This window comes from Chrysemys picta, chromosome 25 (genome assembly GCF_011386835.1).
Source record: "Chrysemys picta bellii isolate R12L10 chromosome 25, ASM1138683v2, whole genome shotgun sequence".
Lineage (NCBI taxonomy): Eukaryota > Metazoa > Chordata > Testudines > Emydidae > Chrysemys > Chrysemys picta.
Genome location: NC_088815.1, coordinates 7,922,494 through 8,065,607, shown reverse-complemented (window position 1 = coordinate 8,065,607; position 143,114 = coordinate 7,922,494). Strand labels below are relative to the sequence as shown.

General features: G+C 51.1%; 2 protein-coding genes across 4 annotated transcripts; one reads left to right on the top strand and one right to left on the bottom strand.

The window, feature by feature from the left end:
- The first annotated feature begins 20,295 nt into the window (after nucleotides 1–20,295).
- On the top strand, nucleotides 20,296–21,916 carry LOC101941134 (3-galactosyl-N-acetylglucosaminide 4-alpha-L-fucosyltransferase FUT3). Its single transcript, XM_005281215.4, has one exon. It carries the CDS (start codon nucleotides 20,456–20,458, stop codon nucleotides 21,542–21,544), a length of 1,089 nt encoding a protein of 362 aa, XP_005281272.2. The 5' UTR covers nucleotides 20,296–20,455; the 3' UTR covers nucleotides 21,545–21,916.
- A 26,546-nt stretch (nucleotides 21,917–48,462) lies between these two features.
- On the bottom strand, nucleotides 48,463–139,915 carry NRTN (neurturin). Of its 3 annotated transcripts, none has more exons than XM_065578247.1 (3): nucleotides 138,758–139,915; nucleotides 68,863–69,006; nucleotides 48,463–59,097 (listed from the first exon to the last, which is right to left on the bottom strand). In XM_065578247.1, the coding sequence occupies exons 2-3, from the start codon at nucleotides 68,993–68,995 to the stop codon at nucleotides 58,649–58,651; spliced, it is 582 nt and encodes a 193-aa protein (XP_065434319.1). In that variant the 5' UTR covers nucleotides 68,996–69,006; nucleotides 138,758–139,915; the 3' UTR covers nucleotides 48,463–58,648. The 3 variants fall into 3 exon arrangements, with proteins under 3 accessions (XP_065434319.1, XP_065434317.1, XP_065434318.1); XM_065578245.1 differs by having other exon boundaries at nucleotides 68,863–69,097; nucleotides 138,758–139,914; XM_065578246.1 differs by lacking the exon at nucleotides 138,758–139,915 and adding an exon at nucleotides 86,615–88,740 and having other exon boundaries at nucleotides 68,863–69,097.
- Nucleotides 139,916–143,114: the final 3,199 nt, after the last annotated feature.

The following is a 143,114-nucleotide window of genomic DNA, read 5'->3' as shown; positions in this document are numbered from 1 at the left end:
AATCCAACAGGATATTAACGTTCATCAGATCAAGACTTTAAAAATGATATTTCACAAAGCATCCTTTGTACAAAACATATAATTACAGGACAGTGGTGAATACTGGGGTGCTGCTTTGAGGTACAGCTTGCCACACCCACATCTTGTGGTTGAGCTAGAGCGCCTCTTGGACATCAAATCCTGATTTAATGACTCCACATGATGGAGAATCTGCCTCATTCCTGGAGGAGCTGTTCCAACGGCTTACTCTCCCCACTTCATCCCTGGAGCTGAACTCACTGCTCTCCCAACACTGCCAGTGGAAGGAGAGCCAGGACTGGGAGTCAGATAGCAAGGAATGGAGAGCACTCCGTGTTCATTTAAAGGCTGGTAGCTTTATTCTCAGGGCGTGATTGTGCTAGGAAACCAGTGAGTATGGGGAGAGCCGCAAAAATCTGCGTATTTACGAGGTGTCGGTTGCTAAGGCTCTGTATCTGCTGTGCACGGCTCAGCAGCTGGAGAACAGGCTTTAACGTGCAAACACGCACCATTAGATGAAAAACACCATATAAAACCGCCCGCATTGCAGCGACTTCCAGCAATTCACACACCCCTTGGCAAACAGCAGTGGGGCCCGTCAGCCAGTAACGACTCGGGTAGACGCAAGAGTTCAGAAATTCTAATCAGCAGCAGGGTGGAGGCAGGCCTGGGGCTCAGAGAAGCAATGGGCTGGGCCCCCAGAGGGGGCCTCCAAATCGTGAGTCCTAGATTTGATCCCGACGCTCGGCCTTTCTAATGACCAAGCAAGCGAGATCCCCTTTGAACTTGGCAACGTGCCACTCGGTGATTGGAGCGGCCATGGCCAGTTGCCACCTGCTGAGAATAGTCCTCTTATCACTGGGTGCGGCTGCTGTTAACTAGGGAAGGGGTCTACTAGAAGAATGTATTAGAGGCTGGAACATACACCAGCCAACCATAGACACTAGATGGCTCGGAAGATGAGGCTGGATAGCTTCAGGGCCTTTCACTCTAGGTCATTGGTTTAACTGCCCACCAACTCAGTGACCCTCTATGTGAGGAGAGATTGCTGGAGCAGTCTCAGGCCAGCTGAGTACGGTAATGGCACCCACCGTGGACGTATGCATGCTCTCCGTGGTGTGTACTACTGGCCCCATGGCCATCTGTCCTGATGGTGCAGGGGCTGCAGGGCCAAACCCGAGTAGTGCTTTGACCCTCATGCACCAGGTCACAGTGCCACTCACTCATTTCTAACCCATCATGACAGAAGGAAGTGGGGCCAAACCTCAGTGGGCAGTGGGGTGGCCGGAACTGCTCTTCCTTGCCACTGCCGTGGGGCCAGCTCCCCCCAGCGGCCTGTTCTGCCTCACCCCGCTTCCAGCAGCCCGCATCCCTCTGCTCTGCCTGCAGGACTTGCTCAGTGGCAGCCTCAAGACCTGCTACAAGCCCGGGGAGCTGCGTCGAGGGCCCAGATGGGCGAGCCATCCAGGGGAGGAGTGGTGGGGAGACCTGGGGCATGATATGGGGGTGACCCTGAGCCACACTGGAATTCTTGAATCCTGATTTGTCTGCTTACCTCTTCGCTATGATTTAGCCAAGCTAATGCTGTGGTTCACAATGTGTAGAAAATCCAGCTGGCCCGCAAGGGACTTAACGCAGAACCTCTGACTCATCGCACCAGGCCCCGTCGCTGGAAACTGTTCACCAGGGTTGTGGAAAACAACAGCTGTTTGTTCACATGGTGTCCTTTTAGCCACCACAAAACTGCCTTTGGCCTCCAACAGTATGTCTCTGCTGCAATCGGGAGGCGCGATTGTGGCGTGTGTAGACACGTCTGGGCTAGCTAGGTCCAAGCTGCAGCAGCTGTTGGACTAGCCGCGCCCACTTGATCAAAGCTAGCTGGGGTATGTCTACAATCATGTAGACATACCCCAAGATGCAGGAGACCTGGCTTCTATTCACAGCTCTTCCACTGATCTGCTGGGTGACTGCGGGCAAGTCACTTACCCTCTCTGTGCCTCAGTTTCCCCTCCCACCTTTTGCCTATTGTCATGTATTTAGATCAGGGGTAGGCAACCTATGGCACGCGTGCCGAAGGCGGCACGCGAGCTGATTTTCCGTGGCACTCACACTGCCCAGGTCCTGGCCACCGGTCCGGGGGGGCTCTGCATTTTAATTTAATTTTAAATTAAACTTCTTAAACATTTTAAAAACCTTATTTACCTTACAGACAACAATAGTTTAGTTATATATTATAGACTTATAGAAAGAGACCTTCTAAAAGCGTTAAAATGTATGACTGGCACGTGAAACCTTAAATTAGAGTGAATAAATGAAGACTGGGCACATCACTTCTGAAAGATTGCCGACCCCTGATTTAGATTGTAAGTTCTTTGGGGGCAGGGACTGTCTGTCACGGTGTATGTATATAGCACCTAGCCCAATTAATGATCGGGATGATGGGATTAATTGCACCTTCAGCAAGTTTGCAGATGACTACGCTGGGGGGAGAGGTAGATACGCTGGAGGGTAGAGATAGGGTCAGAGTGACCTAGACAAATTGGAGGATTGGGCCAAAAGAAAATTGATGAGGTTCAACAAGGACAAGTGCAGAGTCCTGTACTTAGGAAGGAAGAATCCCATGCACTGCTACAGGCTGGGGACCAATTGGCTAAGCAAAAGTTCTGCAGGAAAGGACCTGGGGATTACACTGGATTAGAAGCCGGATATGAGTCAGCAATGTGCCCTTGTTGCCAAGAAGGCTAACGGCATATTGCGCTGTATGAATAGGAGCATTGCCAGCAAATCGAGGGAAGTGATTATTCCCCTCTATTCGGCACTGGTGAGGCCACATCTAGAGTATTGCGTCCAGTTTTGGGCCCCCGACTACAAGAAGGATGTGGACAAATTGGAGAGAGTCCAGCGGAGGGCAACGAAAATGATTAGGGGGCTGGAGCACATGACTTATGAGGAGAGGCTGAGGGAACTGGGGTTATTTAGTCTGCAGAAGAGAAGAGTGAGGGGGGATTTGATAGCTGCTTTCAACTACCTGAAAGGGGGTTCCAAAGAGGATGGAGCTCGGCTGTTCTCAGTAGTGGCAGATGACAGAACAAGGAGCAATGGTCTCAAGTTGCAGTGGGGGAGGTCTAGGTTGGATATTAGGAAACACTATTTCACTAGGCGGGTGGTGAAGCATTGAAATGGGTTCCCTAGGGACGTGGTGGAATCTCCATCTTTAGAGGTTTTTAAGGTTGACAAAGCCCTGGCTGGGATGATTTAGTTGGTGTTGGTCAGGGCCAGCTCTAGGCACCAGCAAATCAAGCACGTGCTTGGGGCGGCACAATTTCAGGGGCGGCATTCCGGCCACCTCTTTTTTTTTTTGCTTCGGCAGTTGCGCTCCTGGAGGTTTTTTTTTTTTAAGCTTGGGGCGGCAAAAAAACGAGAGCCGGCCCTGGTGTTGGTCCTGCTTTGAGCAGGGGGTTGGACTAGATGACCTCTTGAGGTCCCTTCCAACCCTGAGATTCTATAAATAGGGCCCCAATCTCAGCCTCTAGGTACTACTTTCCTACAAATAATAACAGAGTCACAGAGAAGAGGGAAGCCCAAGAAAATCCATGCAAAATGGCTGGCTGGGTTGCCATGGAAGGGGTTGTTAGTTAATTACTGACTATCTTGCTGGAGACAGCCCAGCTCTTGAACACTTCTCGGACTAATGAGCCGTTTAAATGTCAGCCTGAATTAGGTCACTGAATGTGCACTCACCTGGACCGGACCTTTGCATTTAAAATAGTAACGGCCAAGAAGGACAATTGCAATTTTTCTCCTCTCACACATTAAATGACTTCTAGCTTTTGGTCTTTTTCTGGAGACCTATGGCAGCCCAATGAAAAATAACCCTTAATCCGCCTGAGCTGCTAAATCTCTCAGTAATCCCTCCCCTCAAAACACACTCTACCCTCCTGCACTGTTCAGCTGAAACGACTCCTCTTGGTGCCATTAATCAACAGCTTTGGTTCCTGGATGCCTCATAGTCCGTGTATACTTGGGGAAACCCCGTCATTTATAAAACACCAGGACCTCACACAGTCTCCCATTCCCCGTGACCCCAGAGCGGGGGTTAATATACATTCTAAGCCGGCTGAGTGAGAAGGTTTGAATATTTATATGGCAGGCCATTAGCAGCCATGTTTTAGCTCCCTTCTGTTGGAATGGATGGCGGGCCCTATGGCTGTCGGTCCTATGTATACGCCTATGAATAGGTTGTTACCTCAGAAACAGAATGAGTTAGTCCTTTTTTTCTGGCCATCCCAGCCTGTGACTTGATTCCAGTGCATAAATAGGCTTGGCAGAATTCGATTGAAAAAATATGCGATGGATAATGTTGCTGTTTATTTTTAAGATTTTCTTCCTTCTAATTTTTATTTATTTCAATGTTTACAGTTGCCGGAAATTATGGAGGGGGGCATCAGATTACAAGGGGGGGGGGCAGACAATAATTATTTAATGACAGTAGATGTAGAGATTCAAAAAGTTAAAGCTTCATAACCATTAAAACACAAATTGTCAACATCCCATGCAAAATATACAAAGGAAATGTCCTTAAATCAAAGTCTTCTGAGCTTTCAAGCAGTGTTTTTCTTACTTTGCCTAGCTGTCACTTTCATTGATGGAAATTTTTTTGTCGGCTTGTGTGAGTGTCAACAGTGAAGTTGACATTTACTGACATTTACCAATAATTGTCTAATCCTTTTAAACCTGTACGTAAGTGCCTTCATGGGGAGAAAATGCCGGGCATTAAAAGGCTCTTTAATGTAGCATAGAAAGTTATAACAAGAACCAATGGCTGGAATTTAAATTCAGATTAGACATAAGGCAAAACATTTTAACATTGATGTTGATTAACCATTGGAACAAACTGAAAAGAGATGTGGTAGATTCTCGAGCTCCTGAAATCTTCAAATCGAGACTGGATGTCTTTCTGGAAGATGAGGTTTAGCCATGGCCAAGTTTTTGGGCTCAAAGCAGAATTAATGGAAGAAATGCTCTGGCCTGTGTTATACAGGTCAGACTACATGATTTCGTGGTTCCTTTTGGCCTTAAAAATCTGTAAAACTATTACATTTTGTTGGAGTTTAAACCTGATGTTGTCACATCCTTCCTGATATTACCTCACTTAGGGCTTGTCTACACTACCTGCCGGATCGGCAGGCAACGATCGATCCTGCGGGGGTTGATTTTTTGCGTTTAGTATAGACGCGATAAATCAACCACTGAGCACTCTCCCGTCGACTCCGGTACTCCACCAGAATGAGGAGCGCAAGCAGAGTTGACAGGAGAGCATCAGCTGTCGACTTACCGCAGTGAAGACAAGTAGATCTAAGTACGTCGACTTCAGCTACGCTATTCACGTAGCTGACGTTGAGTATCTTAGATCGACCCCGCGTGGTAGTGTAGACAAGCCCTAGTCTTTGAGTACAGAATGCAGCTGGTTGCAATGTTTTAATCAAAACAGGCTTCTCTGCCAAAATTTTGTGAACATTTTTCAGTCTGGTGGCAATTTGCCAGTTTCAGTGTGGTTGCCGTTTTAATCCCCGCTTTAAGTGCAAAACACAACTCAGCTGAACTGTGCCTTGGGAGAGGCACTTCCATAGTAGAGATGGCACAGGGCTCTGACTGTGAATGAGAATCTGGCCCTATTTCTTTCTTTTACAAGAAAAGAACATTTGATAGAGTGAACTGAGGGTACCTCCGAGCAGAGACACGATTCAGTTTTGGTACAAGTTTTCTTAAACTCCTGGGATGACAAAAAATGGGATCTGGAGAAAAGTGTTCAAGAGTCAGGCAGGACAAGGAAAAACAAATGATGAAAGAGATGAGGAGGAGGGCAAGGGTATGGGGAGTGGATTGCATGCATCTACTGGATTTCACCCAGCAATAGATGTCATCTACCCACACCAAGCCCCTTGTAATAATTGTGCCCAGGACTGATTTGGTTGAAGATAACTGAGAGGCAACACCCATGAAGAAGGAAGCAATTGGCTTGGCAACGACACCCAATGGGGAACAATACATGATTGAAATGTACGGAGCTGCCTTCCTGGTGGCATGTGACGTAGCATCTCTTTGTTTGAATGGGAAGGGTAGAGCAGTGTATGGGTGTAGGGATTCAGAAGGCACGTTCCAGATTTTCTTTAGCTCTTTACAGAGCAAGGAAGCAGGGGATGGATGGAACAGCACTCAGATGTCTGCCTTGTCATCTCCAGTGTTGGCCCACATGCCCCGCAGAACACAGGAGCCCGTGAAAAGCTGCCCCTCTCCACCTTCCTCTTTCCACCACCCTGCTTCTCTGCAGGACCCCTTTGTCACGGAGGAGTTGCCAAGGCTGATCGGCAACAGAGACTAGGGACACGCAGAACCTGGTGTTGGATCACTGCCCACGCTGGCTAATAGCCATTGATGGACCTATCCTCCATGAACTTGTCTAGTTCTTATTGGAGCCCTATTACAGTTCCGCAGGTTGACTGTGAAGAAATACTTTTGTTTGTTTTAAATCTACTGCCTATTAATTTCACTGGGTGGCAACCAAGTTCTTGTGTTTTGGGAAGGAGGAAATAACATTTCCTTATTTGAGTTTTCCACACCATTCATGATTTTATGGATCTTTATCATATCTTCCCTGAGTCATCTCTTTTCCAAGCTGAAAAGTCCCAGTCTTTTTAATCTCTCCTCATACGGAAGCCGTTCCATACCCCTAACGATTTCTGTTGCCCTTCTCTGTAGCTTTTCCAAATCCAATATATCTTTTTTGAGATACGGTGACCAAATCTGCACACAGTATTCAATGTATGGGTGTACCACGGATTTATATAGAAGCAAAATTATATTTTCTGTCTTATTATCTATCCCTTTCTTAATGATTCCCAATATTCTGTTATCTTTTTTGATTGCCACTGCACATTGAGCAAATGTTTTCAGAGAACTGTACACAATAACTCCAAGATCTCTTTAGGTAACAACTAATTTAGACCCAATCATTTTATATGTATAGTTGGGATGACGTTTGCCAAAGTGCATTACTTTGCATTTATCACCATTGCATTTCATCTGCCATTGTGTTGCCCAGTCACCCAGTTTTGTGAGATCCCTTTGTAGCTCTTCGCAGTCTGCTTTGGCCTTAACTACCTTGAGTAATTTTGTATCATCTGCAAATTTTGCCACCTCACTGTTTACCCCTTTTAAAAGATCATTTCTGAATATGTTGAACAGCACTGGTTCCAGGACCGACCCCTGGGGGACACCACTATTTACCTCTCTCCATTCTGAAAAGTGACTGTTTATTCCCACGCTTTGTTTCCTATCCTTTACCTGGAATGCCTGGCAATGCTTTCAGGATCATGTAAGGATCTTTAATTTAATTTAATGACAAGTCTTTTGTTATCTTAATTACCCTGCCTCTGTTTATAAAGTATCAGGGTGTAGGCGTGTTAGCTTGTATCCACAAAAACAACAAGGAGTCCAGTGGCACCTTCAAGACTAACGGATTTATTTGGGCATAAGCTTTCGTGGGTAAAACCCCCACTTCTTCAGATGCCTGGAGTGAAAATTACAGATGCAGGCATTATATATTGAGACATGAAGAGACGGGAGTTACCTCACAAGTACTGAGCACCTTGAATGGAGCCTTCAGACTGGGCTTCCCAACTGCAGGGGCCATCACAGAGCAGAATTTCAGAACTTTTCTTTTAAAAATCTACCTGGTTGAACTTGTATGTTGTGGGGAGAAATTACTCTGACTCACCCTGCTCCTGTGTAGCTCCATTGAGTCACCTCATGGCTCAGGGTGCTACTTGTCAAGGGCCCCTTTGTTTTCTGGGTCTGACACCTTTAAATGGCTAAGGAGCACACCTGGCTGCCATTTTGTCAGACAGAGCAGACGCAGACTATGCTAGAGGAGATACACACTCTGCTCTCCTAGGAGAACTTTACTTTTGTTCTTTGTTGCTCCCTTTAGCCCATAGTGGAAGTTATCACACACAGAAGGCCTGGTTCTCTGTTGTGACACAGTTCCTTTGCACTGCTCCACTGGCACAAAGAGACCATAAGGGGGTAACCGTCTAGTTGGGAATTTCTTTGGCATGGGGGAATCCTGGGGGCAGAGCCGGGGACTGGAGGGGGATTGAAGGGGGACATTTGCCCTCTCAAACAATCTTCAAGGGGCCCCAAATGAGAATGAGGCTCAAGGTGCAGGCAAGAGAGATTCAGACCCAAAGCTTTACAAAAGTGAAACATACTGTTCACTTTGTAGCCTAGGAAAATGAGAACCCGGCTACACAGACTCAAAGGCAGAGTTAGAAACCAAGAGAAGGCTTATGTTAGAGCTGGTTGGAAATTTGGATGAAAAATGCCATTTTCGGGTCAAAGTATCAAACTGTTTCTCTTCATGTATCTAAAGGCAGCAGTTTGATACTGCTGTGACAGTGTACCCCATAAGGCTTTATGGGGGGGTGCTTATAAATGTATGTATGATATAACTGGAATAGGGTTTTGCTACATATGCCATGTAACATATCTATGTAAAGGTTATGATCTACTGGTTATGTTCATCCTAGTTGTATGCAGGCACCATTTGTGTGTTCAAAGTTATGAACACTGGCTGTATAATTGCTTGATTTCTAAGTAGCCTTAGTTAGAACATTTGGTCACTTCTTGGGAAAGGAATGTGCAAATTAGGTGCTCACTCAGGAAGCACTTAACAGATAAAAGAGCTTGGAAGACTCCAATCCACATAAGAAGTCTACCTGAGGACCTTCAAGGTAGCATGTGTGTAATGGCTACTACCTGCAAGTCTTGAGTCATGCATGGGCATGTGACTTGCCCATGTGATTCCAAATCTCCATTTTGTGACTGGATTCTGCACAGGGTGAGGAGGGGGTCTCCACCCACAAGAGAGAGTCTATTTAAACCCCTGGGAGACCCCTCCATTTTGTGTTCAGCTGGCTAAAGAAGGAGCCTCTCCACCCCCCCCCCCACAGGATACTTGAAGGAAACTGGGACAAAGGACAGTAACTACAGGGGGTGTGAGTGATTGTTGGACCCAGGCTAACAGGAGATTAGTCTGTAAAAGGGAGCATTCTGGAACTGGTGAGGATCTTATCTGTATTTAGTTTGATTAGACATAGATTTGCGCATTTTACTTTATTTTGCTTGGTGACTTACTTTGTTCTGTCTGTTACTACTTGGAACCACTTAAATCCTACTTTCTGTATTTAATAAAATCACTTTTTACTTATTAATTAACTCAGAGTATGTGTTAATACTTGGGGGAGCAAACAACCGTGCATCTCTCTCTATCAGTGTTATAGGGGGCGAACAATTTATGAGTTTACCCTGTATAAGCTTAATACAGGGTAAAACGGATTTATCTGGGTTTAGACCCCATTGGGAGTTGGGCATCTGAGTGCTAAAGACAAGCACACTTCTGTGAGCTGTTTTCAGGTAAATCTGCAACTTTGGGGCAAGTAATTCAGACCCTGGGTCTGTGTTGGAGCAGACGGGAGTGTCTGGCTCAGCAAGACAGGTGCTGGAGTCCTGAGCTGGCAGGAAAAACAGGAGCGGAGGTAGTCTTGGTACATTAGGTGGCAGCTCCCAAGGCGGTTTCTGTGATTCCACCCGTCACAACTGCCCTTAATGATTTTTAACTATTATGTCATATTATGGCACGGCCTAGCAGTCATGAATCTTATGCATGACTATTGCGGACATGAAATAATGTAAAAATAATGAAAATATTTAAAATGGAAAAACAAATAGAATTTGAAACCAAAATGTCAGAATTTCAAAATGAAAGCCTTCCAAAACTGAAATTTTTCAGATGTTCTGAAATTTCAAAAATCTTTGTTTTCGTTGCAATTTGGACTAAAACCAAATTTTAAAATATCAAAATTTCCCCATCCGCTGGAAATGTCAAGTTTCAACCGCTCTTGTTTAAAATGGGGTAACATCATTTTGGCAAATGCCATAAAGAGCAGAGAAAACACAAGTGTTTATTACCTGGCTCCAGTATTCAGGGTCAAGAAGACGTACGTAGAAGCCTATATGTGACGACAAACGTCTGACACACACAGCAATGAGGAAATCAAAGAACGGACTCAGGAACATAAAATATACATTGCATTTCAATCTTGCCAAAGCTACCAGCTGTCATGGGCAGGGCGCGGGTGCTCCGGCTTAGTGGGTGGAGCAGGAATAGGGGGCCTGGGACCAGAGCTAAGGGGCAGAGCTGGAGTCAGAGATCAGGAGCCAACTTGATCTGGATCAATCAGGGAACTAGGAAGCACTGCCAATCAGACCCTTTGCGGGCGGCACATCTCTGCTTCCTCAGAGCTATTGGGTGGTGATGTGGATGTGGCAGATACCCAGGGACCAGAAGACACAACTTCTGGTTCCATGGATGCTCACACCAGTACTGTTAAGAGCTCTTTCGAGGGACCGCTCTGGCTAGCCCTCCATGCTTCCCTTCAGCAGGGAGTCTGCGTGCAAAGGGGTGGTTAGAGGATCAGGCTCCATCATGGCTTCCAAAACCAAGGACAGCAGCCCTGAAAGAAGTGGGGAGCCAGTGAAGTCTGAGGATGGAGAGAGGCAATGTAGCGGGGGAGGTTTCTCAGCATGGTGGGAAGTAGCATTCTGCAGATGCTGGTGCCTGGAGAGCTGAGATTTGAGAAGGCCAGCTGGAAAGTAGGTGCAACTAATCCAGGGGAGAGAGTTTCAGCAGAGGAAGAGTGGAGGTGGAGTGGGTTACACAAGATCTGGAGGTGGATTATGGGGAGATTATTTTTATAGGCACAAAGAGCAGCTAGGCACCCACTGAAAGGTCACCTATCGGGGATTTGAGACACGAGAGAGTGGTCAGGATCAGGGATGATCCCAAGATCAAAGGCATATTTTAGGCCTGATAAGAAGCCTTTTTAAGGGTCTGGTTTGGTAATGTTTAACTTTTAGTTAGAACTCTGCAGGTGTAATTGCAGAGTGATCACGTTTATAGGAAAAACAAAAGATAAAGTAGCCATGAAACTGGAAGAAACTTGTTCGAGCTAACCCAGACCTGTACTGACAGGGCAGGGGACTTCACAGGGTACTGTAATAAGAAACTAAGGCATATGTATGAATAACGTCAACAAAAGTTAAAAATAGTCAACCAAAGGCAAACAGAAGCTGGATTGTCCAGTGCGGGAAGCAATTGTGCGGAGATCACCTGGAGCTTCCCACTTGTGAGTGCGCTGATTATTATTTGTTAGTGGTTTGCCTTAATAAAGAGTGGTTGGAACCACTGCTGAGTAGTGAATCTCTGACCAACAATGACTTGCTGTGGAAACCAAAGGAAGGTCTCTGTAGAAGACGGAGGTGGCATCCAGCTCGAGGAGGCTGATCCTGACCAGCAGAAGGACTTTTGCCTTTGAGACATTTACCAGGCGAGAACTGAGATAATGTTTCAAGTTGACTTGGCCCGATCTGGCACAGAAGTGGATAGTTCTCTGAAGACGTCCACGCAGTGTGCAGAGGCAGTCAAAAAAGCAAACAGGATGTTAGGAATTATTAAAAAGGGGATAGAGAATAAGACAGAGAATATATTATTGCCCTTATATAAATCAATGGTACGCCCACATCTTGAATACTGCGTACAGATGTGGTCTCCTCATCTCAAAAAAGATATACTGGCACTAGAAAAGGTTCAGAGAAGGGCAACTAAAATGATTAGGGGTTTGGAATGGGTCCCATATGAGGAGAGATTAAAGAGGCTAGGACTTTTCAGCTTGGAAAAGAGGAGACTAAGGGGGGATATGATAGAGCGGTATATAAAATCATGAGTGATGTGGAGAAAGTAGATAAGGAAAAGTTATTTACTTATTCCTATAATACAAGAACTAGGGGCCACCAAATGAAATTAATGGGCAGCACGTTTAAAACAAATAAAAGGAAGTAGTTCTTCACACAGCGCACGGTCAACTTGTGGAACTCCTTGCCTGAGGAGGTTGTGAAGGCTAGGACTATAACAGGGTTTAAAAAAGAACTGGATAAATTCATGGAGGTTAAGTCCATTAATGGCTATTAGCCAGGATGGGTAAGGAATGGTGTCCCTAGCCTCTGTTTGTCAGAGGGTGGAGATGGATGGCAGGAGAGAGATCACTTGATCATTACCTGTTAGGTTCACTCCCTCTGGGGCACCTGGCATTGGCCACTGTTGGATGACAGCACACTGGGCTAGATGGACCTTTGGTCTGACCCAGTACGGCCGTTCTTATGTTAAGTGGAGAGAGGAGTGCTGCTATGGGGATGGGCCAGGGGGAATGAAAGTCCCGGGTGGGGTGGGGAAGTGATTTTCCATCTCTTTGCACTTCATGCAGCCATTTACACCAGAGCACAGCTGGCGTGAAACGTGACCAGCTCAGAGCAGCGGCTGGATATCATCAGCTCATTCCACTCCTCGCTGTCGCTAAGCCCCAGAACACACCTGGAGATTGCAAGGAGTGGGCAGAGACAGCAGTAGGGGTGAAATTGTGATGTGTTATGGTGAAATTAAAGCCAGTGGGAGTCAGACTGGGTACAAAGTCAGGGAAATGGATAGATCTTGCAAGATGCCTAATTTCCAAGAATTACCCAGCTTTATACGGCCAGAACCCCAGTGGGTATAAATTGGCATGGCTCTATATAACTCAGTGAAGTCATGTAGGTTTACAGCAGCAGAAGATCTCGCTTGTAGCCAACTAGAAGCAGGAGCGGACATCTGCCTGGGTCTGATTCTCATTTCATTGGCTGGGGTTTCACACTGAAGTCACTCCACCAGCTGACCTGCTCTTGATTTATTCCACTGTAAGTGAAGCGAGAAGCAGAAACGAGCTCCCTGGGGTTCTCCATCAAACACCTCCTTCCTCTCTTCCCTTTGAGATATGAAGTCCACCCCCTTGAGATGTGTGTCCTGCACCTGTGGACATCCACACTGCAGCTAGAGGTGTAATTCCCAGCTCGGGGGGACATACTCACGCTAGCTTTGGTTGACCAGCAGCGTATGGGCCAGCCACCCAAGTACGTGTTGATGGTCTCGAATGGGATTGTAGTCAGGTGGCTGGCCTGCGCCCCAACCTCCATACTATGGCCACACTGCTATTTTTAACACACTGGCTAGTGCACAGCTGTGTACCCGAGCTGGAAATGACACCTCCAGCTCCAGTGCAGATGTAGTCTGACACACACAGCATCAACATCAGAGGTGCGTAACATGAAAAAAAGATGGCTTGTTGGTCTAGGAGTATGATTCTTGCTTTGGGTGTGAGGGGTCCTGGGTTCAAATCCCAGACAAGCCTGCCCTGCGGGTGTGTTTCCTGCCCTACCTTCACGTTTCCAGGATTTTTCTTGGGGGGTGAGGGATAGCTCAGTGGTTTGAGCACTGGCCTGCTAAACGCAGGGTTATGAGTTCAATCCTTCAGGGGGCCATTTAGGGAACTGGGGTAAAAATCTGTCTGGGGATTGGTCCTGCTTTGAGTAGGGGGTTGGACTAGATGACCTCCTGAGGTCCCTTCCAACCCTGAGATTCTATGAAGGGTCCAATAAGTGAAGACCCAAGATACCTGGAATAGAAGCAAAGGCCTGTTTCTTCGCTGGCCTAACTCCACCCCATAACCCACATATGAATTTGGCCCAGGGAATCCGCTTTACTAAGATTCTTTATGCAAATCAAGCAGTGGCATGTTTCGACTCCCCAGCAACAACATGGACATTTGTTTCTCTTTCCAGCGTGAAATCACAGAATCAACATATTCCCGTCACAATAAACATTTCACACTCTCCAGTCACTGCTCCCCGGCTCCCTGGAAGTATGTCTGAGCCTGCGGGCGCTCGTGCCAGGCTCCCCTTCTGTTACCAATATCCTGAACTGGCAACCGATTAAAAGGCTGTGTTTGATCTCGACGAGGAGTCTCTTTCTGGGAAGGCCCATGGCACCAATGCTGACAAGGATGGCAGGACAATACAGGAGCATGCAAAGGGAACGTACCGAAAAGGGGCCTTGATTTTACTCACCGCAGGCAGGTGGACGAGATGGGATATGGAGGCTCTTCCGATGGGTCACTGGTATTAAGGGCTGAAGTTTTAACCACTTGTGTCATCTGTCCATTACGAGCCAGACCCAAAGGTCATTGACGGGCAACTGTCCAGTGAGATCAAAGGATCAGGCCCTGTGTACATTTTCAATCTCTGAGGACCAGTCTACATTACAAAATGGTTGTAGCCCAAGCTGCCTGTGTGGACAGAACCACCCCACCCCTCCCATCTCTACCCCCATTTCACAAAACTTTTTATAAGGCTGAGGTGAAATCTTGACCCCAGGCAAAATGTTTCTTGACTTCAGTGGGGCCTGAATTTCACCTAGGGATTTGCCTGGGTGCATGGGGGAGGGGTAGAGCCCAGTTTGACAGCCTGCAGCTTCTTCCCTCAAATCCCCTCAGCAAATTCCAGCCTAGAGACATCTTACTTTGGCTGCCAGGGAGAGACGTCATCATCTTCCTTGGCCTGGGGACACTCAAAGCCGTGCAGGATTGGGCCCATGCAAGTCCCACTGGGGGCTATTGAGGTTCATTGCCTCACAGAGTCTGGCCCAAGGGGCGCTACGGATGCTCAGTACCTTGTGAACAACCCTAGGAAAAGTCAACTCCACTGAAACCCGCTCCATCAGTCAACGGCCCGGCAACCAAGTGTTGAGATGGACTCATGACACTGCGGCTCACCAGTCTGCCCAGAGCCCCTTGTCTCTCTTCTTCACGCCCAACTCTTAAATCCAGGGAATAGCCCAGCCCAGGGGTCGGCAACCTTTCAGAAGTGGTGTGCCGAGTCTTCATTTATTCACCCTAATGTAAGGTTTCGCATGCCAGTCATACATTTTAACGTTTTTAGAAGGTCTCTTTCTATAAGTCTATACTAGAAAACTAAACTATTCTTGTATGTGAAGTAAATAAGGTTTTAAAAATGTTTAAGAAGCTTCCTTTAAAATTAAATTCAAATGCAGAGCCCCCCGACCGGTGGCCAGGACCCGGGCAGTGTGAGTGCCACTGAAAATTAGCTCGCATGCCATAGGTTGCCTACCCCTGGCCCAGCCCTTCACTTTTGAATTCTATCCCTTTTCCAAAGAACACCTCGTTCTCGGTGCATTTTGTCTCCACAGAAGCCGAATTGTTGACTTAAGGATGCAGATCTTGGAGGCATCAACCGCCACTCGGAGCGTTAAACCCGAGCTCTGCCCTTCCCGTTCAGAGAGAAAGGTGCCGCATCACCTCCAGCCAGGAAGGCCATACAAAGGGCAGAAACAGAAACATGAGCTGTAAAGGGCTCGTAATCTGCTACTGTCTACAAACCAAATACGCCACGGGGCAGGCCTGAAGAGGTAGGGCAAAGCTGTTAAATTACATGTGATTCCCTACTTCATTTCCAGCGTCTTCTTTGTTCCCCCCTTCTCACTCCTCTGTTTGCAGCCATTTGGGGTGGAAGCTGTCCTCAGCTGTCACAGTTCTGAAAGAGACAAGGTGGGTGAGGGAAGATCTTTTATTGACCCACCGTGTCTCTCCAATATCCTGGGACTGACACGGCTACAACTACCCGGCCTATGCTTCTGAAAGTCTGTGGAGGCTGTGTCATAGGGCGCACCACTCGCCGCTGGACTAGCGCCTCCTTCTGGTACCCTGGGGATTAGCTCGAGCCCAACGCCCCCACCCCAGCCGCGGTTTTCACACTGTCACTTTTCACTGCAGTTCCTCTCACAGCCTCAGTAGTCCTAGGCAGTCTAACCGCTCACGGTCTCTGTGCCACATGCCCCATGGCTGGTAGATGAACCTGGGCCCATCCTCTTCTCCGGGTTCCAGCCCATGGATAGAGCAGTAAGGCCTAGACTGCTAAGCTGAGGGTCTAGGCCTTACTACTCTATCCCTGGGCTGCTTCCTACTACTGGGTCCCCTTTTTTTCCTAGGCCTACCAGTTCCCAAAGCCTCCTTCCTCTTCCCAGGGAGTAACTGCCATCTGCAGTCTGCAATCTCCACTCCCACTCTCCTGGGAGTGTCTGCCTCAGGGCCGTCTTTAGGCCGATTCCCCCGAATCTGGCCCTGTGCCTAAGAGGGCCTTAAGCGCCTTTTTAATTTTTTTTACTCACCCAGCAGCGGTCCAGGTCTTCGGCGGCACTTCGGCGGCGGGGTGGTCCTTCAGTGCCGCGGAAGACCCGGAGCAAGGGAAGGACCCCCCGCCACTGAAGTGCCGCCGAAGACCCGGATCGCCGCCGGGTATTCGAGTCGGGCCCCGCAGTTCCTAAAGCCGGCCCTGGTCTGCCTTTTCCCAGTCGCCTCTTCTCCTTTCAGCTCCTGGGCTTTATGGGGCCTGCCTATTTCTGCCCAGCTGAGTCTCCTTAATCAACTGCCTCGTGGGTTAATTGGCCCAACTGGCCTGGGTTAAAACATGCAGGGTGAGTGTGGGGTAGTCACCCCATCACCAGCTGCCATTAAATATATGACTTTCATGGTGTTCACAGTTACTGCTACGGCTTTGAGGTTCAAATCCCATTTGCACAGAAGGCATGGGCGGGGGTTATCGAAGGCCAGAGGAGGCTAAGGCGCCCCCTAACCCAGGCCATGGCCCGGCCCACGCTCTGCCCTAAGGCCCCGCCCTTGCTCTCCCTCGAAGCTGGCGGAGACTCAGCTCTAGCCGGCGGCCAGGGGCCAGGAAGCCATGGGGTGGCTCAGGCTGATGCTGGCTGAGTTGGCGTGGCAGAGGGGTGGGGTAGTAGACTTGGGACTCTGGCAGGAGGATGGGCGAGGCCTTAGCCAAAGGGGGTGGGGTCGTGGGACTAGCCTCCCCAAAGGGGTGGTTCACTTGCCACCCATGACGGAAGGAATTCTTACATTTTGCAATCCCCAAAGAGGCTTTGGGGCAAGAGGAGAGGAAGGTGAGGGAGAAGGTGGTTTTTGTCCCACATTTAGGCGTCCTGTATTCTGGGGCCGGTGCAAGTTTAGAGCAGTCTGAAGGCCTCTATAGTTTGCACCCAACTGCCTATGAAATCAAGGGGTTGTTCCAGCAACCAGGAATAGGCAAAGCACAGCAGAGTTATGGGGATGCCCCCTTTTTCCTTAGCCACGCCCCCTATGCACCCCCCCTAAACTGAGGGCTGCTGGAGGAGGTGGAATTCTGCCGAGCTGCTACACCAGTTCTACGCCCCCCCGGAGAGTCGCCCAACACTAGGGAAATTCCCAAGCAGCCAGATCCACTTACTTCATGACTCTTTGGCACCAGCAACATATATTATACATGAATGGGCACAAGCAAACAAGAAAAAGGAAAAGTGAAGTCTGCAGGAGAGAGCAGAGTGCGTCTGTCCTCTGTCCTATGGCTCTGTCTCGTTCCTTACCCATTTAAAGGTGCAGTACCCAGAACACAACATTATGACACTCACCCAGTATGTGCACCCCACATGAGCCGGGATTTTCAGAACCTGAGGGGTAGTCAATAGGCAGACCACAGGCCAAATCCGGACCGCCGGACACTTTTGAATGGACCCCAACATTTTTTATTTACTTATTGTTATTTTTTACAATTCTTTTCTCTGGAATCTGGACCCTGACTATACTTTGACCAAGAAATTTGGACCTTGACAAAAAATAATTGATTACCCCTGGACTTCTGCATCCAACTCCTAGTGACGGACTCCCAGAAAGTGCAGTGGTTTCAGTCCCATAAACACTTTGGAAAACCCCAGTCATGATGGTTTTAATGAAAGGCTCCTTCTGCCCTGTGATCTTGCACCAGCCCAAGGGCTGAACGTCAGAAAACATAGCCAGGGCCTGTGCTTCATTTCACTGGGGGAGAGACAGAGAACCCACTGCCTTTTCTGGAACGCAGGGTGGATTATCAGCCCCAGGTCTGACACAACTTTTCCAGTCACGAAAGGGAGTCTGTGACCTCAGGGGCTCTGGGAAACCAAACCCAAGTATATCACTCTCCTTCGCTCGATGATATTTTTCACACTCCTCCATGTTAGACTCCTACCCTTAAAAGCTGCTCCAGTCTGCAGGATTGGCCTGGGGGCAAGCCTAGGGGATAAAAGGCACCTCTAGACCTGACCCTTGTGCCTGGCACATAGGGATTCAAAGAATTTAAAAGCTCTTCGCAGCAAATTCCTGAACATCCCAGGCCTGATTCCTGCCCCCACCCCCTTCCAGGTGCAGCCTCCATCCAGAAACTGTAATTCAAGTCAAACAGCCCGCACTTCCATTTAAATACATTTCATCCTGATTTAATGCATGAACGGCCTTTTCATGCCAGCCCCTTGCAGCCAGGCAGGTGCACAAAGAAACAATTCACCCCAATCACAGCAACTGAAAAGCATGGCTCACCCCAGTGACTAAGATACACGAGACAAACTCACCTGGGCTGGGGGAGGGCGAGCTTTGTAGCAGGACAGGGCCCATAGCTGGTCTTCCCCAAGCAGAGCCGGTATCACTCCGTGTTCCTGCCCAGCTCACCTCTCGAGTGCTGGGAGTCACGAGGGGGTGAAGGAGTCAGAAGGCAAAAGCTTGAAGGCCTTGGTGACACATCCAGGCCTGAAACCCCGGTTGAGGTTTTTCAAAGGGGGTTTGGCAGCACATTGGAATCAATGGGAGCAGTGCGGCTAAATCTGCTCTTTAGCTTTGAAACGCGTGGTGATTAATAATCTCCTTATCAGCCTAGGCAACCCCTCCATGGCAAAGGAGAAATGGAAGGTGTAGAATGGTGGCTCTGCCGTGCTCTGCAGGGCATATGGGCCGACTATGGAGCTGATGGCCATACCGGGCAGAGCTCTGAGGATTGTTCCATCCATCCCCTGCTCGCTTGCTCTGCAAAGTGACCTCAGGAGCTCAAGAAGACCTGGAATTGCTCTGCCCGTCCCATTCACAGGGAAAGGTGCAGCGTCACATCAACCAGGAAGGCAGATCTGGTAGGTTTCAATCTTATATTGTCCCTCTTTGGATGCTGTTTCCAGTGCAATTGCTTCCCTCTTCTTTGCTGTCACAGCTCAGTTATCTTCAAACAAATCAGTCTTGGGAACAACTGTTGCAAAGGGATGGGCTGGGGATGTTCAAAGAGGGAGGGACTTTTATTTCTTGGGGACCTTGTTCCGGCTGCAGCTCATCGGCATATAGTAAACAATTGGCCAGGAGATACATGAAATCCACTCCCTGTAACTTTGCCCTCATTATGTTTTGCGTCACTTGCGTTCTCTTATTCTACCTGCCACTTCAACTCATCTCACCAGAACACTTGTCGTCATCTCAGGAATTTGTCGGGACAGAAGCCAGAGGTGAGTTGCTTTCTTCACTGCTGTCTGGACTGCGGTTTGGGTGGCAAATTCTCTAATCATAGGCAGCCTGGTCCACGGGCTAGGGGCACTGGCCGAGGCGGCAGGATCCCCGGGTTCTATTCCCACTTCTGCCAGCCGTCTGGTCTATGACCTTGGACAAGCCGTTTCCCGTTCCCTGCTGCGTCTGTCTTGGCGTGAGCTCTTCAGGGACGCGACTATGGCAGTGCCAAGTAGGTAGTACCAGGAATCCTGGACTCGTTGCTGCTGTATTGTTATGCAAATAAATTTCCAAAAAGGGATGGGTGAAAAGTGGAGTAAAAGGCTGAGGAAGAAACGGAGGTGGGCAGTGGTGAAGGAAACCCTGAGGCCTTTGGAGGAGCCTGTGTAGCCCACCGGCGAGTGTGTGTTATAGCAGACAGCTACGGAGCTTGGGCTCTCAGCTCTGGGATTCCTGGTGTATCAGCCAAAGGGGTGGTAGTCACATCCAAATTGGTGGGTGTTCCCACCGTATTTTGAACCAGGGGCCTGGTGAAACTGCAACCTGGAATTATTTGATGCCTCCCTAAATCCCTTCTGCCAGCTGGAGATGGTTATCTCCATTTTCCCGAGGCTCCGGCTCCATTTACACAACTGTAGCACTTGTGAGGGCGACACCCTCAGCTGACGGGAGAAAGCTTAATAACGCCACCTCCACGAAAGGCAAAAGCTATGTCTAAGTTCTGAGAGATGCAAGTTCTACCGAAGTAACCTGTAGTGTAGATAAGGTCTAAATGGTTGGAAAGGACTAGCAACCCAGTTTGCTCTGGGTAATTCCTAGCCACAAGTGCAGCATCATACCTAATGAGGTTATTTCAGCAGGGGCAGGTTTAAGGGGGCGGGGGGTGGGCCCACCAAAGAACGTGTCTGCCCTTGGGTGTGAGTCTGCAAGTGATTCTGCTTCATGTTGCCTCATTGGGGGCTTCAGATCTGTGAGCACTTTCTAACAAGCTGTGCCAGTTCGTGGCATTGTTCCGTTCCGCTCGTCCCCGCCATGTTTAGTTATCGTTAATCACTAATCCCTCCGTCATTGGTGTCTCCTGCATTCCCAGGCCAGCAATGCCGCTCAGCGAGCAGACGAAAAGCCCAGCCTGCAGGCACCTCCTCCTCTTTATTCTCTCCCAATTCATACTCGCCCTCTGTTTGTTTGCTTACCTCCGGCCCTCCAGGGACCGAGGCCCAGAGCCCCGGGCTGGCAATCCCTCAGCACTCACAGCCCAGCCTGGAAACAACCCCACAGCTCCACAGGCTGGTTCGGAGCTGACCATCCTGCTGTGGACCTGGCCCTTTGGGCACCCTGTTGCTCTGCAAAAATGCTCCGAGCTCTTCGGCATCCGGGACTGTCACATCACGGCCAACCGGAGCTGGTACCACCATGCCAATGCTGTGATTGTGCATCACAGGGATGTGTGCTCCAGCCCAGAGAAACTGCCCCAAGGCCCACGGCCCCCTTCCCAGCGCTGGATCTGGTTCAACCTGGAGTCCCCCAGCCACAGCCCTAACCTGGGCTTTATGGATAACCTCTTCAACCTGACCATGTCATACCGGAGGGACTCTGATATCTTCACCCCCTACGGGTGGCTGGAGGTCCTCAGCCAGCCCCAGAACTTCAGCATCCCAGCCAAGTCCAAGCTGGTGGCCTGGGCGGTGAGTAACTGGAACCCAGCCTCCCGCCGGGTGCAGTATTATGAGGAGCTGAAGAAATACCTCCACGTGGATATATACGGCAGCCATCACATGCCTCTGCCCCGGGACAACCACTTCTCCACCCTGTCCCAGTACAAGTTCTACCTGGCCTTTGAGAACTCGCTTCATGAGGACTACATCACCGAGAAACTCTGGAGCAACGCCCTGGGCTCAGGGGCCGTGCCCGTTGTCTGCGGCCCCTCCCGAGAAAACTATGAGCCCTTTCTGCCGCCCGATGCCTTTATTCACATCAATGACTTTCCCAATGCTCAAGACCTGGCCCAGTACCTCCAGGAGCTGGACAAGGACCCAGCGCGCTACCAGCGCTACTTCCAGTGGCGAACATGGCTAAAACCGTCCGAGCGAAGTTCCTGGACCATCCACTTCTGCAAAGCCTGCCGGGCCTTGCAAATGACAGAGACCTACCAGACCAGGACCGGTTTGGCCAAGTGGTTCCGCTAGGAGTTACACACTCAGCTTGCTGGGTTTAGTACAGATCGTTTCCGGCTGGTTCGGTTGCAATGAGCCAGGATTGCTACTTTGCTTTGTACGGAGATATGCCTGCATTTGTTACAAGCTGGGGAGACTTTGCACCAGGAACTGGCTGTTCCGCGCACCCCCAGCCCTCTGCCCGTCCTCGGCTGACTAGCTTCCGAAATCTGAAATTGTGAAATGCAGAATAAGCCAGAGACGACAGAACAAAAAGCAGCTTCTGGGAGGGAGGGGAGGGCACCAGTTTGGGGGAGCTCTGATTATGGCCAGTCTAGGACAGGGGGTTTCAAACTTTTTTTTCTGGCGACCCAGTTGAAGAAAATTGCTGATGCCCACGACCCAACGGAGCAGGGGATGAGGGGTTTGGGGTGTGGGAGGGGGCTCTGGACTGGGGCAGAGAGTTGGAGTGCGGGGGTGAGGGCTATGGGGTGGGGCTGGGGATGAGGGGTTTGGGGTGTGGGAGGGGCTCAGGGCTGGGGCAGAGGGTTGGAGTGCGGGGGTGAGGGCTATGGGGTGGGGCTGGGAATGAGGGTTCAGAGTGTGGGAGGGGGCTCTGGACTGGGGCAGGGGTTTGAGGTGCGGGGGTGAGGGCTATGGGGTGGGGCTGGGAATGAGGGTTCAGGGTGTGGGAGGGGGCTCTGGGCTGGGATGAGGGGTTTAGGGTGCAGGAGGGGGTCAGGGCTCTGGGCTGGGGGTGCAGGCTCTGGGGTGGGGCTGGGGATGAGGGGTTTGGGGTGTGGGAGGGGCTCAGGGCTGGGGCAGGGGTTTGGGGTGTGGGGGTGAGGGCTATGGGGTGGGGCTGGGAATGAGGGTTCAGGGTGTGGGAGGGGGCTCTGGGCTCGGATGAGGGGTTTAGGGTGCAGGAGGGGGTCAGGGCTCTGGGCTGGGGGTGCAGGCTCTGGGGTGGGGCTGGGGATGAGGGGTTTGGGGTGTGGGAGGGGCTCAGGGCTGGGGCAGGGGTTTGGGGTGCAGGGTTGAGGGCTATGGGGTGGGGCTGGGAATGAGGGTTCAGGGTGTGGGAGGGGGCTCTGGGCTGGGATGAGGGGTTTAGGGTGCAGGAGGGGGTCAGGGCTCTGGGCTGGGGGTGCAGGCTCTGGGGTGGGGCTGGGGATGAGGGGTTTGGGGTGTGGGAGGGGCTCAGGGCTGGGGCAGAGGGTTGGAGTGCGGGGGTGAGGACTATGGGGTGGGGCTGGGAATGAGGGTTCAGGGTGTGGGAGGGGGCTCTGGGCTGGGATGAGGGGTTTAGGGTGCAGGAAGGGGTCAGGGCTCTGGGCTGGGGGTGCAGGCTCTGGGGTGGGGCTGGGGATGAGGGGTTTGGGGTGTGGGAGGGGGCTCTGGACTGGGGCAGGGGTTTGGGGTGCGGGGGTGAGGGCTATGGGGTGGGGCTGGGAATGAGGGTTCAGGGGGTGGGAGGGGGCTCTGGGCTGGGATGAGAGGTTTGGGGTGCAGGAAGGGGCTCTGGGTTTGGGAGGGCTCAGGGCTGGGGCAGGGGATTGGGGTGTGGGGTTACCTCAGGCGGCTCCCAGTCCGCGGCTCAGCGGGGGTGCAGAGGCAGGCTTGAAGCAGCAGGTCCGGCTCCTAGACTCTCGCCCACAGGCACCGCCCTCCCCAGCTCCCGTTGGCCGGTTCTCCTGGATGGGGAGATAATGGGGGAGTGACTAGAAGGATGAGGGGCACATGGGGCATTGTGGCTTCCACATGCCAAGCTGAGCAATTTTTAGGTCTGGTTGAACTATTAAGGGGCAGGTGGATGATAGGTAGATACATAGATCAAGGCCAGTTCTGGGGTCCCGTTATGGTGGGGCATGGGATAAGTGGGGATGTTGGGTCCCCTGGATATTGCAATTAAAAAAAAAACCAATCAGAAGTCCAGAGGCTAGTTAGATTCTTGGGAACGCTTGGATTTTAACAGTTTAATAAAGAAAAGATCAGGCAAATGTATCAATATTTTGTGTGATCTGTAATTTAACTAAGGAACGAAGACTCTCTAATCTGTGGCTGTTCCACTGCCTAACACTGGGTAACTTTACAGGTTTTGGCCTCCTGACAATCATTTGGGCCCCCTTGAAGTTCGTTGGGTGGTGGTGGTGGTGGGGAAGTCCTCTTTGCCCACCTGGTTGGGCAGAGCCTGGGATGATTAGCTTGATAGCTTGGTAGAGCGATAGAGATAGATTGATAATTTTGGCTCATCTACGACCTCACTTGGCATTCATCTTTTGCAGCAGGTGACCCTAAGGTTAGGGGATGGGAGCCCAGATGGGACATAACAGCCTCCAGAGCCATGCAGGGGTAACGTCCAAATTACCCAAAGCCCCTTTCATGCCAAAGTTTGCAACTCGAACACCAACACACATTATTAAGTGATGACAAGCTGCATTCAGCACAGAGGGAGCACCTCGCCCGGCCGTAAAATGCAGCCACCTCTAGGGTATAAATTGCCAGCGTTTGAACTATACAGAGCAGAGTTTTTAAAAGGTTCAGGCCAGAATGCATCTCATTGCTGTGCTAGTGGATTTCAGGCTGGCTGAATGTAACACACCAATCGGAAGGTGTCCAGCCTGCAAGCACCCTGCCGGGGGTTGGACCTTTGCCCTATTGAATCAAGTTCAAAGTCACAGTCCTGCTCTTCAAAGCACCCCATGGGCTGGTATGCACATGCACCTGTTGTTCTGTGTTTAGAGCTCAGAAGCAAGGTCAAAAAATGAGCTTTGTGCGTGGACTGGAAAGTGGGGAGGGTTGTGATGGTCCCTTGTTCCCAGGGAAGTTCATTCCACAGGCTCAGGGCGGGTCTACGTTAGATCACCCCAGCGACATCGCTCAGGGCTGTGAACAATCCCCACCCCTGAGCAATGTCGTTAAACCGCCCCTAAGACCCTGTGTAGATGGCACTAGGTGGTAGCTGAATTCTTCTGTTGGCCTAGCTGCTGTCTCTCGGGGAGGTGGGTTAACGACAGCCATGGGCAAACCCCCTCCCGTCGCTGCAGTAAGTAAGTGCTGCTGTAGCGGTTTCAGTGTAGACGTAGCCTCGGCCCACCCGACACACACACGATCAAACCAAGCCACTCCAATGCTTCTCCTAGCGAGCGGAGGAGAGAGAACACACACAGGGCGGGTGTGTGGTCACATGGCTTAACACCGTGGTTCTCAACCAGGGGTCTGAGGGCCGTGAGCACGTTTCGGGGGGGCCGCCAAACAGGACCAGCGTTAGACGCGCAGTGGCCCAGGGTAGAAAGCTGAAGTCCCACTGCATGGAGCTGAAGCCATAGGTGCCGACTCTGTGGGTGCTCCGGGCCTGGAGCACCCACGGGGAAAAATTGGTGGGTGTTCAGCACCCACCGGCAGCTCCCCGCCCCCCGGCCCAGCTCACCTCCGCCTCCTCCTCTGAGCTCGCCGCATGCCCACTTTCCCCCCCAGCTCCCAGTGCTTGTGCAGCAAAATAGCTGTTTCCTGTGGCTGGGAGGGAGAAGAGAGAAGGGGGAACAAGGTGCGCTCGGGGAAGAGGCGGGGCCGGGGCGGGGATTTGAGGAAGGGGTCCAATAGGGGCAGGGAGGGGGCGGACTTGGGGCGGGGACTTTGGGGAAGGGGTTGGAATGGGGGCGGGGGTGGGGGGCGCCGGGGAAAGTTGGCGCTTATGGCTGAAGCCCCACCACCCGAGCTGAAGCCAAAGTCTGAGCAACTTAGCTTCCCGGAAGCCCCTGTGGCGTGGGCAACTGCCCTGCCCCTAACGCCGGCCCTGGCTTTTATATGCAGAAAACCAGCTGTTGTGGCACAGGTGTGCCGTAGAGTTGGGGGGAGGCTGGGGGGGCTCAGATAGAAAAACATTGAGCACCCCTGACTTAATGCAGGACTGGAAGGAGCTCAGATACTATATAGGATACAATAGGAGCAAATTGCACCTGCAGAAACGCAGCAACTTTGAAAACATCTGACTCGACCTTTGCTAAGCACTGGCGCTCCCGGGAAATTCCTGCCAGCCACATGGAGGCTTTGGAGACCGCAGGAGTTTAAACGGTGGCTGAGTTGAAAAGTGTTTAAAACCTTCCAGTCAGGAGCGTCTGAGCACCTCCCAACTGGGCTGTCCCCGCTTCCTCTCTCCAGCAGGCAGCTAGCTGATGAGAAGCCCCAGGAGAGAGAGAAAGGGGAGTTTTGAGACGCACGCACGCCGCAGCTTGGCCGGGGAAGCCTGAGCAGAGGGAAAGGAATGCCGAGATGTGAAGCGGCTTTGTGATTTGCTCAGGCTGCGGGAGCCAGAGGAGGAAATGCGAAAATCGGGATTGATGCCCCTTTCTGCGCGGCCCCTGCCAATGACCGCTAAAGAGACGCTCGCTGTCTCTGGTGTTCTCCTCATGGGACTTCGCAGGGGAGGGAGTTTCAAACCCTGCGCGCGGTAGATCCTGTAACCTCCCTCCCACCCCCAGGGACATGTGGGCTGTATTTTCACAAACAGCGTCTCAAGCCAGCTCCTGCAGTTCCCCCACCTCCAACTCTTGGCGCCAGCAAAAGGCCTCTGGGTGTGTAAATCGGTGTCTCGGAAGTCTCCCTTTGCACACATGCACACACGCACTCTGGCAAACTTGGGGACCTGGCTGGACAGTGCAGTTTGCTGTGAAGTGTGTGGTGTGGCACTCTCCAGCCCACGGAGGGGGTAAAGGCAGACTACTGCTGCCAGGGGATGGAGTTACTCTGTCGGTGTGGGTGGCAGAGACGAGTGCTGTGGAGGAGTAGGGCCTGGAGTCCAGCCCTTTGGTGGGGGTTGTCATGGGAGCATATTGGCCATAAACGAAGGTTTAAATGCAGCAATTCAGACAACAGACACTCCACACATGTCATACTTTCCCAGCAAGAATCCTGGGATTCTGTCTCTGCGGGATCCTCCATTCCCCAAACCCTCTAGCTGGGCTCGAGAAAGCCAGACCGGATGTTGGAAGTTTGCTCAGTTTAATCCCATGGGCTGTTGGATGTAGAGTCTCTGAGAATCCATCCTGCCCCCGTGTGGGTTACATTGGACCCGTCTCTGATGGGATTCTCAATCTCACAGCCTAGGCTGGGCTCTGGTGACAGGGGGAGGCAAAGCTGGGGCTACAGCAGAGTGGTACAAAGGCAACCGTTTCTGCAGGAGGTCGGCGCACAGGGACTGCTCTGCAAAACCAGAGCAGCACAAACCACCTCTACTCCCAGAGACCGGCTCGCTGGTCTCCTCACGGCCACCTTCTTGGGTGTTCCCTACACCTCGTCCCCTCGTAGCTGCCACCAAGGAGCTCCACCGGTATTTGTATTCCAGTAGGACCTGGAGGGGCAGATCAAGATCAGAGGAGCTGCTTCCTAAACACATAGCAACAAACAGCCCCTGCCTCGAAAGGTTGGCAGTCTAAGTAGACTATGGGAAGGAGGAGGAGACGCCCGCTACTAACAGGTGGCTCTTGTCACAAATGCAGCTTCTCCAAGGAGGGGAGACTCATTATCGGGAAACTGAGGCACGGAGAAGGGAAGCAGCAGGTGGGGGGAAGAGCCAGGAAAGGAACCTTTGTTTCATAGAGTCACAGCAATGTAGGGCAGGAAGGGACCTGAGGGGTCACGCAGTCCATTTTCCCCACTGCTGCGCTGCGGCAGCGGTAAGAATACCTAGGCCTGAGTTCTGCTCCCGGCCTCTGTCCTCTGGACAGTTCCTAGCAGAGCGGCTGCAATCCCACTTAGGACCTGAGGCCTCACTTTCAGTGGCAGTTCTCTGGCTCACCGGCAGTGCCTCGTCTAGTGTCATAACCCCACTGCAGATTTCACATCCAAGGCAGGACACGGGCATAAAGTTAAATACATGCAAGAGACCTGCGATGCCATCAGTCTCGCGGGGCTGTTTAGATTCCCAGACAGCTGGATAGAAATGGTGAGTGTCCCCTGTGCAAGGTCAATCTGTAACAAAACCTCAGGCTTCCTGAACAAATCCGTTACTATTGAAAACGACTGTTTACGGCCAGCTGTAGGTGCTAGCTAGGAAGACCCCACTCACCGCTGAGCTTCATGGTCGATTTTGGAGTGGAACGTATAAAGCTACAGCCTGGGGTCTCCTCTCGACTGACGCGATGGGAACAGCCAGCCCAGCGGAGCCCTGGGGGCTGGACAGGAGCCCACAACATGCTGTGACTGGGGATGTCTACACTGCATTGTAAACCTGGGGCGGGGGGACCCAGGCTCCTGGACTTGGTGTTCCCAAGCCCGCGCCTGAGCCTCCGCACTGCATTTTAAACCCAGGCTTACAATTGCTGGACCTTTGTCTCACAGACTTGCCAATGAGGCCATAGAATCTCAGGGTTGGAAGAGACCTCAGGAGGTCATCTAGTCCAACCCCCTGCTCAAAGCAGGACCAACACCAACTAAATCATCCCAGCCAGGGCTTTGTCAAGCCGGGTCTTAAAAACCTCTAAGGAAAGAGATTCCACCACCTCCCCTGGGAACCCATTCCAGTGCTTCCCCACCCTCCTAGCAAAATAGTGTTTCCTAATATCCAACCTAGACCTCCCCCACTGCAACTTGAGACCATTGCTCCTTGTTCTGTCATCTGCTACCACTGAGAACAGTCTAGATCCAACCTCTTTGGAACCCCCCTTCAGGTAGTTGAAGGCTGCCATCAAATCCCCCCTCACTCTTCTCTTCTGCAAACTAAATAACCACAGTTCCCTCAGCCTCTCCTCGTAAGTCATGTGCTCCAACCCCCTGATCATTTTCGTTGCCCTCCACTGGACTCTCTCCAATTTGTCCACATCCTTTCTGTAGTGGGGAGCCCAAAACTGGACACAATACTCCAGATGTGGCCTCACCAGTGCCGGATAGAGGGGAATAATCACTTCCCTCTATCTGCTGGCAATGCTCCTACTAATGCAGCCCAATATGCCGTTAGCCTTCTTGGCAACAAGGGCACATTGCTGACTAATATCCGGCTTCTCGTCCACTGTAATCTCCAGGTCCTTTTCTGCAGAACTGCCGCTTAGCCAGTCGGTTCCCCGCCATACGGCACTACACTGACTGTCTGACTCAGGTCTGGGCCTTGAGCTGTGTCCACACTGCAAAATGACAGGGCTGGGACTCAAGTTACAGCGGGACTCGGGCTCTGACCCCTCAACCCCCCAGCAGGATCCTACGACCTGAGCCCTGTGTGCTTGCTGACCTGAGTCAGACTGATTTGTGTGTGGACGGAAGATGGGCTTGGGCTCAAACATGAGACAGAGCCCGGGTTTAGTGGGCAGTGGAGATATACCCTTGGCTTAGGGCATGTCTAGACAGCAAAAAAACCCTGCGTGGCAACAATTTCTACAGAGTTGGGCTCGCGCTACGGCCCAAAAAATAGCCAGGAAGACGCTCCAGCTTGGACTGGCGCTCAGGGTCTAATGCCCAGTGAAGGGGGTAGGTTGCAGAGCCCGAGCTCCAGCCCGAGCCGGAACGTCTACACAGGTGGGTCTAATGCCATAGCGCAAGCCCGAGTCTGGAGACCCGGGTTCTGCGATTCGCTGCCATGGTGGGTTTTTTCCCCCGCAGTGTTTTTCCCTGACATGTTTCACCTGTGACACTTAGAAGGGAGCTCCCCAAAAGGCGTGTGAAGCCACCTGCTAGAAGGTGATGCCTTCAGCTAAGCAAGAAAACATCCAAGTGAATGGGGCATCCGTTGCTAGGGCTTGGCCAGATCCTCAGGGACTTGATTTCATTGGCACTACACCAGCTGATCCAGCCCACTGAGTTATTTACACCGTCGGTGAGTGTTACAGGAGCTGTCTAGTCTGCAAAATGGTGCTGACGTGAGAAAAAAAACTTGACCTCATTCCCCGTGTCGAGTCCTGCTGCAAACACCATGGCCCGATTCCCTGTTGCCTGCAGCTCATGGAGTCATTTAACACCTCTGCAAAGTGAGTGTGCGATGTTGCCATTCTGGTCTGGTGGCATTTCACACCCACTTGGGTCCAATGTAAACTGTGGCCCAAGGTGCAGAGCGATGGAGAATCCGGCCAATGATGGCTCATTTCGCTCTTGGACTCGGGTTATTTTTAAATGGTGAGACAGGCTCTATATGCAGAAGTGGAGCTGTGATTCTCCTGGCTGTAAACTCCAGCGCTGCTTCTGCGTAGGCACCAGCCAGCAGGTTTTTAACAGCTTCACTTACATCCAGTCAATTCAGACACTGATACACTGAGCCGAGATGCAGTCAGCAAGCCATTCCAGTGGGTATGTGGCCAAGAGTCTAGGGTGTATCTGACCATGGAGTCTGAAGCAGCCAGACCAGACACAAAGCCAAACCCCCATGTCAATCAACAGCAAAATGTAGATGCAGAAGACAATCTATTTTCCCAAGTGAAATTCACTTTGTTCTCTCATAAATCCAGCACTGTGCTATGATCATTTCAACAGCGACTGGATAAATAGGCTTGGCAGAATTCGATTGTCATTTTTTAGAATTTCAACGGATAACATCAACGTTTATTTTTAAGCCTTTTAAAAACACTTTTTATCTAGTTAAATGTTCACACTTGTGCAGAACCATGGGGCGTTGTCAGCATTTTTCAAACTTTTTATCAAGTTACATTTTCACAGGAAAAATGAAAGCTTTATAACTGTTTAAAAACAGTCAACCTCATTTATCAAAATTTTAGTCATAAATCAAACGCGAATCAATTCTCAAGCATCATTTTTCTTACTTTGCCTAGCTGTACATTGCTATTATTATCGATGGAAATATTTTTTGCCCTCGGTTTGTGTGTGTACAGGGAAATCAATGTGTATTGACATTTACCGGTAAAAATCTAATCCTTCCAAGCCTACATATAAAAAAAACAAAAAACCCCTGAAACAATAAAAAAAAAATTGCCAAGGAATTAATGGTATAACTCAAAACTGCCTGTAAGTGTTTGCTTTCAACACTTTCAGCGCACAACTGGCCTCTCCAAATTCATTCTCGAAAGCAGTCCTAGTTCCAAGGCACTTACAATTTGCACGGTGCATTAAGCTAGGGTTACCATACGTCCGGATTTTCCCGGACATGTCCAGCTTTTTGGGACTCAAATCCCCGTCCGGGGGGAAATCCCAAAAAGCCGAACATGTCCGGGAAAATCCGGCGCCGCTGGGCCGGGGGCTGGCCCGGGGCCGGCGGTGCCGGGCCGCCGGGGGGTGCGCCGGGCCGCCGGGGGACCGGCAGTGCCGGGTGGTGCGCCGGGCCGCCGGGGACCGGCAGTGCCGGGCGGTGCGCCGGGCCGCTGGGGGCCGGCGGTGCTGGGCCGCCGGGGTGTGCGCCGGGCCGCCGGGGGCTGGCGGTGCTGGGCTGCTGGGGGGGGTGCGCCGGGCCGTCGGGGGCCGGCGGTGCTGGGTGGGCCGGGGGTGCTCGGCTGGGGGCCCGGGGGGCCGGCAGTGCTGGGCGGGCCGGGGGTGCTTGGGCCCAGGGCTGGCACCCCAGGGCCCGAGCTGACCCAGGCTGGAGCCGCCGGGGGGGCCAGCCTGGGCCGCACCTCCTCCCCCCACACCCTCCTTACCTGCTTCAGGCTTCCCGCGAATCAAATGTTCGCGGGAAGCAGGGGAGGGGGCGGAGACTTTGGGGAAGGGGCGGAGTTGGGGCGGGGGCGGGGCCCCGTGGAGTGTCCTCCATTTGGAGGCACAAAATATGGTAACCCTAGCATTAAGCTGATCTGGTAACAATATTATTGATACTGGAGTAGTGGCTGGTAGGCAGTGTGGAGGACACAGTGCAAAAGACAAGTGCTTGAGAATAGGGACCATGTGTTTGTCCATGTTTGTACAGCACCGAGCACTGCATAGCACCAATTAGGGTGTCTGAATGCACCGTGCGGCCCTGGCCTCTAAAATATTCAGGCCCCAAAGACTTGCTTAACAGAAGTTAATGGTCCAATTGGACTACCTCCAGGAGGCAAGTTCAGCTCTATTTTCCCATAGGAATGGGACCCTCATCTGGGTTGGGGCCTCTGGATGCTACTGCAATATAAATGATCATGATTATTATTGTATTACTAATGCAAGAGACTGGAGCTGACAGGCAGGGGAGGGAGCACGGTTAACAGTGAGCAGCGTGATAAGCAGCATAGAATGGGATTGGAAGGGACCTCAGGAGGTCATCTAGTCCAACCCCCTGCTCAAAGCAGGACCAACCCCAACTAAATCATCCCAGCCAGGGCTTTGTCAAGCCAGGTCTTAAAAACCTCTAAGGAAGGAGATTCCACCACCTCCCTAGGTAACCCATTCCAGGGCTTCACCACCCTCCTAGTGAAATAGTGTTTCCTAATATCCAACCTAGACCTCCCCCACGGCAACTTGAGACCATTGCTCCTTGTTCTGTCATCTGCCACCACTGAGAACAGCCGAGCTCCACAGTCAGAGGGCGTCAGCTGCTTAGCCACGGTCGAGTTTTATGGAGCCGTCACAACAGAGGGAGTTTTAAGGAGGGATAGTTGGTGTTATTATTTATTATTGGAGTCCTGCTAAGTGCGAGGTTATTCCCTTTCCGTGAACGTTGGGACACAGGAGGAGATGTTCACCAGGATCGGGGGGGAGGGAGGGGAGGGTTTGATTGGAGCAGCTAGAAACATCTCCAGCTATTTTGGGACGTTTTCAGGAATCCGCACAGTCAATCGTTTGGCCCTTCGGGTCGGGCTTTCCATCGGCTGCGAAGGTTTTAGGAGCACAGGCAAAATAAATACCCTAGGTTACGATTTATGAATATTGACATAGCTGATCCAACAGCAATGCAGCTCCCAGCGCCGATGCCCAAAATGGCAATGCCGCCTTCAAGGGATCAACGAAACCCTCTTATTTTAATGACCCCAGAAGCAACAGAGTCTGAGAATAAAGCAGGGGGTAATGAATGCCCCATGCACAAACAAACCCGGGCCATGGGCTTTCGAACGGCAAAACAAACTTTTATTAACCCGAAGCTCCCAGTTTATTGACTCAAAGTAAAGAGAAGTGAGCTTGCAGTACTGAGCCACGGAATTTGAGTTCATTATTGGAAGGGGAAATTGACACAGCAGCCCCAAAACGATGTAATGAAGAAATTCAATCGAGTGAAACATCTGGATTCCTGTACTTCAGGGGCCTGGCTGCCAGGGAGTGGAGAATTACTCTGTAACTGACAGGCCCGTTTATTAAACAAGAGCGCAGGATCGGGGGAGCATTGATAGGAAGCAGCGTGCTTGCTTCCCCTTTCTAAGTGCCCAGTTTCTCCAGGGGCTTAGCTCCCTGCCTCCTTTCAAACAGGCCTTGTTTTACAAAACAGTGGTCCAGGGAAGCAAAAAGAAAAAAGACACCCAAGGGCAATCACAGGGTGTATGCAAACAGTGCCATGATCTTGAGAGAAAATTCTGTTCCCAAATTTGGTTCCTTCTGTAGATCTCCCGGCTGGCGCATGAGGTTTTTAATCAAGGGTTGTTTTGGTGGGTGTTGAAAAAAACGACACCTTCTGTTAAGGCTGGATCCCCACTTTGAACTTTAGGGTACAAATGTAGGGGCCTGCATGAAAACTTCTAAGCTTAACTACCAGCTTAGCCCTGGTTCCGCTGCCACCATTTCAATTTTTCCCTTCCTGGGAAGCCCTGAGAAACCTTCACCAATTCCCTGGTGAATACAGATCCAAACCCCTTGGATCTACAACAGGGAGAAATTAATCATCCCCCCTCCTTCCTCCCACCAACTCCTGGTGAATACAGATCCAATCCCCTTGGATCTAAAACAAGGGGAAATTAACCATCCCCCCTCCTTCCTCCCACCAACTCCTGGTGAATACAGATCCAATCCCCTTGGATCTAAAACAAGGGGAAATTAACCATCCCCCCTCCTTCCTCCCACCAACTCCTGGTGAATCAAGATCCAAACCCCTTGGATCTTAAAAACAAGGAAAAATCAATCAGGTTCTTAAAAAGAAGGCTTTTAATTAAAGAAAAAGGTAAAAATCATCTCTGTAAAATCAGTATGGAAATTAACCTTACAGGGTAATCAAACTTAAAGAGCTCAGAGGACTCCCCTCTAGTCTCAGGTTCAAAGTACAGCAAACAAAGATAAACACTCTAGTAAAAGGTACATTTACAAGTTGAGAAAACAAAGGAAAACTAACACGCCTTGCCTGGCTATTTACTTACAAGTTTGAAATAGGAGAGACTTGTTTAGAAAGATGTGGAGAACCTGGATTGATGTCTGGTCCCTCTCAGTCCCGAGAACGAACACACTCCCAAACAAAGAACACAAACAAAAGCCTTCCCCTCCCCCCCCCACCAAGATTTGAAAGTATCTTGTCCCCTTATTGGTCCTTTAGGTCAGATGCCAGCCAGGTTACCTGAGCTTCTTAACCCTTTACAGGGAAAAGGATTTTGGAGTCTCTGGCCAGGAGGGATTTTATAGTACTGTACACAGGACAGCTGTTACCCTTCCCTTTATAGTTATGACACCTTCGAACATACGGAACTAGGCCAAACAACATCATCCAAATTGCAACATGCAGGGAGGTGCCGTTTCGCAGCCTCTGGGGCAGGGACGGTCTTTTTGAGATGTGCTGTTAGATAGATTGGCTGGTGAGGCTGTGTCCGGTGGGACTCACCTCATGTGTGAGGGGATTGGTGGTATCTGAGGCTAGGGAGTATGGGCTAGTGGGTGCAGCATGGGGCTGGCAGTCAGACATTCCAGAGCGTATGTTACTAACTCAATAGCCTGTCCTCAAGCAACCAGAATAGATGGTTCATCTGTATCAATCGCCCCAGCGTCCTCATTGTCTCTGCATGGCCCTGGAGCACATGGGGGGCACTCACACGCGCCGGAAGGAGGGTACTGGCCTTCCCATATAAAGGGAAACACGGCATGGACATTGTGGGGGAAGGAGGACAATCCTCGCACTAGCCTCCGTCGACGAGCCACGCTGCAGGACCCCTCAGATACTGCACTGATGGGAGCCAGATAACAGAGAGAGGAAGTAATGCAGGACACCTGTTTTCCCAGCAAACTGACTGGAGAGATCATGAGGGCTCCTTCCAGCAGTCAGGAAATTGAATAAATTAACCCTGCAAAGGGCATTTATAGCTCGCTGCGTGGGAATTCTGGAAAAGGGAAACTGAGGCAGGGCGCTGCTCGCAGGTCTGCCACGAGGGAGCATGCTGGAGGCAGCTGCCCTAGGGCAGACCAGGCTTTCTGCTGCGGGCCTGATTCTCGGTCGCCCGGCATGCGGTGCCGTCATTTGCACCAGCACAAAGCGCTCCCGTTTGGATCTGGAGGAAGAGCAATTAGCGAAGTCCTTTGTCTTCTTTAATGTTCCACAATAGTTTGTCTAGCGCCACTGGGCCTTCCTAGCTGGCCAGAACATAAAACCTTCTGTTGGAGGTCAACACTCTACACTAGTTAATGTCTCTCTCCTGTCTGGTGACTTTACACTGTCACAGAGGCTTATAATATATCCATTGAAATCTTACCTTACGCTATGGGATACAGATGTTGTAAGCGAGATTAATGCAGGCAGCAACGTCCAAGCGTTCAATAAGGTCTACACGCGAAGTGCATTTTTATAATCTTAATACCTAGTTCAACAATACGAACACACAGGTGAGCCAGACTGATTCCAGATACGCATTTGTCAGTGTCGCACCAAGGCACGGGGACCTTGGCACGAGCTGGCACTTTGCCAGCATCGCAGTGACAACTGTAGGGGCTTTGGGGCAGGAAGCAACTTTATGTTCTGTGTTCGGCCAGCGCTTAGCGCAATGGAGGCCCGGTCCGTAAAGGGGGGCTCCTAGTGCTACTGCAGTATAAATAATGAATTATCATCATCAGTGGCATATGGGAAGCTCCCCAGGGTAAGTGAAGGTGCCTAAGCCAAGCCACCATAAGGACCAAGGCCTCATTGTGCTCCGTCAAACACAGAACCCAGAGATGGTCCCAATTTCGGCAGAATTTAAGATTCTTTTTATAAACAAATTAAGTTTCTAGCCCTCCTCGAGAGGATGAAAACCCTCCACACGTGATCCCTGTGCAAACCACTACGGTGCGGTCGGCCGGAGTTTGCAGTCAGCCAGCTCGCCTGGTTAGATTGCTGCTTGCAGCTTTGCCAAACAGTGCAAGACACCAGTCAGTGTCACTGCTGCTATCCAGCACCACTAAGTTTCACTCTTCCACTGCTTGGGAAGTCTCTGAGCCGCTTGGTAACTATTGTCCCTGGGCCTATCTGATAACCCTACCCACATCTCTTGGGTCAGATTTTGGCTGTAGGTGTAGTCCTCTTGCTAGAGGCTGGTCGCCTTCAGAACGCCCCATCCTGGCCTCAAGGTGGGCCTGCAAGCAGCCCCCTGCCTCAGTTTCCCTCTTGCAGAAGCCCCAGTAACAACACGCAGCCAGTTTTGGCAGTATAAATAGCCCTTTGTGGGGTTAACTTATTACAGAAGTTCCACCACCACAAATGAGATTTCCCCAGCACAGTCCAGACAGTACAGTCCATCTTCAACTCCCCCCCATCCCGAGTACAGCTCTGGCATTTCTCACTCCGCTCACCTTTCAGGTATGGATCTGGAGTCTCTCGCTGCGCCTCACCCCTGCCCCTCTCCCTGGGATGCTTCTCTGCCCTGCTCATGCTCAGGTGAGACACCAGAGGGGTCACTCCTCTATCATTCCCCAGCCTTCAGCTCTCTCGGGCCCTCTGGCTTCAGTGCTCAGAGAGCCAGCAGGCATCTCCCTCCGCAGCTGCCAGCCTTCAGCTCTCTGGCCTGGGGCAGTTGGTAGGTGACCCCACCCCTGACTGCCTGCCGCTTTCACCAGCCGGATCTGGCTCCACTACTCGCCAGGGAACTCTGACCGCTCCCACCTCCAAGGGCGTCCCCTCCTTGAAGCGCTCAGACCATCTCTCCTGGTCTCTACTTCTCTAGACACCCCCAGATCTTCACTCTGGACTCTCCGCTTGCCTTTGGGCTGTCTCCCATTTATAACTCCCGGGTGCAGCCCCACCTGCTCATTACACCAAACTAGGGTGCACCCGGACTGGAGCAGGATTGCTGGGGCTTTACGGGGGCCGCTACCCTGTTACATAGCTCCTCAGCCATCGTTCAACTCCTGTCACTTGGGATGTGCCAGATACACCGCAGACAGCCCAGCTACTGGAACGCCGGACACCTGGGTTCTATGGCCAGTGATCTCGGGCGAGGTGTTTCTGTCTGTCGCTGTTTCCTCCCCCACACCCTTTGTCTGTCTGGCCTATTGAGATTGTAAGCTCTGTGGTGCAGGGACTCTCTCATCTGTATCTGTTCAGGGGGCCCTGATCTAGGATGGGATAGCTCAGGGGTTTGAGCATTGGCCTGCTAAACCCAGGGTTGTGAGTTCAATCCTTGAGGGGGCCATTTAGGGATCTGGGGCAAAGGTCTGTTGGGGATTGGTCCTGCTTTGAGCAGGGGGTTGGACTAGATGATCTCCTGAGGTCCCTTCCACCCCTATGATTCTAGGATGAAGCCCCACGGAGCTATAAACTTATAAACACGGTGCTCTCATCATAAACATAAACCTGGCGTGTTGAGCGCCACTGATGTGATGCTGGGAACAAACCAAACCCAGAGGTGTCCAAGACCCACTGCAGTTTGATTAATCCCAGGAATCCAACGCCAACTATGTGAAACAGACCACAGCAGCTTTTCAATGACTGAGACACCAACCCTTCAATAGCATCGGCGTTTCTGGCCGAGCAGCGTCTGAGGCAATAAACGGCTTTTGCAATTGGTTAAATGCCAGGATGAGGTTCAGCCTCCAGGGCTGGAACAGAATCTAGATGGTGCAAGAGATGAGGAAAATCCAGCAAAATATCACACTCAAAAGAAAAATGAGGTGTCCCTGACCTCATGGAGACAGCAACGCGGTGCTCGGTTGTGCTTTTGAACCTTCTACTGACACCTCTTTGGGGTGGGGCCCGTTTGATTTCATTTGCCTCAATGTTTAAGGCCAGAAGGACCACCATGATTATCCGGTCTCGGTGCTACAAACCCCGAGTGTTTAAAAACCATGAGGCCAGGAAAAATCGTGAGATTGGCTTGAAAAATCACAACATTTTTCATAATAAACTCTGGGGGACTTTTTATTTATCGCCCAGTGCCAGCGCTGATGGAGTTCAAGTTTTCAAGCTTTTCTCTGCAACCATGAGGGTTAAAAACTTACTTTGTATTTAAATGACAGCTGAGATTCTCAACGAATCACATGCTTCCAGGAGCTGGGGCTTTAGGAAAGCACCAACTGTCAAGAAACTTGCGATAAAATTGGAAGCGCTGGCAAGACTGCCGTCCAACCTCCTGCATAATGCAGGCCAGACAATTTCATTCAGGGTTTCCTACATTAAGCCCGACAACTTGTGGTTGAGCTGAAGCACAGAAAGAGACGCCCAATCTGAATGTAAAGCCTTAATGTGACGGTGAATGTGCCACCTCCCTTTGTGGATCTACCATAGCCAATGGCTAATTACCCTCACTTTGCACATCATTTGATTTTTTTCTGCCTTCAACTTCCAACCATTGGCTCTTTGCCTGTTAGCTTATAGCGCCTTCTAGTGTCAGATATCTTTTAGTGGACTTGTTTTGATGTATCAGCTGGGAGAGTTGCACAGGATCAACACTGCCCGAAGAGGCTGATTTTCAGAGGTGAGCTCAGCAGGCGTTTTGAAAGCGCAGCACCTGCTGGAAAACGAGGCCCAAGGAAAAGTTAACGTCATTGCCAAATAAACCTGTCAGCAAGAAAAATGTCCCTGAAAGGAAAAAGCTAGTGAAGAAAGGGAGGCCCCAGTGAGCAGAACTCTCATCACATGACTAAAAGGCTGGGTGGGGCCTGCCCCCGAGGGACTCCAGCTGACGTCTTTGGGCGGGGCTCTGTAGCTGAGATCCTTGCAACCAGACGGCTCTGCTGGCCAGCCCGTGTCTCTGAGCTACAGAGCAAGAACAGCTTTGGCTGTTTGCACTTACCTTGGATGAGTGGAGGGGGATGTGCAGCCACTCACATGCCTTGGCCATACAGTAGTAATTATGAGTGAATGGCTCCCTGCTTTCCCATTGCATAGACAGTGCTCCCAAGTAGGGTGGCTGACACGTCTCCATCTAATCAGCTTTTTGATGGAAAATTGGGGTTTTTTGCAACTTAATGACATTTTTCACAGAAAGTGGCCGCTTTCCACACAAAATTTTGATTTTTCATCAAAAACCTGAATGCCCCAAAACAGAAATATTTGAATTTGCAAATGCTGCTGCAGTGCCTCATGGGAGATGTAGTCTGGTTGCCTCATATCCTCATTCTCCTCGATGGGCCGGGTTTCCCACCTGAACTACACCTCCCATGATGCACTGCCTCCCAGCTTCAAGATAGGAGACAGCGATGCATCATGGGAAACGTAGTCCAACCAGTGAACCCAGCCTATAGAAAAGAATGGGAGCATGGGGCACCCGAACTACAACTCCCATGAGGCACCACAGCAGCACTTCCAAAGCAAAATATTGTGGTAATCCAATTTTCACTGCCAAAAAATCAAAATTTTGTGCAAAAACACCCCCTTTCTTCATTTTTCCTCACCAATTCAACTCCCCTGGCAGAGCTCAGTGCAGGCCGAGGACGCTGTGGTCATAGCTGTTGACAGTGCCTTATGTAGTGGTGAGGAAGGCCAACCCCCAGCTCTGCTTCCTCTGGCTCCTAATTGGTAGGAGATGAGGAAGGGGTGGTGCGTCTGTGCAGGAGTATCCAGATCTCAGCTCCATCCCCTTCCTTACCTTGAAAAGGGGCAGAGCTGGCAGCCAGCCTCTCGCCCCTCAGACAGCCATGTTGGCAGTTGGCTCCATGAGCCCTGACAGCACAGAGATGGCCATGGTGTGGAGGCCTCCGCCCTCCGGGGTAGCCCCCACGGTCCATCAAGGGGGCTGCAGTCTGGGAACTACCGCCTGAGCCTCTCACATCAACTGTCATTTCTTTAAACTGTTGCGCACGTCAGATTTTCCAGGCAGCCTTTTCCAATTTGATCATTAAAAATCAAATCCCCCCTCCTGGTTTTTGACACAGGCTGGCGGTGAGAGCGCGGACTTTTTCTGCTTCAGGCATGCACACACACACACACACGCACACACAAAGAGATTTATGAGTCTCCGAAGATGGTGCCTAAAATATTTACAGAGTGTAGCTTCGAATGTGAGTGATGGAATCCCCCACAAGCCAGCCGCTGCTGTCAGGAATCTGGGTGGCAAGTGGGGAAATGTAAACAGACCTTTTTCCATTCCCCCAAACGCTATAAATCTTCTGAGCCTACAGCTTTTCCTATTTTTCATCTAAAATCCATTCCCCCACCTCCCGGCCAAAGAGGACAGATTCGCTGCAAGCTGTGGGGAGGATCCGGCTCTTTCGTTTAGATTGGGCGTTCGGCAAACAGGCCCCAAGATGCTTATCTACCCTCGCCCACAAGGCGCTGGCTATTTTTAGAGCAGCAGTAAATTAAATCACCTTTGCGGGAAAGCGTTAGGACTTGTCTAGGCGAGACATTTTTTTGCTAGCATAGCTATACCAGCAACCCCTCCTAGTGTAGATGCTGTTTATACCAGCATTAAAGTACTTCTGCCAGCCTACTTTAAACCAGTTCCCCAAGAGACATAGGTAGGGTGACCAGACAGCAAGTGTGAAAAATCGGGACAGGGGGTGGGGGGTAATAGGAGCCTATATAAGAAAAAAAGACCCAAAAATCTGGACTGTCCCTATAAAATCAGGACATCTGGTCACCCTAGACATAGGTTATGGTTACACTTCAAATGCTACAGTGGCACAGCTTCCGCACCGTTGTGCATCCACCTCCCCAAGAGGCGGGAACGAGGCTGATGGAAGAATTCTTCTGTCAACCTAGCGCGAGCTACACAGAGACTTCAGTCAGCTTATCTACGGCGCTCGGGGGGGTGGGTTTTTCATAGCCCCGAGCAACAGAGTTGGGTCAAGCTAATTTCCTGGTGTAGACCAGCCCTCATGCCGTAATAGCAGATTCACAGTCATGGGCGGCAGGTATCGTAGGCAAGGGGAGGCTGTGCCTCTCCAAACGGCCTCCCGGGGCCCCGCCCCCAGGCCGGGGTGCCGTGCTGTCTGCCCGGCGCTGGCCACCCGAGCACCTGGCCTAGGGGCCACCTGGAGCCCTGGGGCTGTGGGAGGGGCTGTGGGCCCTGAAGCTGGGGGGTGCTACGGGCTCTTGCAGGGGAAGGGGAGATACAAGGGGAGGAAGAGGGGGAAGAATGGGAGGGGCGGGGCCTCGGGCACAAGGGGAGGGGCCAAGGGTTAGCCTCCGCCGGCGGCCGGGTCGCTGGCTGCCCATGCGCACAGTATATGCCAGTATAACTGCATCTGCACTAGGCCTTATACCAGCATAGCTCTGGCAGGGCCTGGCTACACTACAAAAGTAAGTCGACCTAACTTACGTCAGCCGCTTGTGCACATCTACACTTTGCTCCTTGGGTCGGCGGTGCGCATCCTCACCAGGGGCACAGCACCAGTTGAACTCTGACTGGGGCATTGTGGGACGGCTTCTGAAAGCCAGCAACCGTCGCTGTCAGCAGCGCCGTGTCTACACGGTCAGTGCATCGAGCTAACTACATCCACTCTACGCCTCTGGTGGAGGCGGAGTTATTAAGTCAGGGTAGCGGGCGAGTTACGTCGGCGGGAGCGAAATTTTAGTGTAGACCCTTCCCTGGTTAGACCGACGCACGCTGCCTTGCGTCGACCTAACGCTGTAGTGTAAACCCGGGCTCAGTAAAACAATCACACCCCAAAGCCAGCGCAGATACGCTGGTTTAAGTTTTAAGAGTAGACCAGGCCTAAGATAAAAAAGGGAAGAAGGAGGATCCGGGGAACTACAGGCCAGTCAGCCTCACCTCAGTCCCTGGAAAAATCATGGAGCAGGTCCTCAAGGAATCAATTATGAAACATTTAGAGGAGAGGAAAGTGATCAGGAACAGTCAGCATGGATTCACGAAGGGGAAGTCGTGCCTGACTAACCTAATTGCCTTCTATGATGAGATAACTGGCTCTGTGGATGAGGGGAAAGCAGTGGATGTGTTATTCCTTGACTTTAGCAAAGCTTTTGATACGGTCTCCCACAGTATTCTTGCCGCCAAGTTAAAGAAGTATGGGCTGGATGAATGGACTGTAAGGTGGATAGAAAGCTGGCTAGATCGTCGGGCTCAACGGGTAGTGATCAATGGCTCCATGTCTAGTTGGCAGCCAGTTTCAAGCGGAGTGCCCCAAGGGTCAGTCCTGGGGCCGGTTTTGTTTAATATCTTTATTAATGATCTAGAGGATGGTGTGGACTGCACTCTCAGCAAGTTTGCAGATGACACTAAACTAGGAGGCGTGGTAGATACACTAGAGGGTAGGGATCGGATACAGAGGGACCTAGACAAATTAGAGGATTGGGCCGAAAAAAACCTGATGAGGTTCAACAAGGACAAGTGCAGAGTCCTGCACTTAGGACGGAAGAATCCCATGCACTGCTACAGACTAGGGACCGAATGGCTAGGTAGCAGTTCTGCAGAAAAGGACCTAGGGGTCACAGTGGACGAGAAGCTGGATATGAGTCAACAGTGTGCTCTTGTTGCCAAGAAGGCTAACGGCATTTTGGGCTGTATAAGTAGGGGCATTGCCAGCAGATCGAGGAACGTGATCGTTCCCCTTTATTCGACATTGGTGAGGCCTCATCTGGAATACTGTGTCCAGTTTTGGGCCCCACACTACAAGAAGGATGTGGAAAAATTGGAAAGAGTCCAGCGGAGGGCAACAAAAATGATTAGGGGTCTGGAGCACATGACTTATGAGGAGAGGCTGAGGGAACTGGGATTGTTTAGTCTCCAGAAGAGAAGAATGAGGGGTGATTTGATAGCAGCCTTCAACTACCTGAAGGGGGGTTCCAAAGAGGATGGAGCTCAGCTGTTCTCAGTGGTGGCAGATGACAGAACAAGGAGCAATGGTCTCAGGTTGCAGTGGGGGAGGTCCAGGTTGGATATCAGGAAAAACTATTTCACTAGGAGGGTGGTGAAACACTGGAATGCGTTACCTAGGGAGGTGGTGGAGTCTCCTTCCTTGGAGGTTTTTAAGGCCCGGCTTGACAAAGCCCTGGCTGGGATGATTTAGCTGGGAATTGGTCCTGCTTTGAGCAGGGGGTTGGACTAGATGACCTCCTGAGGCCCCTTCCAACCCTGATATTCTATGATTCTATGATTCTAAGATGGGATTGTTGAGTATTGCAGGGTAATAGACAAAAGGTAACATTTTCAAATGCACCTAAATGAGTTAGGAATGGGCTATACACAAATATTGTACTGGTAAAAATAATTAATATAGTTAGGGGGGTGATTTTTACTGATATACTGGGACAACCTCTAGTAGGCCTGGTCTACACTAGGGGTGGGGGGGGATCGATCTAAGATACGCAATTTCAGCTACAAGAATAGTGTAGCTGAAGTCGACGTATCTTAGATCGACTTAGAATAACTTACTTCACATCCTCGCGGCACGGGATCGACGGTCGCTGCTCCCCCATCGACTTTGTTTCTGCCTCTCGCCGAGCTGGAGTTCAGCAGTCGACGGGAGAGTGATCGGGGATCGATTTATCGTGTCTACACTACATGCGATAAATCGATCCCTGATAGATCAATCGCTACCCGCCAATCCGGCGGGTAGTGTAGACGTACCCGTAGACACAGTTATAGCGGTATAAAGGTGCCTTATACCAATGTAGCGTATTCCTCTTCCCATACCATAAGTTATCCTGGGCTAACCTCTCTTATACGGGTGTAAGTGCATCCACACTAGCGGGTGTTGTACCATATTAACAATACTGGTGTAGTTAAAATGATACAACTTTTGTGTGCAGACGAGGCCTTAGGAGCCTAAGTTCCATTGACTTTTAATAGGGCTTAGGCCCGGTCTCCACTACAAAGTTCTGCCAACATGGCTACGTCACCCCCCCGTTAGGCGACAAAGCTCTTCCAGCAAAACCCCAACTAGGCTGAAAGAAGAGGATTTCTACTGGCTTAGTTAATGTCATTCGTGGAGGAGGTGTTACTATGTCGGCAGAAGAACTCCTTGTGTTGCCATATGCAGTGTCTACACTAGGATGCTAAGTTGGCACAGGCTCTGTAACGTAGACATAACCCCAGACTTTTAGCAGAGGCTCATGCTTTAGATCCAACCATCTCAGGTTCAATCCCCAGAGACGACCCACCAGGGGTTTCGTTACAGGGCGGGGAAAACCAAAGTATTTGCCCTCCACAAGCCTGTTTTGGAGAAGTCCATGCTCTGGGTGAAGTCTCCTGCGGCAGACAAGGGCTTGCTGGTTGCTGACAAAAGAGGTGCAGAGTCAAAGCATTAGTTCTGAACGCTCGGCTTTCGCTCTGCTTTGCAGGGAGGTTTCCATGCACTAGGGGGAAATTCACCCCAAAGCAAGGCCAAGGTACCATTTCAAGCCCATTGAAACCTTCTCAGTAGGGATGAAGTGGTGGACAGGAATTGTGGTGGCCCTAAACACTGGTAAATTACACCCAGCAGTGCAGAGACATGAATAACTCTGGAGGCCGGCTCTTAACATAGTGCGGGTTACAAGGGGGACATGGATTTGTCAGGCGGGGGTTGACACAGGGCCTTGTCAGGGCCCAAACACTTAACAGTGAATTGGGAGGGGAAAACAGGGTGAGTAAACAGCCTCGAAGAGGAGAGAGGGCGCTGCATTTTCAGCTCCGAACGATCAGGCATATCCAGCCTCAGCTCCACTGCACCTTGTGCAGTTGTTTCTACCAATGCAAAATACTACTGATACGGGAGCATTTTACGACCACTCTTGCACTTGCTTTGCGGAGGTGTAAATGACTACATGGGGTATAGGGCGGCAGAGACTCAGAACTGGGCTTGCTCCTTGATCTAAACAATAGAGTAACAGAGCACATCATGCTCTCGGCAGCCACCTTGAGTCTTTAGAGCTGGTTTCCCTCAGTTCTGCTCCCGCAGGACTAAGTCTTATGGAGCTAAAGGTTTCCTGTTTTGTTTCCAGTGGGTAGTTTCGTTGATCTTTGTGCCAAACACAGCCGGTAGGGCATGATCTTTGGCCACTGACTTGTTTGGCTTAGAAAAGAGTCCATCAGCAAAAGAAAACTCCAGTGTAGCGGAAACGCTAGTGTAGCAACTCCATCCGAACAGAAGGAAGGTTTTTTCCCCTCGCTCATAAGCATCTTGAACATCACCAATAAGAACAACACACAGGCAAACGGGAGTTTGGCGACATTTGGCTTGAAAATACGCCTCTCCCCCTGAAGCTGCCGGGAGGTCAGTTCTCAAACTCTTGCTAATTTCAGTTTAACAGCTTGTGTGATGAATCACATTCAATCCAGAGATTTTTTCCCCCAATGCTGAGCCCTCACGCATCCCGTTGCCTTCAGAGATAGCTGTAGCTGCTCAGAACCTTGGCAAACCACAACACTTCTAGTTAGGTACTGAAGTGTGGATTCAGGAGCCTAGTTAGGACTCTCTGAAATATGGAGCACTTGGCCCTGGAAGTCAGCTGACAAGTAGAGCTCGGTGAAATATTCTGGACGACTAGATTAGTCACCAAAAATGCAGTTTGGGGGTTGGCTGGAATTATTTGCGAATTTGGGTCGAATTTGCGTAATAGTTTCAGCCAAAAAAAAATAGGGGTGTGGGAAAGAGCTTCAGAAGGGGATTTAAGTGCCATTCACCAAAGCACCAGAAGTGGTGTTCCCTTTATACCACTAGCCCAGTGGTTCGGGCACGCTCCTGAGATGTCAGAGATCCAGACTTAAGTCCCCATTCTGGAGCAGGAGTGCAGGTCTACCCCCTCACAGGAGGGTGGCCTAAGCACGGGGCGTTTGGCTATTCGGGGAGCTCACTCGATCTCGTTTGTTGAAGCTGTCTGACTTTGGGCCAGAAAGAGAGCATAAGAATCACTCACCAGCCGGGGGGGGCGGGGGGACGACTCTCCCGACACGGGGATGCCTGGTTCATCCCCGCTCCAGGGACTAGTTAATTATTTTACTTGCGAGGGCATTCTGTGCCAAAAAAATTAAAAATTCTGCACCAAAAAAATAAAAATTCTGCGCACAATATTTTAAAATTCTGCAAATTTTGTCAAATAAATGTGGAGGCCCCAGCGTGGCAGTGGGGAGCACAGGCCACTGGCTGCACAGAGGTGGGAGATGACTGTGCAGCTCCACCCCGGAACACAGACTCAGTGGTGAGGCTGCACCCAACCCTGACACAGTGCAAGGACCGGGCCTGCCCCAGAAACACCCCAGAGCCCTGCCCCTCCATGCCAGGTGCACCAGGTGTGGGCAGGCAGGCTCAGCAAGGCAGGATCCAAGAGTGGAGGGGCTTAGTGTGGGGGGTCCAGGTGTGGGTTGAGAGGGTTCTGTGTGGGGCAATCTGGATGCGGGTGGCTCAGTGGGGGATCTTGATGCACAGGGGGGTTCTGTGTCCAATGGTAATGGGACTCTGGAAGGGGGTCCAGGTGAAGGTGGTTGGGGGCTCAGCATGGGGGGGTCAGGGTGTGCAGGGGGATAGAGCTCGGCAGGGGTGTGTGGGTGTGGGGAGCTGAATGTGGGGATCCAGATGCTGGGGAAATGGGGCTCAGTAGGGTGGGGATCCAGGTGCAGCTGGTTGGGGCTTGGTAGGGTGGGGATCTGGGTGCGGGTGGCTCATTGGGGTGGTCCAGGTGCAGGGCGGATGAGCCTCAGCGTGAGGTGCGAGGGAGTCTGGATGCACAGGGGTTGGGCAGATGGGGGAGGAGCTCCCTGTACAGAGATCCCTCCCCCTGCAGCTGAGGAGCATTGAGTGCAGGAAATGCACGGGGGCGGGGAAGGGAAGAGAGTGTGCAGAGCTTCCTACAGCTGGGGGAGAAATCTGGGGGTGAGTCTGATATGGCCCCGGATGCCGTGGAGGGGAAGAGGAAGTCCCGTCCTCCCCAGCCCAGCCAGGACTAGAAGCTGAGCCTGGCGCAGGGTAGGAGCCACCAGTCGGGTCTTCCCCAGTCCCGCCCCCTGCCCAACAGTGATTTACATTTCTGCTGGCTGCCTTGGGCACTCGAAACATACTGCTGGGGAGGGTCATGTGACTGATCTTGTAAATTCCCTTTGCTCCCCTGTCAGAAAGACATTTTTCTGTGGGAAAGCAAAGAAATCTGTGGGGGACATAAATTCTGTGCATACACATTGGTGCAGAATTCCCCTAGGAGTATTATTTATACTAAGTTGAACAGCTTCAACAGGAAAGTTTGCCAGCAACCCGGCTTGGACTAGCCTAGTGGTGAGTGTCACCTTCTCAGAGAAGAGAAATCCTCGTGCCAAGTCCCTGCTCAAAGAAGGTTTTCAAGTCCCAGTCCTCATGGTAGTGCTTTAGCTATTGGGTAGAAGTGGGTCGCCCCCTCTTTCTCCTTGGTTTTGTGATCCATCCCTTCATTTCCTTTGCTTTTATTTCAAAGAAGGCTAAAATGCCTGAAAATTAAATGAACCATTTCATTTCAGGTTGAATAAAATGTTCCATTTGACACCAAAAACAAAACTATTCCGACTTTTTCAATTTGCTAAAAATTGTGAAAATTTTTGGTTTCAATGCGAGCGGAATCAGCATTTTTTCTAATATTTCAAAACCGCCAGCAAACTGAAAAATCAGATCTGCTGCCAACAACGCCAAAACTCCGGTGCTGCCAAATAGTGAAGCGGATTCTTTCAACACTTGCTGAAAAGTATTCTGAATAATACGGTAATACGTGGGAATTTTCATCTATAGATCTCCAAGAGCTTTACAGCGAAGGGTCAGTATTATTATCCTCATTTTACAGATGCGGAAAAGGCAGGGCCAAGAGCTTAAATGACTGTCCGTGCTGTGTAACCTTAGGCAAATCAGTGGCAGAGTCAGAAATGGACCCCCGGAGTTCTAGCTCGTAGACTTTGTAGCTGTGCCGCTGTCGAGCCATAATGTAGACCAGTGGTCCCCAACCTTTTTCGTCTGGCGGGCGCCAGATGATGAGCCACGGAGGACCGTGGCGGCGGACAATCATCCGCCGAAATGCCGCCGACAAGCAGCGTCATCCAGAGGTGTCACCGCCGAAATACCGCTACATTTTGGCGGCATTTCGGCGGCGACGCCTCTGGATGACGCTGCTTGTCGGCGGCAAGCAGCATCATCCAGGGGTGTCGCTGCCAAAATTCGGCGGCATTTCGGTGGATGCTTGTCCGCCGTGGCACCCGCGGGCACCGCGTTGGGGACCCCTGATGTAGACAATTCCTACATCGATGGAAGGGCTATTTGCTGTCAATGTAGTTAATGTAGTTTGTTAATCCATCTCTCTGAAAGGCGGTAGCTAGGTCAGTGGAAGAATTCTTCCATCAACATACCTGCATCTACAGAGTTAGGTTGAACTATACATGGCACTCAGGGCAAAAACTTTTCACAGCCCTGTGCAAGGAAGCTAAGTCGATCTAATTTTTAAGTGCAGACCAGGACTTAGTTTTGTGTGCTAGCCACTGGAAGATGCAGCCAGAGAGATAACAAAGGGAACGGCTTGCTGCACGGAGACTGAACAAATAAAAGCAGGGGACTGGACTCAATGACCTCTCGAGGTCCCTTCCAGGCCTCGAGTCTATGAATCTTAGACACTATTACAAATTAGGACCAGGTTCTCTTCCGCTCTGAAACCTTTGCCCAATGGGCCAAGTGAGGTCCATGTGAATAAAGCCTACAGGGAGGGCTACCATAAGGGCAGCTTTGTTTGGCTTTATACCCAGCTCTAGAAGTTGCAAAGTTAATAGCAAAAAAAAAAAAATGAATGCAGCACCTCGTTGCCATTGATTAGACAGAGACAGAAGTGAAAGAAAATAACTGGACAGAAATCAATACAATCCTCACTTTATTTTCACCTTAAGTATGTAACAGCATCACACCTGGCTTTAGGTTGTTTAAAAAAAAAATATTTCATACTGCATTTTACTCAATGTTCAGAATAAATGGTAACATGTAATAAACGTAAACTGCACTGGCACCGTTTTTGCTCAATAAATAAAAAAAAAGAAAGAAAGAATGCTTTATGTAGACTGCACACTACAGTATCTAAATAAATAACATAAGTTACTTTGAATAAATAGAGATCATCTCAAATACAGATGCATTGCATCAACTTCTTGCAGTTGGTCATTCAAGCCAACAATGCGGGAAGGGAAGTGGCTGAACAGATGAAATTGACCAGCGCTGAAGAATGGACCATGGTTACTAGGAAGAACCCAGTAAAATAACTCGATCCTGTGTAATTTACAAAGAGAAATTAAATATTGTTTCCCATTCCCATTGTGTTTCTTTCAGTTAATTTGAAGCTACTCTCCTCTTTGAAATTGGGACTATGCCATAACTGTATTCCTTGCTCAACCAATATTGAAAGTATTCAGTAACCCTGTTTATTAAGAAAACAGATTTTTTTTTTCCTCCCTAAAAATAATTTGTCTTCATAAATTAGGCAAACCGATTTAACAAAAAGTTTCTGGAACTATTTAAGTAAGGAATGGCCCGTTTGCCAACGGTTTCACTCAAATGAAAACAATGAAATTGGGCTGCTTTTCACACATACACCAATACAAATCAGAAGTGACTCCAATTCAGCCAGTGGAGTTGCAACTGGGCTAACCACCTCTGGACTTCACAATCCTTCTTGCACTGGCCAATGCTATGGATATCTAGTAAACACACAGTGAATTGTGCTTGTAGCTCATTATCAGACGAAAGAGGGTAAAATCATCTACCGACTCTCATGGCTTGATCGCAACTGCCAGAATTTTTTTATTTTTTTTTTAATGCGTCGTGTCTGGAAAGCTCGTCATTTTTCAAACGCTATGAAATAGCTTTGCCCTTTATTGGTGGGTAGTAGTTAAAGCTAATGGCCGATCTGCGGCATACAGATATGCAAGTTGCAGGGGGAAAAAACCCTAACAGATGTTATTGTTATTAACAATAAATAATTCATGGGATGGTGAAGAAAGAGCCAGGTGGCAGATCTGGATGTCGCTTTCACGTAGAGAATTTTCCCTTTCTGCGTTTTAGACATTCTTTGGGAGGCCTAAAATCTCTTACTGCAGCCGAGAAGGAGATGCAGAAGCATTTGTCAAATAATAGCGAGAGAGCCTATTAAAAACAGATTTCAGTGAATAAGCAATGGAGGAGCACCCAGAATTGACTGATTGAGCAACATTATTACGTAACACAAACAGAGGGACTTACAGTTCCTCTGTGTAATGGCCCCAAATACAGCGCTGGATAGGACACACACATTAAAATCCTTTGGCAAGAGGGAGGGAGCTTGGCACTCAGAACGCCAAACGTTAACACTCACATTCAAACAAGAAATCAAACCAAACCAATTCAGCCGGCCACATTTGCGGTACGGCACCGCAGAGATCAGGCATTCGAGTGCCCTCTGCTGTGCTGCTGAATCCTTGGTTCTTCACTAACAATGGGGCTGTGATTTTTGGAAAGGGGTTTTCCTAACCGATGCCCTGCCTGCAAACGCCAGGCAGAATCGCCTTGGGCAAGAGCAGGTTGGTAGCCAGAATGACACGGCAGTCAGCAAGGCTTTCAAAGGCTTTATTGGGCATTCGGATAGATCAGAACATTTTCATCAGCTTCAAGATGAGAAGAAGCAGCCTCAACCGTTGGGCTGGAAAACCGAGGCGAAGAGGGCAGCTGTAGCTCCGAGTTAATGGATGGCCTCAACACTCCATATAATGAAACTTCCCTTTCCCTTGGCAACCCCTCCTATCCCAAGGATTCAGTGCTGGCCATCCATCCAGATCTCAAAGCACTTCACGAACCCATTGTACAAACAGTGGACAAATTCTGCCCTTGGACACATACAAGTGACATGCAGGTAGCTGAGGATGGGACATCCACCCCCCAAAATGCAGCCTCTTCTGGGATGAAACACACCCGCTGTTTAGCAACACCACAGACAGGAAATGGCTACACAACTCCTATCCTGAAGAAACTGAGATCGGCTCAGGAGACGTCACGCCACAGTCCCTCCTTCTGTGGCACCTTTGCAACAACAGCGCCGAGATCCAACCAACGGGAGCCATCTCGCTCCCTGTCTCGCTCCTGTTTCCACGCCTCTCACTACAACTGCAAGTCTCCCACATGTCTATTCATCACGTCCTCTTCTAGAGTGATGTGATAGCTGCCACCTTGGCTGGCACTCTGGGGACTGAAGCGGGGAACCTACAGAGGCTAAAAGCAGAAACTGCTACAACTGGAGCTAAAATTCCCTAGCTAGGGTTGTAACGGACATATCCTCTGTGGATCAGGCCCAGAGCGGGATCTGTAGTTCTCACTGACCGGTGAGTTAGTCACACCTCTACATTAGCATCAGTGTGGGTCCCAGGAAGGACAGGGAGAAGATCTGGATCGCTATATAGGAAACAGTCGTCCTCCACGAATAAACTCAAAGGGCCTCACACGGGTTATAACGTTGGCTCACTGGACCCCATTTTGTTTTACACGAGGGGTGCCAGGCCTCCTCCGGGACTGTCTTGGAGGCTCCTGGAACGAAAGAGGACGCTTTAATGAAAGATGATGCCATGCGATGAAACCTTCAGGAATACGTCCAACCAAACCCGGCAACCCTGTTTTACACCAGCATAAGTGATTTCAGAATCCAGCTCGAAAGGCCAAGATTCTTAGCAATCCTCAATGCCCAGCTGGAGACACCTTAAGGGGGCCTGATTTCCAGGGGGCGGGTGGGAGGGTAGCTCAGCTCTTGTTGAAAATCAGGCCCGTTTAAGGTAACTCACGTCAGGCACCTGAAATTACTAGACACTGCTGAAAACCTTGGCCTTTGGGCCTGATTTGGACATCACTTAAACCAGGTGTGACTCCCCTGACATCAGTGTAAACCAATCTCTTCCCTTCAATTCCCACCGATTTCAATGGGCGCCTGGTGTGATTGTGAATAATTTCCACAGCATCAGACCGTAAGAGTTTGTCTTCCCTGCAAAGATAAGTTGAGTGTTGCCCCGAACTCGAGTCCCTGCCACACACAGTCGGCCTTCACTGGCGTATGGCGCTGCATTTTGCTGCCATCGGCTGGCCTGTCCGGGGTTATGGGTTACATCTCGAGAGAGCACAACCCATCAGTTGCTAACACAACCACCCCGTAGTGTGGACGCAGGCTACCGACACTCCCAAACCTCCGCTCTTCCAGAGCCTTCCCCTAATTCCCCACGTGTGGCCAGATAGGACGTTCTCCCAGAATTCACTAGGAAATCAGTGTCAGAGCAGCTTTGCTTACTGCAGGCTCAAGGCATTATGGGATAAATATCCCCAGAAGTCTTCGAGCCACGCACGTGTGAGTGCAGCGCCAGTGAGGACACGGCTGCTCGAGTGTTACCTTGTGGTGTGGCCGCTCTCACTCAAGCTTGGCTCGCACGAGAGGAGCCACCTGGCGTGTAGATAATTCAAGTGGAGCTGGTTGGGAATTTTTTGAAAAAACTTGGGTTTTTTGGTCAGAAGATGCTGGTTCATCAAAATTGAAATTTTTCCCAGGAAAGGGTTAGTTTCAGGAAGGTTTCTCACAAGAGAATAAGAGAGACACCTACTCCCCCTATCCTCCAGAGTAGCCAACTGCCCGGTGATCAGGGCACAGTCCTGGGGTGGTTGGGGGAGACCCATTTCCAGGAGTGGGTTATTGGCAATTCTGGGTGTTTCTCTCTCTCGTTTTCCACGACAAATTCCAAAAGGTTTCGATTTCATCACACTGCGGAACAGGGACCATTTCGAAATCTCAAAACATTTAGGCAGGATGGGAAAACCATTTCCCACCGGAGAGAACTCTGCAGTGAAGACCTATCCAAGTATATCAACCCACAGAACCCCTGTTCCCTGTCTGCTGCATTCTGGCCCCAGCCACAGATCATCTTTTCTTTTTAAACTGGAGACTATGCAAACAAAACCAGGTTCACTTTGAGAGTGGAGTGGGATGGGAACCAAACGCTCAAGAGGCCATTTACTCTTCTTCAGTTTTTTTAGAAGTCAGAACATCCCGTGATCCCAGCTCCCAAGTTGAATGCTATTACATCTGCTAGCCAGGCCCATGGCCTGAGGCGGTATGAGGGGATTTTTTCAATCAGAACTGTTGCTGTGACACAAGCCATGCTTGGAAACAATAATTTAAATAGCAATTGTGTAGGCAGTGCTGGTCAGACTGTTTGCTGGGAATAAATCCATTGAATATTTGTCAGCTTTAGCGCCCCCCCTCCCCCGCCCCAATGAATCGATCCAGATTTCTGCACCTGCCTTCATTACTTACGAGCATTTACCTTTCACAGTACTTAGCTCTGTAATTGATCGAGCACTCACTGAATCCATGGGAAAACTCCCGTTGTTCACTAGCATATGCAGGGTGGTGCATGAAGAAGAGACATTCCCCAACCAAAACCCTTGTTCCTACCAATAGCCAGGACTAGCAGATGTAACAGCAAGGGGATGAGAGCAAAGGAGCTATTTGGGTTCTGAACGCCTGCACCCAAACACTATGGCCACCTCTCATATTGCATCAATTCTTCCATTCCCTGACATTTTTCATAATGGCTTCATTTTCTGCATGCCTAAAGGAAATGAAAAGCATGAAGAAATTAGCATTGATCTTCCCTAGGGCTCTGCCACGGACCACACGGATTATCAAAGTGCTACGCTCCAGTGATCCACTCCATCTGTTTTCTTGTCTCCAAAAGTGACTTTCAATTTACGTACACGTGGAATCTCTTGACTGTTGCTAGCATATCAGGTTTCCCTCGGATGTAAATATCACCCTACACTGATTCTGGCAAAGTGCTAATCTTCATCACACTTGTCAACAGTGAATAGTCCTAAAAATCACACGTGTCTTTGATTTATCTGTCACCTGGGTGACATTTTGATCTGATTTATACCTCGGGCAATTCTCCATGAAGCCAGTAAACTGGAGTCTCCAGTCACTAATGCCAAGTTCACACTGATGCAACTCCTCTGACTTCAACATAGTTACTCTTGTGAATGGAGAATCTTAGCTCCTTGGAGTTGCATACGGGCTTGCCGGGGGGGAGCTGGAATAGTCATCATAGAATTTGGCACATCAAATAAAATGAAAAGCAAAGGCCTGAGACACAGGTGGAATGGATTAAAGGGACCAATTCGCCTCTCATGTACCACAGTGCAAATCAGCGGCAATCCCACTAAACAACAGACTTGCGGTGGAGTTAAAAAAAGGGTGTAAGTGATTGTAGAATCAAGCCCAAAGAGGGGAATTCCACCACACAGCCTCAGGCTGAATTCTCATGCACAGCCTGCATTAGGAGGTGGAAGTTCTTGTGCTATATTCACTGTATTTTGTAGAAAATATACACATTGGCTGTTAAGTATCAGAGGGGCAGCCGTGTTAGTCTGGATCTGTAAAAAGCAACAGAGAGTCCCTGTGGCACCTTTAAGACTAACCGATGTATTGGAGCACAAGCTTTCGTGGGTGAAAGTGGGCATTCACCCATGAAAGCTTATGTTCCAATATATCGGTTAGTCTTAAAGGTGCCACAGGACTCTCTGTTACATTGGCTGTTGTCACTTGTGAACTAGCAGGCGCTTGGGTTAGCCACACCTGCTGCTGAAGAGACTTTAAGTACACCATGTTCGCATCTCCATTAGGGCATTAGACATGGTTTGTAAAGCTGGGTACAAGTGAAGCAAAGCATTGCGGTAAACAGCTGCCTTTTGCAAACTGACCGGCGGTTTTACATGTGTGTACAAATCCAACAGATGGACTTTATTCCCCTCTCCTCCTGCCAGTTCCTACATCTGGGCTCTTCTTTCAAAGGTGAGGGTAAAGATTAGGATTCCAAAGCCCAGCAGCCGGCTTTTATATGGAAGCAGGGTGCAAGTGAGTCAAAGCCTGCTGAATGACGATGTTTATATTGCTTTGATACATCTTGGCTCCGTTCAGCTAAGAGCAGCTGTTGGATCCAATGCAAAAAAGCCTGACCTTTGGCAGGGGTCAGTAATCTATGCTCTTCACTCTCCACGTTACATTTCTCATGTCTTGCAGGAGATACACACAAGAAGTATTTGGGTTCCCATTCACATTACAGGCTGGGATTTTCAACGGCAGGCTCCCAACTCCCCCTTGACATTTTTTTGGAGTTGCATGCCTAACTCCCCTTGTCTCATTTGCAAATCCCAGCCGTAGATGCTAATTATCTAGGCGAACAGGAAGGACAAAACACATTTTCTCTGACTGCTGTGAAAAAGAAACAAGAGGGACAGATTCCGATCTCCGCTACTTTAATGTGGAGTGTCTTCCGATTTATAGCGGTTGTATCTGGAATCAAAGCCTGGCCCGGAGTTGGGCAAAAGACAGGGAAGTCAATAACAATCAAAGAATTCCAGGCCTGTTGGCTTTTCATTGTCTTGGTGAATGCCCAGTACATGACACCAATGTTCTCCTTCTGTTTATCTTTTGCATTAGCTGGGAAAGGAGCCAAGAGGAGAAAACCAGCTACTCCACGCGACAAATATAGCCTGTTCAGAGACTGCAAAAGTCTGTAGTCTCATTTATTTCCCCACATAGTAAACAACACTGACCTGGCTGTAAACGCTAACCATAGACAGAAAGGGCCTGGTTCTTCTCTCACCCATGATACAAGCTACTCTACCCTATTGAAGCCAATGGGAATCACTTGTGTACGTGCCGTGGGAAGAACGGGGCCTGGGCTCTTTGGAGACAAGGAACTAAGCAGCAGACCCGCCCACACAGCTCACCACACTCTCGTACATGCGGCCAACTGGGTGGGAAGTCCTAAATCCAAGTCCTTCTAGGGTTCAGGCTCAGGTGATTGTGCCGAGTGTTTCCTGTTGCATTCAAAGGCCGCTGTAAGTTGGGTTCTTAAGATGCCTATGGATTTCAGCCCCATCTTATCTGCTGAGGTGCAAGCTCTAGGGTGGCCAGGTGCCTGGTTTTCGACCGGTCGAAAAGGGGACCTGAGAGTGTTCGGTCAGATCTATTGACTGGACACTCAAAGTCCAGTTCCTGGGAGCGGGGGAGGCGGGGACACGTTGAGTCATCACCCACTCCAGCTCCTCCTCAGCTGGGACCACCTCCTACCTGTGTTGGTCAGCTGTACCTCCTAGCCCTGGCTCTGCAGGTGAGTCCCTCCTGACATGGGTGGGGGGGTTGGAGGGAAAAAGCAGCAAGCAACAGGGGGGGAGGGGGAAGAGGTGGGGCAGGGGTGGGGCCTCGGGGGGAACAGGCGGGGCAGGGGAGCTGCCGGCACTCCTCTGGAGTGTCTGTTTTTTAAATATTACGAAGTTGGCAACCCTACACGCAGCTCCCGATGGACCTGTTGATTTCGACTGCTTCTGCATTGGGATCCGGCCTTTCTGATCTGCCATTGAACTTCTATTACAGCTCCAGCTAGGATGTTATTGCTCATAGGTATCCTAAATGTATCGCTCTGGTCTTCCACTGTATCACAACCCAATGCATCCCTCGCCCTCAGACTAAAACGCCATCCTATGGAAACACCCATCTCTCATACTCCAGAGTGTTTCTAAACCATTTTACAAGGTGCACTGAGGACAACCTGGTCATGTGAGCCGACCCCAGCAACGGTGGAGGAAATGGAGAGTTGATCCAGTTACTGTAGGTTGGCATGAGCCTTAAGACAAAAAGCTGATGAGAAGGAAGATGGGAAAGAGATGGTTCCAATGAGTGGGCAAACAAGAGGTGATTAGAATGGATCTGAAGGCCTACACCAGCTCTTGTGAGACGGGAGGCTTTCTGCTGATCTCAGCAGGAATTGGATCAGGCCCTAAGGGGGGTGGAAACACCAAACGTTTGTCCATTAAAAAGCCGCATTTGAGGTAAAGTTGTGTATGAATGCCAGGGAACTCCTTTTCCTTTTAAAGGACGGACCAGGCTGGAGCAGCCCCCCTCCCCCCCAATTTTTTGTACAGCCAAGTGGAAGTCTGGGCTCAACAGCCACCCCGGTCTTTGGGAAAGCGGAGCCCGAGACTGGTATTTTCAAAGGCGTTTGATGCCCAAATCCCAATCAAAATGAACGGGAAGCCCCAAGGCAGCGTCAACACTCTCAGCCTTACTCGCTAATCATCCCCACTGCACAAAACTCAATGGCATTTGGGTGCCTAACTCCCTTAGGCGTGGCCTACAGACAGATTTTGTACTGGTATAACTATTTGGGTTAGGAGTGTGATTTTTGACCAGTATAGTTATACCAGTACAGCTCCTAGTGTGGACACAGTTATACTAGTATAAAAGTTGCTTTATAGTTTATTCTCCTTCCCTATACTAATATAAGCACCTTTATACCAGTATAAGTGTGTCCACACTAGGGAAGTTGGACAGTTTTAATTACACTGGTATAGTCAAAGCGACATGCCCTTGAATTGTAGACAAGGCCTTAGACTCCTTTGCAAACCCAAGTCTTAGGCCAGGTCTACGCTACACGCTTACTTCAGTATAACTTCATCACTCAGGGATGTGAAAAATCCACAGTCCTGAGCAACGTAGTTATACTGACAACCCCCCATGTAGACAGACATCGCTACCGCCTCTCACGGAGGTGGAATTATTAAGCCGACGGGAGAGCTCTCTGCTGTCAGCGTAGAGAGTCTTCACCAGAAGTTTGTAGTGTAGACCTTCCCTCGGTGTCTGATGAAGTCTGTAGACCCTGCAGGAGTATAGGCGCCAGTAACTCTATTACAGCAGTGTCCCTGCAAAAATAGTCCAAGGAGAGGCATGATGGTTCATTTCAGCAGGATAGAAGCCTACCTGATGGAAAGCAAAGGAGGTGCTCAAAGCAGTAGAAACATGGGAAATTCCTTCTCAACGATCACATTTCCCAACTACCTGAATGTAAATATGACTGATGCGTAACATTGAGATTTTCAAGGCTGCCTAGGAGATCAGAACACCCAGTTCCCATTAAAATTAAGGCAGCTTTGAAATTCTCATCACCCCCACACCCCACGCCAATCCTCTTCCTCGCTCTCTCTCTGGTTAAAACCACCAACTGGACAGGTGTGTTAAGATCACTCTCCTGGCCCAAATCAATGGAATGCCTGGGGGTGGGAGGAGGGAAGCATCCAATAATTGTTCATTGACCTCACTAGAACGTTGGCGTAACAGCTGTGAAGGAATGATCGTATTCTGTATGTCTGCGATTGCCACCAATATTTATATCTATATCTCTCTATATATTCCTGTATATTTACAGAGCATGGATATACTGCATGTCTACAATAAAATAAGGGTAAGATATGATCTTAGGATATAAAGAATATTTCTTGACCGTTCAGTCATTTATCCGCACCCAACAAGGTTCCATCCATGTGAACTCCATGTCCTGGTGCAATTTTCTTTAGGCCGCAATCCGTCTCGGAGGGGAGCCTCTGAGAAGAGGCCTCAGTTTTCGTAGGACTAGGAATGTGGATGCCAATCAGACTCCTCCATTCCGATTGGATCGCAGTTCCGGAGCTGGCCGTCCAACTGCATCCAAAGACAAGGACGAGTGGCACCGTTTGGATTTGAAATACGTGGCCAGCAACGCTTTCCTGCTCAATCCCTTCGTGCGAGCAATACAATAAAAGCGCATGTGGATGCCAGGCTGGCGTGACGGATGCCGGCATCCCTGAGGAAATCAGCAGGTGTTTCCTCCTTCCTCTCCATTCCCCAGCTCCTCCTCCTTAGAGCATCCCAACGCTCCGGGGCACCGGGCCGGTGGGGGGAGCGTGGAGGCACCTGTCGAAGTGTCGAAAGGCTCCTCGATTTCTCTCAAAGCACAACCCGGCAACAAGAGTTTCCCTGTTGCCCCTCGAGTCCAACCACAGAACTGAGGTAGACTTGGAAACAGTTGCCTTCTTGACTCTCTGAGCCTGGGTCCCCTCTTAGTTCCTTTCACTCTCGGAGCGCAGCAATATCCCTTTAGGCCCTCGGGCTCTTGGCTTTTGAGGTGCTGCCTTACCGACATCAACCTTCCCAGGTTCCCTTTCCCCGCTTCACACGCAGCCACATTCCTTGGCCGACAGCTCGTTGACGGTGTAGTAGCGGTTGTAAGTGTCCAGGAAGGAGACGTCGTCGTCGTACGCGAGAGGCCTGCAGCAAGGCCGGGCTCTGACCTTCTCCTTTTTGATCTTCTTCTTGAGCCTCATGTTCTTCAGGGAGAGGTCGTAGTTCCTGACGGCCGTCTCGCACGTGCCGCTGCAGTAGCGGAACAGCACGGTCTCGTCTGACTCATAGCCCAGGCCCAGCTCGCTGACGCTCACCTCCAGCTCCTTCAGGGCGCAGGGTTTGTGACGGGCCCGGGCTCGCTTCATGCGGTTCCCAGGCTTGGGGAAGAGCGGCAGCTCGTGCGCCCCGGAGTTCATGGACTGGCTGTACCTCTCGACCAGCGTGGAGATCAGCTGTCGGATTTCCCCCTCCGTGTAGCTTTCAAACAAGGTACTGTCTGCAACAGAACAGGGACAGGGGTTAGCGAGCCAGGCAGCGGGGAACAGCAAGCACCAACCCCGGGAGCTAGCCACCCAGATCTCAATGGAATCTGGCCACCTGACTCCTTTGAAAATCCCAGCCCTGAATATTTCTACGGACTGCGGGTAAACTTTCCAAAAATGCTTAAGTGACTTAGAAACCTAAGTCCCATTTACTTACAATGGGATTTAAGCTCCTAAATCACATAGGTTCCCCCCTCCTTCACGTCCCCAGGCTGCACGCACAAGCAGGAAAGAGCCTGTAAAAGGGACAGGAGAGAGTGATGGGCGTTAGGAAATCAAGGCTCCAATCATTTGCGAAGCCCCTATGCAATGTTGACTACGTTCTCTACAAATTTAAGCTTCCATTCAAGACACCAAATTACCCGCCTAGCATTTCCCCTTGTGAAGCAATTGGCCTGTGCAACGAAACAGGCGTGCTCCTGCCTGGTTAAGCCGCCTTGCGGAAAATGGGCCCCAGCCAAACTCCAGCACCATCAAAGGCTGACATTCACCCCTCTCCCCCCACCCTGCTTGCTCCTTAGAGGTCAGATGGGCCCGCTTTATTTAGCAGCGCAGAGGCCTTATCTACACTAGGGCTGAAAAAATCACCAGTTCAAGTACTGTGGTTTAAGCACTAGTGCAAGTGGGGTTTGAGTCCTGCCTATCGTACAGTTTAACCCAGGGAGGCCAGAACCCTGCCCTTCCTGGCGATTGTTTTGATGATCCAGTCCGGTCCCCTGCACAACGCAGGCCAGAGACCCTCCCACAGCGAGCCCTGTACCGAGCCCACCCGCCTGCCGTTGAACCGGGGCATCTCCTTCAGAACGAGGCGCCCGCTTGAGAGGTCCAGTGCAGTCCGAGCCTGAGGGTGTTCTTAACCAGTTTGCAACACCACGTTGCGTGTAGCCCGGTTGGACGGGAGCGGGGAGTCCGCCCCTTTCGTGGGGTTGCAGGCGGACAGAGCTAACCCGTTTCATGCAGGAAAAGCCACCGCAAGGCAACAACTTTCAGATGCCACCAGCCTGATGCCGGCTAGTGCCCCAGTCCACTTTGTTCTTACTGGAGTCCTTCCTAAGGGCTGAATGAATTCCTCCCAGCAGAATCCACCGGCACCTTGGCCTCTCTAACACACGGTGAGCAATTAACCCGACGCTCGGGATTTATGGGGCCGCCGGCTTTTGTGGAAGCTGAGCTTTCGGATGTGTACAACATCCCCGAATGCTTGCAAGCAATCGCATGCCCAGAGTGGCTTACGACGCGTACAGGCCCCGGGGGCGGGAGCGGGTTTGGGGGATGCACATTCCAATGACTGGTCTCAGCCAGCCAATAGCAGAAGCCGTTTGGCAAAGGGCCCGGCGCGAGTCATCCCATTGGCCCGTTGGGCCAAGTCAGCGGAGCTGGGCAGGAGCGGGTTCACTGGGGCCAAGATCCATAGGTGGGGAAATGCTTTGCCTGGCACCGTGCCCTCTATCAGCCCCCCCGAGAATACAAAGCTGCATGAATTAAGGGCCCATTCCCCGCCACGAGGGTTGGTTGCAGGGACAGGACCGGCCCGGGGTCCTACAGCTCTGGGAGTCACATTGCTAGGCAGCCAGATGCCAGCGCAGCAGCGAATGTCCCGTATGCCGATTCGCCGCAGCGAGAGCTCATTGATCCAGTGGCTTGGGTGGGGCAGAACCCCGTTTCCATGGCCACCGGGGCCCCTCTATGTAAAATGGGCGAGATCGTTAAAAATAAAATAAAATACAGGGATGAGTCAGGATTCAAGCGTCTTATTGAAACAGGATGAAAAATCTTTCAGCCTCAGAGCGAGAGGCTTTAACGACAGCTTTCCAGTTCAGCCCAAGGAGCCAAGCCGGCTCCAGATGGCACAGATGCTCTTAGCTTGGAGGATGTGGCCAGGGCCCAAGAGACAGGAATGCTTTCGGGGAGGCTGCCTTAGGCCTCGTCTACACTTGAAAGGATTGGCTGGTTGACCTATTCCAGTAACGCACTCTCCTCCCCCTGCCCCGCCTCCTCAGCAAACTCCCAGTGCAGCATTTCCAAAGCGATCTCACTTTGTGTTGTGTTACCATGGCTTTCCTTGAGCTAAGCACCATGTGGTTGGGTAGGTGTTTGGGTAGGAGGCCTCCAGATGCTTTGGCCAATGCAACTTCCCTTTGAGTTAATATTGTCCAGCATGGGGCTTGCCTTTATAGGACATGTGAACAGGGGCGGTGAAGCCCTCCCAAAAGTCGGGGGGGGGGGCAGGGGCCCCTGTCCCCTCTGTGGACCCATCCCTGCCCCTCCTCTTCCCCCCCTCGAGGCCCCACCCCCAGCCAAGTCAGAGCGGGGCTGGGGAACCTGGGTGGGCCCCTCCACCTGCCCGAGGTGGGGGGTGGGGCCGCAAGCAGCCCCCAGCCCGTGTCCCCACCCCCTGGGTCCCCATCCAGGGCAGGTGGAGGGTCTGTGACTCCCCACAGCTGCCCAGGCTCCCCGGCCAGGCTCCAAATTTACTTTATTTTTTTTGGACTAGTAGCTGTCCTGCAAGCTAGAAACTGTTTGAGATTTCACCTTAGTCCAGTCCGTCCCAACACTTGAGCATGGATGAGCCCGACGCAAGGGAAGGATCCCCAGACAAGTATGCAAATTCATTTCCCATTATTGTGATGGCGCCCCCCAACTGAGCAGGACACGGCTATCAACTTTCCATTAGTTTACTCGCACTAGGAGACGTAGTGGTACCATGAAGAGGGGTAGAGCTGTTATCGGCTGTTCATGCCCCTCCAGAGTTAGGGTGTGTGTGGAGTGGTTTGTTTATGTACACGGGCATGCCCCTTGAAACCTGCTGAGAGAGCGCGATGAAACTTTCATGGAAGTCCTCCGCAATCCTCTCCCAAAGGTCTCCAGGCATGGCAGCCTTATTTCTTCCTCTGCAGTAGGACACATTCCCACGCCAGTCAGCAATTACCACCAGGGGGCCTGCCAAAGCGAACGGGCTGGCAGCCTATGGGCCCAGATGGCTTTGGGACACCAGCAACAGCTGTGGGAGGGGAGGGGACTTCTGAATCTTAACTTCCGCTTTCCATCATGACTCTACCGCCCATGGTACCTCTGTGCGTTTCATCTGTAGCTGATGCCATTGCGGCCTTGAGAGGTTCCCCCTCCACGCCCGCAGAGTGCCCGAGTCAGAGAAGGAGAAAGAAGAGGACTCGGGTTGAATTGTTCAGCGAGATTCTGCAAGCCAATGAAGACCATGAACAGAGGGCCTGGTGGATGAATATAGTAGAGTGGATGCAGAAGGAAAGAACGGACAGGAGAAATGCCGAGGAGGTCCAGCAGGAAAAGGAGAGGGAGATGCATTAGGACATAATGGGTCTTCTCCAGCAGCAAAGGCAGAGGCTGCAGCCCCTTGTGGACCTACAGGTTCAATAATCCCAGGCTCGCTTTGGAGACCTCCATGGTCACTGCTCCCGACACCCTGCGACATTCCATGTGGCATCAGGGGTCACATCCCTACCGTACCCCTCTACACAGGGGGACATTAAGGAAAATCACAGCTTCACCTACGCTGACCTGGGAGAGCCACAGTTGAAGTATGTGTAGCTAAAACGGACATGAACGCTCCTTCCCTTTCTTTAAGCTGTGTTCCAAAAAAAGAAAGTCCCTGCTTGTAGCTTTGTGAACAGTCCTGTCTCCTTAGAGATGCAGGCATCACGCACCTTCCCTGACCACTCAACACTGATGCTGGTGAAGCATTCCTGGTGATCCACCAGTGCTTGCATAACCATAGAAAAATAGCCCTTTCTGATGCTGTCATCTGTGGCAAGGTGGTCTGGTGCCAAAATAGGGATTAGCATCCCGTCTATTGATCCATTAGATAACCTCATTGCTGGAAATCCATCCCTTATGTTCTGCCCATTGCTGAAAGTCACAGTCCGGCGTAACGGGAGATGTCCCTGCACATCTGCATGACAACCACCCCCGCCGTGGATTTTCCAACTCCAAAATGATTTCCCACAGACCGGTAGCAATCTGCCGTGGCAAGTCCCCACAGCGCGAGGGCCACTCACGTCTCCACTGTCAGTGCCGCTCTCACGTTGGTGTCCCTGGACTGGAGGGCTGGGGCGAGCTCGGAGCACAGATCCAGGAATGTGGCTCTGAGCATCCGAAAGTTCTGCAGCCGCTGCTCATCATCCCATGCCTGCATTCCGATGCGATCCCACCAGCCACCGTTTGTAGCTACTCTGTGAATGCCTCCAAAAACCTTCACTTGGTTCTCGCGGTGTTCCACAGCAATCTGCCCTCCAGGAATCATCGTGGTCCCCACGACTCATCTCGTAGCTCTCAAATACTGGAGGATCACCAGGCCTGTGCTTGTCCTGGGGGTTTTCACCTTTCCTGAGGTTTTTCACCTTCCTCTGCAGCATGGGGCACGGGTCACTTGCAGGTTTAAACTAGTGTCAATGGTGGATTCTCTAGAACTTGAGGTCTTTAAATTATGATTTGGGGACTTCAGTAACTCGGCCAGAGGTTAGGGGTTTGTCGTCTGACCGCCAATTATGCAGGAGGTCAGACGAGATAATCATGATGGTCCCTTCTCGCCTCAAAGTCTATGCGTCTAGCTCTCATGACAATAGTCCAGAGCAGTGTAGGCTTCATGCTTCTGTCAGAGATGGTGGACAGCGACAAGTCCCACGCCGGTTTGTGGGATTTTCTGAATAGGCGTGAAAATTATGGGATGGAGATAGCATTCTGGGATGGAGACAGTTGCACGAGGGGACCTTGACGCTGCGGTCCCAGTCACCCCTGCGCGACCTGTTTCTGCCCCACCAGTGCACTGGATGGTGGTGAGTTGCACCCTGGGATACCTGCACGGCGCCTCGAAACATGCACTCCTGGTGATCACACGCAGCGGCGACACAAAGACTCACATGTGCCCACGCACAAGTGATATACTAACTTGAGTTGGCAAAAGTCTGTAATGTAGACATGCCCTGAGGTAACTACGTAACCGAGACAGTTACAGGCTTAATTGGAGGCAATTAACTTGTTATGGTGGAGACTGTTGACACTCGGGGGCAGGGGTTGGGCTACTGAATTCATTAGCTCAATACAGGAAGAGAGAGAATTGGCAGGAAGTCAGGGGGGAGCTCGGAGAATGAGCTGGAGAAACTGCAGAATTGGAATTAATTTGCAAACTGGACCCCATTAAATTAGGCTTGAATAAAGATTGGGAGTGGATGGGTCATTACACAAAGTAAAACCATTTCCCCATGCTAATTTTCCCCCTACTGTTACTCACACCTTCTTGTCAACTGTTGGAAATGGGCCATCCTGATTATCACTACAAAAGTTTTTTTTCTCCTGCTGATAATAGCCCACCTTAATTGATTAGCCTCATTAGAGTTGGTATGGCAACCCCCATTTTTTCATATATATATCTTCCTACTGTATTTTCCACTGCATGCATCCGATGAAGTGGGTTCTAGCCCAAATAAATGTGTTAGTCTCTAAGGTGCCACAAGGACTCCTTGTTCTTTTTGCTGATACAGACTAACACGGCTACCGCTCTGAAACTGGGTGGAAGGTTCCTCCTCCTGACACATGCCTGTACTATGTTCTGCAATGCTGGGAATCTAGAGATTACAGATACACGTGGGGAAAAGAAACAGACTGTGTGTATATCGTGAATAAGAGACGGCACAAACGGGCCAGGCCCGCGGCACACCGGGTAGTGTGTCCGCGTTCACCCTGGCTGAGACATTGCCTGGATGGAAAGGGAGGTTCTCCTGAATGAAGAACTTCCATTGCTGAGCCACAAGGAAAAGGCTCCTTTAAAGGAACGTTGTCCCCACACCCTCATCCTGCCTTCCAGCTCCTTGGTTTGAAAAGATGGGGTCAATATCTCTTCCAAGCTAACTCCAATCCCGCTCCAGAGTTCTGCTGGAACTCCTCCTGCTCTCCACGCCCCTCACTTTGTCTTGTTTATTTTCCTATCAGACTTTCACCACTTGCAGCATGGCCACCCCTCATTGCATGACACTTAAAGTGCAGGCTTAAAAAAAAAAATCAAACATTTGGTGAATAAATAAAACTGACTCCCGTTGCGTTCATGATTTCCAGATGCCGCGCACACAGCCACGTCGGAGACGCTGGGAGGAATCACAGCTTCCTCCAGCGAAGGGGGAACGGGCAAGCATGTGATGCAGCGAACAGGTCAGGCACACCATGCTCCCACTCATGCAGGCGTCACAAGCAATCAAAGCACGGGGAAGGGAGCAAAGAGACGTGGCACCGATCAACGGGGACCACAGCGCTTGGGTCTTGGGCAGCTGTACTGTAGCTAAAAAGGGCCTGATGCTGATCGAATCAGCCAGGAACGACTCTGCTGGAATCAAAGGAGACGATTCCAATCTCACTGCAGTGTCACACGGGCGTAACTCAACAGAAGTCAATGGAGCGAGCCCTGATTTGTACAGCTGTAAGGGGGAGGAAAATCTGGCCCATAGGAGTTAAACTGATGTGAGTTCAGATCAGACCAAAAGCTCTAACACCGTTAAAGCCAGCTGTCACTCTGGATCAAACTATACACTAGGGTTACGATATTTGAACGTTCAAAAAAGAGGACACTCCACGGGGGAGGGGAGTATTTGTTTGTGCCCCCCCGCCCCTGGCCCCGCCCCAACTCCACCCCTTCCCCGCCCCCTCCCAACCCCTTCCCCAAAGTCCCCGCCCCAACTCCACCCCCTCCCTGCCCCATTGGACCCCTTCCCCAAATCCCCGCCCCGGCCCCGCCTCCTCCCCTGAGCGCGCCGCGTTCCCCCTCCTCCCCCTCCCTCCCAGCCACGCGAAACAGCTGTCTCACGGCGCAAGTGCTGGGAGCTAGGGGAAGACAGCGGGCACTCTCTCGAGTGATCAACATTCACTTTCTTTCTCGAATGATCAACATTCACTCTCTTTCTCTTTGGGGAAAAATAATAATGGGAAAATCCTGGTTGTTTTTAGATATTTAAAAATTCCTCCGGGACAGCGATTTAAGAACCAAAAAGCCGGACATGTCTGGGAAAATACGGACGTATGGTAACCCTACTATACACTGTAACAAGCCTAGGCTATTCTGTCTTCAGTGCAAACTCTCTGGGCCTGACTCTCATCTTACTTCAATAAGATCACAACCTAATCCTCAGAGCAGACGGCATCTAACCCTTCCAGACACAGACCTCAATTCAGAGCTGGGGTGTAAAAAGCAGGAAGAAGGCATAAAGGGCAGCAAAAAGGTGTATCTGTGACCCAAAGATTATTGCCCGCGCAAACTTCATGACCCTGCTCCAAAGCATGGACACGCCAGAACTCTGCAAAGAAACAGCTGAAAAGTCTCTTTAATGTTACCAACATGACCTGACTTTCCCTTTGCCTCATGCTTGGAAAGGGCTGGATCATTTTCAATGAAACTAACGAAACTAATTCAGCCGGCGGCTGAGAGCAAGAATGGAATATTTCAGCCACAACGGTTAAAGTTTGGCAAAGTTATAACCAAGGGAAAACAGGGGCCGTCTGATAACGGGATGCACGAGGCCACCCTTGACTCTCAGCATTGCCACTAACTTTCTCTTTTTACTTTTGTCTCCTCTAGCACCTTTCAGCCAGCTCTCCACCATTCGTGGACCCACACAGACCCCCTGCGAGAGACACGTGCAGAGAACACACCAAGGCTGCCCCTCACATCTGGGCCAAACTTGCTGTAGACTCCTGCACCTCCCTGTCCTCCTTCAAGGTTGGATATTAGGAAACACTATTTCACTAGGAGGGTGGTGAAGCACTAGAATGGGTTACCTTGGGAGGTGGTGGAATCTCCATCCTTAGAAGTTTTTAAGGTCAGGCTTGACAAAGCCCTGGTTGGGATGATTTAGTTGGGGATTGGTCCTGCTTTGAGCAGGGGGTTGGACTAGATGACCTCCTGAGGTCCCTTCCAACCCTGAGATTCTATGATTCTAAATCCCTCCATAAATCTCTCCTCGACTGAGATGCCTACAAAAAACTTTACAATGTTCAGGCTGCTGATGTGCTGAGACACTGCCCATCGTGACCAACCCTGTCTCATTGTTTCCTTGTGCTACCCCGTCTGTCTGGATCCCTCTGTTGCCTCTTGTCTTAGACTGTGAACTCTCTGGGGCACAGAGGGTCTTTTTGTTCTGTGTCTGGGCACCGCCTGGCACAACGGGGTTGTGGGGCCTGATTAGGGCTCCTCTAGGTGCTACAGTAATACAATAAATAATATTTTCATCGGCAGAGTCAGGATCAGACCCGGCCATCCCCTGCTCTCGCCACCAGACCGGACTCCCTCTCAATGACGCAAAGGCGTAATTAACCCACTTAGAATTCATCGAGGACCTAGCAACCTCAGCCTGAACAAAAAGTGGTAAACACCAGAGGTCAGGACCAGAATTTCATTGCTCCTCCAAAGGGCAGCAGCCACTTCACAAACACCATCCCGGGGCACTGGCTCAGCGCCTCCTGCCAGTGCTCCTGGAAAGACCACCTCTCAAAGTACCCACCAACTCCGACTGTGCTTTAGGGAGCAGAGCACACCTGGCTACAGCTGCAGGCCCACAGCCCTGGTTCTAAAGACAGCGGGCTGGGTTTGATCTTGTTTTTAGTCACATGCTGTCCGTCGTATGCGGAATACGGAAAACCACATGCTGTCACACCGTGGATAAGGAGGCCTCGGGTAAAGCAGAAGAGGAACAAAACCCCTTGTCTGGAGGGGTCAGTCTTGGATGAGCTGGGAACACAATGATCCCTGCAGCTGACTTGACTTTAGAACCTAGTGGTGGCCCAGCTCAGACACTCAGGGTCTGTCTACACTGCATTGGAAGCCCTGGGTTAGTAGAACTTGAGTTAACAGGCCCTGGGTTTGTTAACCTAGGACTTGAGCGTCTACACTCATTTGTAACCCCACGTTAGGAATTGTTGAACCCTGGCTCCCAAATTGGGGTTCCAGCATCTACACTGCATTATGCAGGCATGAGTCCAACCAGCTGTATCCCAGACTGCCTAGCGCCCTCCCAAAATGTGCCCGCTCGAGCCAGTTGTTCGTGATGCAGTGTGGGAAAACTTGACTGCCCAGAGGACAAAGAAAGTCAGCTTGTGGGACTCTAGGATACAGCAAAACCTCAGAGTTACAAACACCAGAGTTAAGAACTGACCAGTCAACCACACACCTCATTTGGAACCAGAAGTACACAATCAGACAGCAGCAGAGACCAAAAATAAAAAAAAAGCAAATACAGTACAGGGCTGTGCTAAAGGGAAACGACTAAAAAGGATAAAGGGAAAGCAGCATTTTTCTCCTGCGTAGTAAAGTTTCAAAGCTGAATTAAGTCAAGGTTCAGTTGAAAACTTTTGAAAGAACCATCGTAACGTTTTGTTCCGAGTTACGAACCGCCTCCATTCCCGGGGCGTTCGTAACTCTGAGGTTCGACTCTATTTTTGGAGGACTCGGAGCATGAGTCCAGTGGGGCTGCGTCTACACTGCAGAACAATAAGGCTTGAACCCTGGATCTCAGCTTGGCTCAGGCTCAGACCCTTCAGGGTACGTCTACACTGCAATAAAACCCCATTGCCTAGCTGTAGCTCACCATTATCCCACCCGTTCCATGTCTACCAGGGCCCAGGGAAGAAACGCTCTCCCCCAGCAGTGCCAGCGGAGGAGATGGCTCTGAGCAGATGGAGTCAAGGCAAACCATGCTATTGCTTACATTGAGAGATCAGCGGGTCACGGTGCTCCAGCGATCGCGGGGATCTCCGCTGACCTACAGGCAAGGCAGAAGAGGAGGCTGACCTTGACGGCGAGGAAGGGAAGGGGCTGTATTTCCGGCTTCCGTTGAGCATGTCTCTACAAACTAAAATGGACAACATGGAACTGAGGAGCATCGAGGCAATGGCTGCAAACTTCCATACCTTCATCTTAGAGCAAGTCAGAACATTGAAACTCTGCAAAACAGGCAAAACAAATATCCTTATTACAAAGCCTCTCCCCCGGCCCCCAACACCTCCCCGCGGACAGGTCCCCTGTAATAACGGTCGTGCCATGGGTTTCTGAGCAACCTTCCCTGGGGATCTCAGAGCAATCACACGCATTCCTTCGGTCGGACTCACCCCCCTCCCTCAGGTCAGTATCCTCCTCATCCCTATTTTATAATGGGAAACTGAGGCACGGAGAGGGGACGTGACTCGCCCAGAGCCCAGCAGCGAGTCAGAACCCAGGCGTCCCGATTCGCAGCCCCAAGCTCTCAACAACGGACCTCATTCGTGCCATCACTTTCCCATCACGGGAGCAGGCCGCTCTGCTTGTGGGACAGAGGACGTTTACAGAGAATCAGTCATGAGGAGCAGATTGTACCAGGCGCTAGCGAGGGCGGACGGGGGAAAGGAGGGCACAGGAACGCACGTATGTGCCCTGGGAAGGGGTTAGGGGCCAGGACACAGGCGCCGCCCGGTGCGAGAAGGCCATGCAGAGGTGGTACAACGCACACGCTTTCTGTGTGCCAGGTGCCCCCTCCTCACCCCAGCCAGCAGAGCCACCCGGATGCAGGCGGCATCTCAGCTGCACCTTTCAAAAGGCAGGAGATCTCCCTGGTGCTCCCCCAGAGGAATTCTGGATGAGGCGAGAAGGATTCTATCTGGGATTGCAGGTGATGGATCATTTCCCATGCCGGGCAATGCACAGTCTAGCCTGATGGGTTTAAATCCCTTTAAAAAAAAAATAGAACCAGGGGCCAGCATGTTTGGCCTCCAGATAAATATCCATAATTCAGTCCCAAAAAACCCCAGTCCAGCCAGAACAGCAAGGATGTGAGTGCTGAGTAGGGTTGCTAAATCTGATCGCTACCTCCGGAACAAGATGGGTTTAGAAGCTGCTGCCAACAACCACCCACGGAAGCAATTCGCACTTCGCTTCTTTTCCAAAGATCTTTTGCCTGATCCTTCCTTTGCTCTGAGCCTCGGGGAGTCGCTTACTCCAGTGCAAAGCAAACGCCATTCTGAGCCAGTAGCACTTCACGCCCGCTTTGCCCTGGTCTAATGAGGAGAGAAAGTCTTCCGAGCTTGGCCCCTTTACAGCAGTGACTAGAGCTGGGCGGGAAATGATTTTCCCCTAGAGGGAGAGTTTTGGAGATATCAAAAAAATTCCCCAGCCTGAATCGGGAAGAAGGGTCAAAATCTCAAAAATTTGGGAGACCTGAAAATCCAAAAAAAAACCCACCCCAAAAAAACATTGGTTTAGGTGAATTAAAACATTTTAATTCCATAATTTTGAAACATTCCGTTTTGATAGTTTTGAAACATGTTGTTTTCAATCTTTTTTCCTTTTTTAAACCTCGGAATGTCCTCAAATTTCAAAATGAAAAACGGTTTCAACTCAAACAACCTGAATTTTCCATGTCCAAAATGTGGAGGTGGGACATTTTGACAATTTCAAAACACTTCTTCCCAATAATGTCTCAGGTCAGGAGATTTGGCAAAATCAGCCCTGTTTCGCCAACGGTTTTGGTCTCAACGAATTGACATTTTCCAGCCAAACACAGCTTGCTGAAAAATTCCTGACCAGCCCTGTTAGAGACATAGCCCTAACTACATCGCTCAGGGGTGAGAATAATCCACTCCCCTCACCAACGTAGCTACACCGACCCAAGCGCCAGTATGGACAACACTAGGATGGCAGGAGAACTTCTCCCACGAGCGTAGCAACTGCCTCTTGCAGAAGCGGATTAACTTCGCCAATGGGAGAGCTCTCTCCCGTCGGCGTAGAGCGTCTTCACTGAAGATGGCGCATCTGCATGGGTGCAGAGTTAAGTGCAGACCTGCCCTTACACAACTTTCACTGCTCTTTATTGTTTGCCCGGCAAAAACAGCTCAGCTAAGGGAGAGTGAACTAGAATCTGTTCTTCCTTGGGCACTGTCAATAGAATTGTTTACAAATTTCCAAGCAGTTACACCTGTGCAAACTCCCTGAGGACATCTGGGTTCTGCAGTCTCTTCAAGGGCCTACGTTTCAAAGCAGGGGAAGCCCATGGATAAGAGAAGGGCTAATCTGACACACCAACCACCCCTTTGTTAGTGGTGTTGATGCATGAGAAGGAAAGAACCTCAGGGTGTGTCTATATTGCAATTAAAAACCTGGGGCCGGCTGTTAAATTGTGATGTAAACATTCAGGCTCGGGCTGCAACCCGCATTACACCAGTGCCGAGTGGGTGGAAGCTGCGCTCATTCTGATTAGAACCAGGAGACATTTTGGAAGAAACTTTATGTGGTGAAAAATGCAGCGGCAGCGACATCGAAACCTTTCACGAATCGGTTAAAACGACAAACAAAAACTAATTCCAAAGACATTGAAACGTTTCAACGTTCTCCAAATGAAGTACTTTGATTTTCTGGTGTGACATGACTTTGTCACAAAATGTCCTTTCATCATACTGTATATTTTTTTTTCAAATGCAAAAGCGTTTCGAAACAGGCAAAATAAAAACGTTCTGATTTTGTCAAAATGAAACATTGTGTTCGACCCGAGACGGTTTTTTGTGTTAGACTTGCTGAAAAATTGCAAACGTTTTCATTTTTTGGCCTGACCCCAAATGAATTCCCCTCCTCCACCATTTTTTGGAACATCCAATTAACTGCAAAATCTTTTATTTGCCCCGCTCTAATTTTGATCTGGGAGCCTCTTACCCTCTCTTTGCACTGGGGTAATTGACAAGTAACAGAGGAAAAGTCACAGGAGTCTTGGAGAGACAACACCCAGCCCTACGATGTCGTTTTTTACGGTCCTTTTCACAGCCGTTCCACAATTGAATGCATTAATTTAGAAGGGAAAATGAGATGTTTCCAGATGTGCCACATTCCGGTTGTCAAATGCCCTGCACCCTGTTCTCCAGCTAGTTCGTTACCAATGATTCTTAAGAACCCATCTTGCGTTCGTTACCAATGATTCTTAATAACCAAGTCATAATTATGGGCCAAGTCCTCACATGGGTCTGATTGTCATTGACCCTAACTCCCCGTTACACCTGACAGCGAAAGGGGGCTTCATAGGGAGTGTAAATGTAACAGAGCCAAAGCGAGGCCTTTTTATATGGCTACAGGCCTTTGCATCAATGAGAAGCAGATTCACTGACTTTAATAGGAGTGTTGCCTACACAAAGTCTAAACAAACCACAGGAAGTTGGCCCAATAATACAATAAATTATATCTTGGGCACCCCGTGCCAACCCACAAGGTCTCTGAGCACCTAGCATGCAGTAATAGGTCTCATTAAAAAGCCCACGGAGCCAATAAACAAACGAGAGAGCAGAACCAAACGCCGCTCCCCTGAGCTGGCCTCCTGCCCTCCGCCCACGCCCCGCCACACACGCAGCCGCCGCCCAGAGCCAATCCTCCCCCACAGCAATGGCAGGCTAGCGCTGAACCAGACGGCTCTTCGGCCTGGCTCCGGAAGGAGGTGGGTTCTGGGGTCCGGGTATATGCCGAGAGGGAGACAGTAACTAGCGGGGGTCACGGGCCCATGACCTGCCTCCCGGGCAGTCAGCAGCTATAACCCGTCTGATCAGAGCTGCCATTCTGGGGCACAGAACAGGACTAGGAAGGGGCGTACTACCCCTTTAAAGGTCAGCCTGGAGCTCACAGCAAGAACTAATCCCGTCTCCACCCTCGGACTGACCTGTTTCTACAGGGACAGGGAGCCAAGCTGGAGAGGGAGGACGAGAAGCCATCCAGGTGGCCATCAGCGGTGCTCTCTCCCCCGCCGGGCTGTTCTGGCTGCAAGTGCCTGGCTGACCTCCAGGGGGCAGCACACTTGTTCCCGAGCGCGGGCCAGGCATGTAACGGTCTGAAAAGCGACTGCAAAGGCGGCTCTCTGTTGATCGTCTCCCACTCACCCCAGAGCCCAGCAGGCTCAGCTGACAAGCACGGAGAGGTTTGGCTGAAACGCCAAGTGAAGTCTTAGGGCACGTCTACACTATGAAATGAAGTCGACACTAACCTCCTTCTGTTGAGGCTGTGCATGGTCACCAGGGGCGCTTCCACTGACTTCAGAGGGGCAGTGCGGGGAGCTGAGAGCCTGCTGGGAGCTCCCTCCCAGGAACCTGACTGCTCTCCCGGTGCTCCTGGTAGCTGTGCTCACAGCTGGAGTCCCCTACCCACCCTGGGGTGACAGCCCCAGCTGAGAGCCGAGCTTGGGGTTCACGGCAGGGATCCTACCCATTTCATGGCTCCAGCAGGGCCACGTGACCTTGTCACAGCTGCGCAGAAAACACCTGCAGCTCAGCGGGGCAGGTGGGAGTGGACTAACCGGGATGGCAGGAAAACGGTATTCGTGCTGGAGTTGTGAACCAATCCCTCTGCGGAGGTGCTGTCCAGCCATGGCACTGAGGTGTGGATATGATGGGACTGACGCGATGTCAGCCAGTAGAGACTGTCTGATCTTGTGCTAGTGCCAATTATCTGGGCCAAGTCCATCCCAGATTCCCAGGAGTGACGACCCATCTCCCCCTAGGATTACCACAGCCGCTGCCTTCTCCCTGCCCTCCACAATGTCCTGTCCCGCATGCTTAGCCTAGAGAAGAGACGCATGAGTGGCGACCTGATGACACCTGTCATGGATGGTCTAGGTGATACTTAGTCCTGCCTCCGTGCAGGGCACTGGACTAGATGACCTCTCGAGGTCCCTTCCAGCCCTGTGGTTCTATGAGGCTACATTTCCCTCCGTTTCTGACTGGCATCTCTACAATGAGCTAGTTAATCTGCGGATCAGCTGCAGCGTCCAGAATCCCCGTCCTCTTCACTGTCGCTCTATTCCCATCACCTCCCTTCTGCTTTCCAGTGCGTTCACCGCTTCTGCCTCCCCCAAGCCCTGCCCAGGCCCTGCATCTCGGTCACTCAGGGCCACCCAGAAGGGGGGGGCAAGTGGGGCAATTTGCCCCAGGCCCTGGGCCCCGCAGGGGCCCCCACGAGAGTTTTCAGCGGGTCTTTGGCGGCAAGTCCTTCAGTGCTGCCAAACACACCTGGAGTGAAGACCCGGAGCTTCTTCCGCTCCGGGTCTTCAGCGGCAATTCGGCGGCAGGTCCTTCACTCGCTCCAGGACCCGCCGCCAAAGTGCCCCGAAGACCCGGAGCGGAAGGACCCCCGCCGCTGAAGACCCCAGGCCCCCTGAATCCTCTGGGAGGCCCCGCGGTCACCCACCACCCTCCTGCTCCGATTCTGCGCTCTGCCAGTTCCACCCCGGTCCCCTCCACGCCCCTTCAGCAGCCTCCAGGTCCCCCAACGAGCCAGTGGCAGGAGCAGGAACAGAGTCTCATATCCTGTCTGATCTGTTGATGGCTATATACTGCCTCTCACCCTGGGATCTGGGCACATACCGTAGTATCCTCTGTTCTGAACACTGGCCCTCAAGAAGTACTCTAAGGGGGTGTCTACACTGCAATGTAAAGCCCGTGGCCGGCCCACGCCAGCGGACTCACAGGTTAAGGGATAAGGGGCTCGGGGGCTGTTTTACTGAGGGGTAGATGTTCGGGCTCACGCTGGAGCGTCCCAGAGCTCAGGCTGGAGCCCAAGCCCAAATATCTACACCACAATTAGGGCACCTCTTCACTACCCGCCAGATTGGCGGGTAGCGATCGATCTATCGGGGATCAATTTATCGTGTCTAGTGTAGACACGATAAAATCGATCCCCGATGGCTCTGCCGTCGAGTCCGGAAATCCACCGCGGCAAGAGGCGGAAGCGGAGTCGATGGGGGAGCGGCAGCGGCCGACTTGCTGCCGTCCTCACAGCCAGGTAAGTCGACCTAAAATACGCCACTTCAGCTACGCTATTCACATAGCTGAAGTTGCGTATCTTAGGTTGACACCCCCCCGCCCTCCCCGGAGTGTAGATCTAGCCCACAGACCCACCAAGCCCGAATCAGCTGGCCCGGGCCAGCCACAGATGTCTAACTGCAGTGTAGACACACCCAAAGAGTGTGAAGGGGTAAGTTCTGTGCTGCTCCCTACCCCTGGAAAGGTCTTTCCTGCTCAGTACGCCATGCCACTTCCCACTCCTCCTCCTTCTGAAAACCCCAACTAGCCCCACCATCCCTCAGACAGGGACCCTGCCGGGCACTCCCCTTACACATCTTTCCAAAGATCATGTCAAACAAAACAAAGCAAACAACTAGGAACGAATAAACTGCTCACTGTTTCAGCCCAAGGCATCTCACAACCACTCTCTATGCATGTCTCCGGCCTCCCTGCTTCTTGTCTTCCCCAGCATCGTGGGGAGCGGGGTAGATTGTAAGCTCTCGGGTAACAGGATCACACCTTTCTTTCCTCGGTGACGGGCTTGGCACACCTGCGGTGCTGTTCCCAAGTGCTGATCAGTAGCAAACCCGGTCATTTCCGTTCGGCATTAGCCCGTCCGACAAAGCACTTGACTTTATGCGGACTCCTGAGTCATAGAATCATAGAATATCAGAGTTGGAAGGGACCTCAAGAGGTCATCTAGTCCAACCCCCTGCTCAAAGCAGGACCAATCCCAACTAAATCATCCCAGCCAGGGCTTTGTCAAGTCGGCTGCTTCTGTGCGTTGGTTGGAGCAGGGCAAAATTTGCACAAGCGCCTCAGTGATTTAGGACCCTCCGCCCCATTTTCAAAAGCGACACACATTTAGGCACCTCAGACCCATGGCCATTCAACGCGACGTAGACTCCTCAGTGAGGCAAGGCAACGTTTTCCAAAGTGACTTGGAGCCGTAGGAGCGAAGGCTTTGTCTAGAATCGCTGCAGCTACACCGCCGTCGCTCTCCAGTGTAGACGTTCACTGCCATGACGGGAGAGGTTCACCCGTTGCTGTCGTTCATTCACCTCCCTTGGGAGGCGGTAGCTCGGTCGACAGAAGAATTCTTCCGTCAACCTCGCGCTGTCGACGCCGGGGGTTAGGTCGACATAACTGTCGCCCAGGGGGGTGGGTTTTTCAGTGTAGGGACGCAGGGACTTAGGCTCTTTTGAAAATGCTCCCTGTTCTCAAATGGTTCTTTCTAAGCAAGCCGCTGCTCCGCTTCTCCCCAGGGGATCGTTTCACAGCATCTGGCCCTGTGATGACTTTTTGTGGGTCTTCAGCGTGTCTCCCCAAACCATGGGATTTCACGTTAATTACAGCGGCTATCTGCACCTCCTCCCTTCAACCACCAGGCCCTGGGGCACCTGGCAAATTGTTAATTTCTCTCCCACTTGCCTTATTCTCTCCGTCTCCAGCTGGACCCAATAAAACCAAGGAACGTGATTATCCTTGCTCTGGAGGCTGGAGTCGGTGGATTATAAATGTTATCTGAACTGAAGTGCTCGTCCTCCCTTTTCGGTTGGATTCAGAACACAAAGTGCCCCATGCGCCCTCTGCTGGCTTTGCAGGAGAATCAGCCTTGCAACGTGATAAATGGAGGCCTGCTCTTTTTGTGTGCAGCGAATAGAAATTTGGCTGGAAAACGCCTTTTTGGGAGGCTCCAAAACGACTTATGAATTTGGGTCAGATTCAACAGACAGTTTATACAGCTGCAAGGCTGGTTCGATTTGGTTGCCTATTTCACGCCCGCTCTACAATCTGCTTGCATGGATGCAAACGAGCGCCCAATATATAGGGCAACTGAGAATTAGACCTTAAACCGGGGCAGCAGAACCGGGGGTGGAGGGCCTAACACCACCACGATAGAAATATCGGAGAGACCGATCTAGATTTCGGACTCCCCCCAACATCTTGCGGAGGTGAGAGCCGAGTGAGACCCAGCTCTGTCCTGAACATGTGCTGGGGGTGGGGGTGAGGAGAGACAAGAGCTGGACCTGGGGGAAGGTTGAAGCAGCCACTGCAGTGCACAATATCAGGCCAGCCACTGGGGAGCAGGTAGGACTCCCCTGACCAGCCTGGTCTTGCTTTCCAGCTGCCACAGCAGGTCCTAGTGCAGACCCCCAGCCCAGGAGAGGGGCAGGACCATGTGCAACAGCTGCTTGAGTGGAGTAGGGGACAGGACAGGGCACTGTCAGCTGGGCGGGGGTCAGGTGGGCATCAGCACGTAGGGCACCAGCCACTGAGGAACTACCGGGAAACCCCTTCCCAGCCTGGAGCTGGCTCCCCCTCCTCTAGTCTCTAGCCCCCCTTGCTCCTCCCTCCTCCCCCCTGACCCACGGTCTTACGTTCTGTTGATCCTGTACCATTAGGGGGATGGAACAGCTTCCATATGAGGAGAGATTAGAAAGACTGGAACTGTTCAGCTTAGAAATGAGAGGGAGGGGGATATGATGGTGGTCTATAAAATCACGAGGGGAAACTGAATAAGGACATGTTATTTACTCCTTCACATAACACAAGAACCAGGGGTCACCCAATGAAATGAATAGGCAGCAGGTTTAAAACAAACAGAAGGAAGTATCGCTTCACACAACGCACAGTCAACCTGTGGAACTCCTTGCCAGGGGAAGTTGGTGAAGGCCAAAAGTATGACTGGGCTCAAAAAAGAACTAGATTAGTTCCTGGAGGATAGGTCCATCAGTGGCTCTTAGCCAAAATAGTTATGGCTGCAACCCCATGTTCTGGGTGTCTCTAGACCTCTGTCTGCCAGAAGCTGGAGTGGATGATGGGATGGAGCACTCAATAATTGCCCTGTTCTGTCCATTCCTTCTGAAGCACCTGGCACTGGCCACTTGCAAAGACAGAACACTGGGCTAGCTGGCCCAGCGGTCTGACTTCACCTGGCCTTTCTTACGTACCACGCAATTCCCTGTAAAGGCAGGCTTTCATAAAGCTGAATTGGCCTGTGATTTCCTCCCTGTTCCTTTCAGCTCTTTGCAAACTCCAAACCCGTCTCCATTTTAAACAAATTCTCCAATCTAGAGCCACAGAAACAAAAACGGAACATTTGCCAAGTGGGGAAAAAGTGAGTTTTAACTGGGGAAAGAAATGTTTATTGTAAAACGGAACTCGACAGAGCCTCCTTTCATGTTACCACAGTAAATACTAAAAATGGAGCTAGGAAGCTGCTATATTGCCAATAACACTTTATTTTATAGGATGTAAATAATTACATATTAACTAACACAGTAATTATATGCCCCGCAGGTTACAGGATAATTGTCTAACCCAGCCAGAGTCTAAATATTTTAAGTGGACTGTAAACAAAGCCAAGCTCGAAAAAAGAATAGTTTAGCCATATAAGGAGGTGAGATTGTTAAAGGCAGCCGTGGTACCAAAAGGTTAGCTGTGTATGGACCTGATCCTGCCGGCACCAAGGGTGAAATTCGCACAGGGATAGCACAAGGATTCTACAGATCACAGAGGGCTCACTTAAGTGATTTCGAGAGCGTAGTAAGGAAGTGGTGTATAAGGCTTGTGTTGGTTCTCTGCACAAAGTTTGTAATACTTTGTGTAGTCCTCAGCTGAGATCCAAGCCCCACCGTGCTACACACTATACATACACACTGTAAGAGACAGTTGCTGTCCCAAAGAGCCGACAATCTAGCGAGACAAGGCAGAGCACAGGGTGGGAGAAAGGAAGGTTTATTCTCCCCAGTTAACAGAGAGGCAAATTTCACCCAGCACGACCATCACATCCGCACTGGCGAGCGGTTGTGCCGGATTTCGAGGGAGGGAGCAGAATCGCACCTTGCGACCAGCGGTCAAAACAGCTGGCACGAGGAATCCATCCTGCGATGAATTGCCCGAGGGCTCAGAAAGGGTCACCGGAAGGATTCAGCTAATAGCTCGGAAAAACAAAAGACGGAGCAAATTGCTCTAAGTTCTTGGCCAATTCACTGCCTCCCTCCCCCCCAAAGGAGAAAGGGGTGAAATTCAGCACATGCCATGGGCCATGCTCAAGGCTGCTTTTCATGCCTTTCTGTAAGAAGCATTACAGTAGAAACGAGAGACCCCAACCAAGATCAGAACCCATGACACTAGGCCCTGTACATCCACCTCGTAAGAGACAGAGCCCACAATTCCAGTGGACAAAGCATGGGAAGGGGAAACAACTTGCCCAATGCCAATTAGGTCAGGGGTCGACCTGGGCCCTTTATCCAGGTCTCCTGATTCACAATCCAGGGCCCCTAACCACAACCCCCCTGTTGCCTCACGTGCTCCACTTTCATCTGAGGCTCTTAAAGCACTTTGACAACTAATAAAGCATCACTACACTCCCTGTGAGGCAGAGAGGTATTATTAACCCCAGTCTACAGATGGGGTAAACTGAGGCCTAGAGGGACGCATGCCTTTCTCCGAGATCACAAGGGAGTACATGGCTCATTCCGGAGCAGAATCCAGTTCTCCTGCCTTTTAGGCTTGTGCCGTCACTACAGGAACATCTTTCCTCTCCCATTGGTAGAGACCCCCACACTGGCCTGGGGCATGGAGTTTCAGAGATGAGGGACCTCAAGTTCAACATTGCCCTCTAGTGGCTGCAGTGCAGACTCGCAGTCATCTGGACCTCAAGCGGCAGACAGCCTGGACTTGTAGGTTACAGGTCTGGGTCCCCATTGTTGTGTGGGACTGGCACTGCTGCCAACGACTAAAAGCTCAGTTCTTAGCACTGAAAAGCGCCTAGTGCATTTGAACCGCAGCGGTGGGATGTCAGTGACAAGGTGGTTGCTCAGCTATCTAGTTACCAGTCCCTGTGGATGCGACTGAGCAACGGTAACAAACCCACGTGTGGCAGGGGAAATACTAACTGACTAGGTAAATCGGGCACAAAAGTGGGGAACCAAGTCTAGAACCCCTGGTCCTTCGAATCAAAACACAGGCCTCTCTGCCCTTGAGGTAATGGAGAGCTCCTTCAGCTCACTTTTGCTGTAGGGCTAAGCTGCAGCCACTAGAGGGCAGCGTGGCAACCACTCATTCACACAAAGCTAGTACATCACACCATCGCCTCTTGGCGTCTAGAGCCAGAGTAAATAACCTAAACCTTGGCAGTAGAGAAATGAAACATAGCTTCAGCACAGCGTTCAGGGGAATCATAGAATCTCAGGGTGGGAAGGGACCTCAGGAGGTATCTAGTCCAACCCCCTGCTCAAAGCAGGACTAATCCCCAACTAAATCATCCCAGCCAGGGCTTTGCCAAGCCTGACCTTAAAAACCTCTAAGGAAGGAGATTCCACCACCTCCCTAGGGAACCCATTCCAGTGCTTCACCACCCGCCTAGTGAAATAGTGTTTCCTAATATCCAACCTAGACCTCCCCCACTGCAACTTGAGACCATTACTGGGATGCTGGACTTCCTCCAACACCAAGGTGATGACTATGTCTGAGAGAATCAACACAGAGTGGTGGTAGGGGGTACTGGTTAGAGCCGGGCCTCTGTGTCAAGAGACGCATGTTCTACTCCCAGCTGTTTTACTGCATGGCCTTGGGAAAGGCCCCTCAGGAGACAGGTTCAATTCCCTGCTCTACCCCAGACTAGATGTGGGGCAAGTTGCTTTGGGCTGAGAGCTGTGTCTCATTTCTCCTGCTGTACAGTGGGGATGACAGCACTGCCCTACCACACAGAACATAAGAACGGCCATACTAGGTCAGACCAATGGTCTATCTAGCCCCGTATCCTGTCTTCCGACAGTGGCCAGTGCCAGATGCTTCAGAGGGAATGAACAGAACAGAGAAATTATCCAGTGATCCATCTGCTGTTTCTAGGCCCAGCTGCTGGCTGTCAGAGCTTATGGGACACCCAGAGCATGAGACTGAATCCCTGACCATCTTGGCTAATAGCTACTGACTGACCTGCCCTCCACAAACTTATCTAGCTCTTTTTTGAACCCAGTTATAGTTTTGGCCTTCACAACATCCCCTGGCAAGGAGTTCCACAGGCTGACTGTGTGTTGTGTGAAGTACTTCCTTTTGTTTGTTTTAAACCTATTAATTTCATTGGGTGACCCCTGGTTCTTGTGTTATATGAAGGGGTAAATAACACTGCCTTATTCACTTTCTTCGCCCCATTCATGATTTTATAGACATATATCATATCCCACATTAGTTGTCTCTTTTCTAAGATGAACAGTGCCAGTCTTTTAAATCTCTCCTCATATGGAAGCAGTTCCATACCCCTAATCATTTTTGTTGCCCTTCTCTGCAACTTTTCCAATTCTAATATATCTTTTTTGAGATGGGGGCAAGTGCAAATACATGCAGTATTCAAGGTGTGGATGTACCATGGATTTATAAGCGGCATTATGATATTTTCTGTCTTATTATCTATCCCTTGCCGAATGGCCCCTAACATTCTGTTAAATTTTTTGACTGCCGCTGCACATTGAGTGGATGTTTGCAGAGAACTGTCCACAATGACTCCCAGGTCTCTTTCTAATTTAGACCACATCATTTTGCATGTATAGTTGGGATTATTTTTCCCACTGTGCATGACTTTGCATTAGGGCTGTCGATTAATCATAGTTAACTCACGTGATTAACTCCAAAAAAATTAATCGTGATTAATCACAGTTTTAATCACACTGTTAAACAATAGGATACCAATGGAAATTTATTAAATATTTTGGATGTTTTTCTACATTTTCATATATATTGTATTCTGTGTTGTAATTGAAATCAGTGTATATTATTTTTGATTATAAATATTTGCACTGTAAAAATGATAAACAAAAGAAATAGTATTTTTCAATTTACCTCATGCAAGTACTGTAGTGCAATCTCTTAGTCGTGAAGGTGCAACTTACAAATGTAGATTTTTTTTGGTTACATAACTGCACTCAAAAACAAAACAATGTAAAACTTCAGAGCCTACAAGTCCACTCAGTCCTATTTCTTGTTCAGCCAATCGCTAAGACAAACAAGTTTCCTTACATTTACAGGAGATAATGCTGCCTTCTTCTTATTTACAATGATACCAGAAAGTGAGAACAAGCATTTGCATGGCACTTTTGTAGCCGGCATTGCAAGGTATTTACGTGCCAGATATGCTAAACATTCATATGCCCCTTCATGCTTCGGCCACCATTCCATAGGACATGCTTCCACGCTGACGACGCTCGTTAAAAAAATATTACAATAATTAAATTTGTGACTGAACTGCTTGGGGGAGAACTGTATGTTCCCTGCTCTGTTTTACCTGCATTCTGCCATATATTTCGTGTTATAGCAGTCTCGCATGATGACCCAGCACATGTTCATTTTAAGAACACTTTCATTGCAGATTTGGCAAAACACAAAGAAGGTACCAATGTGAGATTTCTAAAGATAGCTACAGCACACGACCCAAGGTTTAAGAATCTGAAATGACTTCCAAAATCTGAGAGGGACAAGGTGTGGAACATGCTTTCAGAAGTCTTAAAAGAGCAACACTCCAACGCAGAAACTACAGAACCCAAACCACCAAAAGAAAAAATCAACCTTCTGCTGGTGGCATCTGACTTAGATCATGAAAATGAACATGTGTCGGTCCGCACTGCTTTGGATTGTCATTGAACAGAACCCATCATCAGCATGGACGCATGTCCTCTGGAATGGTGGTTGAAGCATGAAGGGACATATGAATGCATCTGCCACGTAAATATCTTGTGACACCGGCTACAACAGTGCCATGTGAACGCCTGTTTTCACTTTCAGGTGACATTGTAAATAAGAAGCAGGCAGCATAATCTCCTGCAAATGTAACCAAATTTGTTTCTCTGAGCGATTGGCTGAACAAGAAGTAGGCCTGAGTGGACTTGCAGACTCTAAAATTTCACAGTGTTTATTTTTGAATGCAGATTTTTATGTACATCATTCTACATTTGTAAGTTCAACTTTCATGATAAAGAGATTGCACGACAGTACTTGTATTAGGTGAATTGAAAAATACCAGTTCTTTTGTTTTTTACGGTGCAAATACTTGTAATCAAAAATAAATATAAAGTGAGCACTGTACATGTTGTATTCTGTGTTGTAATTGAAATCAACATATTTGAAAATGTAGAAAACATCCAAAAATATTAAAATAAATAGTGTTCTATTATTGTTTGACACTGCAATTAATCACCATTAATTTTTTAATTGCACGATTAATTGCAATTAATTTTTTAAATCGCTTGACAGCCCTACTTTGCATTTATCACCATTGAATTTCGTCCGCCATTTTGTCGTAAGCCAGTTCAGTGAGTTCCCTTTGTAACTTTTCACAGTCAACTTTGGACTTAACTATCTTGAGTAAATTTGCATCATCTGCAAATTTCGCCACCTCACTGTTCACCCTTTTTATGAATATGTTGAACAGCAAAGGTCTCAGTACAGAGCTCTGGGGGACTCCACTATTTATCTCCCACCTGTGTTGCAGGTCTGGGCTGGGGGATGGCTGCCTGGGCCATGCCACTCCGGCTGCCCCTGGGGCCGGCCTGGGCTGCGCTGCCCTGGCTGGGTCTGGGCCACTCCAGGGTCGGTCCGGGCTGCACCGTGCCTGGGGCCAGCCTGGGCTGCGCCTGGGGCTGCACGTGGGCCTGATCCAGCCGTGGCTGGGCCTCATCCGGCCAGGGCTGGGTCCATGTTGCTCCGGCTGCGCCACCCTGACCCACTGGGCGAGTTCCCCAAGCGCCTGCACAGCACTCAATAGGCTGCTGCGCGGCCATGCAGCTTACAGGGAACTTAGCCTCTCTCCATTGTGAAAACTGACCGTTTATTCCTTCCCTTTGTTACCTATCTTTTAACCAGTTACTGATCCAAGAGAGGACCTTCCCTCTCATCCCATGATTATCTACTTTGTTTAAGAGCCTTTGGTGAGAAACATAGGCGTCGACTCCGTGGGTGCTTCGGGACTGGAGCACCCATGGAAAAAAATAGTGGGTGCTCAGCACCCACCAGCCACAGCTGATCTGGAACGCTGCCAAACAGCTGTTTGGCAGCTGGGGAACGGCTTGGGGGAGGGCGGAGAGCGGTGGGCGGAGGACTTGGGGAAGGGACAGAGTGGGAGCAGGAAGAGGTGGAGTGAGGCCCGGCTTTGGGGAACAGGGTGGAGCACCCCCCACAGGAAAAGGAAAAGTCGGCACCTATGGTGAGAGACCTTGTCAAAAGCGTTCTGAAAAGTTCATACACTATATCTACTGGATCCCCCTTGTCCACATGTTTGACACCCTCAAAGAATTCTAGTAGATTGGTGAGGCACGGTTTCTCTTTACAGAAGCCACGTTGACTCTTCCCCAACATATTGCGTTCATCTATGCATCTGATCATTCTGTTTCAACCAACTGCCTGGTACTGAAGTTAGGCTTACCAGCCTGTAATTGCCAGGGCCCCCTCTGGAGCCTTTTTAAAAAAAATCTGTATTGCATTGGCCATCCTCCAGTCATCTAGTTCAGAGTCTGATTTAAGTGATAGGTTACATACCACAGTTAATAGTTCTGGAATGTCATATTTGAGTTCCTTCAGAATTCTTGGGTAAATACCATCTGATCCTGGTAACATATTACTCTTTAATTTATGTGTTTGTTCCAAAACCTCTCTACTGCCACATCAGTCTGGGACAGTTCCTCAGATTGGTCACTGAAAAAGGCACGGCTCAGGTATGGGCATCTCCCCACATCCTCTGCAGTAAAGACTAAAGCCAAGAATTAATTTAGCTTCTCTGCAACTGCCTTGTCTTCCTTGAGTGCTCCTTTAGCACCTCAATCATCCACTAGCCCCACTGACTGCTGGGCAGGCTTCCTGTTTCTAATGTACTTAAAAAAATATTTGCTGTTAGTTTTTGTGGCTTCAACCAGCTGCTTTCAAATTCTTTCTTGGCCTGCCTTATTATACTTTTACATTTGACTCGCCAGAGTTTATGCTCCGTTCTCTTTTCCTCGCTGGGATTTGACTTCCAGATTTTAAAGGATGCCTTTTTGACAAACACTTCTACCGTGGATGCAGCTTATCCTGACAAAAACCTGCACTCTTGCTGGGATAGCTTGTTCCAACCTCCCTTCACCACACCCCCTCCTGAGTAAAATACGGTATACTGGCAAAAGTAGAGTTTTGCTGTCTAATTGCATCTATAAAGTCCATAATAATAGACTTTAGCTCACAGGGATATTTTAAAGTTTTATTAGGGTTTGAAGGCTTGGCTCTCCTCTCTGTCTGAATCAGGAGCGACTTCCCTGAAGTTCATGGCATTACACAAGGGTTACATTGGTGTAAATGTGCGGCGAATCAGGCCTGGAGCCTTTCAGATCTTTTGATGAAAGGTGCTCTAGGAGCACAAAGCCACAGGGGGATCAGTATGTCGGTTTCAGACTCGACATAGAGACGGAATGAGCTAAATGCCGGACGTACATTTCTAGCATCAGCTATTCTATGGCCCTCCAGAGAGTCCTCTATAAAGGTCCCGCACCCATCGCACGCTTTAAATCAAACTGCACTGTACAATTGTGAACATTGTTGGAGATCGCATCATACTAATCAAGGCGTCTTGCTTATACTTTATAAATGGACAGACTCGGATCTGGGTCTTCCATCACTGCAGGGTAACACAGGGAGCAGCTATCAGGACAGAGCACCGCGAGCTAAAGGTTTAGAACGAGATGCCAAGAAGATTATTGCATTCGGACGGAGGCGGCTCTCTCAGACGCGCGCCCATGGAAGGTGAGGAGAATTTGCTTCTTGAGGAACTGAGCGAAAATCAGAGGTGGGCCTGTGAATTGTGGTCTATTGTGAGCAGATTTTAAGACGGAGAGTTGGCGGATTTGGAATTTGGTAAATGCAGCATAAATCAACAGCCCCGTGCTTGGAATAGGCGAGACAGGATCTATCAAGGGTAGGTCTACACTTACCTCCGGGTCCGGCGGTAAGCAATCGATCTTCTGGGATCGATTTATCGCGTCTTGTCTAGACGTGATAAATCGATCCCGGATCGATCCCGGAAGTGCTCGCCGTCGACGCCGGTACTCCAGCTCAGCGAGAGGAGTACGCGAAGTCGACGGGGGAGCCTGCCTGCCGCGTCTGGACCCGCGGTAAGTTCAAACTAAGGTACTTTGAATTCAGCTATGTTATTCACGTAGCTGAATTTGCGTACCTTAGTTCGAAGTGGGGGGTTAGTGTGGACCAGGCCAAAGACTACAAACGATTAGGGCCTAAGGTTGCCAACTTTGTGATATTTTAAAGCTGGACACCCTGCCCCTGAGGCCCCACCTGTCTCTTCCCCCAAGACCCCACCCCTTCTCCCAAAGCCCCACCTCTGCCCCCTTCCCTGCCCGCCTCTTCCCCAAGGCTCCAACCCCCATTGGCTCCTCTTTCCTCCTCCCGTCATTGCTGGCAGCTTGTCCCCTCTCTCTCCCTGCTCTGCCTGGGATCTCGCCTGTGGAGCCGGGGCTGGGAGCGGCAGCCGCCCGGCGCAGGTAGGAGGTGGCCCTGGCTGAGTAGGTGATGACTTGGCGCCTCCCCACCTCCCCTGCCTGCAGTTACTGGACTTTGGTGTCCAGTCAGTGGATGTGATCGGACACTGGCAGGTCCCCTTTTCGGGTTCGACTGGGCTTTCCGGGCACCTGGCCACCCTACCTTGGCCTCGGATTCACGTTTCCTCTGAAAGCAGCTGCCGAGCACGGTATTGATGCAGAGGAAGAGCGCCACCTGCTGGATCCCCAGAACTGCTTCCTGTGTCGCCGTCCTGTTCCGTGGAGGTCTCTCGTGCTGCTTCTAGGCCTTGTCCGGCCGCTTTTAGCTGGGAAGAGCTGGCCCGGTTACAGCACAAGGGGGCATGGCTGCGGGCCACGTGAATGTTTGCAAAGAGACGATCTCAAAATACTTTTTCCAGAACAGGAACTAATAAACTGTCAGCAACTCAGAGGCCCAGAAATAGACAAAGGGAAGCAAGTGTCTCTTTCAGGCGAGGATAAGCTGCTTGTTTCAAGGCTTGCGGTGGGATTCGCACCAGGAATCGGAATGCTGGCAGGAGGGGACGAGCCCCCGGGGGTCGCCATCAAAGGGACGGAGTGCTTCAGCGAGAACAGAAGGAAGAGAGATGAAAGAGTCAACTATTTGCAGAGGCTGCGCTGCAGAAAGGCAGCTAATTTCCCCCTCTGTAACAAGCCAGGGCTCCGGGGAATGAAAAGCCTTTGTAGAGGTAACCTGAGCACCCTCGCTTCAGGAAATCAGCCAGCAACCCCACACAGCGGGAATGTACTCGGGTAGCTTTACAGACACTAGCGACCGGCGTTTCAGCCTAACCTTTCTATTCAGGTTAGTAAGAGGAGGAGTATGGCAGTAGCGCCTAGTAGTGCCAGTCATGTGCTCGGTGCTGTACAAACACAGAACAAACAGGCAGCCCCTGCCCCATAGATCTTACAGCGTAAGGGTCTTGTCACCGTGGGATCCGAGCACGTGACACAGCTAGCAATGCAGGACCCCATGCAACTGCATCATACACGCTTCTCTCCAACACGCTCCAAGAACATTATGACGGACTCAGAGAAGGGCGTCCCAGCGCCTCACGCTTCGACTCTACATGGATGAAGCAGGCAAATGGCTCTTTCCCCCACCTGATGTCCATGCACAACCAGAGCAGCCGTGACACAGCTTCATCTTCATTCCTCCAGAGCACAGGTAAACTGAGACCTCCCTCTGGGCTGGAGTTTGCTGGGGCTTATGCCAATGTAATCTGGGGCAACTGCACTGAAGTCAAAAAGGGCTGGCTCTGGGTTTGCATAGGAGTCTCTGAGATGAGAATCTGTGTGTGTGTGTGTGTGTCTCTCTGGTGGTTCGTCATTAAGTTCCAAGGACACAGCGCTTTGGCCTGCAGCCTCACCATCTCTGCATAGAGCAAAGCACGTCTGGTTCTTAAGAAGACCCTTCAGTCTTGTCTAGATGGGGACACCCAGTAAAAGTTAATTCAGATTAATTTTCAAAGTGGATTAATTAAACCTCAAACCCCTGTCTGGACACTCTCATTTGGCATTAAAGTGGCTTTAGGAACATTAATCCAAATTAACTGAAGGGGTGAATTCAAAGCAGATTAGTTACTAATTACTAGTAACTAGGTGAATTCACACCTTCTGTTTATTTGGATTCACTCTCTGAAGTGTCCCCGTGTAGACAAGTCCTTCGTTCAGTCTGATTTCACACAAAGCAAGGCCACCAAGAACTTATGAAGCAAATCTGGGAAAAGGCACCACTGTCTGCACTGTAATTACTGGTTCATCCTGGCCAAGAGAAACCAAAAAGTACTCAGGAGATTTCCAGGTCAATTTCAAGATGAGTGAGCTTCTGAAAGTCCTTGAGTAAACAACTGATCTTCCTTGAGTAAACAACTGATCTTCAGCGTAGCCATGTTCCAGGTGGTTTGTCCAACCGTAGTCAGAATGTCCAGTCACTTTAATCCAGATCCCATTAGCGGAACATTCTCGTATGTTTTACCTTTTGCATCAAGGAGTTGAGATCTCTGTAATTACATTAATACAGTTCTGACATCACAAATCATAGAATCATGGAAGATTAGGATTGGAAGGGACCTCAGGAGGTCATCTAGTCCAACCCCCTGTTCAAAGTAGGACCAACACCAACTAAATCATCCCAGCCAGGGCTTTGTCAAGCCGGGCCTTAAAAACCTCTAAGGATGGAGATTCCACCACCTCCCTAGGGAACCCATTCCAGTGCTTCCCCACCCTCCTAGTGAAATAGCGTTTCCTAATATCCAACCTAGACCTCCCCCACTGCAACTTGAGACCATTGCTCCTTGTTCCGTCATCTGCCACCACTGAGAACAGCCGAGCTCCATCCTCTTTGGAACCCCTCTTCAGGTAGTTGAAAGCAGCTATCAAATCCCCCCTCACTCTTCTCTTCTGCAGACTAAACAAGCCCAGTTCCTTCAGCCTCTCCTCATCAGGCATCAAGTCTCCTTTCCATCTCGGGACCTGCCTTCCTTCCAATCTGAACTGCAGGCAGAGACGGCCACTGTGGGGAAAACCCCAGTATACCTCAGAAAGGTCTGGAGGCAGAAGGGCATCAGGCACACAGGCTGGGATTTCAAAGGTGCCTAAGGGAGTTAGGTGCTGAACTTTCACTGAATTCCAATGGATTGGGGTACCTAAGTAGAGATGGGTGAATGACTGATTTTTCAGTTTGGCCAGCAAACTGAATATTCAGTTTGGGTCCAGAAATGTTTGGTGCGTGTCAGCAAACTGGAAGAGCGCATGTCAAGCCAGCAAACATCTTGGATATGTCTGCACTGCACTAAAACACCTGCGGTGCTGAGTTGCAGTGGAGACATTTGGGCTTGGGCTGGAGCCCAGGTTCTGAGACCCACTCCCCTCCCAAGGTTTCAGAGTCCAGGCTCCAGGCTGAGCCCAAATGTCTCCACTGCAAGTTTTAGTCGTGCAGCCCGAGCAACCTGACCCAGGCCAGCCGCAGGTCTTCTATTGTAGTGCAGACATCCCCCATGTGACCATCAGCCAAGTAGGTAGGACACTTGCCTGCAATGCTGGACAGCCAGACTTGAATCTCCACTCAGGAGCAAGGGCTAGAACGTGAAATCATCCCCCTGCCATGTGAGGCTGTTTGGGGGAGGATGAGTTCTCACTCTCCTGTCAAAGTTTCAGAGTAGCAGCCGTGTTAGTCTGTATCCGCAAAAAGAACAGGAGTACTTCTGGCACCTTAGAGACTAACAAATTTATCTCCTCAATATTTATTCCACTCTGTATGCATCCGAAGAAGTGGGCTGTAGTCCACGAAAGCTTATGCTCTAATAAATTTGTTAGTCTCTAAGGTGCCACAAGTACTCCTGTTCTTTCTCCTGTCAAAGCTGTCCCACTGTGAATACAGCCCTGGGGCCAGCCAGAGCCACTCTGTAACCTGATGATTAAAGCATTCACCTGGGAAGTAGGCACTGTGGTCAACTCCCGCCTCCGAATCAGACAGAGAGAAGATTGGAACCCACAGCGTCTACCTCCGAGGTGAGCGCCTCCATCACCAGTCTACAGGGTCCTTCTTTCGTTCATTGGCCCAATGACGAGGTAAGGAGTTATGAAAAGTTGACCAGCAGGAGCACTGGAGAGCAGAATCGCCTATGGCCTGGTGGTGCGGGCCCTCAGCTGCTAAGAGGGAGACCTCAGTTCAACTCCTTGCTCCTCTGATGGCCCTGGCTATCTCCTTAGGGAAGGAGAAGAAGTCAAGCTGGGGAACTAACCATACTTTCTAGACGAGACAGATGTGGGAAGTAGGGTGACCAGATGTCCTGATTTTGTAGGGACAGTCCCGATTTTTGGGGTCTTTTTCTTATATAGGTTCCTACTTACCCCCCCCCCCATCCCGGTTTTTCACATTTGCTGTCTGGTCCTACTGGGAAGCAAGGGCAGGTGGTCTGTTCCGCTCATCCAAAAATCAATCCAGACACTGCTTGCGGGGGCAAAGGAGGGGGAAAGTCTGGCGTGGAAGCAGCTCGGTGGGGATGACAGGGACTCCTAATTAAACCCCCCCAGCGTGAAACCAGCAGCAGGGCCACAGAGGCTCTTTGCCTCCAAACTGCTCGGCTATAAAAAGGTTTCCTAGCTGGGAAAGGAATCCTGGAAAGGTTCAGCATGAGGCAGGGTGTTAATAGAGAACCGGGCACCGGGCTGCAACGTAAGTCAAGAGAGATGTGATGCTGGAGTGCAGACAGTATAAACAGCCCAGGTGGCGCTGGGGAACGCGGGAGGCAGCGACACTAACCAGAACACTGCCGGCCGTTTGAAGTTCCCTAAAGAAGTGGTGCCAAGGCAGCTGTTGTAAACCTCCGATCGCTCCTGCGTGGGTTTCCAGAACCCTTCACGCTCCGGTCTGACCTCGAGCCTGAAAGCAGAGGAGAGCTTGAGCGCTCTGACATGCAACCTCCGCTTCTACCGCGCTGTCAGAACTTTGGCCCCATCCCCGACCTCGCCCTCCGCGCGAGCGGCACGCGGCAAACGCAAAATAATTCCTGTGTGCGCACATACATTTTTTTTTTTTTTTAGATGCACGGCTAGACAGAAGCAAAACATGCGGGAGACGCCGCAAGAAAAATAAAAGCCACACTAGCTAATGTCGGAGCCTGGGTCAAGTGACTTGCGCTTGCAGGTCTCACGCTAATGGGATAAAAAAAGCAGTGAAGATGTTCGGGTTTGGGCTGGAGCCTGGATTCTGAAATGCAGAGAAGGGGGAAGACCTCAGAGCCCGGGCTCCAGCCTGAACCTAAAAGCCCACAGTGCGGTATTTTTAGCCCCATAGCGCGAGTCCTGTGAGCACGAGTCAGCTGACCCAGTGAGTCAGTGAGACTCACTGCCCCAGGTGTTCTTATTTTTTTTTGCAGTGTGTACGTACCCTTGATCTGCCCATTTGGCAAGCGGGAAGGTAAAGGCCCCTGTTTTATTTCACATCCATAAAATGTTAGGAGAAATATTGCAGGCAAACAGCAGCGCCGCGGGGAAGGATCTGGTTTTTTGCTTTGTTCCTCATGCTCTTCTGGGTTCAATCTGTCTATAAAGGAGAGGCTGTCAAGATGTTTAGGGGTGACCCAGAATATAGGGTTTAAACAGTTTTGCAAAGCCTAATATCAAAGGAATTGTTTTCTGTTATTTTATGTCTTAATGTTTGAGGGGTGGAGACATCCCCATGAGGTCCCCGGGAATGCCAGGCTAATGCAGCATGCCGCCAACTCTCATCCGATAGACCCGTGTTTCTCAACCTTTTTGATACCAGGAACAGGCTTGCTGCCTTCCTAAACTGTGTCAGTGAGATCTCAGGGACCGGTGTTGGTCCACGGACTGGTCGTTGAGCAACCCTGCTCTGGAGCGTTTCAGAAAGCAGATACTTCTCACGGATCCTGCTTCTCCGCCAAACCCCCTATTTCTGTGGGCCACAGGAACTGGCAGACTGGAGCAGAGCCGAGGTCCAGCTAGCCCAGTAGCGTGTCTCTGAAAGTGGCCAGTGCCAGATTCTCCGGAAGAAGATGTAAGACACCTTGCAGGGTAGGTGGATTAAACCGTCCGCAGGGAAGTCTCGTCCTGACCCTTGATTGTTAGAGGTTGGCTTACACCCTGAAGCATGAGGTGTTATCTCCCTTCCAACACTGTGGGTTTTTAAAGCAATGACTGTGATAACTGGATATTCTGGAAGATCTCTGCATATTCCTAGGTCTCCATCGACCAAACTTTCAGGACCACTGTGCCGGGGTGAAAGTAAAATGCAGATCTTACCGGTATGAGGTCACTCTGCCCCCCCCCCCAAGGGGCGGGGCCTCGGCCGGAGGGGCGGGGCTAGGAGGTCAGTGTCCCCCAGCCAGTCCATCTGCGCTCCCTGGCCCATGCTGCCTGGGGCTCCAGCAGCAATTTAAAGGACCCGGGGCTCTGGCTGCAGCAGCCGGAGCCCCAGGCCCTTTTAAATCGCGGCCCGGGGACAGCTACTTCGGCGGCCGGGGGGGGGGGCAAAAGGGGCAGCACTTTAATGTCACTGTCCCTTTTGCGCCCCCTGTCAGTGGCCCTGCTGGTAGGGACCTGGCAGAGCCGCCAATCGGGGGTGCAAAAGGGGCAGTGGCTACCTTTTACCGGTACGCCGTACCAGCCCGTACCCCCTTACTTTCACCCCTGCCACTGTGAGAGTGTAACAGTGACAGACCCCGGTCAGGGGACAGGATCGAACCTGGGACCTCTGGGCATGAGCCTCTACTGCATGAACTAAAAGCCATGTGCCTCTTAGCTAAGACTGGAGCAGACTCATTAATCGCTTTCTAAGTGGTCTCGGTGCCACTCGATGGGCCAGAGCACCGCCCCCAGGAGGTGTGTGGGTTACAAGAGCACCTCTGAAATTCATTCTCCAAGCTGCACAACGTCCAAGAGCAATGGGAGAACATAGGCATCGACACTGGGAATGCTCGGGGGCTGGCGCACCCATGAAAAGACATAGTGGTTTTCAGCACCCACCCACCACCTGCTGATCAGCTGTTTTGTGGTGGGTGGGACTTGGGAGGCGCTTGGGGGAGGAGGCTGAGCAAGGGCGGACAGAGGTGGGGCAAGTGTGGGGCCTTGGGGTAGGGGCGGAACGGGGGCAGCGCCTCAGGACAAAGTTCAGGTGGGGCATCCACCTGGAAAAATGAAAGTCAGCGCCTGGGTGGGAGAAAGTCAATTAGATCCTGAAATCTCCTTGTTTTAAAAACTGGCAGCAGCATCACAGGACAGGGGAGAGTTTCTTTTTATATTGGCAATGTCCCGTGAAGCCAGGATATATTCAGGGCGCGGTAGTAACAACTTAGCTCCCGATTCTGCAAGCCTTCCTCGCAGCCAGGTCAAGAAGACTGTTTGCATAAAGGCTGCAGAATCCGGGCCCTTGGTCTTCCTCCCACCTGGGGCAGCGGGAGGTTGCAGCATTGCAGTGGTGTTTTCATGCCACCCTTCCAAATTATTTTGGACCGCTAATTCCTCGTCCTGACAGATTGATAACAAACAGCTGAAAGGAACGTTGCCGAAGGATGGGCTTGAAAGGGTGTCCAATCAACCTGCATCCACGGTGAGGCAGCATGGTCTAATGGATAGTTCTGGCCTGGGTTTTATTCCTAGCTGTGCCGCTGTCCTGCAGCATGGCCTGGTGGGAGTTGCTTCTTCTTTGCATCTGTTTCCCCTCCCGCCCTTTGTCTACGGAGACTGTGAGTTCGCTGTCTCTCGCCCAGGGGCGGCTCTATGCTTTTGGCCGCCCCAAGCACGGCAGTCAGGCGGCCTTCGGCGGCACGCCTGCGGGCGATCCGCTGGTCCCGCGGATTCGACGGCGTTTCTGCAGGCGATCTGCCGGTCCCGCGCCTTCAGCGTACCCGCCGCTGAATTGCCGCCGAAGCCGCGGGACCGGCAGACCTCCCGCAGAAACGCCGCCGCTTGCTGCGCTGGAGCCTGGAGCCGCCCCTGCTCTCGCCATGTGTTCGTACCGTGCTTACCACCATGCGCAGCCCCATCCCGGCCGGGGCGTCTCGGTTATCTTGTAATACCGATAACAACCGCCACGCAGGCCTGGTTCCAGACGCAGCGCTGAGAGTGCCAACGTAGGCCTGCCCCGGAGATGTTAAGCGCTACCGTGTCCTTATCAGTAGCTTCCTGAACCCGCTCCCAAGAGGTCAGTACTAGTTCAGAAGTAAAAGATCTACTGCAGTGCAGCCGTGGCCCCTAATCTCCACTGTGCAAATCAATCATCTATCAATACCGGGTTCTGTAAAAAAAAGCTTTCTCCTTATGAAGCCGGACTCGTTGGCCTCGAGCACTTGCCCGTGACCTTTTAAAAACCAGCTCCCTGCTACAAGTGCGCAAGACGACTAAATTCCATAAAGAACCTGTTCCTTTCTTTGGGATTTTCTTGCACTGGGCAAACCACAAAGCACGTGCCAGCCAACGGGGGATCTGAAATTCGCAGAAAAACAAATTACAGCCCATGACTCCCCCGGCCTTTGCCTGAACTGTGCTCTCGGGCTTTTCGTTGCCATTTACAACCGTTTTCGATAACAATAAAGAATAAGAACGGCAGGGCCTCGGTGACTTAACGAACAAAGCACATGTCTGGTTGGGAGGCGCCGTTGCCAAGAGAATCCAGAAAGATCCCAAAAATGACGGGGGCCAACAAAGCTGACTCCAAACAGCCCGAACTCACCCCTGCCCCAGGTCAATCTCACACTTGGAACTGACAGATCTCTGCGTAGCTGCTTCCTCTCCTCGTTGACTCCTGCAACTCAGTGGCCTGTGGATTGAGTCTCAGCCACCTCCCCGTCAATCTGAGCCCCAATCCCAGCCAGGCATTGTGTTAACTGACAGCCAATAAAAATGGAAGGCATCGGCCCAGAACTTCCAAAGAACTAAGCTCCCGTTTAGGCACCAAAATTAAGTGCCCGGCACCTGCCATTAACCATGGAGAATCCCCCAACCAGGGTTGCCAATTTTGGTGGGACGTGTTCTTGGAGGTTTCCTCACGTGACCTATGAAAGATTCATCTTTAATTCCTGGAGAATCCAGGACAATCCTGGAGGGCTGGCAACCCTCCCCATCACCCTCGTGGTTCATGGGAGCGACTAGTTGTTGAGCACTTTCCGAAATCTGGACCACTGCACTGGGCTGGCCAAGACCCTCAGCCTTAATATCTCCCCATATGTGTTGAATACGAGGAGTGGCAGAACTGAGCTATCTGGTGTCCTACAGAGAGGGCCCCACCATTTAGTTGCCTGGAATCTATAGTTAAGCTGTGAGGTTGAGAGAGGAGGTCATGACTGCAGGCTCCTTGGCCTTTCTGTTGAGACAGCCAGCTAGTGGGGGTGATGCTCTGAGATCCACTAGCTCCTACTCAGAGATCCACCAACTTATTTTGCGTGGGCCTTCAGGAGCCAACAGTTCTGGCCAACAGAGCTTCAGTATGGAGAGTGAGGAGCCCCACGGCCAAACTGATCCAGCCATCATATCCGGCTCACGACCCATTTCTGCTCGCTGAATTCACCAGGGGACTGCGTGGGTTAGTCTCTCTCCCGCTCTACCTCCTCCTCTTTCCTCGCTCCAGAACCAGCCCCCTGCGTGCTGGCTGCCACCAGCGACGTCTCACTCAAGCGGATACAGAGCTAGCATCAAAAGGAAAAAAAAAAACCATCCCAGGGGCAAAGATCAGAAAGCCCTCAGCGTTAGCCTGCTAAAATGCACTGACATGCTGAACCAGGCTTCTCGGCAACTGGATAGTTCACATCTTAAATAGTGACAAAAGCTAATGTAAAGTCTCGATCCTCCTGGCACAGCCACAGCTGCGGGTGAGGAAATGTCAAGCGACCAGCCAGCCCTTCACCCTGTCCTTTAGACACGCACTTGAACTTGGCCACTAGCTGCTTTAGATGAAAGATGCTGTGTGTTGTACCAGACGATCTGTTCCGGGTTGCTTTGAAAGTCTGTATCTCGTATCCTGCCGGAACCTAACAGGCTGCAAGGGATATTCGTCTAGGGATTCCTTAATAACTACAGTTAGCACGTATATGCCTAGATCTCAAAGCAATTGATTCATTATTATTAATTATTTGCATTACCGTAGCCTCTATGAGCCCTATTCACGGACCAGGACCTCTCTGTGCAAGGTGCTGTACAAACAGAACAAAAGACATTCCCTCCTCCAAAAAGCTTCCAAGCCAAGTGTAAGATAAGACAGGTGTATATAGACAGACAGAGGAGTAACAGGAAACAATGAGCTAGCACATGTACATGCGATGGGACGTGGTCGTGGTCTCAGCACAGCCGCATGCTACCCAACGTCAAGACTTTTGGCCACACCGCAGCAAAGCAAAATGGTTTTGTGGGAGCTCCTCCCAAGCATGAGGGGCACTTGTTTGCAGATTTGACAACTGGGTTATAGAGGCTGGCACTATGGGTTGATCATACAGGTGGGGGGAACCAACACGGAGTGGGGAACGTGACTTTGCCCAGGAGGTCTGTTCAGAGACACCTTGGGGATTCAAACACAACTCTCCTACTGCTAAACCACCTTAGCCACTGTACCATGCCGCCCTGCCAGGGAGCAGAGCAAGCCTGTAGAAGTACATATATCAGATATGGGACTTCAGACGCCAACCCCCATCCCGATCCAGGTTCCTGAATAACGCGCAGGCTTAGCAGAATTCGATTTTTTAAAATCATTTTGACAGATAATATCAACGTTTATTTTGAGGCACTTTTTTCTATTTAAATGCTCACCGTCGCGCAAAGCGATGAGGTTTGGGCATTAGTTTTATTGCTATCAATGTACGTTTTCACAGTTGTGGGAAATCATTTTTTTTAACGGCGGTAAGACTTTAGCTTCAAAAAGTTTATAACTGCTCAAACATAACTGGTCAACATCACACGTCACAGTAAACAACATAAATATCCTTAAACCCTAATCCGTTCTCGAGCAGCATTTCTCTTACTTTCCCGACCTGTACATTTCGATTCATAGCAATGGGAAATGTTTTTCCGTCAGTTTATGAGGGTCTGGTGAATCGAATCTTTCCAAGCCTAATTACACGAGAGTTTTCAAAGCACAGCCAGGCGGCCGAAAGAGGAAGTGAGCTCAGATCTAACAGAACAGAGTGACTTTGGCTTATCTGTTATAGGGCCAGAATAGTCACGTATACTTTATATCTGTTTCAAAAAATAGCATGAGGAATACAGAATGTTTGGAACGTGCCTAGGAGATGAATTGTCTTAGAGTGCGCGGAATAGCTGTAAAAAAGTGCGAGAAATATTGTTCTAAAGATGCTATGAGCCTGCTTTTCCATCGCCCTTGGCTTCAAGCCGTCATTTATACCAGGGCAAGAGCTGTAACTTTATTACACAGGCAAAGACTTCTTTGCTTCTATAGAGAAGCCATGTGGTCTATTGGCTAGCAGCACTGCCCAGAACCCTAACACACCCTGGGTTTTAGTCTCAACTCTGCTGTGTAACCATGAGTATGCCTCTGTTTCCACCGCCTGTCTTGTCTAGATTGCAGCAGAGGTTTGCGTAGGGCCAAGCCCAATGGACTTCTAGGCATTACTGTAATACGACAAATAATACTAGTGAATCTACAGCGCTGACACAGCCATGGGGGAGCAAACTAGCGTCCACTCCGGCTCAGGTGCCAACAGTAAGTTCATGAGCCACATACTGACTGCAAAATCAGAGTGAATGGTGAGGGTATTGTGGTAGCATGTACCCGCCCCAGTCGTAGGCCAGCACGGTGCTAGGTGCTGCAGCAACACAGAACAAAAGCCAGTCTCTGCCCCAGAGAGCTTACAATTGAAGTATAAGACACAAGACAACAGGTGGCTACAGATAGCAGAGCATAAGGACACACTGCTGGTCAGTGGTCTGAGCACACCAGCTGCCTCGCCATTGTCAAGTGCCATATGCAATCCAGAAAGTACCCAGATTGACTCTCAGATCCCAGGGGGGATTTTCCGCACTGGCCTTTAGAGAAAAATCATCTTTCTGCTTGTAAACGGAGTAGCTTTGGCCGAGGAAATATTGGACAGAATGATGCAAGTGTGATGGACGTGGGACTGCTGTGTAATACTGTCGGATTACTGTGTGTGATTGGGTCACTGGAGCAATTACTGTATGAACACGCTGGTTCGGTTTAACGGCAGAACTTTCGGGAAACAAGCAGGAAGGCCACACCATGGTTCCACATAAGCAACCTCCCGGGAAACACATCCGGGGTCATAAAGAGACAGTGCCTGAGCTATTAAAAGGGATGATATTCCTTCCAGGCCCCAGCCACGTTACAAACCTCATTTTGCCAAGGCTGAGAATGAACACATTGAAAGGACAAACAGCTAAAAACTCTCCGGTCTGAGGTAGGACCAGATGTTCCGTAGCTGTTTGCGGGGAACAGACTGACACAGGCAGCCACGGGTGACTCTGAAGTCACACCTTCCTCAGCTTTCCAGGGGGCAGGGCCGGCTCTGGCTTTTTTGCCACCCCAGGCAAAAAAGCCTCCGGCCGCCCCCCCACAGTGTGGCATGGGAGGGCGGCCGGATCCCCGGGGGGAGGGCAGCGAGCCCCAGCTGGGGCTCCGCTCTCCCCGGCGGCCAGAGTGCCGGGGGGAGGGCGGCAAGTCCCGGTCGGGGCTCCACTCTCCCCGGCGGCCAGAGCGCCGGGGGGAGGGCGGCAAGTCCCGGTTGGGGCTCCGCTGTCCCCAGTGGCCAGAGCGCCAGGGGGAGGGCGGCGAGCCCGCCGCGGCTCCACTGTCCCCGGCGGCCAGAGCGCCGGGGGGAGGGTGGCGAGCCCTGGCCGTGGCCCCGCTCTCCCCAGCGGCTGGAGCCAGAGCACCGCACCGCCCCCCTCCAGGTGCCGCCCCATGCACAAGTTTGGTGGGCTGGTGCTTGGAGCTGGCCCTGCCAGGGGGACGGTGACCCAAAGGTAAGAGACTTGCATAGGGACTGTTAATTGTTTTAAACTTCCTTTTATCGTATGCTTTGCTTTGTTGCTGCTGTTAAGATTAAACAATACTTTAGTAAGAGAAAGCGGCCTGGTCACCTGCATTAAAAACTAGTCACAAGTTCCTGAAGGGAAGACCCACAGGTACCCAAACGCAGCCAGATCTGTTAGGGATAAACATGGCTGATACCAGGTCCTGGAATACAGCACCCTAAGTCTAAATGGAAGGATCACTTCATTCCATCCGAGGGAGTAAAGGCACAAAGCCTCAGACTTGATGGGGTGCACGCAGGGAGAACAGAGAGAGGGTCAGAGGTGCAGCTAGTCTGGTAACCATGACAGCCAGGAATGGGGACAAATCGGAAGGGCCAACATGGGGAATATTTTCTAACCAATTATTTCAGCTACACGTTCACTTCCACGAATACGGACCCTGGCAATGTGATTTCTCCAAGTTGCTTTTTTAAATTAGATCTAGAGCTCAACTAATAATTGATTTTTCAGGCTGGTGGCTGAACCAGAAGGAAAAAAAAAATCAGTTTCAAACCAAAACTGGAGTTTTTTCAGTTTTTCTTGCTGAAACAGGAAACTGGAAAAAAAAATGTTCAGTTCAACAAAACGTTTAGAATGTTAATTCAAAACGACATTTTCAAAACAAACCATTTTGATGTTTCCAAAGTGTTTGTTTACAGGGGGCTTGTTTGTTTGTTTTCGGAGGACACATTCACCGAATTGCACCTGAATAAATGACAAGTTCAGTGCCCCCAAATGGATTTTCCAGCAAATCTCCCCTTTGCTGAAGATATTTTGCCCAGCTCTAATAAATGTTATTTCTGGTTCAGGGGCCAAGTCAAAATATTCAAAAGAAAATCCAGTTTGATTTGCACTCAAACAAATTTTTTCAAATTTATTTTTGTCCTATCAAAAAAATTTCATTTTGAAATGACCAACAGGTTTGCATTTTCATTCAGATGTTTCAGTTGTTTTTCACCCCTTTGTGTGTGTGTGTGTGTGTGTGTGTGTGTGTGTGTGTGTGTGTGTGTGTTTTAAACTGACCAAATTTAAAATCAAAACACTATTTCAAACCAAAGAGTCAAAAAGAAACATTTCTAAAGGGTAGAAATCTTTTAAAAAGACACCCAGCCCTGTTTTAAAGACCTCAGATGACATAAAATCCACCATATTCCTTGGTACATTTTTCCAATGGTTAATTACCAGTCACTGTTCAAAAAATTATGCCTTATTTCTAGTCTGGATTTGTCTACCTTCAGCTTCCAACCACTGGATCTCGTTATGCCTTTTCCTGCTCTACTAAAAAGACATCTACTAAGAGAATTCTCTTCCCTGTGGAGGCACTAATAGACCATGATCAAAACACCACTTTATCTTCTCTTGGATCAACTAAACAAATTGAGCATCTCTCTCACTTTCAGGTAGGCTTTCCAGATTTCAGATCATCCCTCTATTTCTTTTCCAAACCATTTTCCATTTTCTCAACAGAGGTTTATTGAAAGTCTTATGATATTCAGTGTTTTTCTTAAGGCCCCAGCTCCTGGAGTCTGATTATGTGAGTTTCTCAACTTCTAATTAAAGGGGGAAAAAGTAAGTTTCTAGGCCTCAACAATGGGGAAAAACGGCACGGGCACATGAATCCTAAAGGCTTACAAAACCAAAGGCAAATAGAAACCCAACACATATTATATTTTTAATATCTGCTGATTTTTAAGCCAAGCTCATAATTTTGGGGCTTGGCATGATTTTTGAACGCCATTCATAAGGACAAAAAGTTATCACTCTCATGGTGCCAACAGCCTCTCTCAAGATCAAGGCCTTGCTGGAACATCAAAGAGAATTTCCACCTGCCACCCTATTTATTTTAGTGCCTTAAATGGGAGCCGAGCGGCTTTGAAATCCTGGCCCTCAGTGACTCACTCGAGAGGCATTAAACAGTTTCCACTCAGGATCAACATACTAGTAAAATAACTGCAGCATTTGCTGCGAGGGGGCTCCTCAGAGCCCCTCCAGCAAAACCCGACTCCTGTACGGCCTAGCCATTGAAGATGAGCAGCGTGAGGCAGTAATGACCCGGTCCAAAAAGCCGCCTGATTTAACAGCTCGCAAAGACAATACCAAGAGAGTAGAGAAAGTCTGTCAGCCCATAATCCAAACGCAGCGAAGCGCCAACGCTGGGGTGGATGGGAGCTGCATGCTGTTCAAAGAAATACATTACTAGGAACAAGGAAAAAAAACGTTCCTTCGGGAGAACTGGGGGAGGAGGGAAAGGAAGAAGGGGGGGGAAAGGCGCGCGAAAGGAACTAAACTCTCAAGTTACTGACCCACTTCTGGGAAATTAATTGCATATAAAACCCCCCGAATCGAAAGGAGAAGCAAGCAAATCCCAGGATGAGGTAAAAACTGCACAAAGTGAAACACGACCCACACAGTGAGCGAGCTGCAGCAGAAAGCTAAACTCAGATGTTCAAAAATCAGGAGTCGTTCTCCCCCTCCCCGCCCCCCGCCCCCCCCAAAAAGCATGAGGGTTTTTTTTAATAATGTTATAGTAGGTGTTTGGTCTGGCTTTTGATTTTTCCCTACTCTGTGTGTGTGTGTGTGTGTGTGTGTGTGTGTGTGTGTGTGTGTGTGTGTGTGTGTGTGTGCACCCACCCCCCCTCTTCTCCCAGGGCCCCACCCTGCCCTGCCTCTCCCTCAAGACTCCCCCCACTCGCTCCTCTGCCCATCACTTGCTGCTCTCCTCCCTCAACTCCAGCGTGAGTTGCAAACCCCAGCTCCAGCAGGCCACCTGGGAGTGCAGGTCAGAAGAGCGCTGCGGCCGCACGGGAGCAACCAGGCAGCCCCGCTGGCGAGCTAGGACACGGCCCTTCCTGCCTGGCAACCTCCCACCACCCTGAGCTGCCTGCCCAACAGCGCCCTTCCCCGCCCGCTTGAGTCCTCCCTGCCCAAGAGCATGGCCAGGGGAAGCGCTGGCTGATGGGGCAACTCACGTTCCTTCCATCCCAGGGAACGTTCCATGCCCGCTGGGAGCCCTTTACCCCACTCGCCGTGCCCTCACCCCTGCCCTTTGTTCTCTGCCACAGCCCTGCAAACTGTACTCCTCAAAGGGGCCTCCCGAGCTGGTGTATGCGTGTTGCCACAGGAGCCGCTGCTTCAGGGCTGGGTGACAGGCTGCCACTCCCCCCCACCCACCCGTGGTAACCGGACTTTTGGTGTCCGGTCAGCACATCTGACTGGACACTGACAGGTCCCCTTTTCAACCTGACTTTTCGGTTGAAAACCTTATTTATTGAGGATGGCGATTTCGGCCCTTCCACAGCTGGAGCTCTCACCCCCACATCTGCCCCCCCCCCAGCCCAGCAATTAATTCTCCCCCCCACCCCCCGCAACCCTGATATCAAGCCTGTTCCACCAGCCCAGTTCTGCCCGGGGCAAAGCTGTATTCCCCACCTGCCAAACCAGCCCAGGTTATTCCCCCAAAGCTTCCCCAGATGCACACAGAGAAACCGTCTAAGATACACAATACATGGGGACATGCCTCCCACTCCCACACCCCAACCCCAGACGTCTCCTCCAACCCAGAGGCACACAGCAAGATTTCCCCCACACACACCTGATCTCCCAGCCCAGGAGGTAGCAGCAACCAGACCGGGGTGGTGAGACCTCGTCATGCTGGTGCAGCCATCGCTCCTCTGCCTGGAACCCCCTACAGCAGCCTCTCCCCGCGTCCTCCTGCCTGGAGTCTCCTCCCAAGATGGACATCAGGGAACGGCCACCATCTCCATACATGACCCTCCCCAGTCCTAGCAAAGAGAGCTTGCCAACACAACAGCAGCGCTGTTTGCAGGCTGGGAGGAGGTGGCCAGAGGGAACCAAGGCTACCTCAGTGGCACCAACTCTTTTTTATCACGAAATGCACCATAATTGGTATTTTTTCTTGAAGCTCCAGCTGCTGGAGTCCCAGGATTACACATCAATCTCAGCTCCCATTGAAAAACAAAAAGTAAGTTTCTAGCCCTTGGGGGACTAGCTTGAAAATGAGACCAGAGTGTGACCCCCTAAAGGTTTATGAATCAGATACAAGAAGAACCCCAAATGTACTATTCTTCAAACTGCATGATTTTGAAGGCCATCTCAGGATCACGGAGGGGCCCAACCCACGACTTTTGATTGCCCGGGGCTGGCCATGCTGCTACATGTTCTTGGAAAGAATATTTTAGACACACGCACATGGCGACTTGTTATTGTTTTTTTCTCGTTCTTCTCGGGCCATCTCCAGCCGAACCTAAGCAAAACCAGAGCTTCAGCGCACCACAGATGGTTCCGCTTTCCCACCCATCCTAAGTGAAAACCATCCAATGCGAAAGAAAACACAAAAGCCTTTTCCTCTCAACCCCCACTTTTCCCTGGTGCCCCTCCTCAGAGGCCAGCCTCCCCAAGACTGACGCCTTTTCCCTCCATCCCCCACCCCTTCTCTGGGGAAGCCTTTTGGATGACAATAAAAGCCTTTCTGCTTTTCAGTGGATATTCCGCCTCCTTGTATCTAATGAAGGCACGAAACCACAGCAGCTAAACGCATCCCAGATTTGCCGAATCACAGACAAGAAGGAGACCGCAACTATGCGAGGGGATTTCTTGCATTCCAGGCAGGATGGAAACCTCATCGGCAGGACATGCTAATCAACTGCGCCGTTCCTATCCTGACATGAAATTTACATTCATTGTGAATTACAGTTGGGATTGTTTTACATCTCGGAACAGCTGTGCAAATGCAACAAGGTCCCTGCGACACAAGAGAAGGTGGGTCCGGAAGCACCCGGTCAATATCTCCATGGTTTGCAGCATCCACCCAGTACCAGTCTTCCCCAGCAAAGGTTCGCCTGGATGTTGAAATGGATGTGCCGCGACTCCGTTCGTGCCCCGCCGGCGTTAGCGTCTCGCGAGTGAGTTTATGAGCGGGAGCACTGGCAGAAGCGGGGCATTTTAAGCCAGTTTGGCAAAAAAGTAAGTCTCAAATTTGTCATCGCAAGCATTGCCTGGGAAACCTGGCTCCAAGGCCACCTTGTCCCTGGGGGGGTCATTTGCACCGCTACAAAGAGCGTGCAAAGGGGGGTGAAATGCTACCATTCTGATTTGGTATTGGAGCGGGGTAGTTGTTTACTGAGCACTCCCTTGTGGCCAGGGGTCACCTTGCAGGCACCCTGCCCCCTTTTGGCCCTCTCTTGCTGGCCCCCTAAGAACTGCACACAGGCTTTCACATGGAAAACAACCCCACACACACACACCCGTGCCCTCCCTTGCCTGGGGCCGGCTTAATAACACAACAGTTCTTAATCCGCAGGGCCCCAAAAGGAAGTTCATGGCAAAACAACAGCTCTGGTGCCTTCCGTCGCCTTCTGGCCCACTCTGTTCTCACTGCCTGTCTCCCAGCTCTTCCTGGCTGGAGCTCAGTCTCCCGACACTGGCCACTAGGCCCAAACTCCATCCGGGTTTCCTCTCCCTCCCTGGGTTTCTCTGTCACACCGTGGGAGTCCTCACACTCTCTGCAGTGTCTCTAACGTACTCTGAACTTTCCCTCCCTTCATCACAGCCTCCCGATGCTCTTTACGGGCAATCACCCATCTCGCGCTGAGGTGTGACTCATTCTGCAATGTAATCAGAGTTGCCTAGCCCCAGCCCTCAAGGGTCAAGCCACCTTGTTACATGTATCATCGTCATTTATTATTTGTATTGCACCTAGAAGCCCCACTGTGCTAGGCGCTGTACAAACACGGAACAGAAAGACAGTCCCTGCCCCAAAGAGCTTCCAATCTAAGACAAGAGACAACAGGTGGATACAGACGGAGTGGGGAGCCCAAGCAGACGACATTGAGCAGCATGACAGGCAGTGGTTACATTTTTGTACCAGGGTAAATCAATATACAAGGTGCAGGGGATGGAGAAGCAGACTTATCCAATCAGGAAACAGAAACGTATCACGTGATCCACATGTCCAATCAAAACTGCGCTCGTTTGAATACATGATATCACGAGCGATGGGTCAAGAAATGCAAAAACGGGCTGGCAAATAATGTAGGATAAAGAATAAAACAAGAAAATTGTGATTCCTTCACAGAAAATTCACACCCAGCCCTAGAAAAGCCTGATCTGCAAAACCCAGCCTGGTATAGTCACAACCCATTCATCTCCTAAATCAGGCCTTGCCTATAGTCAAAATTGCATTGGTTTAACCTTAATCTGGCCTAAAAAACCAATTTAGTTATACTGGTGCAGAACAGAGTGTGAAAACTCTTCATTTGAATTAAACCTGGCTTATATCAATTGAGCTAATCCAGTTCTTTACCAACCAATGGCTGGTTTGCTAAAGTACAAAAGCCTCTAGGATCAGATCTCTTCTCCCTGCGTAACTAGTTACAGAGTGTGATGACACCACCTTTTTACTGCCTTTTCAAGAAACTAAGCAGACAGAGTCCCTTAAATCTCAGCGTCAGGTGTGTTCCCCACACCTCTGATCGTGTTTGTATTTCTTTTCTGAATCCGCTCCAATTTTGCAACATCTGTTTCAAACTACAGGCACCAAAAATGGACACGGTATTCCAGCAATGGTCTCACAGATGCCATGTAAAGAGACAATCTCACCGCTACTCCGACTCCATATTCCAGTGTCCATACAGCCGAGGATCACATGTGGCCTTTTTGCCACAGCATCACCGTGAGAGTTCGTAAGACGTATATTAAGACAGATGTGCATTTGATTGTACATACACAGTATTGGACTGTATTAAAAGATTCATGCTGGGCTGTGCCCAGTTTCCCAAGCAATCTCTATCGCCCTACCCATGTGACTTATCCTGTTCACAATTCACCACTCATCTCATCAGCAAATTTTATCATAGAATATCAGGGTTGGAAGAGACCTCAGGAGATCATCTAGTCCAACCCCCTACTCAAAGCAGGACCAATCCCCAGACAGATTTTTGCCCCAGATCCCTCAATGACCCCCTCAAGGACTGAATTCACCACCTTGGGTTTAGTAGCCAATGCTCAAACCACTGAGCTATCCCTCCCCAGTAATTTGATCTTCCAGTTCCTCCACTGTACAGCCCTCCTCCCCACCAGGGCCGGCTCCAGGCACCAGGTAACCAAGCACATGCTTGGGGCAGCACCTGGTAAGGGGCGGCCAATCTTGGGGTGGCGGGGGGCAGCGCGGCGCGGCATTCCGTGGGGGGAGGGCGCTCCGGCGGCGCGGCGCTCGGCGGGAGGGCAGCGCGGGGCGCGGCGCTCGGGGGGGGTTCTGGCGGCACGGCGCTCGGCGGGGGGGGGGCGGCCTCCAGCGGCGCGGCGCTCGGCGGGGGGGCGGCGCGGGGCGCAGCGCTCGGGGGGGGTTCCGGCGGTGCTTGGCGGGGGAGGGGGGCTCGGCGGGGCGGTGCTTTTTTTTGCTGCTTGGGGCAGCAAAAAAGTTAGAGCCGATCCTGCTCCCCACTGGGGTTAAATTCACCCCTGGGCAGAGGGGACCAGCGGAAGACCTAGGCACCGCTTCTTGCAACTTGGAACTTGAGTGGTACACGGGCCCTTCTGCTTTGGCGTGGATGTAAACCCTGTGGGAATAAGGAGCAACAGGCAGGATGCTGAGGTTCACATGGGGGAAGGCGGCACAAATCGGATCTGTTTCGGAACCAGGATCATATTACATTCACCATTGCGTGCCGGATACTGGGGAGGACCCAGCTGGTTGGAACACTTCTCCATTTCCCCCAAAGGGGGGATCTATGGTGGGGGGCTAAGCTCCTATTTTACATCCTTGGACCGTGTGCGGTTCCCCTGGCAAAGCAGACAAGCTCCTGACCACGAAGAAGGGGTTGTTCCACAGAGGCCCAGCCTAGCTATCTGGGAGGCAGCCGGGTCGCCTTTGCATTCCTTCCCAGGAGGTCCAGTTCTGGTTCTTATTTCGCTAATCAGGCAAAATATGCAACTGACAGAGTTAGGGAGGGAATCTCTTCGCAGACTGTTGTCTAGGTCCTCGCCCCTGATGCTGCTAGATTTCCTCCATGAAGCCCAGTTCGGGAAGTGATATCCGCCCTTCTTCACAAAAGCGTAAGAAACGAATGGCACTGGGAGGGCAGAGCCATAAAAGGGGAATGGCCCCATGTTGAACATTCGGTCTGTGTCTCTAAGGACCCACGTGGCCGGCACGTTTTATTTGGCCATTTCCTCGCATGGCTGCCTTGCGCCGTCATCAGTCTGCCGTGCCCTGGTGGCCAAAGAGAAACGTCCCCGTGCATGGGTCTGTGTCCCTGCACACAAGAGGAGAAGATGCACGTAGACTCGGATGCTGGCAGTATGACCCAATAGGTAGGAGGACTAGGGTGGGAAGCAGAAGATGTAGGTTCTAATCCCCGCTGATCTGCGATGTGACCTTGTGCAAGTCCCTTCCCCGCTCGGAACCGGTTTCCCCTTTCACTCGTGGTCTGTCTGGTCTTTGGGGCAGGGCCTGTATAGCTGTATAGTGCCTAGCACAATGGGCTGATCTTGGCTGGTGACCCATAGGCACTACTGTCATACAAATAACAAACAGACATGATGCTGTCTTCTTTCCAGAGGACTCCATATTTTGTCCAGCCCTGCTGGTGGCACCCTTACAACCTTTGGCTGTCCAGCCCCTGGTCCATAGATTGGCAAGGTCAGCACTGGAGGTAACGAGGGTGATCAGCGAGGAAAGGGTTAGAAATGCTGGCATTTGTCTTGCAAATGTCAAGCCTGGAAGCAAAAAACACCAAGCTCCCCGCCTTTGAAGTTAAACTCTCTCATGTCAACTGTGGGCTTGGCCAACCATGACTGGTGAAGACTCCATCACAGCCACGGGACACGACTCATCTTGCTTTACCACCCCACTGGTCCACACTTGCTCTACAGCATCTTTCCTAACCACACACCACCTGGTTGCTGTGGCAATGACTGTAATGTCCCACCCCAGGCCCGCCCCATGTTGGAATAAGTAATAGAATGGCCAAGGCAATATAGATCCGGCTGTCATTCACACGTCACCAGCAGTAAAGAATGAGGGAGGAGAGAAGAGAAATCCCTGGGCATGGCCCAACAACAAGAAGGTTGCTAGAGAGAATGGTCTCCCCTCAGGCATCTGCACTCTTTAAACACAGATCAGATCCGGTGCCAGTAGATGTTACACAATGACTGATTGCTTTGGCATGGTGTTGTTTACAAAGGAACTTAGCAAATTAGCCATGCAAGATTTTATTCGGTTGCAAGATAATAAGCCACAAAAGCCTGTTGAGTGCCCTTGGGTGCTGGAATGTTATCACCAGACTGGAGGGTTCAAGGGTTCTGCATCCCGCAGGGTTGAGGAACCCTGGGCAGGCACAGCCAAAGCGGGAGGAGACACCAGCCTGGCTCCCATGCTGGTTCCTAGGGGTCTGGATCAATGGGGCCAGAGGCTTGGGTGGCTGGAACAATCAACTGAGCGAGTAGCATGGAACCACCTTGTTATCCAAACGATTCTGGGAGGCTCGGAGAAACCCACTAGCCCAGTGTGTTCCAAGAGGTGGAACCAGCAAGCACAACCCCCTTCCTGATGTCTGGCTGCCCTGTTGACAGGCAGAGGAAGACCATGCACATCTGAGTGCTTGTAGGTTGGATGTTGAACTAGGAGCCTATAGGTGAGGTGAGCCAAGTGTTAAAGTCACTGGGCTATAGTTAAGGTGACCCAAATTATCATTTACATGGCAGTAGTGCCAAGAGGTCACAACTAAGATCACAGCCCCGTCGTACTGGGAGCTGTACGTCCACAGTCTAAATGGACAAGTCAGACTCAGGGTGGGAAGTGACTTAATAATAATTAATGGAGATATCCCATCTCCTAGAACTGGAAGGGACCTTGAAAGGTCATCAAGTCCAGCCCCCTGCCTTCACTAGCAGGACCAAGTACTGATTTTGCCCCAGATCCCCAAGTGGCCCCTGTCAAGGATTGAACTCACAACCCTGGGTTTAGCAGGCCAATGCTCAAACCACTGAGTTATCCCTCCCTCATGTCACCCAGTAGATCAGTGGCCAAGCCAGGAATGGGACCCGTGTCTTCTGAATTCCAGCCTAGCGCCCTGGCCACACTGCTGTTCAACGCTAAATGTTTCCATTCCAGAGAGCCACGTTCAGATGGAAAATTTAAGCTCAAAAGGCTTAGCCATTTTTTGAGGACGACAAAAACCAATCAACCATTTCTGGCATTAAAAGAAACAATGGTTGTGACTTGTTAGAACAGTTCCCGTACCTAAAGAGGCTGGGGATAGAAACCTGATATTTGGCAGAGACCCGGTACCTAGGTCACAGTCCTGCTTTCCTGCAGGCTGGTGGAAACAGGCTTTCACTAAGCTGAGTGAGAACGGGTTAGCATGATTTCGACAGAGTGCAGATGTCTGTGACAGGCTAAAGATGATACCGATGCACCAGGGTTGCCCTGGTGCTGTGTGTGGAAGGGTATATTGGTGGAGTGTACCTTTCCACGCTAATGTGGATCTGCACGGGGCGCCTCCGAAAGCGAAGTGGGAAACCCCGGTTAAGATGCATGCTCTGCGCAGGCACACATGGAAGGAGAAATGAGTTCGCTAGAGAGGCAGCATGGTCTAGTGGGCAGGGTGCTCATCTGGGATTCATGACAGCTGGATTCTAGTCCCAGCTCTGCAACTGACCTGTTAGGGGATGTCTCCATTACACGCTAAGCTTGTGACTTGGTGTTTCCAGGCCTGGGCATCTGTGTTACTTTGTAAACCTGGGTTGACCCTTGCTGGGGCCGGGTCTCACATCCACGCGACGCGGACCTTCTGACGGGGGGTTGCAGTTTTACCTGTGTCCACACTGCAAAATGACAGGGCCTGGCCCTGAGAGGCAGCGGGACCTGGGGTCTGAAGGCATGACTACACTGCAGAACAAAAACGTCTACAGCAGTGAACCTTCGAGCCCAGGTCAACTGACTTGGGCTCATGCGATGGGGCTTAAAAAAAGCCACCGAGATATTCCTGCTCTGGCTTTGAAGCCTGATGGGGGCGGGGACTCAAAACCCAGGTTGCAGCCTGAGTGAGATCATCTACATGGCTATTTCAGTGCCATGATCCTGGGTCAACTGACTTTTTGTCGGAAAAACTCGCTGCCGCTGGTTTTTTTCCTTGCGGTGTAGACCTACCCTAACCATCCACCCCAGCAAGGCCCTAGGACCTGAGTCAGACTGATTTGTGTGTGGACGGAAGGAAGGCTTGGGCTCAAATCAGAGTCACAGGTCTGTCTACACTAGGGCAATCAGCTGTGTTTGAAAACACGTTAGAGACCATGATTTTAGATACAGCATTTTAACAAGTGTTCGCCAGTCATGGTTGGAGAGTAGAGTCAGCCATGATCAGCCGACATGCTAGTAAAGGTGTCAGACTTGTCTACATTAGGTGCAAAGCCGTGTGCAAAATCGTGTTAGCCAACGTTTTCAAGCATAGCCAACTTTTCTCATCTAGACGCAACCTTTGTATTTGTACAGCCCCGAGCACAATGGGGCTCCAGTGTCAGACCCTAGATGCCACATCCCATCCACAGTGCCGGTCACTTTGTTGCTCTCCCATCCCTCCAGGCCAAAGGCTGTCAGAGGAGTACATTTCATACTTTTTTCCATTGTCGCAACGTTTCTACCTATTACAACATGTTCCTGACTCCGGCCTAGCAGAAACAAGCCATCCAGCTTGATTTTAGCAGCGTCCCCTGGGGCAGGTGGACCATTTTTTCCATGGAAAGTGTCATTTTTCATGGAACAAAAAAAAAATGGCAAAAATCACAGGCCATTAAATTTCCCAAACCTATTTTAATGGCCCCATCAACCAGGGGATTTACAAGTGCTAGAAATGCCTCTGTGCGGAACCCAAAGGAAGAATTTCCGTTCACTCCTTCACTTGTTGGAGCTCTGCTTTGAAATACTTCAAGCAATAAAAGGATAACTCCAGTGTATAACGTGACCATTGGGAGCAGTGGGTACTAGAGTGGGGGAACAGGAGCTTAGAATCCTCCATCTGACTGGCTTGTGTCCAGCCCTACTCTGGCATTCTCACTACCTTTAGTTGTCTAGCTCCTGGTCCAGAGATGATAAGAACATAACATAAGAACATAAGAACGGCCGTACTGGGTCAGACCAAAGGTCCATCCAGCCCAGTAGCCTGTCTACCGACAGTGGCCAATGCCACGTGCCCCAGAGGGTGTGAACCTAACAGATAATGATCAAGTGATCTCTCTCCTGCCATCCATCTCCACCCTCTGACAAACAGAGGCTAGAGACACCATTCCTTACCCATCCTGGCTAATAGCCATTAATGGACAACCTCCATGAATTTATCCAGTTCTCTTTTAAACCCTGTTATAGTCCTAGCCTTCACAACCTCCTCAGGCAAGGAGTTCCACAAGTTGACATCCACAAGTCCACAAGGGGAATCACTTTAAAGCCACTCCACACCCTAGTCTTTGCAACCAGGCAGGGAGTAGCTCAGAGAACAGGACAGGGGAGAGCAGAGAAAGCTTTCTTGACCCTCTAAACCACACCCAATATACCCCTCTCCTGGCCACCCTGCTATTGTCCGCACTAGAGCTGCCAGACACCAGGATTCGGTAATCGACTTAATTTCAGATCTGATCCTGAAACAACTTTGAGGCTGTGTGGCCTATTGGATCTAGACCGAGACTCTAGAAACCTGGGTTCTAGTCCTACTTCTGGCCTGCTGGATCACTGTAGGCAAACTACTTGGCCGCTCATTTCCCCCTCTGTAAAATGGGACACATTTCTCCTTTGAAAAGTGCTTTGAGATCTACTGATGAAAAGAGGTGTTATTATTTGAAATCCACCAGGAGACTATGCCCTGTCCCCCATGGCTGTTTATTTCCCTTAATAACCTTTTTATAAATGGTTGCAATTCCAAGCGCATTAAGTACACTGGGCTGCCTTTGACTAGCTCTTTGAGTCTCCTCCAATAGCTCAGAGAGCATGAGCTTCCCTTTACAAAAGCCAGGGTGGTCTGGCCCAAACTTGCACATCCTCACTCTGTCCTAGGGCTTCCTGCCCATTCCGCTCGCGCCAAGATTAAACTCATCACATCTAATTGTGCCTGGCATTTTCCTTGGCTCCTTCTTTGAAACGAGGCCCCCGACAAGCAACTTCCCTGATCTTCAGGAAGGGTTACTAAATATTACAGGGCAACCAAAATCACGCTTGGCATTTCCAAGGCCAATGCAAAGAGCGTCCGATCTAAGGGTATGTCTACACCCAGCCGCTAATTCGGCGGCTGGCAATCGAAGTTCTGGGTTCGACTTATCGTGTCTTGTCTGGACGCGATAAGTCGAACCCGGAAGTGCTCGCCGTCGACTGCGGTACTCCAGCTAGACGAGAGGAGTACCGCGGAGTCGACGGGGGAGCCTGCCTGCCGCGTGTAGACCGAGGTAAGTTCGAACTAAGGTATTTCGAACTTCAGCTATGTTATTCACGTAGCTGAAGTTGCGTACCTTAGTTCGATTTGGGGGTTTAGTGTAGACCAAGCCTAAGTTTAGGCAGGACACAACAAGTGAGAGCAACAATACTGCAGTTTGGGAGCGACAGAGGGGTGAGAGATAAAGCAGCTCTCTTTAGGGAACTGAACATGGACCTTTCAGCACTACAGCAAAGGGCTCTACCACTCGAGCTGAAGAAGGAACTCGAACAGCTAGGAGCAGTAGTAGATCATTACCCTTTTATATGGACTAGCCACTAAAGGAGAATGTGTCAAGGTTACTGAGTTATGGTATGCGTGCATCTTGATGGGACCATTTAAGCCATTGGGTCCCATCACTTTATTCCACTGATGGTAAATTAACTCTCTTCTTGTAGATAACAGGGTTTTCTGGTTTTAAGCACTCTCTGTGGGCTGTGGGCCAGTTCTCATCTCCTCCATCCTGGTTCCACACTGTCAGAACTCCACTGACTTGTGGGAAGTGACTCCTGAACATTTCCACCCCTGGGACTTCACACTTAGTTTCTTGCAGCCGAATAACATCTGGCCTTGATGATTTATGCTCCAGTTCCGCAAGTTCATCGGCAGCCCCCACCACAGAGAATTCCCTCTCTGGCACGGTTACGCGCCGAGATTTCCCATCAACCGAGCTGTAGGGATTGCAAAAACCCTCCCCAGCTTCCAAGAGAAAACCGGATGCAATAAAAAAATAAAAATTCTTGCACCTCTGACTGCCCCATCTCAACTCCTGCTTCCTTCCCCAGTCCTGAAGACGCGTTCTGTGAAGCTCAAAAGTCTGTCCCTTCCACCAACAGAAGTTGGTCCAATAAAAGATTTCACCTCACCCTCCTGGTCTCTCCCATATCAACCTGACAGTCTGGGGACTCACCAGTCAATCGCCTACCTTAATATCTCCAGCTGTCTGCCCTGTCTATTGGGGCTTCTTCATCCACTAATTCAAGGGGAGAGTAAACCATTAACATTCCAGAGTGTTTTGCCCCCATGGGGTAAGTGATGGCCCAGGGTGTCAGGCAGGGGAGAATTGGGCCCAGACGACACTTGAATTTTTAACGAGTGAAACAAACAAATAAATCCTCCCCCCTTCCGCCACCCCAGAGCAGTTCCCTCCATCAGAAAGAAGCAGTTTTCCCTTTGCGGGTCACTTTTAAAGCCTGGGTCCTACAGCACGGGTTGCCCAGCAAAAGTGCCTTGGGCCAGACACAAGGCCAGTCGTCCTAGTTCACTGCTGGGGGGGGATCTCGGCCTTTTCCCCACATAACAAAAGTGCCAGGACCCCTCCTCCCATACATTCATCCCTCCTCCCCAATCCAGACCTGGACCAAAAGAGGGTGATTGCAACCTCCTGCCAGCTGTTCCCAATCCCCCACTGAGAAGCTCGGCACTAGAGATTCATTCCTAAGTTTTCCAAAATAGATGCCTAAAATTGGGCTCCTAAACTCGCATTTAGACACCTAAATATGTGGCTGATTTACCAACACAAGAGCTCCCATTAAGGCCTTTATTTAGGGGCTACGGTAGGGATGTAGGGGTCTGACTTTGAACGTTTCTTTTTTTAAATCTGGGCCTTAACTCTCGGCAAAGCCGCAGAACCCAGACTAACACTGCTGCTACCAGCCTCCTACCGCCTGACCTGGGGCATTGTTCAATCCCAGAGTTAAGCGCTATTTATGGTTGGGGCAGGTATTAACAAGTATGTGTTACAAAACAAAGCAAGTACTTGTGACACTCCTCTAAGGACAAACTCTAACGATGGAGTTTGGAATGCTGGCAGAGAGGAAGTCTGAGAGCTGCAATGGGAACCACTTTCTCCCAGTATATCCAGGAACCTAAAGTCGTGTCTACACCAGGCACCCTTCAGCGGCACAGCTACTGTGCGTTGTAGCAGAGACCAAGAGGTTTTTTCCATCGGTGCAGATAATCCACTTCTCGGAGCGGCGGGTTGACAGAAGACTTCTTCCATTAACTGGCCATATCTACACTGTCAGGTCAGCATAGCTAGTGAGCTCAAGGGTGTGTATTTTTCACACCCCGAGTGCCGTAGCAACAATCAACCTAATTTTTAAATGTAGACCAGACCTAAGATAGGAACCATGCAGATAGGACGATATAGGTGGAAGGTTAAAGGCAGTACATGGGCCATCCTTCATGCTGGGGGGATTACAGCTTGCACGCCACAAGGAAAGCAATTTGTAGTTCTGCCCTTTCCCTCCTAATCCTTTCTGCACAGGAGTTGCTGGTTCACGAAAGTTTCTGCCAAGGATTGAATTGTTCGGCTCTGCTCAGGGCAGAGGGACCCGTTAGAGATTTGCAAATCCAATTTTTGCTAAACCCTTCCAGTGGATTCTGGCCTGAGCGCAGCCCGATATCATGTTAGCATTTACCGTCCTTGCTCCTAAAGCATCTTGAACCACTTAGAGCAACGCGAGAGCAAACAAACGTGAAATTCCTCACAATAGGACAATGCCTTGAAGAGAGACAACGCCAACATGAAAGGTAGGCTGGGAGGCGAGAAATAACTAACGAGGGTGGAGGGTCAGAAAAGTTTGGGGAAGAGGAGGTGGCAGTTATCCGAGGAAAGGATCGTGACCCCCCTGTGCACTGCCTACCTGCGGCCAGTCTGTGATGCATTCTGGAGTCTCTGCCCGGAACCACTCTGGATGAGGCTTTGCAAAAATCCCTTCTCTGAGCAATCACTCCCTCTAGGGTGACCAGATGTCCCGATTTTATAGGGACAGTCCCGATTTTTGGGTCTTTTTCTTATATAGGTTTCTATTACCCCCCACACACACACACACCACCTGTCCCGATTTTTCACACTTGCTGTCTGGTCACCCTACTCCCTCTCTCGCGTGACCCAGGAGCTGCTGGCCAGCTGTCCATTGGATGTGCAGTTGACTGTAAAGAGACCTTCGGGCTGAAGTCTCTGCTGCTTGTTCTCAGCCTACAGGCGTTGTGGGGGGTTTTCAAGTTTGATGATACCTTGGAGATGGACTCTTTACACTCAGATCTATCCCACAGATCCATGACTACAAACAACGTAACACAACCCCGCTATATGGGTCAATAGTGGCAAGGATCAAAACCACGACCTTTGGGTCTCCAAAGCAGGCGCTGCTACTGAACCCACGTTTCTTACTACAAAGGCTCTAGCAGACTCGGGTGCTTCTAGACACGGACTACCCACAAGAGGGAGACAAAGACTCACGCACGCTAGAATGGCTGGCTCAACCACGCGCCTTGCGTTGCCTTTACACCCTACGACACCAACCGTGCAAAGGAGCACGATAGGGGTTTGCAGCCTCTGTGGCGCTCTCGCCCCTAGAGGGCGCCACAGTCACTTCAGCCCCAGTTGGACACGGTTTCCAGTAGAACGTAACATCATGGGTGAGTCGCTGCCATTTGGCGACAAGCCCCCGAAGCAGTCAAAGGGCTCTGCTGATATGACAGCCAGGCCTGTGTGCTGGGGTTCGAGGGGCAGAGTTCTGATCCCGCTCCCGGCGAGTGTGTCTGATCTGCCACACCTGGCTTTGTTCCACACGGGAACAGCACAGCTGGTGTGAATCAGTATTCCGGAGAGTCGGCTTCTTCGAGCGAGGAGTCGTCAGGGTACGTGACCTCCTGATCAGTGCTAGGTGAACTGAACCACTGCAAGTTTCAACGTGTTCCCAGCGGTCTCCCTCCAACGTGTTCCTTACACATCACCAAGCCGTTCCTGAGCGCCGTTAGCCTCGCTCCAGCAATTTCCAGATTACAAAACTAAAGTGAAAAGAAGAACAGGAGGACTTGTGGCACCTTAGAGACTAACAAATTTATTAGAGCATAAGCTTTCGTGGACTACAGCCCACTTCTTCGGATATATGCATCCGAAGAAGTGGGCTGTAGTCCACGAAAGCTTATGCTCTAATAAATTTGTTAGTCTCTAAGGTGCCACAAGTCCTCCTGTTCTTCTTTTTGCGGATACAGACTAACACGGCTGCTACTCTGAAAACTAAAGTGCTCGTCCGCTCTGAAAAGTGACCCTATCGCAACGGATTCATGGGGCTGGCGTAGGTGCCAAGTATTATTATGATCCATATTAATTATGATTACAATTCCCATGACGTTTATTATCTCTCAGGGACTCCGGATCAAACATGTGCACTTTCCAGGTAAAGGGATGAGGTTTTTGTTCTAACTGCCAGCACTGCCAATTCAGCCTGGGATCCGATTTCCTTCTGGTATATCATTCGTCACCTGCAATCAAGAGTCTGAGGTCCATTTTTTGCCCTTAATGACACCTGTGCAGTCGCCAGTGAGTACAGGTGTAATTGATCAACTGGAATTTAGGCTCTAAGGGCCACATTTTCCAAGGTCCTTAGGAACCCTAAAGGGCAAAGAGGGGCCTACTTGGAATTTCCAAAGTACCCCTGGGGGTTAGACACCTAGGTGCTTTTGAAAATCCCACTGGGCACCAATCTTTGGCAGGTGTCGAAATATCGTTAAAAGTCTGGCCCAACGTTAAAGCATTTCAGCATGTACTGAGGCCAATGGGACTTAAAGAAATGCCGAATCAAGGCATCAGTAAGCAATGCGGAAGATGCGGCATGAGAAGACATCGGCTCCATCTCGTTCTCTCTTAGCTATGGCAGCAATAGCAGGAGTGGAGAGCAATGGAGAGGTCTTTGTGGTCCGTGCCGCGAGCAGATCGGACCTGGATGCACACAGAAGAGAGAGCTGGTAAATAGGAAGGGGCTATAGTTATACAGGCCCTTTTCAGAGCAGAGCTTTACTTAAAAGTGCTGGCTCAGACCGAGAAATGTGCCTTCACATCTGCTCCAAAACATGTTCCTTATGTGCTGCTGGCCTCCGCCTTAATTACATCCCCACTGCTCATATCAGAGCATTGTAACCTGTAAATATTCTCCTAGGCCCCAATCCAGCAGTGCTGAAGTCTGTCCCTGATTAGCAAACCACTCAAACGCATGCTTAACTTGAAGCACGTGCTTAGTTAAGTGCGTTGCTGAACAGGCTAAATGGGGGTCCCAACATTTATCTTAGGGTTTAACACCGGTTCCCCGGATTCCTACCAGGCTCTGTGCCTTACGGATTCGTTTTCACTGGGTGTACGGGCCACATTTTTCCCAGCTGAGTCGGAGTTGGTTGTTTTCTGCCCATGTTGCTAATCTCTCTCTCTTTCTCCATCCCGCTCCTCCCAAATTACTATCATCTGCAAGCCTCATCAGCATGTTGTTTACTCCCTCTTCCACATCGTTCATAAGCTGCCTCCCCAGCGCCTTTAATACAGAGCTATTAACGGTTTGGCAACACACGGACGTGCGATGTGCCAGAGAGAGTAACTTACATAGGTGCAGGCAGAACTGGGCTTGTAGACAGACAGGGCCGGCTCCAGGGTTTTGGCCGCCCCAAGCAGCCAAAAAAAAAAAAAAAAAGCCGCGATCACAATTGCGATCTTCAGCGGAAGGTCCTTTGCTCTGAGTGGGAGTGAGGGACCGTCCACCGAATTGCCGGACCTGCCGCCCCTTTCCGGAGTGGCCGCCCCAAGCACCTGCTTGCCAGGCTGGTGCCTGGAGCCGGCCCTGTATACAGAGTCTCGTGCCCTGGTCCATCTCTCGTTGTTGCAAGATTACACCACCCCCATAAACCCGATGCGTTAACAAACACATCAGTAGCGGGCAGCTCTTTGCAGGCCCGTGTGAAAAGAGTTGGTAGGGTTTCATTGACAACCTAGCGAAAGCCATGATCACGTCTGCATCAGACCCGGGAAGGACCGTGCAGGCCGAAGCCTTGTCAGACGGTTGGAGATCTCTCACGGGCCTGGCGTTACTAGAGCACCTAGAATTCCCAGCTAAGATTACCGGCCAGTAGCACTAGGTGCGGTACATCCACCCAGCAAGAGGCCGTCCCTGCTCACTAGACAGCTGATGAAAGCAGAGACACAGACCTTCCTCAAGGTCACGCAGCAGGCTAGGGTAGAGCTGGGAACAGAACCCGCGCTTCCTGCAACGCAGGGCTCTATCCACTGACCTGTGCTACTTCTCAAGCTTAGGGTGCAGTTTACACTGATGCTACCTGTGCTGCACCTGTTATCCGGCTAGGGCGAGACCTTCCCACGCCCCATGTAGTCTTCAACCTCGCACCTTTCACCGGAGCTAAAAGTCACAGCAGGGAATCAAGAGTACCTCCATGGCAATACTAGGATGCCCGCCAGTTAAAACGACCCAGGATTTATCTTCAGCCGCACAAGTATCAGAGGATTAAAGCTAGGGTGACCAGACAGCAAGTATGAAAAATCAGGACTGGGGTGAGGGTGTAACAGGTGCCTGTATACGATAAAGCCCCATATAATGGGGCTGTCCCTATAAAATCAGGACATCTGGTCACCCAAGTGGAAGCTGCAAGGGAAAGGGGAAAGACGCCTGGGGCTTTACAGAAGCTTTGCCTAGCACGCCAGGAGCACAGACAGCCGCGGGAGGCGTTGGCGCTTATAGAGAAAGATCTCCCGGGCGAGGGAAATAATTGTTACGTCTCAGAAATGTGCTGCTCTGCCTGGCCTCGCAGAAGCCTGCTGACCACGGAGAGGGACAACAGAAAGACGCCACCACCATCGCTGAAGCAAGCCCACCTAGTTCTGTTTTTATCTTGCGATTTCAGGTCCCAGTTCAGCAAGGTACTTAGCCACCTGCCCACCTTCCAGCACCTGAGGAGTTCAATGTTGCACGCCCCTCCCTCACGCCCCCACCCCATGTATCCTAAAATCACAAGTCAGGCCCCCATCATCAGGAAAGTGTCTTAAAATAGATTTTTTTTTAAAAAGCAATAACATTTGGGTTTTCTAACTGCCTGCTGGTTACAGAGCCCCCAGGGCACGCTCGGGCCACGTTTTCAAGCTTTTCCCTGCAACCACAAGGGCGAGAAACGGACTCCTGTTTGGAAATGAAAGCGGAATGTCCCACCTAATCACATGACTCCAGGCACTGAGGCTTTGAGAAGAGCACCGGACGTCAAAAAAGCTGGCACCCCATTGGCTGACTCGGGTGCTTTAACGTTAGGCAGATGCTATAAATACTTGGAGTAAATTTGGTCGAATTTATGACTCGTATTACAGTAGCGCCCAGAGGCCATGAGCTCTAACGGAAGCCCCATTATGCTCGATGTTACACAGACATCCAGGGAGAGGCAGTTCCTTTGCCCTGTTTGAGTTTACATGTATGAACTATATAAATAAGCCTGAAGCAAAAGTTTTTCCCGGAGAGTTAAAATCCACAGGGGAGAATGGACAGACCACATTTAGAGTCATTATTCTTGTCAGCTCTTTGGGGCAGGGACTGTATTTTTCTTCTGGGTTTGTACAGCGCCTAGCACTGTGGGGTCCTTTCTGGTCTATGACTGGAGCTCCCAGGTGCTACCGTAAATACAAACAAACACTACTACACCAGGCTTACGTAGCATTTCTCCGTAACTGATCTCAAAGCCCTTTACAAAGGGTGGGTAATATTTTCCCATGTTACAGAGGGGAAACTGAGGCCCGGAGAGATGAGATTTGCCCATGGGAGTCTGTGGCAGAGCCAGGAATAGAATTCAGGTGTCCTGACTCCCAGTCTAGCCACTGGGCAGTGTGAGCAAAAGGCCAAGACAGGGAGCGGAGGGCATGGGGGACACCAAGGTGCCACAGAGGCAAAGGCCAGGAGACCTTAGCCAGGGGCATCTGGCAGGAGCAGAGACTTGGGAACAGAGGGGAATCTATATACCAACTGTCTGACCGCTGGATCTATGCAAGCAAACCGGCAACATCTGGACACCCGCCCATCCCAGCTGTTACAAATGCTCCTGTTGACGTGTCGCATGAGACGGACTGAACTCACCTCTGATCCACCAAGCCGCCCTTTGCACAGAAACAGCAGGGCCCTGCACTAAGGGAACCTTTGCTGTCAGGGCCCCGTTCATCAACGTGCCTCATTTTAAGCACTTCGGTGGGGGCTACTCACGGGTTTGAAGTAGGGCTGCTACCTCTGAGATGCAGAAAAACTGGCCATTGGCCACCTCCCCACCACCAGAAAGGGTCCTAGCGCCGACTGCAGTTAACTGTTCCCCATAGCTGGGGCCGCAGCCCTCCCTGCTTGCCAGGTCACCTAGACACACAGGAGCCCCTACCCCCACCCCATCCAAGAGCCTCAGCTTTCAAGGGGGCCTCCTAGGAGCGTCTGACTCCCCGCCCAGCTCCTTACCCCTCCTTGCTGGCAAGGCTTGGGACCGGTAAGTGGGATGGACCCCAGCACCAATAAAAGCTGCAGTAGTTTCAGCAGATCGTGGACCCGGCCCGCAGAGTGGGACCCAGATGCCGGCCAACTCCTAGCCGTGCGACGTGTGCGGTAGTTCCCAGGTCGCTCCACGGCCGCATGCGCACGCAGCTTGCAGGGAAATGGTCCCAAGTGTAAAACAACCCCCGCATATTACATTTTTGTACCAGCAACTGGCAAGGCAGGACAAGAACCGGCCAGGCTGGTTGCAAACCGGCCAGGTGGCAACCCTTGGTTGAAGGTAGGCCCATGCTTGCTAATACGGCCCTCCGTGCACTGTGTTGAAATGACTTGCATCATGTGTGAGTCTTATCATATAAGCCCATCAGCATCGCTCAGGTACATGTTAGAAGAGTGTTATAACACCTGCATATGGGTGTGTCACAGTCTGCCACTCAACAGGGGCATGCTATGAGAATTCAGCTCCACCTTTAAGGTCTCCAACATGCCACCCACATTATGGGATTGAGCATCTTGTGGCAGAAGACCAAGATCCAGAACGGTGGAGCTGGGCTACCAGAACCCCCGGGGCAGGTGGGGTTGAGTGCCGTGGAGAGCATGGACCAGTTTGTCTACCTAGGCTGCAAGTGGAGTTCAAATGGTCACAGCAAACCGACGTTCTTCAACTAATAGATCTCGCCACCTCCTGCAGGACGTCCACGTTTCGCATATGGACGCAAGAACGTCTTTGCACCGGGATCTCCCAAACCTGTGCGCGACCTGTATTGCTATACGGGTCAGAAACCTGGCCCCCTCTTACAGGCATTCCGCATGCGGCTAGAGGCATTCCGTATGCGCGGTCAGCGCCAATTCCTGAGCATAAAGTGGGGACTTTGTGCAAAATCTCAGCGCCTTGCAAAAACCCGCTCTTCTTGTAGTCACTCGTTATATTCGAAAGCAGAGCTGCCTGGCGCCTGGCTGGAGAAAAACACCCCAATGCACCGCGCTCTCAAGCTCTCCATCAACGTGCGAAGGGGTGCCCGCTGTGACCCTACCTCGCACTGCTCAGGGGCCACCCCAGAGATCTGTGGATTGGCCCAGATCTGGGAACTTCACTACATAACGCCTGGTGCTACACCCTCACTCGTGGTCACTCTGGTGCGACGGTCCTTAGCGGACGATGTGCGTTCCATGGCTGAGCGGAGAATTGCTGCTCCCTTGATCCCATTTTAGGTCAACCAAGCCAAAGCTTTGGGGCTGGAGTTCCATACTGCACCCCCTAATGCGGGTCCCGAAGACTGCTGACACCTGCCCTACACTTCTGCCCCAGGGAAGTTCTCCCACGGCCCCCCAAGAGCCCCTTTCCAGGGCCTGTTTGCAACCAGAGCGACGCACCGGGGCAGGGCCAGTCCCCGTCTAGCCAACCTGATACCGAACACGTCTCATTACAGAACCAGAAGGATGGTTCAGACATTCAGCACTCAGAGAAATCCAACTTGATCCTCCCAAGAGCAGCGGGCTCCTTCTCGACAACGGGGCAGGCATATGGTACCCCTGCCTGCCAGAATCGACATCAGCAAGCGCCTCCGTTCTGGCACAGGCTACGTTCTCCAGCAAATGATTCTTTTTAAGCCCCTCCCTCCAGCTGTTACTCACTTAGGCCCCGCCCACAAAGTGACCTAGCTTATAAAGGGAGCAGCAGACAGACAGCACCAGCAAACAAGGCCTCTCTCACCCAGCGAGGAACAGGCACAAACGGATGTGGTTTGCTCGCTTCTCCATTCGTGCGACAGGAATAATGTCCCTGGCACGAGGGTGTCATCCTCACTAGGGCATGAGCTGTTTATGGCCTCTTGCGTTCCTTTGCCACATGCCATATCCTCTCTCTTGGCACCATCCCTTCCAGCCAGCCCTGCAAAGCTGCTAAGTCTAAAAAATGTGCTCTTAATAAGCAAGTGCCACTTAGCTAAGGCAGCAGCTGCCCTACTGAACTGGAGTCTAGCACTTACTTGGGGCTGACATTCAGGGAAGCTACTGAAGATATCCTGCCTGTCGCATGCTGTGCAGGTGGGGCTGTATGCACTGAGTTCCTTCTGGGAATGTTCTCCTTTATACCCTGGAAGGGGCTCCCATCATGGCCTGCTCTAAGGGGACTGTAATATTTGCTTACAGACATCGAAGGCTTTCTTGGAACACTGCAAGTATCAACTCCAGCACACACAGGCAGGACTTCACTTCCTCCTAGCCTCCTCCATGTTCCCCTAGCTTCCTCTGCACCCCCTACCCTGGTCAGTTACAACAATATAGAATCATAGAATCTCAGGGTTGGAAGGGACCTCAGGAGGTCATCTAGTCCAACCCCCTGCTCAAAAGCAGGACCAATCCCCAACTAAATCATCCCAGTGAGGGCTTTGCCAAGCCTGACCATACAACATACAACAATACTAAGGTAAAAATATAGCACCGTCTACCGGTGGCGCCATCCTCCATCGGCTCAGCGGTCAACACTGATCTTTACATGGCCCACTTACCCCAGGCTCTCACCCAAGTGTTTGTGTCAACCTCCTCTCCCCAGGGAGAGATGCATTAAACCCAAGCTTACTGACCTGGCTATGGGGTGGGTTAGAAGCCACGCTCTGCTTTAACTTAGACTGAAACCCCCCCACCTTGCAGTGAGGGCAAAGGCTAAATTGTTCGAGTGCTGATGGTCCTCCAATGCCCTTCCCATAATACCCCCTGATAAATTCTTTCCCCCCCCATCTGATTCAGAAAGAGTCCTAGAGCGTCTCGGCCCGAAGAACCAGGGCTCTGTCCTCAGACGCACATGGGCAAGTGCAGAAAGTGAGGGCACAGTAGCGGGGGTATAGCTTTGCCGTGGGGATATTCACACCCAGGGGCTAAGCCAACGGCCCAGGCTAACAAGGCCAGACTCTCCATGGCCCTGCCCCTTGTGCAGCCATTCGCACTATTGCAAAACAAGTGCAAAGTGGGTGTAAGTGCTCCCGCCCCAACTGGGCAGCGCTCTGCACTCACTTTGCATTGATATAAATGACCACTTGAGATGCAGGGTAATGGAGAATTGGAACCCATGAGCTCAGGGCTGGGTTTGTGCACTGGTTTTGCATACGTGAGTATGAATGGGACACAGTATGTGCTGGGTACAGGCTGGGTCTTTCCAGTTGCCTCATCTCTGGTACAGCAGGGTAGTGTATTTTTTTAAACAGGAACTCAATGTCAATCAATGGACCTCACCCTGCAGGGCAGGTGGAAACCAGAATTTTCACAGGAACTTAGTGTCAATCAATGGACCTCACCCTGCAGGGCAGGTGGAAACCAGAGTTTTCACAGGAACTCAGTGTCAATTAACAGACCTCACCCTGCAAGGCAGGTGTAAACCAAAGGACAGCTGAGACGCGCTGGCAGTGCAGCCCGGCAGCACCCTCAGAGAGGGGTGCCCATGTTCCAGAGAGAGCCCTGCCCCATTGCCATGTCCTGTCAATCAAAGAGCCCCTTTGCCTTTCCCCACCATTGCACAAGGAACCCTGGGAGAGGGCAGTGCCCCTCCTACGGCCTCGCAACGTGTCGTTGGATAGGAACTTTGATGCTTTTCTAAAGGTTATTTAAGATCCAGTGAGGCCCAAATATTCCTCTCTGAGCAGCACAGGCGCGGTCTGCAGCATGGCGTAGAGCAAAGGTGGGCAAACTACGGCCCGCGGGCCACATCTGCCCACAGGACCGTCCTGCCCGGCCCCCGAACTCCTGGCCCGGGAGGCTACCCCTGGCCCCTCCCCCGCAGCCTCAGCTCGCTCCGGCGCAATGCTCTGGGCGGCAGGGCTGTGAGCTCCTGGGGCAGCGCAGCTGCAGAGCCCGGCCTCACCCGGTGCTCTGTGCTGCGCGGTGGCACCCGGCTCCCCGCCAGCCACCGGTGCTCCAGGCAGCGCGGTAAGGGGGGCAGGGAGCAGGGGGGGTTGGATAGAGGGCAGGGGAGTTCGGGGTAGTGGTCAGGGGACGAGGGTGTGGGTAGGGGTCGGGGGGAACAGGGGGTTGAATGGGAGCAGGGGTCCTGGGGGGGCAGTCAGGAAGGAGGGGGGGGTTGGATGGGGCGGCAGGGGGCAGTCGGGGCAGGGGTTCCGGGGGCAGTCGGGACAGGGAGAAGGGGTGGTTGGATGGGGCAGGGTTCTGGGGGGGCCATCATGAATGAGAGGAGGGGTTGGATGGAGCGGCGGGGATCCAGGGGCGGTCAGGGGACAGGGAGCGGGGGGGGGGGGTGGATGGGGCAGGGGTCCCAGGGGGGCCATCAGGGAACGGGGGGGTTGGATGGGGCAGGAGTCCCGGGGGGGCAGATAGGAGGTGGGGGCCAGGCCACAACCCCCTCCCCTAACCGGCCCTCCATACAATTTACGAAACCCGATGCGGCCCTCAGGCCAAAAAGTTTGCCCGCCCCGGCATAGAGGGTGTATTCGGCCGTGACGTCAGGAGAAGTTGCAAAAGCAGCATGCACAACGGAGAGACAATACACAGCAGCCAACGCAAGGAGAGAGCCCAGCTCTAAGACAAGCCAACGCTGGGTCCTCTGTCATCACCCCCATCTCTATGTATCGGGGGGCTGTGGGAATCTACCTCTTTTTCCTTCCCCCCGCCACCCTCTGTCTATTGGGGGCCCATCTCTTACTGTGAGTTTGCATGGCACCTAGGTGCTCTGATCTCAGCTGGGTCCTCCGAACCCTCCTGTAATAGAAACAACGATGGCAGAAATCATGGTGAATCCTCCCTCGCACCCTCCGGGACTGCATAGACGCAGCTGGAAGCAATGGTTCTGCGGCATTTGACGGGAACTCAGCTCTGTGGACGTTCCCCGACCAAGGGTTGGGGCCTAAGAATTCTCTGTCTCGGCCTTAACTAGAGCAGAGGTCCTGCTCCACTGTAACGGGCAACTTCCATTGAAAGAGGAAGCCGTAGGGCTAGGAAAGGGCTTCGGGTCTGTCCACGTTGCAGCCGGGTGGTGTGATTCCCAGCGCGGGCGGATGTCCCCATGCTAGCACCGCTCGAGCCAGCATGCTAAAAATAGCAGTGGGATCGCAGCGTGAGGCTAGCTAGCCCATGCTAACTTGGTATGTCGACACATGCTGCCATCACGCCTCCCAGCTGCCGGGTAGACATACTTTCTGTGGCCCGATATGGAGAAATCCTCCCACTTGCATTTCCCCAGTACCCAGCCGCTCTAGGATCTAGCTTCAGGTTGACAGGGGAGTTCAAGTTACAGGCAACACAAAGCAGAGGGTATTAAAAGATGCACCCAAAACTCTGGGAGAAAACAAATGAGCAGGGTCTATTCTCCAGTCCTCATTAGAGCTTGTTGCCACTGGAGCTGCAGCCCTAGTAAAACAGCTCCCGTATTGTATAGGGGAGGTTTAGAGGTCAACGACAGCCGGCAATAAATATCCTTTCCAACAAGCCCGAGGAGGCCACAGCCAAGAACAACATTCGTAAAGGCAAAGAAGCCACCAAACGCTGTGCAGAAGCTCAGTTCCTGCACGGAGATTCAAGCCCTCGCTCCCTTTCCAGACAGCAGGAGCAGGGAAGTCACAGCCAGGCGCGTTGGCCCAGTGGAAACAGATCTGGGCAAGAAGGGGTTGATACTCTCTCGTCCACTGAGCTGTTTAATTGAATTTGTTATAGTTCCTGGGCTAGATTCTCAGTTGTAAATCTGTACAGCTCCACTGTATTCACGCTCAGTGACGGTAGCTTATGGAAAACTGTGCTAACATGACAAGCTTTCTCTTTAAGAGTTAGGACTTTTCTGGGCCTTCTGGCAGGCTAAGGGGCTCTGTAGGGAAGTGTGTGATCTGGGTCTTCTGCAGTCAGCCTGCAAAGAACCTAGCTAGAGCAAGGTGGGGTGAGTTGTGCCTTTTTGCCTTAAAGAGCAGCCTGCTTTGTCTCTGTCTGGTTTTGTTTCTTGGGGGTTAGGGTTCTGAATTCTAAGAAATAAAATAGTGTCGCATCGCCACCTTCCGGATTGTTTTCATCTAACTTCGCTATGCAGATGCAATAACAATGATGTGAAAATAACAATGATGTACACCAGCTAAGAACTGGGGGCCTGTTCCTTTCCAGATCAGTGGTGGGAGAACTTGGCTTGATCCATTTTCAAGCCAACTCTCAGACCAAATGAAATTGACACCTGAGCAGAGGCCCATCGCAAGGCCCCGGTAAATCTTGAAAATTATTACTATGTAAATTGCTGTAGTCTCTAGAAGCCATGCAGCAGGGCTCCACTGTGCCAGCTGCTGTACAAACACAGAATGAAAGGACCGTAGGAAGCCTAGAATTTAAGTAGTGCCTGGTTCTTGGCCCGGCCCCCTCTGCACAGGAATGAATTTCACCCGCACTTTGAGTGCAATTGTTCGATTCATGCAGCAGAGAGAGGCAGGCTGGGGTGGGAGGTGCAGAGAAAGTGAAAGGGGGGGCCAAATAGACTGAAAAATAGAGAATAGGGTGGAGCAAAGTGAAAAACAAAGATGGGGGGGAGGACGAGGAGTCAGAGAGTGAAAATGTCTAAGGAAAAAATAAATACCTTCTTGTGCCAACCTTCACTTTGTGGGATTCTTCTACCCTTTCCCAGTCCTGCAAACCCCCAAGCGTCCAAAACTCATAAGCTAGACACCAACTCCCACCAAAAAAAAAGCCATGAGATTTTAAAGAATAATAATTGCTACTTTCTTTTTATTCACCTTCTGGCTTTTGAGCCTTAGAGGGGCATGTTTCCATGTTTTTCCCTGCATCACAAGGGCTAGAATCTTCCTTTTTTACAAAATTAAATCAGAGATCCGTGCAATCACAGGACTCCAGGAGCTGGGGCTTGAATGAAACCACTAAATATCATGAGACTCACAAAACAACCCTGCATGAATCAGCAACACTGCTTCCTGTTAGCTAGATGAAGTCTTTTAAAAAAAACATCAGAGCCATCTTTAAGCCACTATTAAAAACCCTGTTCGAGATTCCATACCCTGCAGTGAAACGTCAGTCATCAGTGAATACAAGCATATAGAAAAGGACAGACGCTGCCCAGAATTGCTTATAATCTAGGGATAGATTTTCAAAATCACTCAGGGCGTATTTTTCAGGTTCTCAGTACCCTAAGGTGAGGCCAGGGTTTCAGCTCCCAACATGCCAGGATCTACCCATTAGCCCAACGGCACCTTCCCCAGTGTAACAGAGGAATGTGGTGGACAAGGAACTCTATGGCTTGATCCCAGCCACAATGTTACGTTCAGGGCTAGGAAATCAGAGCCTTTCACTAGCCATCAATCCACTTTAAAATATATTTGGGCTCCCACCGTTTTCTCAGGCAAGCATCACGAATAATTATCTCCACCGTGAGCTGCACATGTGGCCGGCCGTCTTTGCTAATTCTCCTCCCAGAAATCATTCCAAGCCTGGCAGCTCTTTGGGCCTGGGACCGTCTTTGTGCTCTGTGATTGTACAGCCCCTAGCGCGTTGGGAGTCCAGGTCCAGGACAGGGTTCTTGGGTACTGCCACAAATAATAAATGATAATAATTAAGTGCAAATTCAGGGATACTGTGGCCCCAAGAAAATACAAGATGGGTACGCTTGGCAGAATTCTATTTTTTTTTTTTTATTTCAACAGATATCGAAGTTTATTGTTCAGCGTTTTTATATCTATTTAAATTAATGGACGTAGCCCGAGATTCAAAAAGTTAATGCTTTATAAGCCGGTAAAACACAAACTGTCAACATCCCGTGTCAAACTATACAAAGTAAATATCCTTAAATCAACAAATCATTCCTGCTTTTCCTAAACTAGTCATTCATCGGTCCATTTGTAACGAGCCGAATTCAAAACTCGAAATCTCTGGAATGTGCCTGTCTGCCGGCACCAGGATATTAGCGAGATGACTTGGGTGCATCGACGTCTGTGGGTGAGGGAGACAAGCTTTCGAGATACACAGAGCTCTTCTTCGGGGCGGGAGTTTGACTGTAATTAGTTCTCCAACAGCGTATTTCCTCCTTTGCCTGCCTGTAAATTTCAATGATTGCCAATGGAGGGCGGATGAAATTGATGTTGACCGACATTCCCTGATACAGATCTAATCCTTACAAGCCTAAACACGGGACTCCTTCATGTCAGGACTAATCCTGCTCCCCTCTTCCCTGTCTCCTGCCTGGCACTAGCATTTCAAGAGCCTCCAGCACCGCCTTGCAGAGAAGCAAGGAGGTCCCGCGTCTCAAAAACAGAGCCTGATTAATGACAGCAGCACTCCGAGGATTAAGTTTATTTAGATGAACAGGCTGAGCCCAGCATTGCTGCAAAGGGAGGAGAAGCCGTTGGCCAGATCTCCCCTGGCACCCTCCCCTGCGTGTGCAGCTTTGAAGCGGATTGGAGGGCTCAGAGCTGAGGGCCGCGTGCTGCCTGGCCACATGGGAACAGGCCGCAAGGGGACGCTTCCCAGCAGCAAGATTCGGCACATGTGCTTTGGGTTAGACAAGTAATGAAAAGCCTGCAGCCACTGGAGGGGAACAAAAAAAACAACAACCACACAACGGTTGTGGATTGCGCATCCGTAGCCCCAAATCCCTGTGTCAGAGACTTTGTCAACAGCGGAGTCCTACGATTTACCCCTTTCGTTCTCCTTGCCCCGGCCTCACCCCGCAGCATATGCCGGGTGAGACAGAAAGACTAAATATCCCTGTGGTGGGGCTCAAATGGGTTTTGCCCAAATTAATTATTGAGATCGCCGTAGCGTCTGGAAGGCCCCCCTGAGATGGGGGGCCCGGTTGCACTAGGCCCTGTACAGACCCGTAGGAGCGCTCCCAAAAGCGTGCAAAATCCAAAAGGAGACCAGTCTCCATACCGTGTCTAGCGCAATGGGGCCCTGATCTCAGTTGGGGCCCCTAAGCACAGGTGGGAATCCAGAGAACAGCAATAGGGCTTGCAGATTTAAGGTCCTATCTCGTGTGATCTTAGGGTGACCACACAGCAAGTGTGAAAAATCGGGACAGGGGGTGGGGGGTAATAGGAGCCTATATAAGAAAAAGACCCAAAAATCAGGACTGTCTCTATAAAATCGGGACATCTGATCACCCTATGCAACCTAGAAATTAAGTGTTAAATAGGTGCCCATCTGTGCTGGAATCTTTACGAGGAGGGGAGGATGTGGATATCTGTGTCCTGGATGTATGTTTCAACTGAGCGTTTTGCTCAAAGCGAAGGGGGGAAACGGGAACTGTATTTCCAATCTGACCTCGGGGTAGCGGTTCCCGGAGGCAGGCCAGAAGCACGACAGTGGGATGTATTCGTGAGAGGGACTGAGACGCAGGGGCCCTTCCCTTTTGTGGGGTAGACAGAGAAACCCAATCCATAGGGGGCTTAAAACTGGAGTCAGCTTTCCAAGCAAGGATCTCTGCGCCTGGGTATAATATTCCTCCCATTCTCTGTCTGACACAGGCACCGCGCACTGGGCAGTCAGAGCTCCAGACTCTCTCTAGTACAGTGGTCCCCAATGCGGTGCCCACGGGTGCCGTGGCGCCCGCCGGGGCATCTATCTGCGCCCGAGTACTGGCCCGCGGACAAGCATCCGCCAAAATGCCGCCGAAAAGCGGCAACGTCAAGAGGCGTCACCGCCGAAAAGCAGCCGAAAAGCAGCGTCATCAAGCGGCCTCGCCGCCGAAAGGCCGCTGATTTTCGGCGGCGACGCCTCTTGACGTTGCCGCTTCTCGGCGGCATTTCGGCGGGTGCTTGTCCGCCGGCCACGGTCCTCGGTGGCTCGTCGTCTGGCGCCCGCCAGATGAAAAAGGTTGGGGACCACTCCTCTAGTACGTACCCAGGCTCCCCGCTGGGCTTGTATTGGGCCAGCTAGCTGGTGTGCGGCCCGTTGCTGTCACAGCTTCACCGCTGTTGGCACCCACGCTAGCTAGATCAAAGCTATCTGGGGAATGCAACATAGACAAACCCATTAAGGCCCAGCACTGAATGGAACAAGTACAGTTTTCAATCCAGAAGTAGAGACACAGATGCCAAGACCAGAAGGTCTCCTTCTCCTCCCTTGGTGGTCACACCTCAACTGCTAGCAGAGGACCTCACCCTCCCTTGTTGAACTAACCTCGTTATCTCCAGACTGATTCTCGCCTGCATATTTATACCTGCCTCTGGAAATTTCCATTACATGCGTCTGACGAAGTGGGTATTCACCCACGAAAGCTTATGCTCCAATACATCTGTTAGTCTTAAAGGTGCCACAGGACTCTCTGATGCTTTTTACAGATCCAGACTAACACGGCTACCCCTCTGATACTTAAGACCAGAAGGGACCACCATGATGCTCAAGACCTCCTGCCTAACACCCCCCTATAATTCCCAGAGCAGATCTTTTAGAAAAAAACGTCCAATCTTGATCTAAAAACTGCCAGCGATGGAGACTCCACCACAACCCCTGGTAAATTGCGCTAATAGTTAACGACCCGCCCTGTTAAAAATGTGCGCCTTATTCCCAGTCTGAATTTGTCTAGCTTCAACTTCCAGCTGCTGGTTCGCCTTCCATCTTTCGCGGCTAGATTGTACGATGAGGAAAGAAAGACGCATTTTTAATGAGGCTTTCACAACAGCAGCTGTTTGAAAATCGCTCAGGGGGCTGGAAGGTTAGAGGCAGCCGTGGCAGGAGTGGATCAGTGGGCAAAAGGCATCTGAGGAGGTCAAAAGAGCATGAAGAATGCTCTTTAGCACAGGAGGCTGGAGCTGGTGACATCAGAAATAAGTTAATTTAGCCCACTGACAGCATCTGTGTTATAAGTGCTGACAGGGGTCGGGATTCTAGTGATTTGGGGTGCCTGGTCCGAGACATTCGAAGAGAACAGATTTTCAGAGGGGCTTGGAGCTCACTTTCTGAAAATCAGGCCCCTTTAAGAGGTCTCAGGTTGGGTACCCCGAAATCACTAGACCAGGGGTGGCCAACCTGTGGCTCCGGAGCCACATGTGGCTCTTCAGAAGTTAACATGCGGCTCCTTGTCTAGGCACCGACTCCGGGGCTGGAGTGACAGGCGCCAACTTTCCAATGTGCCGGGGGGTGTCACTGCTCAACCCCTGGCCCTGCCCCCACTCCACCCCTTCCCACCCCCTCCCCTGAGCCTGCCGTGCCCTCGCTCCTCCCCCCCAGAGCCTCCTGCACACCACGAAACAGCTGATCGGGAGGTGCGGGGAGGGAGGGGGAGGCGCTGATCAGTGGGGCTGCCGGTGGGCGGGAGGCGCTGGGGGCAGGGGGAGATGATAGGGGAGCTGCTGACGTGTTACTGTGGCTCTTTGGCAATGTACATTGATAAATTCTGGCTCCTTCTCAGGATCAGGTTGGCCCCCCCTGGGCTAGACACTCCCAGCAACCTTGGCCAAAGCGTATAGGTAAAAGGAAGCAGGTTGATCACGTGCTTAGGGCCCTGGGCAGAAAGTCACGACTGGGGGTCTGTTCTCAGCTCTCCACGGACTTGCTAGACAACAAGCCGCTTCACTTCTCTGTGCCTCAGTTTCCACACCTGCGAAATGGTGTGGAACGTTTCCCGCCCCTGCAGGGGACGTGGTGGGACACATCAACACACACAATCCTGGGGTGATGAGCATCACAGAAAAGCCTATGGACATCCATAACCCGCTCCCCACTTCTATAACCCGTTCAGAGAATTAGGCAGGAAGTGCTGAGACCACAGTGCACTAAGACAGCAGGTCTGACCACACCTATGCTGCAAGGCACAACGCTATCCTTGCCAACTCCCTCCTGCCCTGCTCCCAACTCGGATCTGGGCTGTGAGTTACTGGCATTCCCCAGCTCACGCCTCTCTGGAATCCCTCGGTTTTTCCTCTCCACATTGCGGACATGGCTGAAGATAAATATCAAGCGTAGCCTGATTGATTCGCTTTGTAGAGCGTTCAGCTGGCTAGCTAGAGAAGGGGATGCAGCTAGGCTTTATTTTGTGTATTATTGCAGCATCTAGGAGCCCGTCATGGACCAGAACCCCGCTGCGCTTGGTGCTGTACAAACCAAGAAGAAAAAGACTCTCCCCACCCCCAAAGACCTTACAAGGCTTTGGAACTGTCGATTGCCTGACCGAGGCCACCTACGATTCATTACCCATGTGGCACTCAAATCACACAGGGGTAGTGAGGTCTCCATTGAGGTGCAATAAAAAGACATTACTCTCCTTGGCTCACTCTGGGAAAACCGCTCGAAAGGAATCTGTCCGACCCTTTATGGTCAAAATGCACGGAGGGGTCTGGGGACAGATTTTCAGGTGGCGTAAGAAGTCAGTGGAGCGATGCGGATTTACACCGGCTGAGCATAGGGCCCTCAGACTTCAAACCCCTCTGCCTTGGATCTACTGTCCCCTTAAACCTTTCTCCTGAAATGCCAAACCCTGCAGGTCATCAGCGTTGGCGCTCGCCCTGAGAGTCAGCCCCAGTGCCTAATGCCTATGGCATTTCCTAATTGTAAACGTTAAGTAACCAAAACGCCTGCCACTTGCAATCACCATCTGTGGCGCATACTACCTGTGGGAACGGGCATGGAGCGCACTGAATTAGGAAGCAGCTGCTTGATATCAGTTCTTTGGGCTTGTCATTCCATCTCCTGGAATCTACTCCTTGCTTACCAGGGAGGTATTGCTGTATTAGGACGGTCAGTTTCGGCAGGGCCACTTGAAAGAAATATAATAAAACCAGGGAGGCAAAAAACCTCATGTTGTGTTCAATCAACCAACCAGCCAATCCGCCTGCCTGCAATGGAGATGAACCGGCAGGGCTGAGTCTGTCCCGAGGGAAGGGAGGCAGAAGAGACAGATCACAGTTTGTGTGAATTTCACATTCCCACCCACCCCCAACACCCTTTCTGACGAGATTACCATCCTGGAGACTAACTTTAGTGAGTAAAGCTCACCACATAGTGAGCCTGGTTCTGCACTGCCCTGAGCCTCATGCAGTCATACAATTGTGCCAAGTGTGAAATGCCATCAGAGCAGAAGGGAGCGATTTAGGCCTTGGCTACACTTACCGGCAAGTTCGACGGCTGGAAATCGAACTTCTGGGTTCGACTTATCGCGTCTAGTCTGGACGCGATAAGTCGAACCCGGAAGTGCTCGCCGTCGACTGCGGTACTCCAGCTCGCCGAGAGGAGTACCGCGGAGTCGACGGGGGAGCCTGCCTGCCGAGTGTGGACCAAGGTAAGTTTCAACTAATTCGAAATAAGGTACTTCGAACTTCAGCTACGTTATTCACGTAGCTGAAGTTGCGTACCTTAGTTCGAATTAGGGGGGGTAGTGTAGACCAAGCCTTAGACTCCCTGGTGGAAACGGCTGCATAAGGCACAGGGCCACTATAGAATCAGGCCCTGGCTCTTCCACATCAGGGGGCAACAAACACAGTCCTTGGTCGGTAGCATTGGCAGGATCAAATAAATGGAGATATCCTATCTCCTAGAACTGGAAGGGACCTTGAAAGGTCATCAAGTCCAGCCCCCTGCCTTCACTAGCAGGACCAAGTACTGATTTTGCCCCAGATCCCTAAGTGGCCCCCTCAAGGATTGAACTCACAACCCTGGGTTTAGCAGGCCAATGCTTAAACCACTGAGCTATCCCTCCCCCTTCCTTAGATTCTCTGGGCCAGCCTGAATGAGACTCGCTCATTTCATTCTGCGGGGATCATTCTATAGAGGGGGTCGGGAAAGTCAAACCCACCAGGTGCCCTCAGGCACCCACACTCACCAGGCTGGAACATTAATCGCCAGTTACTGACCAAGGGGATCATATTCTGAGTTCTCTGCTCTGTCCTTCCCCAGCCCTTATTCAAGGCAAGATTTCTACGGAAGCAAACAGGAGTTTGCATGAATTGAGAACGGAACAAGGGCCTTAGGCTCTGCCATTTTTTTGCCACTGGAAGAGCAGCAGTAGTCAAACTGGCTTCTGCTACAGCTTCCCAGCTGCTGGTTACGGAGTGCCCCAGCGAATAGTTGGTGAATCAGGTCTTGCTTGTGTGGTAGGTCCCACTGGCTCCATTTTACAGACAGGGAACCAGAGACTCAGCAAAGATCAAGGCCTGGTTTTCAGAGATGTTTTGCAACTCCCATTTTCCATTAAAGTAGGTGGCAAAAAGTAGGAGCAGGAGTCTGCTAAAACCACAAGTGCTGGAGGAAGGAATCACTGGATGAGGTTCTCTGGCCTGTGTCGTGCAGGAGGTCCGACTAGATGATCATACTGGTCCCTTCAGGCCTTAAAATCTTTCCATCTGTGGACATTTAGATGCCTGAATAAGGGAAACTGCAGGTGCTCTGGGCCTCTGAAAAAGCAGGCCCTGAACAACTCGCCCCAGATCACCCAGGCAGGCAGTGATGGAGCAGGGAAAAGAACTCCGACCTGCCGACTTTCTCACTTCACTGGTACTTCAGCTTACATCAGGAATCATAACATTCAAAAACCAGTAGGAGAACACTTAACCTGTCTGGTCCCTCAGGGCACGTCTTCACTACCCGCCGAATCGGCATGTAGCAATCAATCTATTGGGGATCGACTTATCGCGTCTAGTGAAGACGCGATAAAATCGATCCCCGATGGCTCTTCCGTCGACTCCGGAAATCCATCGCAGCGAGAGGCGGAAGCGGAGTTGACGGCGGCGCGGCAGCGGTCGACTCGCCGCCGTCCTCACAGCCAGCTAAGTCGACCTAAAATACGCCACTTCAGCTACGCTATTCACGTAGCTGAAGTTGCGTATCGTAGGTCGACACCCCCCCCCCCGTAGTGTAGACCTAGCCTTAGTAACAGACCTGAGGGTGGCAATTTTGCAACAGAAAAGCTTCAAAAACAGACTCCAACGAGAAACTGCTGAGTTCGAATTGATATGCAAACTAGATACAATCAACTTAGGCTTGAATAGAGACTGAGAATGGCTGAGCCATTACAAACATTGAATCTATCTCCCCTTGTAAGTATTCTCACCCTTCTTATCAAACTGTCTGTACTGGGCTATCTTGATTATCACTTCAAAAGTTTTTTCTCTTACTTAATTGGCTTCTCAGAGTTGGTAAGACAACTCCCACCTTTTCATGCTCTCTGTATGTGTATATATATATCTCCTCACTATATGTTACATTCTATGCATCCGAAGAAGTGGGCTGTAGCCCACGAAAGCTTATGCTCAAATAAATGTGTTAGTCTCTAAGGTGCCACAAGTACTCCTGTTCTTTTTTCGGCTTCCTTGCTAGTCATCTGATTTCCTTGTTGTGATAAACTATCTACTCAGCCCATTATCTAATTGAGGGTTGGATCCAGAAGCAAAAATATGATTTAAACCCACCTTGGCTACCAACTACCATATAAGAATGGCCATAGTGGGTCAGACCTATGGTCCATCTGGCCCAGTGTCCTGTCTTCCAACAGTGGCCAATGCCAGGTGCATCAGATGGAATGAACAGTAGAGGCAACTGAGTGATCCATCCCCTGTCATAGAATCATAGACTATCAGGGTTGGAAGGGACCTCAGGAGGTCATCTAGTCCAACCCCCTGCTCAAAGCAGGACCAATTCCCAACTAAATCATCCCAGCCAGGGCTTTGTCAAGCCGGGCCTTAAAACCTCTAAGGAAGGAGATTCCACCACCTCCCTAGGTAACCCATTCCAGTGCTTCACCACCCTCCTAGTGAAATAGTGTTGCCTAATATCCAACCTAGACCTCCCCCACTGCAACTTGAGACCATTACTCCTTGTTCTGTCATCTGCCACCACTGAGAACAGCCGAGCTCCATCCTCTTTGGAACCCCACTCAGGTAGTTGAAAGCAGCTATCAAATCCCCCCTCACTCTTCTCTTCTGGAGACTAAACAATCCCCGTTCCCTCAGTCATCCACTCCCAGCTTCTGGCAAACAGAGTTTAGGGACTCTCAGAGTATGGGGTTGCATCCATGCCCGTCCTGGCTCATCGCCATTGATGGACCTATTCTCCATGAATTTATCTTGTTCTTTTTTGAACCCTGTTATACTTTTGGCCTTTGCAACATCTCCTGGCAACAAGTTCCACAGGTTGACTGTGCATCGTTTGAAGAAGTACTTGCTTTTGGTTGTTTTAAGCCTGCTGCCTATTAATTAGTAAGGAATCACTGCAACCATACTCCTTTAAAAACTTCCACGGTTCACATTTTTAAACCTCCACCCAGCCCCAGTGATACTGGGAATTTCCCTTCCTTTCGTGCAGAGGTAAAACTGACCTGACGGCCCCTGCTAAGCTCTCTGGATACAATGAGGAGAATTCAGAGGGGGCTTAGAACTGGCTAATAAAACTTGCGAGAAGGTGACAGGTTCGCAAAGGCAGGCGAAGTGCAGATGCAGATTCTTCCGTTTCTTAAAATAATATTTAGACAGGACACATTTCCCCCCCTAACACGAACAAACCCCGCCATGACCAGCTCTGGCAGTGTTTGTGTTTCTATGCAATGGGATTGCTTCATACTTGGAGACAAACTCCCCTCTCTAGATGGAAAGGACTTCTTGACACCAACCCAGCCGCGTGCACGGGGGTTTTCCTCCAGCAGGACGGGAAGCGGGAGACGTGCGTGTACTGGGGACACGTGGGAAGGGAAGCTGTGCTAGGCATGGGTCTGGTCCCCACCGTAAAACCTTCTTGTGATAAACCCACTTAATGAAATTACACAATCTCGATTTAGGGACGTGCTGCACCCCCTTGGCACTAACGAGACAAGGTGCCAGACTCCATTGACTTCAGGGAGTGTCAGAGCCAGCCACGGATCGGGAGACTTGAAACATTGGCCTGACTCTTTGCTCACATCTTGCTAGGGACCACATCCAAAGTCCATGAAGGTACAGGAGAACCTCAGAGTTAGGAACACCAGAGTTACGAACTGGCCAGTCAACCTCATTGGGAACCAGAAGCACCCAACCAGGCAGCAGCTGCGAGAAAAAAATAAAGCAAACAGTGGTTTGTGCATTGACCTGCTAAACCCACGGTTGTGAGTTCAATCCTTAAGGGGACCATTTAGGGAACTGGGGTAAAAATCTGTCTGGGGAATAGTCCTGCTTTGAGCAGTGGGTTGGACTAGATGAGGTCCCTTCCAACCCTGATGTTCTGTGGTAAATGTAAGCTACTCTAAAGGGAAAGCAGCATTTTTCCTTCTGCCCAGTAAAGTTTCAAAGCTGTATTAAGCCAATATTCAGGTGTAAACTTTTGAAAGAACGATGGTAACGTTTGGTTCAGAGTTAGGCACAAGCTCAGGTCCCAAGTTGTCCATAACTCTGAGGTTCTTCTGTAACGGGACTCCTGGAGCAAGGTACAACTGAGTCAAGGGGGCAGACTCCGGCCCGTCGCCCCAGTCAGGCCCTCTTACAGGAACAAGTTGTGATTGTTTTGCTCCTGCTCTACTAGGACCTAGCGAAGATTTGAGCAGGGACAACGCCATACACCCATTTGTATTTTAAAAAATAAATACCCCCCCCCCCAAAGGTATAAAAGCAGCCAGCAGTTCCCCCACCCCTGCCGCAGGGTCACTCCCTGCCCTTACAGGGGCTAGTGATCCCAGGACAAATCCACCCGCTCCCCCTTTCAATGAACCAAAAGCATCAACCATGGGATAGCCATCTGGAAATCTGATGTTAAAAAGAGGCACCAGGGAAGCCACCTAAGCCAAGCGACCAGAGGGGAATGGTTTATTTCATGCATATGTAAAAGAAGCAGCAACTTCTGATTTACCAGCCTGCTCTCCAGAACACCCCGAACCGGAACTGGGCTAAGATCCCGTTGGCTTCTTGATGAGCTTTCAGAAGGGGGGAGGGAGGGATGAGAAGCAGTTTTGCCAGAGGGACTTGATCGATCAAACCTTGACTGTCCAGGTGCTGACCCACCCTGTGCTTGCCCGGGGAGGGGCTCAGAGCCGGGGGGGGGGACCCCTCCAATCCGCCCCCCGCTGTCCCTGCAGACTGGAAGAAGCCGCCCAGGGAAGCAGGCTATCCCTACCTTTAAGCCCGGCCAATCCAGACTCCTCAGTTGCGTCTCCTGTTGAGTCCCCAGGGAGAGAAATCTCTCCGCTCCCGAGCCATGAAGAGCAGGGTCAAGTCCCCCGGGTCCACGCCCTCCATCGAGGGAGCCAGGCAGCGCAAGGACCAGTCCCCACCCGGCCGATTAACTCCTCACGCCAGGCTGGAGCAGCGGGCAGGCTCCGGCTGGCCTCCTGCTCGGGTCCAGCGCATCCTCACCGGGAAGTCCCATCGCGGCCCCGTCCGGGCTCCAAGTATCCAGCAGGCGTCAGGAGCATCTCGCAGCCGCCCGCCTCCCCGACTAGGGTCGGGCTGGCTGGGAGAGGAGCCCCCGGAACCCTGCACCCCAAACACCGCGCACGTGGCTGGGAGCCGGTTGCTTCTCCCTCCCCGCCCAGCCGGCCCGGCGGAGTCCCGGAGGATGGCAGGCGGCTCTCCGGTGCCCTGGCCTGCCCTGTGGATCCAACCCACCCCTCTCCAGCCCCGCGGCCGCTTGGCAGAAGGGCTCCCCGCGGGAGGAGCGCGCAGGCAGCAGCTCTGACCCCGCGTCCCCTGGGCTGCGGGGGGTGATGCCCCAGGGATCGGCTTAGCTCTGCCCGGATTTCTCGGCGCTTCCCTGCCTAGGAGCGGGGCAGCTGCCCTACCCCTCCGCCTGGCTAATTCCCCTCCGGAGCCCAGCAGCAGCGGGCGATCCCCGAGCGCCTCCTCCTCGGGCTCCCGCTTCCAGATCAAATTCCTCCCGCGGGCAGATCCTCCTGGCCCGGCTCAGTCCCTGGCGGTCCCCGCAGCCTCTGCCCCGCGCCTGCCCTTCGGCGCCCCGAGCGGGACCCTCCAAGTCCGGTGGCTGCGCTGGGCACGGAGCAGGGGCAGCGCGCTGGGGAAAGGTACAGCTACTCTCCGGGCTCGGCAGAAGATGCGAAGGGAGGAGACGGGCTGGGGCGGAGCCCGGCGGGAAGGAGGCAGCCGGGTGGCGGGTTTGGGGCGGGCTCCTCCCAGGCTCGGATTACCCGAGCTGCCAAATAGGTTACTGGAGCCCCGGCTGCGGGGCGGGCGGGCTCCGAGAGCCGGGCAGGACAGAGACGGTCAAGGCGAGGAGCTAACCGCGGGCGAGCTGGGGAACGGCCCCCGCTGGAGAGTCCCGGGAATTATCTGCGAGCCGGGGGGGCATTCATCGCTCTCAACCCGGCCGCCCCCTGCGCTGGCTCCAGCGCCCACAGGCTGGCGCACCAGCTGCGCCGTGCGCCCAGAGCGCTGCGCCCTGAAAAGCGCCCAGAGCCCCGGAACGTGTCCGGGGGCAGCTCCCAGCACGGGTCTGGGCAGCTCCGGCGCAAGGCTGGGACGCCTGGCAGAGGGGGAGCGCTTCGGGGGGACGCTTTGCTGAGCTCGTCCTGCCGCCACCAGCCCCGAAAACACGCGCTGGGGTTCACCTGAACGCAGCTCTGAGTCGGAGCACGGCAGGCACCTTAATCCCCACAGCAAGGTGGATTAGCCGCACCACGCCCCTCGCCTGCCCCCGGGCCAGGCTGGGGCGTCTCACTTCTGCCATCTGTTCCCAGGCTGGGTATTTGTCTGACGGCTCATGACTCAAGGCTGGGAAGGGAGCGAGGGTCCCCGCCCCAGGGCAATGCAAAGGTGTGACCGGCCTTATGCAAACTAGGGGAGTTGAGATCACCCCAGGCCTTCTCGGAGAAAACGATTCTGCGGCGGCAGCCCTATTTCATCCCCTTTTCCTCACGCACTCATCGACGTAAAAAAAATGCACCCCGGTCCCTGCAGCGACCTCTGATTTCCATGCAAACTTGGAGACAGTTTTTTGGAATAAAGGGGTTCTCCAACTGGGGGTTGGGACCCCTCAGCGGGTCACAAGGGGGTTACAGGGGGGTTGACAGCCCTGAGGCAGCCCCCATTAAATTCCCCCCCCCCCGTTTTTAATTTATGGGGGGGGGGGAAGGAGTCACACGCGGAGGCTTGCTGTGTGCCAGGGGTCACCAATACCAAACGTTTGAAAACCCACAACCATGATTGAGGAGGGGCAGCAGCTGGGAGGCTGCTTGCTGTAGTTGGCCTGAAATGCCCCATATTTGGGGTCCCCGTCTAACAAACCCTTCAGGTGATGAACTCATAAATAGTCCCGTCTGACCTGATTCTCCATGGCCTTGTTTTTCTGAGCAGGCACTTGTGCCAGCGGGTGCAGAACACAAACATGGTGACTGGGTAGCATTCGATGCCCATTTTGCGCTGGTGTTGATAACTGCAAGGGTCGGGGCAGTGGAGAATCAGGCTGGAACATCGGGTGCAGTTCTGGCCAAAACCAGAAGCTAGGAGTGGACAACAGGGGATGGATCACTTGGCGATTACCTGTTCTGCTCATCCCCTCTAGAGCAACTGGCATTGGCCACACTCAGAGGACAGGACACTGGGCTAGATGGACCATGGGGCTGACCCAGTCTGGCCGTTCTTGTCCGACATTGCGGAATGAAAGGCGGTTCAGAGGAGAGCAGCGAGGATGACCAAGGGCCTGGAAAACCTCCTATGGAGGGAGATTGAAAAGATTGGGATGGTTACATTAGAAAGGAGACGAATAAGAGAGGACATGATGAAAATGTATAAAATAATGGCTGGGATAGACAGGGCCGACGAGAGGGTGGGGAAGCTGGTACAAATTACCGTGGCCCAGCGGTCCGGAAGGGGGCCCGGCACCCAGCTTCATCAGCCCTGTTTAGCTGGTCCGCCATGCTGGGGGGCCCGAAAAAATTTTTTCACTGGGGCCTGAACCCGCTCTCAGCGGCCCGGGGGCTAGAGAAGGGAGACCAGGAGCTTCTGTTTTCCCTGTTGCATGACCCAAGAACCAAAGGAGAGAAATTCAAGAGTGATGAAAGAACATGCCCTTTCACACAATTTGTGATTAGACTGTGGAACTCACTGCCACAGGAAGTCATTGAGGCCACAAACATAATATTTTAAAGGGACTGGACACTTACGGATACTAAGAATATCCAACGTCATGCCTCTGGGTTTAAGCCAATCCCTCTAACTATTAGAAACCAGGCTGAGACTGAATGTGGGGGGCAGATTTATCCCACATCTGCTACCATGGGATTCTTACACCTTCCTCTAATGCTGGCCAATGTCAGAGATGGTATACAAGGCTGGATCAGAACCAAGGTCCACCCAGTCTGGCAATTCATATGTTCCTACTCATTGACTTCAACGAGGCTACCTTACATGGCTAAAGTTACTCATGTGTACAAATGTTCGCAGGTTTGGGGTCTTGATCTAGCTGCCCACAGGTTATTTTGTTTTAAAATCAAAGTTAGGAGTGGGCGCCGTACACTATTTCTCTTTTAAAAATTCTTGCCACCCTTTTTTAAACAGGTCAACAGCAGAAACTGCTGAAATTTGAAACTCAGCCTAGATGCCATCCGTGTTTAGAGGTATAATTGGAGGGATGGGGGGGTAGGTACTTTACCAGGCCTAGGTGATGGGTATGAACTGTGAAGGAAGAGAGCAGTGGAAACGGGATAAAGGGGAGACAAGGTGGGAAGGATGGTGGCTGCTGATGATTTCTCTCTGGAGTACTGAAGTGTGAGGCTGTGAGAAGCAGGCATTGGCTGATGTCCTACCGCTCACCGGGTGCAAAGCAGACAGCCAGGCTCAAAACTGAACTGAGCCAGGGGTCAAAACTCAAAACAAAGCTGAACCTTTGGCCTCTTCAAAGTTCAGAAAACCGTAGATAACATTTGCATACATTGGACTTCACATTGCTTTTCCTGGCAGCCAGCAGCACCTGAAGGGGAAGTGCCAGACGTGGTACTTTCTCTGAAGGGAGCAGGCAAGCCGGAGGATTGAAATGGATGCTTTATGCAACCAACTCACCTGATTGCAACAGTGCCACTAGCTTCCCCCGGCTTTCCTTCCCGACTCCTGCCTGCAGCTCCCCCTAGTGTTCAAGCATGTATTGCATCGGCTCTCTCCCTCTGCTAGCATTTTGACTCAATGGGGCAGCCCTGAGCAAAGGGTGGCACATGAACTGTTACACCTCAGCAAGCGCCATGACTCATTGAGGCCCCTCTGAGTCACGCCACCACCCTGCTTCCTGTGTGCTCCCAGGGGATAGCAATTACTGCCGGCCTTGCTATCCCCCCAGTGCTGGCTCAGCGACTCTGGCAGGTGAGTAAGGGATGCAGATACGGGCCTACCCATTCTCTGCCCTACACACGCTCTCCGGCACTCCAAGGAAACACTAAGAAGGCCAGTAGCCTGTTACCCTTACAAGGCTGGGTAAGGGTGGGGTTTTTTATCCTTTGTGCGGACGTGTTGCTCAAGTCACACCCTAG

What these genes read in the sequence shown, in the direction of transcription:
- LOC101941134 (XM_005281215.4), top strand. Translation starts at nt 20,456, where the DNA reads ATGCCGCTCAGCGAGCAGACGAAAAGCCCAGCCTGCAGGCACCTCCTC.
- NRTN (XM_065578245.1), bottom strand. Translation starts at nt 69,070, where the DNA reads ATGAAGGTATGGAAGTTTGCAGCCATTGCCTCGATGCTCCTCAGTTCC. An exon ending in TGACCCGCTGATCTCTCAAT is followed by an intron (nt 59,098 to 68,862) that starts GTAAGCAATAGC and finishes GTTCTGTTGCAG; the next exon opens with ACAGTACCTTGTTTGAAAGC.